This window comes from Rhinoderma darwinii, chromosome 4 (assembly GCF_050947455.1).
Source record: "Rhinoderma darwinii isolate aRhiDar2 chromosome 4, aRhiDar2.hap1, whole genome shotgun sequence".
Lineage (NCBI taxonomy): Eukaryota > Metazoa > Chordata > Amphibia > Anura > Rhinodermatidae > Rhinoderma > Rhinoderma darwinii.
Genome location: NC_134690.1, coordinates 257,705,941 through 257,827,836, shown reverse-complemented (window position 1 = coordinate 257,827,836; position 121,896 = coordinate 257,705,941). Strand labels below are relative to the sequence as shown.

At 42.8% G+C, this 121,896-nt stretch overlaps 2 protein-coding genes across 2 annotated transcripts; one reads left to right on the top strand and one right to left on the bottom strand.

Annotated features, from left to right (window-relative positions):
• Positions 1-11,460: 11,460 nt before the first annotated feature.
• Positions 11,461-109,160, bottom strand: MCM9 (minichromosome maintenance 9 homologous recombination repair factor). The gene is made up of 13 exons (XM_075862414.1): positions 109,120-109,160; positions 104,982-105,309; positions 87,092-87,405; positions 84,211-84,292; positions 82,969-83,169; positions 82,677-82,802; positions 79,823-79,942; positions 32,256-32,430; positions 28,964-29,166; positions 25,737-25,940; positions 23,365-23,447; positions 15,132-15,277; positions 11,461-13,114 (listed from the first exon to the last, which is right to left on the bottom strand). The coding sequence occupies exons 1-13, from the start codon at positions 109,123-109,125 to the stop codon at positions 11,743-11,745; spliced, it is 3,360 nt and encodes a 1,119-aa protein (XP_075718529.1). The 5' UTR covers positions 109,126-109,160; the 3' UTR covers positions 11,461-11,742.
• Positions 55,303-79,004, top strand: ASF1A (anti-silencing function 1A histone chaperone). Its single transcript, XM_075862415.1, has 4 exons — positions 55,303-55,698; positions 71,518-71,633; positions 72,723-72,899; positions 78,508-79,004. Exons 1-4 carry the CDS (start codon positions 55,590-55,592, stop codon positions 78,718-78,720), a joined length of 615 nt encoding a protein of 204 aa, XP_075718530.1. The 5' UTR covers positions 55,303-55,589; the 3' UTR covers positions 78,721-79,004.
• Positions 109,161-121,896: the final 12,736 nt, after the last annotated feature.

Below are 121,896 nucleotides of genomic sequence, written 5' to 3'. Positions count from 1 at the left end.
AGGCTGGTCATTAAGGGGTTAAACAAGTGAAAGGGTTTAACATGTGCTAGAAGCAATGATTGTTTAGTATAGAGAAGAGTTGTAAGATTCCAGTCTCCTGCTAAAGCTGATTTATGAACTTATTAGCTGGATCCGGTCTGTCAGAGACACGCAGGACCCGCTCTCAGCCGAGCCGTCAGTTCAGATGAACTGATGGAATCGGCAGAGACAGAACGATACAGATTCTATATATACACAGGATACATAGAAGCTGTATCTTGAAAAGTAAACAAAAGTTGTAATAAAAGTTGTTTTGAAAGTTGCTTAAAAACACTAAATAGTCATTTAATTAAAATTTTTAAAAAAAGGTGTACATAGCCAAGTCATATGTATCCAAAAGCTCACCCCAGAAAAAAAACGAGCCCACACACCGCTCCATTGACGGAAAAATATTAAAATGTATAGCTCTCAAAATAATGCGACAACTTTTTTTTTTTGTAACAAATTGTTTTATTAACCTTTAGAAAGTTTTATAAATCCCCCCCTAAGAGTTAAAGGATACAAGTGAGTAAATTTAAAATTATGTATGAATCGTTATCGTTTTTCTACGTGGTATTTGGGAAAGTACTAGCAGATGACCTATGACTCATCATTTGGATAGTCTGATACTGTAGAAGTAGTTTTCACTAATGTAGTGTTCTTAAAGAGGCTCTGTCACCAGATTTTGCAACCCCTATCTGCTATTGCAGCAGATCGGCGCTGCAATGTAGATTACAGTAACGTTTTTATTTTTAAAAAACGAGCATTTTTGGCCAAGTTATGACCATTTTCGTATTTATGCAAATGAGGCTTGCAAAAGTACAACTGGGCGTGTTTAAAGTAAAAGTACAACTGGGCGTGTATTGTGTTCGTTACATCGGGGCGTGTTTACTACTTTTACTAGCTGGGCGTTGTGTATAGAAGTATCATCCACTTCTCTTCAGAACGCCCAGCTTCTGGCAGTGCAGATCTGTGACGTCACTCACAGGTCCTGCATCGTGTCGGCACCAGAGGCTACAGTTGATTCTGCAGCAGCATCAGCATTTGCAGGTAAGTAGCTACATCGACTTACCTGCAAACGCCGATGCTGCTGCAGAATCATCTGTAGCCTCTGGTGCCGATGTGTCCTGACACGATGCAGGACCTGTGAGTGACGTCACAGCGTGATCTCTGGAGAACACGCTGTGTCTGCACTGCCAGAAGCTGGGCGTTCTGAAGAGAAGTGGATGATACTTCTATACACAACGCCCAGCTAGTAAAAGTAGTAAACACGCCCCGATGTACGCACATAATACACGCCCAGTTGGACTTTTACTTTAAACACGTCCAGTTGTACTTTTGCAAGCCTCATTTGCATAAATACGAAAATGCTCATAACTTGGCCAAAAATGCTCGTTTTTTAAAAATAAAAACGTTACTGTAATCTACATTGCAGCGCCGATCTGCTGCAATAGCAGATAGGGGTTGCAAAATCTGGTGACAGAGCCTCTTTAAGAAACTAGTGAATGGCTATTTACAGAGTTGTCTGTTGTAACATGCACAATTTGCATTTGATCTATAGCTTTAGTTTCACCGTGTTTACTCGCTACCAGTATCATGAATGGCTTATTGATAAATCCCTGAGCTGTAGTGAATGTAAAAAAGGCCAACACCTCCCACTGATGATAAAATCCATTGCTCATATAATAGTAGGGTTGTGGATTAAGCGGAAACATTTTGGTCATTGATAGAAGTAACAGTAGAGACCCTGGAGAGATGATGCAGCCTGTATACATTATTAATTGTATTTTCTAGACTAACAGGAAACACAACGCACCCAATCCTCTGCTTACCTCACCACTTCACTCTAAAAGCCTGGCTCCTTCATAAACCAGCCAAATGGGAATCTATCATTTCATCGGATACATATCTAATGTGTAACGTAATATATGGGATTCAATTAGGGTCATGCCAGAGTTGCCTACAAAATCTGCAAGAGAACATTTATAGATCAACCTACAGGATAAAACTCACAAAACATAGTTAACAATTTGGGTATAAACTGGCCATAGATGTAACAAATATTAACAATATAATTAAAATATCCCTTTGCCGTTTACGGTTAGGAGTACTGCATTTTGTAATGTAAAGAATGTAAGACATTGTGGATTTCACTTGTGCATTTGTGTAACTGATGACTTATCACGTTAGGATTATTGCAGAACATGAGGTTTTAGGCCTTGCTCACACAGTGCAGATTTGATGCAGACTTTGCATGTATTTTTTAAGCCAAAAACAGCAACGGAAATGAAAACAAAAGAAACATATAAAGGAATGACGTGAAGTGTTTACTCTCCTGGATAGAATTCTGGTTTTGGCTTTATCCGCATCAAATCTGCCTTGTGTGAACAAGGCCTAAAGTTAGCTGTTGTAGCTGGGATTCAGAACATGGGCGTAATCACAACAGTGTGTACCCTTCAGTAAACCAATCCTGCATTATTAGGGCAGAAAAGATGAGGTCTTTGACCAGAAATAGATGGTTCTTAGTTGAGATTGCCTTTCCAAACAAAATGTTGTTTTATAGGTAATTTTCATTAGCTATGCAACTAATCTCTCAATTTGTAGGAGGGTGCTGAGTGCTTGGCGATAATTGAATGGGTGGCAGTTAACCCCTTGGAGACAAAATTTTTGCTTTTTCATTTTCATCCATCGCTGCATTCTTCTGTGAACATAGCCGGTTTTTTCACAAGATGGAGTTGTGGTTAATTACATTTCAGCATTATGAACTACATGATGCACTGGGAAACTGAAAAAAAAACAAAAAACTTTATGGGGGTGCAATGGGAAAAAAAACACAGCGATTCCACCGTTGTTCTTTCGGCTTTCGGTCTTGTTTTTACGGTGTTCAACCTTGTGGTAGAACTACATGTTAACTTTAACTCTGCAGGTCAATATGATTACAGCGATTCCAAATTTATATAGTTTTTTTCATGATGTACGGTACTACTTTTACAAAAGAAAAAATATATAAAAAAAATTTTGTCGCCATATTTTGAGAGCCATAACTTCTTTATTTTTTCGTCAAAGGAGCAGCGTGGGGGCTTCTTTTTTGTGGAGTGAGCTTTAGTTTATATTAGTAGCATTTAGGTGTGGTTGCGACTTTTTGATCACTTTTTATTCCATTTCTTTTTGGAAAACGAGGTGGCCAAAAAAACAGCAATGCCTTTCCATACTGCGTTTACCCTGCGTGTTAAATAATGGGATATTTTACTAGTTCAGACTTTTATGGACATGGTGATAGCAATTATATTTTTTTTTATTATTGCGGACCTCAGTTTTTAAAAAAACAAAAAAAAACAAACGTATTTATACTTTTAAAAAAATAAAAATAATGAAACAATTTTAAAATAACCATTATTTATTTGTTTTGTCCCCCTAGGGAACTTTACAATTTGATTGTTGTAATTTCCGACCACGCTGCTTCCGTAACTGCTATTCACTTCTATTGGAGTTACGGAAACAGAGTAGCTCAGCGAGCTATGCTGTTTTCTACATACATGGTCGGAAATTACAAGTCGCAGCGGGAACAGAGAAAGATAGAACGGGTTTCAGGGGGCCCTCAGGGAGATAGGTGCGGGTCCCAAAAGGTGGGACCACCTTTATGGCATATCCTGTGGATATGCCATAAATATCCCTGATGGGAACACCCTTTAATAGTAGAGCCCTGATGGCAGTCCTGGAAACCTTCAATAGGCCTCTGGCTGCTTATGGCAGCCGATCGGTACCCCACGTTTTTGTTGCGGAGGGGGGCGATTGGGAAACAAAGGGAGCTCCCTATCATGGTCGCTATTGACCATGGCATCTAAGGGGTTAAACAGCCGGGATCTGAGTCCTGAGCCTGCATCATATTGGGGTAGCGCACATCTGACGTAACTGTACGCTGGATCTCGTTGAGAAGTTAAAATTAATATATAATAGGTGGCAGTTAAAGTGAATATACACCTTTTATCATCATATCACTTTTAGGTCCAATATTCTGTACTTCTTAATATATCCTTCATAGTGGTGAGTGCATTGTTTATCTGATGCAGAGCTCCAAATCCCCTGCATAGACAGTTAAAGAGGCTCTGTCACCAGATTTTCAAACCCCTATCTCCTATTGCAGCAGATCGGCGCTGCAATGTAGATAACAGTAACATGTTTTTTTTTCCAAATACGAGCATTTTTGGCCAAGTTATGACCATTTTTATATTTATGCAAATGAGCCTTGTGAATGGAAGTGTATGATGCTGACGATTCGGCATCATCCACTTCGCTTCGTTACCACCCAGCTTCTGGGAGTTCTCAGACACACAGCGTGTCTTCGCGAGTCCGACGCGATGAAGTTCCTGTGGGAGGAAGTGAGTGACGTCACAGCGTGATCTCGCGAGGACACGCTGTGTGTCTGTGCACTGCCAGAAGCTGGGTGGTAACGAAGAGAAGTGGATGATGCCGATTCGTCAGCATCATACACTTCCATTCACAACGCCAAGCTAGTAAAACATGTAAAAACGCCCAGATGTACACACACAATACACGCCCACTTGGACATAACTTTAAACACGCCCAGTTGTACTTAAGAAAGGCTCAATTGCATAAATATAAAAATGGTCATAACTTGGCCAAAAATGCTCGTTTTTGAAAAAAACAAAACGTTACTGTTATCTACATTGCAGCGCCGATCTTCTGCAATAGGAGATAGGGGTTTGAAAATCTGGTGACAGAGCCTCTTTAAATAATACTTGAAGGTATGGGACTGGCAGACCTTTCTTCTTTTAAAGGGACATTTTATATCACTTGTTTATTTCCGTTAGCAAAAGTTAATGATATTGAAAGTAAATATTACAAAAGGCAAAAGTTAGCCAGCACCTACTAAAAATGATAAATAAATAAATCGCAGTGGCCTGATCGTCTGGCTATGGTTCTTTCCATTCACTCTATTACAGGGGGCATGTATTGTGTCTGTGGACAGCAAGCTAGAATTAAGGGAGACACCTAGTGGCCAGCGCTTTAGAGATATTTTTTTGTCGGAAAACAAAACTTTTGGTAAATAAAGTAAATTGCAGTCGTTACATTGGCCATCATATAGGAATAAGTTTGTTGAAACGACAGTGGCAATTTAAGCTTCCGACAGTTCAGGTGCTGATGTCACTTCTAGAGGCAGTTTGTTGCATCACTCACTATGGAGTATAAGCCATTTTTACACACTTGAGCATGCAGCGGCCCTGCTCTGTGAGTTTGCATTGCCTAACACTTCTTGACTGAGCGAATGGTATCCCTAGCAAATCAAAATTTTCACAAACTGACTTGCAGCAAAGGTGGCATCCTAGGAAAGTGCCACATTAAAAGTTACTGTAAAGGATCTGCCAGGCACAACTTCTGTGTATACGCCCATAGGTAATCAGTCTGCACCTGAGTCTGTCTCTGAGACTGACTCCATCTTCCACCAATCAGGATGGCAGGCTTAGGAGTGGGAGAGCCTATCGCAGCCTGGCCAGACGGAGCTAGCTCCCGCCCTCTGCCTATTTATACCTGCCTTTCCTGTTCCTCCTTTGCTTGTGATTCTTCTCGTGTGGTTTCCTGGCCCAGCTACAGCTTCTGACTATTTGATCCTACTCCATACTGACCCTGGCTTACTGACTACTCTCCTGCTCTGCGTTTGGTACCTCGTGCACTCCTGGTTTGACTCGGCTTGTTCACCACTCTTGTTGCTCACGCTGTTGCCGTGGGCAACTGCCCCATTTTCCTTAGCTTTGTGTACCCTTGTCTGTTTGTCTCATGCACTTACTGAGCGTAGGGACCGCCGCCCAGTTGTACCCCGTCGCCTAGGGCGGGTCGTTGCAAGTAGGCAGGGACAGAGTGGCGGGTAGATTAGGGCTCACTTGTCCGTATCCCTACCCCCATCATTAAAGTTACTGAACTTTTTAGTACGACCTATACTAATACCAATGATAGGCTATGGAGATGATATGGCTGTGGACTTGATTTTCTGCACCTCATTACAATGGGTGTGGCTGACACATCAGAACTCAAAAATTAGGAGCAGTGTTCCCATGCCTTTGGACATACAAGTTGTGCGTTTCTATGCAGGCGGGTTCAGAAGTAGGTATATAGGGGGAGATTTTTCAAACAGTCAAATTACAATTTTGGAATGTGTGTAAAGCTAAACACCACATTCCACTTTAAGAACATCATATCAACAGTCAAACATGGTGGGGGTAGTGTGATGGTCTGGGGGCTTCACTTCTGCAGGACCTGGACGACTTGTCGTAATAATGATGATGAAATCATTAATTCTGCTCTCTAAGGCCGGATTCAGACGAGCGTGTGCATTTTGTCAAGGCACTTGACAGCTCCGTGTGTCATCACCATATGATGCGCGGCTGCGTGCTTTTCGCGCAGCAGCCATCATAATGACACTCCGTTTGGATGTTTGTAAACAGAAAAGCACTTTTCCGTTTTCATTTATAGTTTTACTGCTGTTGACTTCAATGGGTGCGTGATGCGCGAAATACGCACAAAGAACGGACATGTCGTGAGCTTTACGCAGCGGACACACGCTGCGTAAAAATCACGGAACGGTCTGCACGGCCCCATAGACTAATATAGGTCCGTGCGACGGGTGTGAAAATCACGCACGTTGCACGGACGTATATCACGATTATCTGAATAAGCCCTAAAAGAAAATCCTGAAGGAGAATGTCTGTTCGTCAATGACTTGAAGCTGAAGCGCAGTTGGGTTATTCAGCAAGACATTGATCAGAAGCACACAAGCAAGTCCACCTCTGAATGGCTGAAAAGAAACACAATTAGGCCCTGTTCCCACAGAAAAATCTGCCTCAAAATTGCGTCTGGAATTTTGAGGCAGACTTTGACCTGCCTGCACGCCGTTTGCCGCGTTTTTCGGCCACGGCCATTAGGCGCCGCGGGCAAAATAACACAGCAAAAAACGCTTTATCTGCCTCCCATTGATGTCAATGGGAGGTCAGAGACGTAAACGCCCGAAGATAGGGCATGTCACTTTTTCCCACGAGCGGTTTTTACCGCTTGTGGGAAAGAAACGCCTCCACCTCCCATTGAAATCAATGGTAGGCGGTTTCGGACATTTTTCTGCGCGTTTTCCGAGTCAAAAAACGTGGCAAAAAACTCAGTGTGAACTCCCTCTTCGGGTTTTGGATTAGCCGAGTCAAAGTCCTGACTTGAATCCTATTGAGATGCTGTTATTGCAAACGTTTTATTACAGTTGTTACTGCCAAGGGTGGAAAAAAACAGTTATTAGGTTTTGGGGGCAAATAATTTCTCACATGGGTGATACAAGTATTTAATAAATCTTTCACCTTAATAAATGAAATAATCATTTAAAAGTAGCATTTTGTGTTTCTGTGTTGTCTTTATCTTGTGTATAAAATTTGTTGTATGCTCTAAAACATTTAAATGTGACAAATTAGCAAAAATAGAAGAAAATCGGGTGAGGGGCAAACACTTTCACAGCACTGTATTGTCTCTATACACATTTTTCTTTTTTTGCCTCAGGAGATAAGCCTCTGCTACAAGTGTCCGCCAGTGCCTTGTCTAGCTCTCCCCATTTGAAATAAACATGTAGGTTCGGCTGTGGTTCAGGGAATTAGTAGTGACTAGTAATTGGCTAAAAGCTATGTAAAGTGAATGGCCAACGTAAAGTAGTTTTCAAGCTTTCACAGTAAACTTTTCTAAAAGCTGAATATGGTGCTAAAATAACAAAAAAGCCTAAACTTAGCATATGAACGACATCTATGTTTGAACTTAGCAGTGCCGACAGGCCCTTGCCATCCCCGTTCTCTGTTTATATTGCTGCAGCAATGACGTAACGGACTAACACGTGACTGCTGCAGCGGAGCACGACTCATGATTTAAGATAAACAAAAAAAATTATACCACATCATTTTCCAGGGGAAAAATAATAAATCTGAACAAACTTATGAGCATACAGTAACTCTACATCGTTGGCAAGAACAGGAAAAAAACAGAGCGTTATCTAAAGTAAACCGGTGATCCTGCTGTGATTTACGACAGTAATTGAATCATTTTCCTAAATTGCTCATTTGAAAGTGCGATGTTGGAAAAATATGGGATAAAAATTGAATGGATGTGTACTCTATGTGAAATATCAACCTGATGTAAATATAAAAGCGAAAAGCTGTATTGAAACTATTGCCTTATGCCTTGCATACCTGCAAATTATTTAGGCTAAGTTCACATCTCGCTTTTACACTGCGCTCGGCATTAATGCCAAATGTATCCATAGCCTTTAGTGTACCTGACGTTTGTCAAAAGAGAGTGTCCCTTTGGTAAATGTTCATGTGGTATGTGTTGCATGCAATGCAAGATATACAGAAAAAAATACATACATCTGTTCACTGCATGGATGATAAAGCTTTACCAGAACGAGAATAGACAATACAGAAGTTTAATAATATTTGTCCAGGCCTAGAGTAGTCTGGCCTGTACAAGACTCATAAGGTGGCGTTTCCAGCAGTAGCTTTACAAATGTTGGCAAATGAACCTGTCCAGTGCCAACATCTGAAATTTAAATTAGGTGAGATCTTCGTTCTAGCTAGTGAATTTCAAATTGGCTACATTATTATTCAAGTATACCTTATAATTCAAGTATGCCACTTTGTAGCACTCCTTTATGGCACTACCTACAAGGGGGCAGTGTGACACTACCTACAAGAGGGCTGTGTGACACTACCTACAAGAGGGCTGTGTGACACTACCTACAAAGGGGCATCTGTGAGTGGCGGGCTGATGGTCATTTTAGTGAGGGTGGGGGGCTGATGGTCATTTTACTGTGAGTGGGGGGGCTGATGGCCATTTTACTGTGAGTGACGGGCGGATTGTCTTCAAGTTGTTTCCACCTCTGGCCTCCAATTGAAATTAATAGGAGGCATAAAATACATGCGGCGCCCGTTTGGTGCTTTTTTGCCTGCATCTTTTGCATTAGCTTCAACGGCAAAAAAAACAAACATCAAATAACACGGTCAATTCAAAATCTGCCCAAAAATTACTGAAGAATTCCTGACTTCAATGGGCACGTAGATGTGTGAAAACGCACTAATATAGGACATGCAGTGAGTTTCACGCAACGGACTCTCGCTGCGTGAAAACACCTGCATATGTGAACGGCCCCATTGAAATCAATGGGTCCGTGTGCTGCGCGTGATTTCCATGCGCAGAACACGGACGTTATTTACGTTTGTCTGAATGAGTCCTAAGAGTGTAATGCTTGTTATTAGCCATTTTCTGTCTCTCTCTCTAAACAATTTTTGGTAGGGGGTGCCCGGAGTAAAAAAGTTTTTCCCAGGGGGCCTCGATTCTGAAAAGGTTGGGAAACTGTCTTAAATAGTAAACCGACAAGCTCATCGCTAAAATAAAAAAAAAGTTTTAAACATTGCTTTGTAGCTCAGATTGTCAAAAAATAGTTCTTTGTATCAAGCGAACATCTTCGTTTCCATCTTTTCGCGGGTGGAGTTTTGTACCCTGAAGAATAGTTATCCTAGACGACCTCCTCAAAACATTTAAAACCAAGCTGGTTCACAACATGTGCATCGTCATCTTGAAGTGGCTGCACGTTTTATGCATCTTTCTTTCCTTTTCCATAAGGATGTAGCAACTATTCACTATTTATCTTATTCGAAATGTGAGAACCGATTTTATTTATGGTTACTGTTTTTTTTATTTTCATACAATTATTTAAAGAGGCTCTGTCACAACATTATAAGTTCCCTATCTCCTATATAAGGAGATCGGCGCTGTAATGTAGGTGACAGTAATGCTTTTTATTTAGAAAAACTATCTATCTTATAGAGGCTCTGTCACCAGATTTTGCAACCCCTATCTGCTATTGGAGAAGATAGGCGCTGCAATGTAGATTACAGTAACGTTTTTATTTTTAAAAAACAAGCATTTTTGGCCAAGTTATGACCATTTTTGTAGTTATGCAAATGAGGCTTGCAAAAGTCCAAGTGGGTGTGTTTAAAAGTAAAAGTCCAAGTGGGCGTGTATTAGGTGCGTACATCGGGGCGTTTTTAATACTTTCACTAGCTGGGCGCTCTGAAGAGAAGTAACATCCACTTCTCTTCAGAACGCCCAGCCCAGTAAGATCGACTTACCTGCAAACGCTGATGCTGCTGCAGAATCAACTGTAGCCTCTGGTGCCGATGTGGCCGTCACGATGCAGGACCTGTGAGTGACGTCACAGATCTGCACTGTCAGAAGCTGGGCGTTCTGAAGAGAAGAGGATGTTACTTCTCTTCAGAGCGCCCAGCTAGTGAAAGTATTAAAAACGCCCCGATGTACGCACATAATACACGCCCACTTGGACTTTTACTTTTAAACACACCCACTTGGACTTTTGCAAGCCTCATTTGCATAACTACAAAAATGGTCATAACTTGGCCAAAAATGCTCGTTTTTTAAAAATAAAAACGTTACTGTAATCTACATTGCAGCGCCTATCTGCTGCAATAGCAGATAGGGGTTGCAAAATCTGGTGACAGAGCCTCTTTAAACCACTTTATTAGCGATTTTTAGCTTTATGCTAATGAGTTTCTTAATGCCCAAGTGGGCGTGTTTTTACTTTTGACCAAGTGGGCGTTGTAGAGGAGTGTATGACGCTGACCAATCAGCCTCATGCACTCCTCTCCATTCATTTACTCAGCAGCATCGCGTTCTTACTAGAACGCGATGTGCAGCCACATAAACAGACATTAACGTTAATCCAGTGTCCTGATAATGAATATACATGACCTCCAGCCTGGACGTCATGTGTATTCAGAATCCTGACACTTCTCAATCTTTTCTGTGAGATTTCCAGCAAGGCAAACGAAATCTCGTTTACATCGTAATCTCGCAAGATTACGCGTGGCTTGCTGGAATCTCACAGAAAAGATTCAGAAGTGTCAGGATTCTGAATACACATGACGTCCATGCTGGAGGTCATGTATATATGGTTCTCTCAGATATAGCCAAAGTGAGACATACTGTAGCAACATAGGATCCGTAAAGACTGTGAATGGCCTTAGTAAAGATCATATGCCTGAAAAAAACTCTGGTTTGAGAGCCAATCTGAAATTTTCGAATTATCAGATTTTTTTTTTCCTTTTAGACTTGACTACAGTGTTCCAGTATCTTATAAGTTCTGAAAATACCATCTCTGGTCCAAAATGTATTTGTCACTCCTAAAATAGGTTGTCAATTATTAATAAGCCCACAGCAAAACAGAGGAGAACATTCCCAGACTACAGCAGTTAAACTTACCATGCAAAACCTTTTACAATGTGCGGGCCTACAAAGAAGGGCTTCCGTTGAATATAGTACAAAGTCGGATGGATGTATTACTGACACCAAGAATATAATGTAATTTAAATCAAATGTACAAAAGGGTTACGTAAAGATTAGAGTTTATTACAGTGATGTACCATGGCTCAGAAAACTTTTGCAGCTGACATACTTTATGATAAAACAACACAATTTGGTAGACCTCTTACCTGCTGTGCATTGTTCTCTGCGGTAAAGCCAGCGACATCTGAAAAGTACTGACAGCATAAAGTAAATAAACAGAAAATGGTACTACTCATCATGGACAAGTACTGCCACCTGCTGTACATACGTAGTACAGAAATGTCCTCCGAGAAAGAAGACTGAGACATTAGAATTTATTACTAATCATTTCAGCTCATTATTCCAATCGAAATCTAATGTTTCATCATCCAAGTCTGTGGTAGAAAAGAGAGATTTACATGTTACTGTAGTCTTACTAAAGGGTGGATCCAGCTGGAAGCATTTCCTTTTACCTCCTGAGCTCCGGTTCTCAGGAGACTTTGGGGCATCTTTGCAGGGGGCAGCGGGCACTTCTTTGTTTTCAGATGCCGACGTGAAAGAAAATTTTGACAACTTGGCAAGAGTACTAGAGGACACCTTTTTACAGTGTGAATCCTCTGCGGATTTATTTTCCTCACCTGGACATGCAGGAGAAGGTATTACATGATTTACAGTACCGGCTAGATCTTGGAGTCCTTGTTGTATGGTGGTAGCACCTGACAAGTCTTTTGTTTCCTTCTGAATCACTGGAAGAGAACTTCTCTGCTCTGTACTAAGTGATCCTCCTAGTAATCTCCGTAGTTTTCCTGCAGATTTGGACTTTGGCTGATCTTCAACACCCCCACTCCTGCTTTCCTTATGGACATTACATGTTTTTGTCTCATTGCCTTCTGTTTCAGTACAATGCACAAGTTTTGCCTTCTGTTTAAATGTAAACTTGGCTAGTTGGGCTAATCTGGCTAACATCTCTGGATCCTGTGTATCCGATCTCCCTTCTTCTGGATCAACCTGAACAAGACTTCTTTTCTTCCCGCGTGCAGGGGTACTATGTAGAGGAGCAGTGGACGTAAAATTATCACTATTTTCCCCACATTCCTTTGAACTAAGCGCACTTTTTAGAGACTTTTTATTCAACCGTTGCCATTTCTTTGAGACATGCTCGGTAATAATTTCATTTGGCAAATTATTTAGTCTTGTGTCAGTGGAATCTTTTCCTGGTTGTGTTTTTATCTCTGCTTCTCCTCCAGGAACCACACCTTTATCAATATCACGGATTTCTAGTCCTGGCTGCATTCCAGGCTGGTGTTTTATGTTTGTGTAACCTTCTGTAGCTTTGGAAATAGGAGACATTTCTAAGGACTGATGCTCTGATGAGATAGAATCAAACCACCCGAGACTTGAGTCGCTGCTTGTGCTGGCATGGCTCTTCGATAAATTCAATGTCCGTTCATTGCTGAGCTTATTGAAAGGTCCTGCTTGTGGATTACTTTTTGGGCTTTTAGTTCGTACTGGATCAAAAACATCTTTACATTTTGGATCACTACTCATTGTAGGTTCTGTTGAAGTCTGAATGGCTGAGCGTGTCATGGTTTCAGAATCTGAGTAAACCTTCTCAATCAAGTTGCCCGATTGTGAACTATGAGGTTGTACTTGATCATCCTCCAAGGGACAGTTGGAGATATTGGTGCTATTTTTGTCAGACTCTTGATTCTGCTGCCTGTACAGAAAAAGTTTGTTAAAGAAAGAGCTTAGATGCTATGAACAATTTCCACAACCTCCATAATAAGCATTTAGACTTATGCCTTAAAGGGAATGTATGGTCAGAAAATGTTATATTATTTAACTCAGGTTTGGATTCTACACATTTTTAACAAGAAATGTCGCTAGTTTCTTTTTAATTTTATACGTGACTATCCACTATAACTGATATTCTCTGTTCTCTGTAGTGCACTTGTCAGCATTGCTGTATTTATAGGCACAGGATGAGGAGAATCATCTCAATTTTTATCAGAGGGTGGGCAAAGTAATGACAGCTCTATTGTATTTCTGGAAGCCTAGATAAGGTAACCCAGCAACACTATATACTATACACAGACAAGGATCTGATTACAGCTCCTCTCCCAGAGTTCGGGAAGATTCATATAATCACTTAATGGAGACGGTAAAAATCTATGAGATTTCTATGTCAATTGACCTCCATTCATTTCAGCTGCCATAAAGCGCAAACACCCTGCTGCACTGACTACATAGAAAGTACAGGGCGGGCGTCTCTACAATATGGCGATCCTCAGGGAAGCTTTTACCAAGAAAAATAGCAACATAAAAAACCCCACATTATTTATTGTGTATATAGTGAAACCTAATTAATGAAACTAAAATTAAATATATGACACATTCCCTTTAAAGCAAACTGTCTTTTTATACAGTTTACCGCTTTACTACAGTACTTTTCTGCGCAAGGGGGGGGGGGCTGCGTGTGGCGCTTCGCACAAGGGGGGGGGGGGGAGGCTGTGTGTGGCGCTCCGCTCAAGGGGGGGGCCTGTGTGTGGCACTCCGTACAAGGGGGGTGGCGCTATCTACAGGGGTCTGTGTGTGGTGCGGTATACAACTGGGGCATTATTACTGTGTGGGGGCACTTTTATGGAGCCTAGCACTGAGGGATCATTATTACCATCTGGGGCACTGTGGATTACGAGTTTGTTAAGACTGGGATGGGGTATAGGTGTGGAGGGTGCTGGAAAAGCGAGAAACCTACATGTGTGTGTGACAAATTCTGCAGAGACGAGTCGCGGCTGGAATAAGTTGTCACAGTGGTCTGGGCTGATTGGAGAAAAAAGGGAAAGTGAACGACTAATTAGAGAAATCACCAAAATTAGTGTGGGAAAGCTACAAGCAGAGCAGTGATTGGCGAGTCACTCCTAGCACACTGCACAGGCAATGATTTTGTAATGTGGCCGTAAAAATTTTGGTCTGTCCACGATTTTTAGCGGAGTCGTCCAGAAATTACTGAAGTGCAGGTTGGCAACCTTGGTTTACTCCCACATCGAGATTGCGTCTTAGCTGTGCATAAATCCTTAACAGTTAAGCGAGCATCTATAGTCTTACAATTACAATCGGCCCTTTGAAGGCAACCATAAGGCTGATGTGGCCCTCGGTGAAAAGGCGTTTGACACCCCTGCCCTAGACGTTACCAGTTACCACCAGCACAGAACTTTGAAAATAAGCATTTTTCTTTCTCTTTTTTATATTGTGCCAAGTTTTTTTTACATAAATGATGCAATATTTCCACGTCAACTGCCAACAGTTTAGGGAAAACGAATTAACATAAGGCTGACATTTTGTGATGTGGAAAAAATATTCTGTAGTTCACTGGCACTGGGTGCTATAATATAGAATCTATACTGTAATAGTGAAGACAGGGAGCACAAAGGCTATACAATGTGCAGTTAGAGAACACATTTCAGACGCTTTTCTTTACTTCAAATAGAAAGAAAGCGTTAAGTGCTGTGTTCTATGTTAACCAAACACATTTTTCTTTTTAGCTGGGAGAATCAGCATGAAATATTGCGATGGGTTGGAAGACCCTAAGAGTTGAAGTATATGGAACCTGTTTAAAATTAAAACAATTAACCGACAGGAAACCAGCCTGTCTAGTCTACTGAAGGAAATCACCAATAGCAATATTGCAGTGCAAGTTTTTCTTTTCATCATGTTCTAGAAGAAAGCCTAGTTACCACTCCAGCCTTTGCAGTTCTTCTTGTAAAATGTTGTGAAGACCAAGCCTATCCAAGAGGAGCTCACACTGCATTTGGTACTGCTCCAGTGGATTTTCTGGGAACGCTGTATGAAGTGCATTCACCCCTCCAAGCAGAGCCCCTCCCTGAATAAAGGGAAAAATTAAACTATTAGCTGCAAAAATCAGTATAAAAAGGATTTACTGTAAGATCTGCACCACAACATCATCCATTGTCCATGATGATTATATAAAACATATATTCAGATATATCTTGGGAGAGATACATCGTACTCTGCAAAAGTCAGCGGCCTCCCCTTCCTTTCCAGCGAAAATGCCTTTTAAGTACAGTGCAAAAATAAAAAAAATCTCCCTGCTGCATACATGTTCAGGCACACAGGACATGATGTCAGGGCTTGCTAGGAGTTGTACTTTTGCAATAACTGGAGAGCCACAGATTGGAGACAGACATTCATATGAAATAAAACAGAACACATCTATACAATAGTGGCTCAAGATTAAAAAATAAATAAATTCCTATTCGTTCTTAACAGCAACCAAGGGTCTGTTTTTACCCATATTCCCTAGTGTAGAACATAAACACAGGACACAAAAGGTTAAGCAGATAAATAATCACTTAACCAATGGATGATCGAAGCACCCAATAAGATCCCCAAGACCATAAAGTTGGCCATACACATGAGAGAAGAGTCGGATGATCTGTATGAGGGCCCCCAGACTGTGCCCTGATGGCAGTTGCCAGGGAAAAAGAGGCGTTAAACACGTTGGGTTTCAACAGGTTCGATCCTCTGTTTCTGCGGGAACCATGACAGAGAGGTCTGGCATCGGCTTAAGGCCCTTTTACACTAGCCGATGATTGTTCCCGTTGGCAGCGATCAGCAGACAAACAAGCAAACGCGTCTCACAAGATGCAAACTGTATTGGAACGCACAATCGTATTAACGATCATTCAACATGCGGTTATTGTCGACTGAAACCCTGCCTATGTAAAACCACCCGTCTCCCCTCTCTCCAATGAAATAAATATGCATGCTCAGTAATGTCAAGTGCGTAGGTTTATGGTGATTTTGTTCACCATATAAGCCAGCGGCAAGATGAATGTGTGGCTTATTTGGTGCTTGGCAGCTGAACACTTCCTTCTCAAAAGGTACAGGTTTGATGGGATGCAGCTATATGCAGTATGTGCTTAAATTAACTCCCTCTGGTGGCCATTCTTGTATGCAATTTCATTTATACACATTACCTTTATATTGCTTTCATGGAGAGATCTAGCCTGTCAAAAGCAGGGAAAATGAAATGAAAATCACTTTAGACTTTGTACAGTCACCAGATGCCTTCTTGGTTATCTGCGCAGACTGCACCATAGAAAACCTGACATAACTATGCAAGCTCAAGGTGTTATTTGCCTGGTTCAAGTTGAAAATGATTTTAGACTTTTGAAGATGTAAAGTCCACTCCCATTTGAAACCCTGTCCAGGGACTCCTCTGATTTTGATATGGAGGTGTCAGAGAAAAGAACACGTCTCTAAGCTTATTCATTCATTAAGGATATGGAAATGAAGGAAAATGAAAATCCAGAAGATAGGTTTCCTGTGCCTGATGCCTTCCTTCTAAAGTCCAACCACCTGTACATCTATATCTTTCCTCCAGTTCCACTTATTCTGAGAAATATCTTAGAGGATAAGGCTCGAGCCATCAGGATTGCTCCATTTTGGCCCAGAAGGGCCTGGTTGTCAGAGTTGTGAGCTCTTTTGAAAGACATTTGTTTGCATCATCCTCTGAATCGGGATCTACTATCACATTACAGTCTGCATCATTAGAACCTGGGCAAGGTACATCTAACATAGAAACGGACCACATGACTATTCCAATGAGGACCTTTTTGACTAAGTCATTGGAGCCCTTCTTTCAGTTAGTAAACCTTCTACTCTTAGGCCCCATGCACACGTGTTTTTGCGGCCGCAATTCCCCCGAAAATCCACGGGAGAATTGCGGCCCCATTCTATTCTATGGGGCCATGCACACGACCGTAGTTTTTACGGTCCTTGCATGGCCCGGGAACCCGCACCGCAGAAAGAACGGGCATGTCCTATTACGGACATCTTCTGCGGTCCGGGCTCATTGAAAACAATGACGGCGGCCATGTGCATGTCGTACGATTTTCGGGCGGCCCGCGGCTGACAGTCCGCAGCCGCCCGACCCGAAAATCACGGCCGTGCACACGGCTACGGTCGTGTGCATGAGGCCTTAAAGTGTACAACAATCTGAAGAACATTTATTCAAGCCACCATACCTCGCCATCCACGATAGCACTTACTTCCTCTTAAGATTAACACTCTTAAGACCAAGGCCTGAATGTCACCTCTTAAAATGCCACATTCGAAGGGTGAATATTTTAATTTTTTTTATAATTTAGACAATTTTTTTTTCTTTTTGGGGCAGAGATAAAGCTTTAATGTAGTACCAAGATAAACAGTTTTTTTTTTTTTCATTTTTCAAAGGTTTTATGAAGGGGGAAATTTGGATATAGGGGGGAAAAAAATAATAGTTTAACCAATTTATGTCACCCAAAAAACCTGTGCAGTCTTCTTCGTGAACATAGATCACCATTTTTTTTTTCTGGCACGTCTCCTGCCTTTAGGTGGTATGTAGAATCTGCAAAGTACCCATGTACAGAAATGTTTACTGTTGCAGTAAGAATATATAGAGGACCTAAGGAGACAAACGCTAGTGACAGGTGTCGGGATTTGATATAACCTATATATATTCTATGGGTACATGTCACAGAAAATAGTCCCAAAAGGTGCGGGTGGGTTGGGGGAGATGTTTAAAATATTTTTTTTATTTCATTGGATTTTTTATTTTTATTATTTTTGTCTTGATTTTTACTATATTTTTATTTATTTTTTTCTATCTGGAGGAAGCTTGGATAACATAACACTAATGGGTTATGTATGGGGATATAAGGGTAGGGAATAATGAATATACAGATGTGTCCTCCCTTACTTTCTCTCTAAATCTGACAAAACCCAAGTTGTATGCAGCAAAATGTTAAACAAACACTTAAACGTATACGTCACAGCCATCCAGTGATCAAGTAAACGTTAAAGGGTAACGAAACGTAAAACAAACTTCTGACATGTCATAGTGACATGTCAGAAGTTTTGATTGGTGGGGGTCCAAGCACCGAGACCCCCACCAATCGCTAAAACGAAGCGGCAGAAGCGCTCGTGTGAGCACTAAGCCGCTTCGTTTCTGTTCGGCTTTTCCCGGAAATCAAGGTAGCAAATGTACATCGGATTTCCGGAAAAAAGCCGAACAGAAACGAAGCAGCTCAGCACTCACACGAGCGCTTCTGCTGCTTCGTTTTAGTGATTGGTGGGGGTCTCAGTGCTCGGACCACCACAAATCAAAACTTCTGACATGTCATTATGACATGTCAGAAGTCTGTTGAACGTTTAGCTGCCCTTTAAGCGCATACTTTTTATTTTATTTTTTTCAACATGGGAGTCTACGGGCGACAGATAGCATTTAGAGGAGGTATCAGTCGCCTATGGGCTCCCCTGTTAAAAAATCGTATACGTTGAATATATACTTTTTATTGCTGGATGGCTGTGACGGTTACCTCTGACGGATGATATCCGTTGGCGATCCGTTACCTAAAGACTCCCATGTTAAAAAATCATATATGTTTTTTTCTGGATGGCTGTCATGGATCACCCATAGACTCCCAAAATCGTATACATTTAACATATAAATTTTTTTTACTGGATGGCAAGAGATGGTATTGAATTGGTTACATGACAAACTGTATAACAACGCAATTCAAGAAAAAGTAAAAGGTAGACACATCTGTACTATACTAGTCCTCCATGAATTAGAATATCATCAAAAAGTTAATATATTTCAGTAATTCAATTCAAAAAGTGAAGCTCATATATTATATAGATTCATTACACACAGAGCGATCTATTTCCAGCATTTTTTTCTTTTAATGTTGATGATTATGGGAACAGTCACTGAAAAACCCCAATGCGGATTTCATTTTCCAGCAGGACTTGGCACCTGCCCACCCTGCCAAAAGTACCAATACCTGGTTTATTAACCACAGTATCACTGCGCTTGATTGGCCAGCAAACTCGCCTGATCTAAACTCCATAGAGAATCTATGGGGTATTGTCAAGAGGAAGATGAGAGACCCCAGACCAAACAATGCAGACGGGCTGAAGGCCGCTATCAAAGCAACCTGGGCTTCCATAACACCTCAGCAGTGCCACAGGCTGATCGCCTCCATGCCACGCCGCATTGATAACACCTCAGCAGTGCCACAGGCTGATCGCCTCCATGCCACGCCGCATTGATGCAGTAATTCATGCAGAGTCGGAGCCCCGACCAAGTATTGAGGGCATATACTGGACATACTTTTCAGTAGGCCTACAATTCGGTATTAAAAATCATTTTAGAAATTGGGCTTATATAATATTCTAAATTTTCTGAGACACTAAATTTGGGGTTTTCAGTAACTGTTAGCCGTAATCATCAACATTAGAAGAGAAAAATGCTGGCAATAGATCACTGTGTGTAATGAATCTATATAATATATAAGTTTCACTTTTTGAATTGAATTACTGAAATAAATTAACTTTTTGATGACATTCTAATTAATTGAGAAGGACTAGTATATACACTTTGTGAATAAAAGTAGAAAAAAAAGTTACGGTTATAAAAATACAATGTATGCATAGTTCTTTACACTTGCTGTATCAATCAGTCTCCTGTCTCAGGAAGTGAAGGAGGCTTTAAGACACAGGGCAGCGCCAAAAGTTGGCTTTGAAACAGTTTTTATAGTGAACGCCACCATGATTGGCTATTACGATGATCATGTGCCCAGAAACAGACACTATTGTGTCAGCTATCACTGGGCAGACGCTGGGGAAAATGTCACCATCGAGATCGTACATTTAGGTCTGTTCAAGGGAATACTATGTAGCTTTGTAAAAGGAACTTAGACTTAGGTGACAGCAGCACATACCCCGTGCAGCTGTCACATAAATCTAAATATTGTTGACGTCTAGAGGTTAAAGTACAGTTTTCATCCATCAATGCCTTAGAAGCGGAGTACTGAAGTTCTCGGGGCAATCTCTATTTAAGTGCCACATGCTCCTCATGGGATTCAGCCTTGTTCCTAAAACGTATCATTGATCCTTATTTTTTTACTCTAAGGCCACGTTCACACACAGCACAAGTAAAGCAGAATCTCTGACTGCTTTTTGCCTGTGTAAATTCTGTTGCGTTTTCGCAACAAGTGACACGCTGAGGAATTAAATTCCATTTAGAATGTCAATTTCCGACTGCTTTTTTTGTCGGTTTTATATGCATGTGTAGCGTCCATGCCGCGGGCTGTCCGGTTTACTTACCTCCCGACGCCCGCAGCCATGGACCCATGAGCGCTGGTCCCCATCTCCTTCCTAGGAGACACCAGCGCTCACTTCCGCTCTGATCCGCTGTGTCCCATAGGGTACACTCGTGCCTGCTCTTAAAGGGCCAGCACGTGCACATGAAAACAATCATCATCAACTCACATGATTTCCTGGACTATAAGAAGGCCTTTGCACTTCTGATCCTTGCCTGAGCGTTGTTTGTCATATCCTAGTTTGTCTAAGCAAATGGTCTCCTAGTGTTTTCCAGTTCCAGTGTTCCCTGTTCCTGTATCCTGTGCTATCCTGGTCAAGTGCCGTGCTGTAGTCGTGCTGTGCTGTATCTACGCCTGTCCTGCTACTCCACGCCTGATGTCTACCTGCTGCCTAGTCCCAGCCGAGCCGGCCTTGCTACTGTCCGTGCTGCCACAGGTACCCTATACGAACTATAGACTTTGACCTGCACCCTGTTGGCCAGCTGCCATACCGCCAAGGCGGTACGGCCCAGTGGGTCCACGAACCCTACGTGACAGTGTGTGGATGAGATTTGTTGAAATCTCATCTCATTTACTGCTACTGTAATATGCTGCAGAAGTTTTGCACAGAAAATCCGGTCAGAAATTCTGAAGTTTACGCTATGTGTTAACAGTGCCTATAGAATTACGAAAATCCAGCCCCTTATTTCTGTAATACTTTGCCCCTAGTAAAAGTGCCCAAGTCTCAAAAGCTTTCATGGCTTGAGGTCTCATGATTAAAGAGGCTCTGTCACCACATTATAAGTGGTCTATCTTGTACATGATGTGATCGGCGCTGTAATGTAGATTACAGCAGTGTTTTTTTATTTCGAAAAACGATCAGTTTTGACCGAGTTATGACCTATATTAGATTTATGCTAATAAGTTTCTCAATGGACAACTGGGCGTGTTTTACTATATGACCAAGTGGGCGTTGTACAGAGGAGTGTATGATGCTGACCAATTAGCGTCATACACTTCTCTCCATTCATTTACACTGCAGATAGCGATATAGCTATATCACTATGTGCAGCCACATACACAAACACTAACATTACTGCAGTGTCCTGACAATGAATATACATTACCTCCAGCCAGGACGTGATGTGTATTCAGAATCCTGACCACTTCTGTAGCGTCTCCGTGAGTTACAGAATAGAAGGCGTAGTCTCGCGAGATTACACTATAAGCTGTGCTGTAAATCACAGAGACGCTACAGAAGTGGTCAGGAGAATGAATACACATCACGTCCTGGCTGGAGGTAATGTATATTCATTGTCATGACACATGAGTAGCGTTATAGTGTGTTTATGTGGCTGCACATAGCAATATAGCTAGATCGCTATGTGCTGTGTAAATGAATGGAGAGAAGTGTATGATGCTGATTGGTCGCTGATTGGTCAGCGTCATACACTCCTCTGTACAACGCCCACTTGGTCATATAGTAAAACACGCCAGTTGTCCATTGAGAAACTCATTAGCATAAAGCTAAAGATTAACGGCTTGCTTCATTTGGCTAAAGCCGCAAGCTATCCACTACATGTAAAGTGAGAGTTTTCTGGTGAACAGGAAATACGACAAAAAGAGAAAATATTATCCTTTTGAATAACCCAAAAAGAAATGCAATATATATTGCACGGTGCCGTCCAAAATAAATATAGCAAAAAAGAAAAACGAAAGACTGATGGACCAACCAGCACACTTTGGGTAAAAAATAATAAATACAAGATAAAGCTGTTTAAACAAATATACAAAATTATTTATTATTTAGATTTTTTTTTAAATATTGATATAAATTTCATTATACTTGAACAGGAAATACCTTTGTCAAGCATTGCAGGCTTGACTATTTTCTATTCAGCCTTAGACACTGTAAAATTAAAAGAGTTATTCCCATCTTCTTATAAAGTGATGGCATAATGCGATCAGCCTTTTTATCCTGAGCATGAAGGGGTTTCTGTATTGATTTTAGAGCTGGGTTCTCTTCACTGTTATTCCTTGCAGATGTGCCTCGTTCACCAGCTGTGCAGGAAACTGCAGCACAGCCCCATTCAAGTGAATAGGGCTGGATGCAGCTCCTTGCGTGGCCGGGAGCACTGCTGTGCAGGAAAAACTTAGGGGATGTAGTCCTAAATCAGCGATACAGCCTCTTCATTCTCAGGATTTATGGGGTCCCAGAGGTCGGAACCCCACCAATCATAAAAGTGATGGAATATCCTAGGGTTACATCACTTTATAAGATGGGAATACCAGTCTTGCAGCAGCTGAGAACTTGCCCTTTTTTGCTACCTAAATCCCTTGGGTGCTGCCAAGAACGAATAGGAGACATAGGATTTTATTACCAGAAATTTGTTTCAAGTCTGAAAAAAGAGCTAATTTCCCACCCAAATATTATTTTTCTTGCAAATTGGCTGTATTCTTTCACATTAAAGGTTAAGGTCTTTGGCATCATACAGGGCATTTCAGTTCGCTATGTATTAATTTTCTGCTTATGCTGTAATTTCTATCTTTCCCCTTGAAAGGGGGTGAACAGAAGATCCTCAGGTGCCAGAGAAGTTCCAGGGGAGAACAGCTTTGATAACGTGACAGTTGTCACAATTAGTGCTGTGCTGGGTAGAGTTAGTCCCAGCTGCTCTTTCAGATCACCGCTGTTCAGGTGATGCTCCCATTCAATGTATTGCCTCATGGAAAGTAAACTAAGTGTTTTACCTTTTGACTTGACATTTGGGGTACTCTGTATATATTTATAGTGCCATGTATTGGATATTACAGATATTCATACCTGCATAGATGACTCCATTATTGACACCACTGTAATAGCATCTTCAACAGTGACAGTATCCCGATACATCAATCGAGCATGGGCTTGAAAAAGGAAATCAAAACAGATTTTTTTTAAATATTCATAGAGACCAAATGCTGCATTCACAATTCTTCTTGCTCCAGAAATGAAATCGTCCAGCATTCCGTTTACTCCTGATTTTGGCATAAATTGCACAGGTTAAAAAGTTGAATCTAAAACTACACCAAATTTGCAACATTTGTCTTCTCACTCCAAAAAAGAAAACAGGCAATAAAAGTGGAGGTGGTTAAAGGGAGGGTGGGAGTCTCTCCCCACAAATGTCCGTATCAAACTAGCAACAAGGTAATATAGAGTAGGCTAACCTGAATCTAACATGTATTACCTTTTTACTATGGGTGCCTTCTTTGCAGAGACATAATTTCATTCTGTTTATGCAAATAAGCATTTTGGAGCAACGAGGGCGTCACCGTTGCTCCAAAATGCTCTGTCTTCTTTCCTCAGTCCAACCCTCCCTCCCTTCCCCCATTGATTGACAGGGGCCAGGCAGTGAAATAGGCACGTTCAAGACGGGCCCCGTAGTATCCTGAACGCACGGTCCTGCTTCATAATCTGCTCATGCACAGTAGTGCCGATTAGAACGGTGACCATAAAGGCTGTATTGCGCATGCGTAATACAAACTTTACGGTCACCGTTCTAATCGGCACTACCGCACGTGCGCAGATTATGAAGCAGGGCCGTGCGTGTGCGTTCAGGTACGGGGACTGGAGTGAACTCGTCTATTACACTGCCTGGCACCAATCAATCAACGGAAGAAGGGAGGGAGGGTTGAACTAGAGAAAGAAGACAGAGCATTTTGGAGCAAAGGAGACGCCCCCGTTGCTCCATTTGCATAAACTGAATAAAAATATTTTCTCTGCAAAGGAGGCACTCTTGGTAAAAAAAGGTAATAAACGTTAGATTCAGGTTAGCCTACTCTATATTACCCTGTTGCTAGTTTGATATGGACATTTCTGGTGACAGACTCCCTTTAAGCTGTGTATGTACTTTTAGACTTATTTATCAAAGGCAAAAAAAAGATGCAAATTTAAGGCAGCTCATGGCAGGCGTGAAAAGAAATTCAAATAGAAACCAAATGCACCAGATTGAAAAGGGACTTTTAATAAATTAGGCAAAACTGTTGCCAACTACCCTCTCCAATTTTATCAGTGCAAAATGAGCTGTTATTAATAAACGTGGGCCAGAGTCTGCACAGAGAATTCTCAAATTTGTTGAATTGTAGGAAGTATAATCACCAAATACTGTAGGGTAATCGGATGTAGAAGAAACTAACCCACTGCATTAATAGAGTTTGACTAAACCGTTAGAGATGTGTCTTACAATAAGCTTGGATACGATTTCTACCAGCAACCAACAGCAGCTCTGGGCTATAATACAGGACGATAGTACTCACCAGAGATTGTCTGGACTAAAACTTCTATGTACATATACAGTCCAGGCTGCTTCTCTTTATGAACAAGCAGCACTGTTTAGGTTGTAGCTATACAAGTAGTAGTGATACCCATGCTAATATCTAAGAGGGTTTTTTTCATGCACAGAATTGAATTTAAACTTCTATATGGCCAACATATTCCGCAGTGCTGTACAGAAGTCGGCATCACTCACTGTGGGGCTCACAATCTAAGGCTCCATGCACACGACCGTATTTTACATCAGTAAATATGGTCTGGAATTACGGACCCATTCATTTCTATTGGCCACGGGCATCTTCCAGTATATTTACAGATGAGTGTCCGTGCTGAAAAATTTATAGAACCTGTCCTATTCTTGACAGTAATTATGGCACGGACTCTCCCATAGAAGTTTATGGTAGCTTCAGTAAATACAGACGGCAACGGATGTGCATCTGTAAACCATTTGTGTTTACGGAAGCGTTGCAACATTTTGGTCATCATTTGCAGTCTCCCTCTTTTTTTACGGATCCGTATATACTGATCAAATACGGATGCAATACAGACCGTATTTGCGGATACCAATCACAACCAACCAATTACAAATTCTGATCCAAAATGCTGCCGCCTAAATCAGGCCTTAATTCCCTGTCTGTATGTCCTTGGAGTGTGGATGGAATCCAGAGTACCTAAAGAAAACCCACACAAACACAGAGAGAACATACAAACTCTATGAAGATGTTGCCCATGGTCAGATTTGTACCCAGGACTGCAGTCCTGCAAGGCAACAGAGCTAACCACTGTATGTAACAAATGCAGAGTACTATATATGCTTTTAAACAATACAATCCCATTAAAGTGTGATGCTGACACTATATCCTTAATGTAAATACTATACTCACCTTCTGCAAGGCGTATCAAGCTTTCTAGAAGGCGGATAGTAGTACGTGCTGCATTCCTGCTATCACTCTGTCTCTGGAGTTGGTAGTAACGCACCAGAATCATGTTAGCGCCTTCAGACATCTTAGGCTGCAGGTTCTTTATAAGGCAGAAATATGTTTTCATCTTCTCCATACTCCACAGCTTGTCAGATTTACGAGGACTTTCTAAGTTGAGAAAATAAACCAGGAAGTAAATCAGAAGTGCTTTCTCTTTGTAAGGAAGGTAAATGTACACATACACAACCAGGGCCGGCATCAGCACCCGGCGAACCCACTACCCTACGGGGGCCCACTCAGCCGCCGGGTGCGGACGTTGCCGTCATATAGGAGTGGAATCCCCGGCCAGAGTGTTGATGACGGGATTCTGCTTCTAGAGGGAGCCCCTGTCAATGGCAGAGCAGGGAGGTAGCTCCCTATTCTGCCATTTACTAGGCTACAGACTCCGAGGCAGAGTGTAAATAGCGCTCTGCCCAGGACTCCGGCTCTGGGGTTGCCCCTGATAGCACTGTCAATATATTTACAGTGACTTCAGGGGCTCCTTCTGAAGCGGAAGCCGCGGCCAGAGCATCAGCAATGCTCTGGTTAGAGATTCCACTTCTAGAGGGAGCTCCAAAGGCGCTACCTACAGGGAGGGGGACTGTGTGACACTATCTACAGTGGGCACTAAATTTATGGGGGAACAAACTGGGGGCCTTACTTCTTTATGGGGGAATAAACAGGGCCTAACTTCTATATGGTGACGTTTTCTGCCATTTTACTGCCGCCACGAGTTCCCCCACAAAGGGGGCCCACTCAGTCTGTGCCGCCCAAGGGCCTACTACATAAACCTGGAGCCGGCCCTGTATATAACAAAACAGAAATATATGGTCAGTACATTACATATTATTAAAAGAGGACCTATTACCTGTGAAGGGGACTTGTTTTATTTGAAAATCCATTAGCCTCTTAAGAAATAATTTTCTAAATATAGTTTAATACAAACAATACCTCAGGATATGGCTAACTTTCACTATGCAAATGACCCGACTACCCACAGGAGTCTGGTCCCGAACTTCTGTGTAGGGATATCGCGAGATCTCGTGTTCGGTCTCATAGAGCTCTATTTACTGTATTAATAGAGAAGTTACCGATCGGTTAACATTAATACTGCAATTATCATGAGGGGTTGTGGGAGGACACAGGGAATGGCAGGACACCCCTACCCTGAGGGGGACTCCTCTGAGGAGTTGGGTCATTTGCATTGTGAAAGTAAGCCATATACTGAGGTATCTTTACACATTTTTTGAAAACATGTATTTAGAAAATTATACATTTCTTAAGGATCTAATGGATTTTCAAATAAATCAGGTCCCACTTTACAGGTGATAAGTACTCATTAAATCATTGCATCAAGAAACCGGCTCTCAAGGGGTCATGTAAAAATATTTTTTAATGTTTGTCATTAAAATCAGATCAAACATAATAGCAATATGGCACAAATTTTGAACATGTGCAGATAAAATAAAAATTAACTCGATATAGATAAAATACCATAACTATAATATCTCGAATTTAAAGGGCGTAAAAAGGGACATTAATTCAACATCAATATGGAGTCCATGTTCAGAGGATACTGTATACTATTGCTGCAGTCTTCGGACGACTGTGTATCTAGATACTAGAAACACTCCTGGACGGGTGATTGTCAAACCACATCTATTACCAGCATTGTAGATTTACTGTAGAACACCAGTGTTTTTCAATAATGTTCAGTATCAGCGCTACTACTATTTATATACATGCTGTGGAAAATGATCCTCATTGGAATATTATCAGCGTTTATTATCACCGTTATCAGCATTGCACATTTGTTGTGAATCATTATTTATTGTAGAATACTTCTACCGATTTGCCATCAATACAGCGGAACATTTCCCTATATATAGAAAACCATTATCACCATTTGCACAAGTGTATAGCTCAGTTAACCTAACCACCATCCTTTTTTTCTCCCCTTAAACTTGGGATATCATAGTTATAGTATTTTATCTATATTGCATTCATTTGATTTTATATATATCTTGTTATATTGTATTCTATCTGCACATGTTTAATATTTGTCTGATATGGCTATTGTGTTTGATATTTTATAAGACTTTGGTCATTAAATAAAAAATTCAAACTTAAAATTGATACAATTTTAAGGCCCCATTAACATCAAGTTTTTTTGGCCTACATTTAGCTATACCCAAGAAAAGCATCCAACGTATATGTTAACCGGAGACTGTGACAGATGCCTAAACACGGCATCCATCACCCATAGTCTATTATGGCATCCATTTAACGTGTACGTCATAAAAGCTATTGAAAAGCTCATGATGTACACCTTAAACGGATGCCTGTGACATATGCCATACAGTGGAATACGAACCCCTGTTAACACGGAGACGCACTGCCGACATGATAATAATGTATGGGGACAAGTGATCGGAGTAACAACCGCTCGTCCCCATCCATAGCTCCGTGTGACAGGAGCAAACGAGCGCCGATCAACAATGTCTCGATTGGCGCCCGTTGCACCGGCCGGTGCAAAAGGGCCTTAACTGAAGGTGATGGGAAAGAGCATGCGTTTTCTTTGAAAAACCTGCAGATTTTTTATTTTTTTTATTTTAAAGTTTCAGTCAAGCACAGTGGTAGGGTTTGTTCAGAAAATATATGCAGTGGAATTCGCAATGCAATTAAGGTATGGACAGAGATTTCACCAATAAGGGCACAGTGATACACTGTTTTTGTGTGCATCTGTGGTGGACACACCATCATGGGGCCTTATGGGGTGGATGCACTTCCTTAAGGCCAGGATCACACACAGTTTTGATACCGTTTTTGGCTCAGTATTTTGAGCCAAAGCCGGAAGGGGATCCAAACGGAAGGAAAGGTAAAAAAAGAAAAGACTGATGCATCTGCTTTCTATTGTGTCCACTTCTGTGTTCGGCTCAAAAAACAGAGCCAAAAACTGTATCAAAACTGTGTGTGTGTGATCCTGGCCTAATGGAGGTACTGATGCTGCCAGTATGGCTGAGCAGTACAAAGAAAGCTGAGGCACTCCCGCTTCAATATAGACGCTGAGAATGTTTTTCGGTCCCCTTTTACTTTTGTCCTACCTATGGAGAAAATGTTCACAGCAATAAGTATTCACATCACTAATCTACCTTTGTTTTCCAATATAAATGAGGAAATGATCCTGTCCCAGTCCTCATTTTTTGTGTCCAGCAATACCAGAACTAAATCAAATCTACTGAGAAGTGGACTAGCAAGCGCCACATTTACAGAAATGGATTCTTCTGGGTCGTATGCCCCTTTTGGGTTTGTAGCAGCCAGTATGGTGGTTCTTGTGTTTAGTTTGCATACCAACCTAAAAATAAAACATTGACAAAGTTTTCTGTTGGTTTCCTGGAAAGTTCAGTCACAGTTAATCTTAATCACAAATTATAACTACAAGTTCTTTAGATATGAAAGTGATAAATAAATTAAAGGGTCACTCCAGTCAACAAAAAAAATTGAGCTTTTGGCCAGTCAGAGCTTTACAAGCTCCCCTGCTGTCCCCTACTAGGCCGCAGCTGAAGCCGATGCTGCCATAACAATAGAGAAGGGCTGTCCAGAGCTGCTTCGGAGTCAGTATAAGGGTATGTTCACACGGTCAACAAAATACGGCTGAAAATACAGAGCCGTTTTCAAGGGAAAACCGCTCCTGATTTTCAGCCGTTTTTTAATCAAACTAGCGTTTTCCACGGCTGTTTTTGGAGCTGTCTTTCTATCGAGTCAATGAAAAATGGCTCCAAAAACAGCTCAAGAAGAGACATGTACTTCTTTTTACGGAAAAGGCATAAGAAAAGACACCACATACCAGTGTGAATCCTGTCTCTCCCAACCTGGAATGTGTATGAAGGAGTGCTTCCAGATATACCACACCTTTCTGTAGTACTAAATTTTATTTTCAGCCATTTCATTTACAATTACCGTCCCTTTCATTTACCATAACCGTTTCACCATTTAAAAATTGGACTCTGAACATCCCCCATAACAAAACTAAAAATTCTTATTATACCACTAGATGAATACCGAGGATTTGTAAGATAGTGTAGTGTTTTAACAATTTTTTAGGTCTATGCAAACATGACATGGTGCCCATAAATCATACAAATAAATAAGGCCTCAAAATCCTTGCGGTGTTCCAATACTTCCAGGCTCTGCCATATGTCCAGCAGCAGATTAGGGCCAATTTGGGGATATTTCTACTCAGAAAAAAATAGTCTAATAAACGTTAAGATAATTTTCTTTTGCATGCTCTGTGTCTGAAAAATCTGTCCTAGAAATAAGGCATTTTTGAAAAAATGGAAAATTTTATTTTTCACACCGGATTTCCACAAGATTCTGCCCAAAAAACTATGGGGTCAAAAAAGTGATCACACCCTATGATCATTTTTTTCAGGAATGTAGTTTTCAAAATTGGGTCATTCCTGGGGGTTTTCCATCACACTGGGGGCTCAGAATCTCTTCAAAGATCAAATGGGGCTGTTGAACCAGTCATGCAAAACTTGGGCCCTAAAAGTCTAAGGTCAGGTTCCCATGTAGCGTAAACGCTGCAGAATTTCCGCAACGGAATTTCAGCAACAGAATTTTATGCGCAAATATCGCAGCATTCACAGTAGCAGCAAAGTGGATTAGATTTAGAAAATCTCATGCCCAGGCTGCAGAAAAAAACGCAGTGTAAAACGTTAATAAATTGACCTGCGGTGCAGAATTAAAATCCGCAGCATGTCAATTTATGCTGTATTTTTGTTGCTTTTCCCCATTGAATTCAACGGAGATGCAAAACCCGCAACAGAGAGTCAAGTGTTGCGACATTTGCTGCATCCAATCACAGGCTGCATTGGTCACATGGCCTCACGCCCTGCAACGTCATCTTAAGAGGCCGGACTACGCACAGAAGAGAGGGATAACTCTGCAGCAAAATCACAAAAAAACGAAGTAAATCAGTCACAGAAATCCGCCGCAAATAGTGTGTTTTTGCTGCGCATATTTGTAAGGGGAATGATTATGGGTGGATGGAGTGTCTGTGGATGAAGTTGCCGTTTTATCTGCGGATTTAGTGTGACGCATTAAATAGAACAATCTTTATGTGCACCTGCGGAAATTCAGCGTTTTTTTTTTACCGGTCTTCTGCTGTACAAAACTCAACTTCTGTATTTTAGTGCGGAATTTATGCTCCCTATTGAAGTACCGTAAATGGGCCAAACACGCAGCATCTCTGCACGAATATGCAGCATAAACAGACATGCTGCGGAGTTGAAAGTTGCACCACGGAACACTTTCCACACAACGTTTCTGAAATTTTTTCACAGTGTGGGTCTGAGACTTGTAAAATCTCACTTTGCTGCTACTGTTCATGCTGCAGAATTTCTGCATAGAATTCCGTTGCGGAAATTCCACAGTATTTACGCTGTGTGGGAACACGGCCAAATATATGGGTTTTCATAAAGTCAGCTAGTTTGAGACAATTTGTCTATGTCTAATAAAAACCACATTCAATCTCCCCTTTTCCCTAGATGGTGTTCCAAGACCATTAGTCTTCCATAATTTAACTTTGGGTACATTGTAGCCAATTCAGAGAAATTCATTTTTGTGTGCTAAATAGCATTTTCAGTTACTGCCATACACAGTGGAGATGTGAACCCAAGAATCATAGGGTCACCCAAAATAGTCTCAAGTCAGGACCAATCATGAATCGGATTGCTCTTAGTAATATGGGGCATCTCCATATTTGATGGATCCCATTGGAATCAAGAAACTTAGATTTAGGTCATATTGAGGAGTCTGTTCTACAATTTTTTACAGGAAAGTCTTAGAACATTTCATATGGAATCCCATCCAGGCCGGGGAATTTATTATTTTGAGTTTGATTGAGAGCTGCTACCAATTTCTCCAGAAGCAATAGAGATTGAAAAAGATTCCTTTGCTCAAGGAAAATACACAGAAAGATTAATTCCATCTAGGAAAGAGTTTACAAAATTCATGTGAATTTTTTTGATGGATGAATATAAGATTTTGAAAAAATATTTTTTTTTTATTCAGCTTTGAATAAGACAGTCGACTGCGCTATTGATTCCGTCGGAAAACCGGAACCCTTCCGGAATGGTGACAAACGGAAACCATTAGCGATGTTTTCGTCACCATTGATATCAATGGTGACTGAAACGGAAGCTGTGCTTTCACTTTCCGTTGCGGGGTTCACCCCACAGAAACCTCCGACGGAACCCCGGAACGGAAATGAACGTTGATGTGAACAGGCCCTAACATAAAAACTAGCTAATCGTGACAATACTTGGCCAGTGTGAACAGGCTTTTATTAAGAAGGAAATAATTCATACATAAACACCATAATTATGATAAGAAAGTCCCTGCTAAAACCTTTACACACATGTATTATTTCATGGATTTTACCCAGCTTTGGCCACACTGATTGTCTGCTGTTCCATTGCCTCATGGATACTGGTCCTATCGTGCTCTTTAATACTGTTGAATTCATCAATGCAGCATAGACCTCCATCTGCCAGGACGAGTGCACCAGCTTCCAGGTTCCACTCACCCGAATCCTTCACTGCAGCTACAGTCAATCCTAATATTAAAACAAAACAAAAAAACAGCATAACGTGGTCAAATTGAAGATCAAAGTGAATTGTAAAAAAAACAAAAAACTAACACGAAGGGTCTTTGTACAAGGTAAAAAATTGCTAAAATTAGCGCAGATTGCCGATATAAGTCAGTCGTTAACGATCCCTAGATATGCATTTATATGTTACAATAATCAAGCCTATTTTTCTTAAATGCGATTGCCGGTTTCTCCTCCTTTCCATTACAATTGACAGGAAGATGCCGGTTTACACAAGTGGATGTACAGCCGACAAAAGCAAATTTTTAAAATCAGAATAAAAGATGTAATCAATGACAAAAGAGTGAATTAATCACTGATCGTTTGCTCGCATGTTTGGGATGAGGACACACTTTGCGGTGCGCACATGCAGACGAAATTACGCCCACACGCAGTTGGTGGGGTTTTAAAGTAGCTTGTTAAATGGCCGCACTATTTTGTCAGTAATACCAAGGTTTTGCTTGCAAAAACACGCGGGTGATTGGGAAAGTTTGTTCAATCTAACGATAGGGTAATTATCGCCTCATGTAAAAAAAAGAAAAAAGAAAGAAAAAAAAGCTTTAACTCCAGCCTATTTTAGGCCTTAATGACCAAGCTATTTTTTACGTTTTTCTATAGTCTCATTCAATGAGCTACAAACTTTTTTATTTCGGCGTCGACATAGCTGAATAAGGCCTTGTTTTTTGCAGGACAAGGTGCATTTTTTAATAGCATCATTTTGGGATACATATAATTTATTGATTAACTTTTATTAACTTTTTTGGGGGGCTGGGAACAGCAATTTCACCACTCTTTTTTGCAACCAAAATTTACGCTGTTTACCGTGTGGTATAAATAACACAATAACTTTATTCAGCGGATTGTTACGATTACAACAAGACCAAATTTATATCGTTTTCTTATGTTTTACATAGTAAAGTTTTATTTTTCCGCCGATGCAGATCTATGAGGGCTATTTTTTTGCGGGACGACTTGTAGTTTTTATTGGTACCATTTTGGAGTACATGCGAAACACAGAGCGAAACACTGTAAAAAAAGTAATGTACATTAAATAATGTAATGGCTTTATAGGTGTGGTCGTTACGGACGCGGCAATACCAAATACGTGTGACTTTTTAATTTTGTTTTTTATAATTAAGCATTTTGTAAGGGGAAAAAGTGGGTTTTTAATTTTTTTTCCTTTGGATTTTTATTTATTTACTATAAACTTTTATTAACTTTTATTAGTCCCACTAAGGGACTTTACTGTGCGATCTGATCGCTTTTATAATACACTGCAATACTTCTGTATTGCAGTGTATTACTGCCTGTTCGTGTAATTCGGACAGGCATATGCTAGGCCATACCCCTGGCATGACCTGGGGGCCTTTATTAGGGTGCCAGTTGGGTGAGAGGGGGTGACCCCTCCCTCCACCACCACTCAGATGCAGCGCTCGATATTGAGCGCCGCATCTAAGGGGTTAAACGAGCGGGATCGATACGGATAAGGATCTCACCCGTTCAAGCAGGTTTGCTCACAGCACTCAGCTACCAGAGGTAGCTGAGAGCAGGGAGATTTAACGGCTTTGTCTATTTATGCCGATGCAGCACCATAAAAAGGCTACTGCATCGGAATAAAGCCCGTTAGTGGCTGCCGTAAAAACACCTGTGGGCAATCACTAACGGGTTAAACTAATGAGCAGGATAAATAATATGTTGTTTTTTATTCTATGCGTCAGTACGATTACGGCGATATGTATAGATGTTTTACTACTTTTGAACAATAAAAGCACATTTCCTGGGAAAAAATGTGTCACCGAATCAAGATCCATACAGTTATTATTTTTCCGTCGATGTAGCCATTTTAAGGGCTTGGTTTTTGCAGAACAACATGTTTTTATCGAACCATTTTGGGGTAAATATAAATGACTGCTTAACTTATTATATCTGGAAGCGGGGATATAAAAAAAAACAACACAATTCCGCAGTTTTTTGCTTATTTTTACACATAATTGCCTGCGAGAAACAAACAGGTAATCAATTAGGCATACAGCTATGGCCCTTTGCTAGGCCGATAACTTCCAAAGCAATCCAACGGCGCCCTGCGATCGTAGCGTGGTGGACCGATGGGTGACGGAGGAGCCCCCTCCCTCTGTCTAACCACCAAGATACAGTGGTTGAAATAGATCGCGGGATCTAAGAGGTTAAACTGCCAGGATCAAAAGTAACTGCGATCGCAACTGTTGCAGCAGGATGTCGGCTGTATGTTACAGCCAGAAATCATTCCCGATGGCACAGGCACAGTTCCTGTGCCCGCACCATCCTATTAACTTAACTTTACTGTCATTTGCAGGAAGGCATGCAGAAAGATGTTAATGGTCAAGTATGTGGTGGAGACTGGATGCAAAAGGTCAAACCATTAGGTTGGGATTCTACAAGGGCGTTTTTACTCCAATATTGTAGTCATTTCCATGTCCTTTTTAATTGCTGTGAAAAATGCATGGTAAAAACTGAACGAGTTTCACTGCGGTTTTTACCTGCGTGGACATTAGGCCTTGATTCACTTCACGTTTGTGACCTACGTTTATCATGTACATCGGGAAAGCTCACGACGTATGCGATAAACCTGTCCATAGTGCTCTATTAGCCCGACAGAGATTAAAAGAGTGACCTTTTGTCTTCCATCAGGCTGGTATACCTTTTCTTTTAGAGGATGGAATAATGTAGTATACTACGCTATTCCATCCTGAGAAATCCTTCTAAAAAATGTACACTACCGTTCAAAAGTTTAGGGTCACTTAGAAATTTCCTTATTTTTGAAAGAAAAGCAGTTTTTTTTCAATGAAGATAACATTAAATTAATCAGAGATACACTCTATACATTGTTAATGTGCTAAATGACTATTCTAGCTGCAAACGTCTGGTTTTTAATGCAATATCTACATAGGTGTATAGAGGCCCATTTCCAGCAACCATCAATCCAGTGTTCTAATTGTACATTGTGTTTGCTAACTGCGTTAGAAGGCTAATGGATGATTAGAAAACACTTGAAAACCCTTGTGCAATTATGTTAGCACCGCTGTAAACAGTTCTGCTGTTTAGAGGAGCTATAAAACGGACCTTCCTTTGAGCTAGTTGAGAATCTGGAGCATTACATTTGTGGGTTCGATTAAACTCTGAAAATGGCTAGAAAAAGAGAGCTTTCATGTGAAACTCGACAGTCTATACTTGTTCTTAGAAATGAAGGCTATTCCATGCGAGAAATTGCCAAGAAACTGAAGATTTCCTACAACGGTGTGTACTACTCCCTTCAGAGGACCGCACACACAGGCTCTAACCAGAGTAGAAAGAGAAGTGGGAGGCCCCGCTGCACAACTGAGCAACAAGACAAGTACATTAGAGTCTCTAGTTTGAGAAATAGACGCCTCACAGGTCCTCAACTGGCAGCTTCATTAAAGGGAACCTGTCACCAGCATTTTAGCTATAAAGCCAGCAATACCTGGTGAAAGTGGGTGAAAAATTATTGTCATCTAAGCTATAAATATGTTCTAAGTAAGCTCTGTACCTTTAGTATTCAGTTTTTCAGTGGTCCCACACCGTATGCAAATGAGCAGAAAAGAGTCAAATCTTCATCTGAAAAGAGTCAGATTTTCATTCCTGCAGCGTCTCAGAGTGGACTCCACCTCCTTCTTTTTGATTGACAGCTCCTTAGCCAATCAGGGCCGGACAGGTGGTGGCGGTGGGTGGGGTTAAGAAGCTGCGTCCCAGAGGGAAAATAATTACCATAAAAGGCGGGAAAAGTTTAAACGACGATATTTACCGACAGAGGAGGATTTCAGGAAAGAAGAGAACAGGAACAAACTCTGGACAGCTGCGGAAATTGAGGGGTCAGGCGAGTTTAACAGGTAAGATGTTCATGACAGGATCCCTTTAAATAGTACCCGCAAAACGCCAGTGTCAACGTCTACAGTGAAGAGGCGACTCCGGGATGCTGGCCTTCAGGGCAGAGTGGCAAAGAAAAAGCCATATCTGTGACTGGCTAATAAAAGGAAAAGATTAATATGGGCAAAAGCACACAGACATTGGACAGAGGAAGATTGGAAAAAAGTGTTATGGACAGACAAATCGAAGTTTGAGGTGTTTGGATCACACAGAAGAACATTTGTGAGACGCAGAACAACTGAAAAGATGCTGGAAGAGTGCCTGACGCCATCTGTCAAGCATGGTGGAGGTAATGTGATGTCTGGGGTTGATTTGGTCCTGGTAAAGTGGGAGATTTGTACAAGGTAAAAGGGATTTCGAATAAGGAAGGCTATCACTCCATTTTGCAATGCCATACCCTGTGGACAGCGCTTGATTGGAGCCAATTTCATCCTACAACAGGACAATGACCCAAAGTACACCTCCAAATTATGCAAGGACTATTTAGGGAAGAAGCAGGCAGCTGGTATTCTATCTGTAATGGAGTGGCCAGTGCAGTCACCAGATCTCCACCCCATAAAGCTGTTGTGGGAGCAGCTTGACCGTATGGTACGCAAGAAGTACCCATCAAGCCAATCCAACTTGTGGGAGGGCCTTCTGGAAGCATGGGGTGAAATTTCTCCCGATTACCTCAGCAAATTAACAGCTAGAATTCCAAAGGTCTGCAATGTTGTAATTGCTGCAAATGGAGCATTCTTTGACGAAAGCAAAGTTTGAAGGAGAAAATTATTATTTCAAATAAAAATCATTATTTCTAACCTTGTAAATGTCTTGACTATATTTTCTAGTAATTTTGCAACTCATTTGATAAATATGAGTGTGAGTTTTCATGGAAAACACAAAATTGTCTGGGTGACCCCAAACTTTTGAACGGTAGTGTATACCTTGCGGTAAACTTTTTTTTTTAACATGGCTTTTTTTAATGTGTGGCTCCCCGTATACCTTCCCCAGGGTCGGCAATCTTCGGGCAAAGCATCAGGCAGCTCTTGGCCTGGTGATACCAGTCCTGGGGGAGCTCCTGACGTCACTCTCCATATATGGACAGTGACGTCAGGGGTTTTCAACTACAAATTGCCAGGCCAGAGCTTCAGTAGCGCTCTAGCCGGGGACTCCGGGACTGTAGATGCCCCTGACGTCACTGGTCATATATGGACAGTCAAGAAGTAGAAAATATAGATATGGACAGTGAAAAGCGCTTCAAGTAGCCTCTTACCCGGGGTGCTCGGGTAACATATTAAACTGCCTATATGGGTATGCCTATACTGTATGATATGTTACTACCTTCTGTCAGAGGTATACATCCTGATTCATACTGGCATATACCTCCAACGGCAGGGTAAAAACGTGACGTCAACAGTGGCAGATCCTCATATGGGCGGAACCACACATAACTTAAAAAAAACTATGCAGGGCTGCTGCCGGACGCATTCTCGCGGTCATCGGTCCCATCTGCTGATTAAGAGGTGGGGGTGGTGGAGTGCAGAGGGAGTCAATTGCAGGGGCGAGCTAGGCCAGGGAACAGGCGGCACAGCCCATCAGCTGTAGAGAGAAGACTGTCAGAGATAGTGATGGGCAGGCACGGGAGTCACTCTCCATGACAGTCTGCTCCTCTGTGCGGCTGTGCACTGTTCCTTCTGTCTACACCTCCAGCAGCTGCTTGATAACGGCAAAGACCGCAACTAGGATGTGAAGGACCTGTAGTGACGTCAGTGTCACATGATTAACCCCTTCCCGACATTTGAGGTATCCATACGCCAAAGTCGGGTAGGGGAAGTATGGAACGGTCAAACGCGACCACGGCGTTTAAATCGTTAGAGAGAGGGGGGCGACCCCCTCTAACAGCTCAATGCGCCCCCCGCAATGCAATCGCGGGGTGGAGATGATTGCTATGGCTGCCTGGGGGCCTAATGAAGACCCCCAGATCCGCCATCTTTGTGGTCCTATTCAGCGCGATCCGCCATCTTTGTGGTCCTATTAAGCGCAGGGCTTAATAGAAGCCTGTCAGAATAGCGATATAGTGCAATAGATTAGTATTGCAGTATATAGAGCAAGCGATCTAACGATTGCGCGTTGAAGTCCCCTAGGGGGACCAATAAAAAAAGTAAAAGTTAGTAAAACAAAGTTGTTTTTTATGTAAAAAAAATAAAAAAATATTAAAAGTTAAAAAAAATAACAACTTTTCCCATTTCCCCCCTAGAGCATAGAAAAAATAAACAAACATAATTGGTATCGCCGCATCTGGAAGTCTGAACTATTACAATATATTATTTAACCCGCACAGTGTACACCATAAAAAAAAAATTTAACCGCCAGAATCGCTCTTTTTTGGTCACCTCATCTCCCAGAAAAAAATAAAATAAAAAAAGTGATCAAAACGTCACATGTACCCCAAAATATCATTATAAACTACAGATTATCCCGCAAAAAATAAGCCCTCATACCACTTAATCGACGGAAAAGCAAAAAGTTATGGCCCTCAGAATGTGGGGATATATAATAAATTTTATTTTTTAAACTTAGGTTTTTACTTTTAAAAGTAGTAAAATATAGAAAAAACTATATATATTTGGTATCGCCGTAATCGTATTGACCCACAGAATAAAGTTAACATGTTGTTTTAATTGCACAGTGACTTTCGTAAAAATAATGGAGGAATCGCTGTTTTTTTCATTTTCTACCCCACAAAAGTTTCCGTTTCCTAGTACATTATACGGCACAATAAATGGTGCTACGAAAAAGTACAACTCGTCCCGCAAAAATCAAGCCCTCATAGGACTATATCGACGGAAAAATAAAAAAAGTTATGGCTTTTGGAAGGTGGGAAGGAAAAAACGAAAATGAAAATCTGAAAAACTGTTGCGGCGGGACGGGGTTAAGGTCCTGTAGGCTATACCCAAACACCGCAGAGGAAGAGGCTCTGGTAAGTGTGGTGTGCATATAGTGTGTGGTGTGTATATAGTGTAAGTCTATATGGTGTAGTGTAAGTCTATATAGTGTGTATAGTTTATAGTGTATTAAATGTAAGTCTATATAGTGTGTGTGTGAATAATGCATATAGTATGTGTGTATAGTGTATATAATATATTGTGTGTGTGTGTGTCTATATAGTGTATATTGTGTAAGTCTATATAGTGTGTCTATACAGTGTGTGCTGTGTGTTTAGTTTATAGTGTGTATAATGTAAGTGTATATAGTGTACGTGTGCGTGTGTAGCGTGTGCGTATGGTTTGAATATATAGTGTGTGGTGTTAGCGTGAATTGTATATAGGGTGTTTAGTTTCTGAAATTTTGTGTGTGAAATTATTTCCCACCCATAGAGCCCTCTGCAGTCAGTGAAATGCTCAAAACCCCCTTTGCAGTATTATCCCCCTCATACAGCCCTCAGTAGTTATTATACTGCAAGAGGAACAGATTGTCTGTTATCCCCCCGATAACTCCTTCCCCCAAAGCCATAAGAGTCAGACGCTTAGACCCTCCCATAGAACATTCAGCAGTCAGTCAGATGCACTGACCCCCCCCCCCCCCTTGCAGTATAATCTTCCATATAGTCCTGTTATTTTACTGCAAGGGGAGGGGTGTCTCACTGCTTATAGGGTAACTAACTTTTTTTTTTTTTTTTTTTAATTAACATGCCATAGTGACATGTCAAAAGTTCTGATCGGTGGGGATCCAAGCACTGAGACCCCCACCGATTGCTAAAACAAAGTGGCAGAAGTGCTCAGGTGAGTGATGTGCCACTTTGTTTCTGATGGTCTTTCCTCTGATAGCTGAGAAAGCAGTGTACGGGCCCAATGGATAGTCTAGGAGTCCATCAGAAATTAAGTGGAACATTGCTCACTCAAGCGCTTCTGCCACTTTGTTTTAGCGATCGGTGCGGGTTTCAGTGCGGGAGACAGTCACTGAACCAGGAAGTGAGTGCCGGCATCTCTCAGGAGGGAGATGCCGCAGAGAACTCACATGTCCATAGCCGCGGCCGTCAGAGGGTAAGTCAGAACGACGGTCCGCGGCCAGAGACGTTACAGTATCCCCCTCTTACGCCCCCTCTTCTTAGGGCCAGAGTGGGAGAGAAACTTTTTCACAAGGACAGGGGCATCGATGTTCTCCTCTGGCTCCCAAGACCTCTCTTCTGGACCAAATCCTCTCCAATCCACCAAATAAAACGTCCTTCCGCTCACTTTCTTGGTAGCCAGGATCTCCCTTACTTTGAAAGTCCCTGACGAGCCGCAGATAGTTCTCCATAAAATGGTTAACCCTTTCGACTTGACCATTGGACTGTGGATGATAAGCTGAGAAGTCCAACTTTACACCGAGGAGACCGCAGAGTGCTCTCCAGAACTTCGAGGTGAACTGGACCCCTCGATCCGAGACAATATGCAGAGGCAAGCCGTGAAGACGGAAGATGTGGTGAATGAAGAGGTCGGCCAATCGAGCAGCAGAAGGCAGGCCAGTCAGAGAAACAAAATGAGCCATTTTAGAAAATCGATCCACCACCACCCAGACCAAACTGCATCCAGCAGAGAGAGGCAGATCTGTGACAAAGTCCATTGCAATATGTCGCCAGGGGGCATCAGGCACAGGCAGTGGTTGGAGCAGACCAGCTGGTCTGGAGTGGGCAACTTTATTTGCTGCGCATAACGTACAGGAGGAGACAAAGTCTGTGACGTCTTTGGGCAACGTGGGCCACCAGAAAGGACGGGTAATTAGGTCTTGGGTCCTACGGGCACCCACGTGACCTGCCAGCTTGGAACCATGACCCCAGCGAAGGATTCTTCCTCTGTCTGCCAGACGTACAAAAGTCATTCTCGGAGGAATATCTCTAACTAGCAGAGGGTTGACAGAGAAGATGCAAGAAGGATCAATAATATTCTGTGGGGACTTCACAGTGTCCTCTGTCTCAAATTACCTAGACAAGGCATCGGCCCTCAGATTCTTGTTGGCAGGTCGGTAGTGGAGCTCAAATTGGAATCGAACAAAGAGCAGCGACCACCTTGCTTAACGAGGATTCAGCCGTCTGAAGATAGATCAGGTTCCTGTGGTCCGTGAAGACCAGGATTGGATGAGCTGTGCCTTCTAGTAGGTGTCTCCATTCTTGCAGAGCCAGCTCGACGGCCAGTAACTCCGGATCCCCAATAGAGTAGTTGTGCTCTGCGGGAGAAAAAAGCTTGGAGTAGTAGCCACATACCAATTGCCTTTCGAACCTCTCTGGAACAAAAGTGCGCTAGCACCAACAGAGGAGGCGTACACCTCCAACTAAAACTGTAGGGATACATCAGGATGATGAAGGATAGAGGCTGACGTGTAGGCCTTTTTTAAAGTTGCGAATGCGGCTTCTGCTTCTGGAGTCCACTCCTTGGTATTCATGCCTTTATTGGTGAGAGTAGAGATGGGAGATTAGATTGTAGGTTCCCCGCAGGTCCAGTTTAGAAGATGTTTTTGCCCCCACGCATGCGATCAAACAGTTCCGAGATCAAAGGCAATGGGTATCTGTTCTTTACCGTGATCTGGTTGAGACCCCGGTAGTCAATGGAGGGTCGGAGGGCTCCATCTTTTTTCTTGACAAAGAAAAACCCGGCTCCGGCCAGGGATGAGGATTTACTTATGAAACATCTCTCAAGATTTCTCCTTAATGTAGGTCGATATAGACTGGGTCTCGAGTAAGGAGAGAGGGTATACTCTACCGTGAGGAGGGGACAAATCGGGAATCAAGTCGATAGGACAATCATACACTCGATGTGGAGGTAACGTCTCCGCTTCATTCTTGTCGAAGACATCTGCAAACTGGGAGTAACAAGGAAGCAACCCTGCCAATGACTGATGAGGAGGAGGCTGAAGCGGATGGATAGGCCCCAGACAGCGGTTGAGACACTTGGGGCCCCACTGGAGAACCTCTCCGGTATTCCAATCCAGGACTGGGGCGTGTAGACGGAGCCAAGGCAAACCCAGTAGCATGGGTTTGACGACCTTGGGCAGGAAAAATTGTGTGAAGGGCTCCCACTTGAAGGGCTCCCACTTGAAGCCTCAGCAGCTTGGTCACGGACAAAATTGGATCAGGCCGTGGCAGTCCATCTACCAAGGTAACGGACAACGGCCTTTCCAGCAGAATTAAGCAGGTCCACAAGGTCCTGGCAGATGAAATTGGCTGCAGAGCCAGAGTCCAGGTAGGCAGAGACCGGATGGGGCCTCTCGCCTGCGTCGATGGTCACAGGAATGAACAGTTTGGAGGGGAGTTCTCTATTAAATGCAGTATCGCCCAGGGTTGTCTCCCCAACCAATCCTAGGCGTTAGGGTTTTTTGGCTTCTGGCGACACAGACGCACGACATACGACATGGCCAGCGAGGCCGCAATATAGTCCAGAGGTGCGCCTGCACTACTTCTCCTGGACTGAAAGTTTAAGCCGGTCCACTTGCATAGGGACCTCGGATGGAGCAGTAGAAGAAGGCAAGAGCGGTTGCTGGAAGTTGGGCGCCAGTCTCTCTTGTCGAACTTCTTGAGATCTTTCCTTGAGCCTTATGTCCACTCGAGTGGCAAGTAGAATCAGGTTGTCCAAGGTAGAAGGTAGATCCCAGGCAGCAAGTTCATCCTTGATTTCGGGTGATAGGCCATGCCAGAAGGAAGCTACCAACGCCTCGTTGTTCCAGGGCAGTTCTCCTGCCAGGGTCCGGAACTGGATGGTGTACTCGCCCACGGAGGCATCCCCCTGGCGAAGGTTCAGCATAGCAGTGGCTGCCGACGAGACTCGTCCAGGCTCCTCGAACACCGTATGGAGTAACTGCACGAACCCCTGGAAGTCTTGGGTCTCTGTTCCCTGTCGTTCCCAGATTGGGTTCGCCCACGCCAGGGCCTTGTCGGCAAGTAAGAAGATAATGAAGGCAAACTTGGCTCCGTCTGAAGGAAATGCTCTGGCGTGCAGGGTGAAGTGGATATGACACTGGTTAAGAAATCCCCTGCATGCGCTTGCGTCTCCATGGAAACTAGGTGGCAGTGGGAGCGAGAACCGAGGATCTGAACCGGAGCTGCCAGGAGGTGTAGCAGGAGGTTCAATCGCAGGAACTTGAACAGGAGCAGAGAACGAAGCAACTAGCTCCCCAAGCTGCTGTGCCATGGAATCTACTGCCAAAAGAAGTTGATCCTGTCGTGCGCACAGATCCTGCAGGTCCGCCTGCATGGCTTGGGAGGGTGACAGACATTTGAATTGACCAGCGGGGTCCATGGCTTGAGCGTACGCTCACAATGCGGGGTGTGGACCCACTGGAACGTACCGCGTAGCGGAAAGGCAGCTGGCCAACCAGGTACAATACAATGTCTATAGTCCAGAAAGGGTACCTATGGAAATGTAGACAGCAGCGGTGATTCAGGCTTAGGCCTTATTCACACGAACGTGTTTAACGTTCGTGATACGCACGTGAAAATGACGCGCGTCGCAAGGACCTGTTAGTCAATGGGGCCATTCAGATATTCCGTGATTTTCACGCACCGTGCGTCCGCTGCGGAACACTTACGGCATGTCCTATACTTGGGCGTTTTTCACGCATCACGCACGCATTGAAATCAATGGGTGCGTGAAAATCACGCGCAGCACACGGAAGCACTTCCATTTGTCGCGCGTGATTCGCACAACAGTAGATAAAGAAATGAAGGAAAAAATAAAAGCACTTCCTTCATTTCTTTTTCTAAACATCAAAACCGCGTGTCATAAGGATGGCATATGCGTGAAAATCACGCAGCCACGCACCATTCACTGATGACACACGGAACTGCAACGCGCACAAAACGCTGCATTTTTTGCGCACGCAAAACGCACACGTTCGTGTGAATAAGGCCATAAGATGAGGCTCCATCAGCAGGCAGACACCCGGTGGGTGTAACACAATAGATGCAGCGGAAGACACAACTCAACTTCAACTCTAGATGGCGCAGAGGAACGGTAGCACAGGATACAGGGTACAGGCAGCAGGAACGGGTAACACTGGGAAGTGGAAAACACTAGGAGACCATTTGAAAGACAAACTAAGGTAACACAACAACGCTCAGGCAATGATCAAGAGGGCAGAGCCCTTTTTATAGTCCAGCAGCATTCTGGGTTGATTGCAGATTCACGGCAACTGGACGCGTACTGGCCCTTCAAGGCCGTGCACGCGCGGGCGCCCTGCGGGAGATAGTCACTGAACCAGGAAGTGAGTGCCGGCGTCTCTCAGGTGGGAGATGCCGCCGAGAACTCACATGGACGTGGCTGTCAGAGGGTAAGTCAGAACGACGGTCCGCGGCCATAGCCGTTATATATAAAAAAAAAAAAAAACACACTTTCAAAATTTAACATAGCCTTTAAATTTGGCAAGTAAGGCAGAACACTATAAAAAAAAAATAAAAAAAAAAAATCCTCAATTCGGGTGCACATTCCAATAGGCCTATTTCAAATAGTTTGATAAATGTGGAACTTTGTCTTCATTTACAGTAGCATGTGTGGCCAGCATAAAGGCCCTTTTACACGGACCAATGATTGGGCAAACGAGCGCTCATTCCCGATCATTGCCGCAATCAGCCGACAAATGAGCAAACGCTCATTTGTCGGCTGATCTGATCTTTTATGCAACCCAAAAAAATGGTTGCTTATCAGCAGCACATATCTCTGTGTAAACTAGTTGTGTCGTACAAACATTATCGTTTTTCAGCTTCAGTTCCATTTTAGCCTGAACGGTTATGGTAGGTGTGTAGTCTCCCATGAAAGGTCAATAAATGCATATAATGGCATGGGGGATTACAGTCAGATAATAGGTTCACACAGAGCATCATCCATTAAGTAGTATAATCTCCCAGGACAATGCGGCTGGCAAGTAGCTTCATGTAACATAATAATAGCAGTAGTACGAGTAATCCATTGGGTGTGGTGGTTAGTGTATAAGATATGGCCAAACGTAGACTTTATAAAGGCACACAACATTACAACGTTAAAGGGGCGTTTCCATTTCTGACATTTATGACACGCCGTTTCCTTAACGTCTATTCTGCTCCATGGAGGTTTACAGAAACAGCCTAGCAAAACTTATCGGTCTGTAAAATCCAGCCACCTCGTAAGTCAGTGGCGGAAGGTAGGACGGTGGTCAGGGGGCCCTGGTCTAGAGAAAGGTGTGGGTCCAAGAGGTGTAAATGTAAAACCGGCCTTACAATCCATTTACCCATCAGTTGTAAACAACTTACAACTTAGCGCATATTCACACGGCTTGTGTGTGAAGCAGAAAAATACGAGGGTGATTTCAAGAGACATCAGCCTCTGAAAATCAGATTGTTTTTTTTGCTTCAAAGTGTTTTTGGCATTGTCCATAAGGTTATGTACACTTTTGAAAAAGTGTTTTGTTTTGTTTTTTTAAAATAAAATTGTGCATCAGTGTGTTTGGTGCAACTTTCTAAATACTTTTTATTAAAAATCATTTTTTTCTTTTTGAGATACAGCTGCTATACAGAGCAGCTATCCTGTATACAGAGCAGCTGTATCGTGTGCTGAATCAGTCAGTGTCAGCCGGTCCTGCGTGTCTATGACATGCAGGATCGAGCTGTTACCAATCACATCTGAGTTCATAACTTAGATGTGATTGGTAACAGGTGGATGCTGACCCGCTGACACTGAACCCGTCAGTGCCGCTGACTGGACAGATTCAGGTCTTAGCGCACGATACAGCTGCTATATCTCAAAAAGTAAAAATATTTTTTATTAAAAAGTACTTAGAAAGTTGCATAAAACACAATGATAGACATTTGTATTAAAAAAAACACCACAACGATTTCAAAAGGTGTACATAGCCTTTAACCCCTTCCCTCTTTAGCCACTTTTGACCTTCCTGACAGAGCCTCATTTTTCAAATCTGACATGTGTCACTTTATGTGGTAATAACTCCGGAATGCTTTCACCTATCCAAGCGATTCTGAGATTGTTTTCTCGTGACACATTGGACTTTATGTTACTGGCAAAATTTGCTCGATATGTTCAGTATTTAATTGTGAAAAACACCAAAATTTAGCGAAAAATTGCAAAAATTAGCATTTTTCTCAATTTAAATGTATCTGCTTGTAAGACAGGCAGTTATAATACACAAAATTGTTGCTAATTAACATCCCCCATATGTCTACTTTAGATTGGCATCGTTTTTTGAACATCCTTTTATTTTTCTATGACCTCACAAGGCTTAGAACTTTAGCAGCAATTTCTCACATTTTCAAGAAAATTTCAAAAGGCTATTTTTACAGGGGCCAGTTCAGTTGTGAAGTGGTTTTGAGGGCCTTATATATTAGAAACCCCAAAAAAGTCACCCCATTTTAAAAACTTCACCCCTCAAAGTATTCAAAACAGCATTTAGAAAATGTCTTAACCCTTTAAACATTTCACAGGAATTAAAGCAAAGTAGAGGTGAAATTTACAAATTTCATATTTTTCTGCAGAAATACATTTTTAATACAATTTTTTTTATAACACAGAAGGTTTTACCAGAGAAATGCAACTCAATATTTGTTGCCCAGTTTTTGCAGTTTTAGGAAATATCCCACATGTGGCCGTAGCGTGCTACTGGACTGAAACACCGGCCTCAGAAGCAAAGGAGCACCTAGTGGATTTTGGGGCCTTATTTTTGTTAGAATATATTTTAGGCACCATGTCAGGTTTGAAGGGCTCTTGCGGTGCCAAAACAGTCAAAATCCCCCAAAAGTGACCCCATCTGGGAAACTAGACACCTCAAGGAAATTATCTAGGGGTGTAGTGAGCATTTTCACCGCACAGGTTTTTTACAGAAATTATTGGAAGTAGGCCGTGAAAATTAAAATCAACATTTCTTCAAAGAAAATGTAGGTTTAGCGATTTTTTTTCTCATTTCCACAAGGACTAAAGGAGAAAAAGCACCGCAAAATTTGTAAAGCAATTTCTCCCGAGTAAAACAATACCTCACATGTGGTAATAAACGGTTGTTTGGAGACACGGCGTGGCTGAGAAGGGAAAGAGCGCCATTTGGCTTTTGGAGTTCACATTTAGCAGGAATGGTTTGCGGAGGCCATGTCACATTTACAAAGCCCCTGAGGGGACAAAACAGTGAAAACCCCAAACAAGTGACCCCATTTTGGAAACTATACCCCTTGAGGAAATTATCTAGGGGTATAGTGAGCATTTTGACCCCACAGGTTTTTTGCAGAAATTTTTGCAAGTAGGCTGTGAAAATGAAAATCTACATTTTTTCAAATAAAATGTAGGTTTAGCTAATTTTTTTTCATTTCCACAAGGACTAAAGGAGAAAAATCACCATAAAATTTGTAAAGAAATTTCTCCCGAGTAAAACAGTACCCCACATGTGGTAATAAACGGCTGTTTGGACACACGGCGAGGCTGAGAAGGGAAAGAGCGCCATTTGGCTTTTGGAACTCAAATTTAGCAGGAATGGTTTGCGGAGGCCATGTTACATTTACAAAGCCCCTGAGGGGACAAAACAGTGGAAACCCCCCACAAGTGACCCCATTTTGGAAACAACACCCATTGAGGAAATTATCTAGGGGTATAGTGAGCGATTTGACACCACAGTTTTTTTGCAGAAATTATTGGAAGTAGGCCCTGAAAATAATAATCTACATTTTTTCAAAGAAAATGTAGGTTTAGCTAATTTTTTCTCATTTCCAGAAGGACTAAAGGAGAAAAAGCACCACAAAATTTGTAAAGCAATTTCTCCCGAGTAAAACAATACCCCACATGTGGTAATAAACGGCTGTTTGGACACACGGCAGGGCTTAGAAGGGAAAGAGCACTATTTGACTTTTTGAGATCACATTTAGCAGGAATGATTTGCGGAGGCCAGGTCACATTTGCAAAGCCCCTGAGGGGACAAAACAATGAAAACGCCCAAAAAGGGACTCCATTTAGGAAACTACACCTCTTGAAGAATGCATCTAGGGGTGTAGTGAGCATTTTGACCCCACAGATGTTTCATAGAATTTATTAGAATTAGGCAGTGAAAATAAAAACAGTCCTTTTTCTTCAATAAGACGTAGCTTTAGCGCAAATTTTTTTCATTTTCTCAACAAATAAAGGAAAAAAAGAACCCAACATTTGTAAAGCTATTTCTCCCGAGTACGGCAATACCCCATATGTGGTCATAAACTGCTGTTTGGGCAAACGGCAGGGCTCAGAAGGGAAGGACCGCCATTTGGAGTGCAGATGTTGCTGGATTGGTTTCTGGGCACCTGTGGGCCCAAAACAGTGGAAACCCCCCAGAAGTGACCCCATTTTGTAAACTACACCCCTCAATGCATTTACCAAGGGGTGTAGTAAGCATTTTAACCCTGCAGGTGTTTTGTAGAAATTAGTGTGCGCTCAATGTTGCAGAGTGAAAATGGGATTTTTTTCCATAGATATGCCAATATGTGGTGCCCGGCTTGTGCCACCATAACAAGACAGCTCTCTAATTATTATGCGGTGTTTCCCGGTTTTAGAAACACCCTACATGTGGCCCTAATCTTTTGTCTGGACATATGACAGGGCTCAGAAGTGAAGAGTACCATGCGGAGTGGAGGCCTAATTTGGCGATTTACAAAGTATTGGTTCACAACTGCAGAGGCTCAGATGTGAAATAATAAAAAGAAACCCCTGATAAGTGACCCCATTATGGAACTGCACCCCTCAAGGCATTTATTAAGGGGTGTAGTGAGCATTTTCACCCCACAGGTCTTTTCCATAAATGAATGCGCTGCGGATGGTGCAAATTAAAAATTTATATTTTTCCCTAGATATGCCATTCAGTGGCAAATATGTCATGCCCAGCTTATGACGCTGGAGACACACACCCCAAAAATTGTTAAAAGGGTTCTCCCGGGTATGACGGTGCCATATATGTGGAAGGAAACTGCTGTTTGGGCACGCTGTAGGGTTCAGGGCCGAGGGAGCACCATTTGGCTTTTGGAGAGCGGATTTTGCTTGGTACTATATTTGTTTGAGTATTGCTGGTGTTTTATAATGTGGGGGTACATGTAAGCGGGGCGGAGTATATAAGGGGCATAGTCAGGTGGTATAAAAAAATAAAAATAATCCATAGATGTGTGTTACGCTGTGAAGCAATCCTTTCTGCACAGGCCGGTGTCGCACTGATAAATGGTGTCATTTCTTATCCCCCTTTTGGTCCACACTCCGCGCCTTTGTAGTTTGGGGAATTTTGCTGGGAAAGTATTATCCTGGTATAATACGGGCACCGTCGCTTCCATCGGATATGATTGGGCCCTCCCTTCCTGGTTCCCTAATTTTAGGTCCTTGATAAATCGCCTCTTGAAACAGAAGAAATGTTCTCCTCGGGCACAACTGCATATTTTTTTATTTCCTGACTTATTGGAGCCATAACTAATTTTATTTTTCATAGACGTAGCGGTATGAGGGCTGGTTTGTTGCGGGACGAGCTGTAGTTATTATTGGTACCATTTTGGGGTACATGTGACTTTTTGATCACCTTTTATCCTATTTTTTGGGATGCCAGGTAAACCAAAAAACGCAATTCTGGCACAGCTTTTTTTGTTTTTTTTTTATACAGAGTTCACCACGCATTATAAACTACATGTTACCTTTATTCTGCGGGTCAGTACGATTCCGGCGATACCTCATTTATAGAACTTTTTTATGTTTTACAACTTTTTGCACAATAAAATTACTTTTGTAAAAAGAATGTATTTTTTCTGTCGCCAAGTTGTGAGAACCATAACGTTTTAATTTTTTTGTCGACGGAGTTGTATGAGGGCTTGTTTTTTGCGGGACGAGCTATAGTTTTTATAGGTACCATTTTTGGATACGTGCGACTTTTTGATCACTTTTTATTGTAATATTTGTAGGGCAAAGTGACTAAAAAACAGAAACTCTGGTAACGTTTTTTACGGGTTTTTTTTACGCTGTTCACCGCGTGCAATAAATAATATAATATTTTGATACCTCCGGTCGTTACGGTCGTGGCGATACCAAATACATATGGTTTATTATTATTTTTCAATAATAAAGGACTTGATAAGAGTAAAAGGGGGATTGTGTGTTATTTGATTACTTGAAACTTTTATTGTTTTCAAACTTTTATTTTTTGCACTTTTTTTTACACTTTTTTATACTTTATTTACACTTTTTCTCAAGTCCCACTAGGGGACTTGAAGGTCCAACGGTCAGATTTTTTTTTTTCTAATACATTGCACTACCTATGTAGTGCAATGTATTAGATCTGTCAGTCATTCACTGACAGCAAGCCGTTTAGGCTTCGCCTCCCGGCGGGGCCTAAATCGGCTTCCGTAATGGCAGAGCAGGAGACCATTGTGTCTCCTGTTGCCATAACAGCAGTCGCCAGTCCCGATTGCCTGTCAGGGCTGGCGATCTGCTTGTAACCGCTACGATGCAGCAATCGCTTTCGATTGCTGCATCGAAGGGGTTAATGGCAGGGATCGGAGCTAGCTCCGGTTCCTGCCGTTACAGGTGGATGTCAGCTGTACAGTACAGCTGACTTCCACCGCTGATGACGCCGGATCAGCTCCTGACCCGGCGCCATCTTGCCGGCAGCTACGGAAGCCGATCAGGCTCCGCCGCCGGGCGGATCTTGACCGGCTTCGGTGCTAGGCAGACCGGGAGGCCAGTATTAGGCCTCCGGTTGCCATTGCAGCCACCGGAACCCCGGCAATTTCATTACTGGGGTTCCGATGAGCTGCAAACACCTTAAGTGCAGCGATCGCGTTTGAGCGCTGCACTTAAGGGGTTAATGGCGGGGATCGAAGCTAATTTCGGTCCCCGCCGTTACAGTCGGATGTCAGCTGTAAGATACAGCTGAGATCCGGTGATGATGGGACCGGCTCAGCTTCTGAGCCGGTGCCAAACGTTTGACGTACATGTACGGCAAGATGCGGGAAGTCAGTACTTTCCATGACGTACATGTATGTCAAATGTCGGGAAGGGGTTAAAAACCTGCTTCAAAAATGCCTCAAGAAGTGATGTCACTTTTTTTGGTACGTATTTTTACACATTTTTTAAAAAAAAACATCGGTGTAAAACAACGCCTCAAATACACTTAACGTCGCTTTACTATTGAAATGATTGGGAAGCGGTTTGCAGGCCCTTTCAGGGTATATTTCGGAGTATAATGCAACCGTTTTATGCTCTGAAATACGCTGGAAAAAAAGCCTTGTGAACATGGATTTATAAAATTAAAAGTATATTCCTTGACTTTTTTTTTTTTTTTTAACCAGCACTTGCTACTCTGGACGAAAAAATTACAAGTACATTGTTTACTATTTAAAAAAATAAAATTATAATTAACCCATGAACTTGTTGGAAAATGGTAACAGTGACTAAGCCATACCTTGTAATAAAACAGAACTATGGCTTTATGATGGATGACTTACGGTGTTCCAAATTATTATACACATTGGATTTAAGTGTCAAACATTTAATTATTCGTTTTTCAATGTTACTCATGGATGGTATTGTGTCTTAGGGTATGTTCACACGTAGTCAACAAAAACGTCTGAAAATCCAGAGCTGTTTTCAAGGGAAAACAGACCCTGCTTTTCAGACGTTTTTTTACCAACTCGCATTTTTTGCGGCGTTTTCGCGGCGTTTTTTACGTCCGTTTTTGGAGCTGTTTTCATTGGAGTCTGAGAAAACAGCTCCAAAAACGTCCAAAGAAGTGTCCTGCACTTCTTTTTACGAGGCGTAATTTTATGCGTCGTAATTGCCGTACGACGCGTAAAATTACGCGTCGTGTGGACAATACAGCGTTCTACCCATAGAAAGTAATGGGCAGATGTTTGACGACGTATTTGAGACGTATTTCCAGACGTAAAACGAGGCAAAATACGCCTCATATACGTCTGAAATTTGGCCGTGTGAACATACCCTTAGGGCTCTTTGGATCATTGTAATCAATCTCAGACACCTGTGATAATTAGTTTGCCAGGTGTGCCCAATCAAAGGAAAACTACTCAAGAAGCACGTTCCACATTATTAAGCAGGCCACAGGTTTCAAGCAACATGGGTAAGAAAAAGGATCTCTCTGCTGCCGAAAAGCGTGAAATTGTCCAAGGTATTGCACTAGGTATGAAAACATTGGATATTTCAAGAAAAGGTAAGCGTGATCATCGTACCGTGAAAAGATTTGTGGCGGATTCAGAGCACAGACGGGTTCGTTCAGATAAAGGCATAATGAGGAAGGTTTCTGCCAGACAAATTAATAGGATTAGGAGAGCAGCTGCTAAAATGCCATTGCAAAGCAGCAAACAGGAATTTGAAGCTGCTGGTGCCTCTGGAGTCCCGAGAACCTCAAGGTGTAGGATCCTCCAGAGGTTTGCAAGTGTGCATAAAGCTATTATTTGGCCACCCCTAAACTATGCACACAAGCAAAAACGGTTGTAGCGGGTTCAGAAATACATGAAGACCAATTTTCAAACCGTGTTGTTTACTGATGAGTTCCGTGCAACCCTGGATGGTCCAGATGGATGGATTAGTGGATGGTTGGTGAATGGCCACCATGTCCCAACAAGGCTGCGACGTCAGAAAGGAGGTGGCAGAGTCATGTCTTGGGCTGGAATCATGGGGAGAGAGCTGGTAGGCCCCTTTAGGGTCCCTGACGGTGTGAAAATGACCTCTGCTAAGTACGTAGAGTTTATGACTGACCACTTTCTTCCGTGGTACAAAAAGAAGAACCGTGTCTTCCTTAGCAAAATTATCTTCATGCATGACAATGCACCATCTCATGTTGCAAAGAATACCTCTGTGTCATTGGCTGCTATGGGCATAAAAGGAGAGAAACTCATGGTGTGGCCCCCATGTTCCCCTGATCTCAACCCTTTTGAGAACCTTTGGAGCATCCTCAAGCAAAATATCTATGAGGGTGGGAGGCAGTTCACATCAAAACAGAAGCTGTGGGAGGCTATTCTGACATCCTGCAAAGATATTCAACAGAAACTGTCCAAATACTCACAAATTCAATGGATGAAAGAATTGTGAATGTGATATCAAAGAAGGGGTCCTATGTTAACATGTAACTTGGCCTGTAAGTTTTTTTTGATTGAAAGCGCTTTTGATTTCTGTAAATATGACCTCCTGATGCTGCAAATTCAACAAATTACCATTTTAGTTCTCTTTACAACCTTTAAAATGTGTGGATCTCTGTTGTAATTTGAAACAGTGAATTTTGAGTTTTTTACTTCTAAAAAAAATATCTATTATCATTAGGAAATTTGTTCAATAAAATTTGCATTATACTCCAACGGTTGATGGCTTGAAGACTATACTGACTGTCATTTGCATCGACTATTTAGGAAAATCAGCGAAAAATAACATTTGCATAATAATTTGGAATGCGGTGTATGTCTGGCGTCAGCTTCAGTTTACCCCCGGCGTGTTGAAGAACAGCCGGAGGCAAACTGATGCTAGAACGCATCCCATAGCTTTCTATGGCATCTGTTCTGGCACGGGGGCCATCAGTTGTGGCGCCGTACCTCCCTGGTAGCCGGATCCAAAAACGTTACCTGCAGAGTTTCTGGGTCCGGCGCCGTATCCTATCTTAAGGCATTGTAGCCCATTGAACGCAGTGTGCTGCCGCATCCACCTTCCGGCAGCACCCGGCATGGGGCAATAAAATTATTGTCGTGGTGCGTTGTGGGTAGCTGTGAAGGCGCCAAACACTGGAACCTCCCCGAAGTCAGGGCTAGTGTTTAGCGCCTTGCAGTGAAGATCTGAGGTGAGCTTCCTTCTCCTCGGCCTGAGTTGCCGATGCTTCTGGACCACAATCCCCGGGCACTGCCTTGCCGATGTTACCGGGGATTCCGCTCCTGAAGAAGCCCCTGCTGAAGTCACCATCCATATATGAATAGTGACATCAGTGGCTTCTGCAGGAGCGGTATCCCGGGACAACAGAAACAATTTGGCCGCGGATTGTGGCACTATCTACAGGGCAGGCGTGGGTGGCACTATCTACAGGGCAGGCGTATGTGATACTATCTACAGGGCAGGAATGGGTGGCACTATACAGGGCCGGTGTCTGTGGCACTGGGGATTTTTTTCCTGGAGGAACCCCTGACCATATATGGACAGGTACGTCAGGGGCTTCCTCTAGGAGCGGAATCCCTGGCCAGAGTCGGCAACGCTCTTGCCGGTGATTCCGATCCTAGACGGAAGAGCACAATCTGCAGGTGAAATATGGTTTCGGTTCAAACTAATTTGGTCCGAACCAAACTTTGACAAAATTTCACAAACCTGCCGAAACAAACTTTTTAAGAGCTTGCTCATCTCTAGTCATTATTAAGTCTTGGATAGTCCCTTTAAAAACGAATGACAACTAACGACAACTGATGGTTTTGTAATAAAAATTGTGGAAAAGCCTGATGGCAACTGATACATTTATGCATCAGTTGTAATCACTTGAGACAAAACAAACTGATGATGGTACAACTGACATATGTGAACGCACCCTTACAGGCACGCGGACCCAGCTACATGCCTGGTGCACTTATTGACGAAAATAAATGTTCATATGGAAATGGTTGAGACAAGGTAAACATCTAGTGAGGACCCTGCTCCTAAGAGATTTCACTCCAGAGACCAGAGGGCACAGGTGCATGAGACAAGGATTGTGAGGAGAAAAAACACGGAGAAGACAAGAAACAGATGTGTGCTTTAGGTCTTGGCTGGTTCTGTCAGACTGCGGTTCATGAGACGTGCTGCATGTCTCACATGGGTCCGAGAGTCCAAAGAGCAAGTAACGTGATGATCAGCCTTCTCTGTGAGGGCCAGGTGAAAGATCCTCCCCGAGTCAGTGTGCGGCTGTTGGCCAGCAGGGGGCGCAGCTGCTAAACATTTCCAGCTCCACTGGTCATGAGGAGCCCGTCTTTTCCCTTTCGTGTAGCTTTTAGCGACAGGGGAGGGCTCGGGAGCAGCCAATCCGGACACACGCTGTTATAGCAACAGAGCAGAATGTGCTGTAATGAAGTGAGCAGGGAAAGCTGAGGGGGAATAGGAGGAAAAACTAGGAAATTCAGCGGAGTGCGAGTAGCTCCTGGGGAGCCGCGTCCATGGAATGAGTAAAGAGCCGTGTGTGCTGGAGGAAAGTGTCCTCAGGACTCCTGACAGGGGCTGTGGCTTGTCTGCTCCCAGGCACCAGCCCCATTGTTTGTGCGCTCCCAAAATATGGCAAAGGTTCAGGTGAACAATGTAGTGGTGCTGGACAACCCGTCTCCCTTCTACAACCCTTTCCAGTTTGAAATCACCTTTGAATGTATAGAGGACCTCTCTGAAGGTGAGTTACAGCTTGATGAGGCTGCCCAGAACACAAGGGGTTAAGCGTCAGCTGGCACAGGCCCTGCTGCTGGCCTGAGGGAGGGTAGAGTTGGCAGGGAAAGTTGTGTGCATGGGAATGCGGGCAGGACGGGGAAAGTTTCAGCTTTGAGGAGCCATGATGTGTATATACGGGGTTAATGATGGGAAGTGAGACACTACACACAGGAGGAGCTCGCTGACCCCTGAACCTCTATGTACGGCCAAAGCCAGCATCACAGCTAGTGCTGAATCCGCAGCCCTACTGCTTACACTGCACGAATGCAAACACGCAAGTTTTCTGGTCACATGAGAGGAACGTCATTTCCATATTGTTCTGGTGTTTCGTGTGTGTAATACCTAGAAATATTTGTGTTGTATTATATACGCTGCACATTGTAAGTAGTCAGTGAGGACCCTAGCAGATCACTTCTAATGTAAGGATTATTCTGGGTCCTGATATTTTTGAAAACCCCCTTGAAAACTAAAAAAACACCTTGTATTATACTTCCCATGTGAATAATTCTGGTGTCCCCTGCCATATGTTTATTGGGCACTAGTGACATTATAGCCATCGGATGACACGTCACTATAGGACAGGGGTCAGCAACCTTGGGCACTCCAGATTGTGAACTACAACTCCCAGCATGCCCTTGCAGCCAAAGTCTATTATTTTAGCCAAAGGCTGTCGGGGCATGCTGGGAATTGTAGTTTCATAAACTGCTGGAGTGCTAAAAGTTGCTGATAGTAAACATATTGAGATGGGAGACATTTTTCTTTTTAAATGTATTTTCATTTAACGATTCCTAAGAAGCTTCTTGTTCATCTTCACGAAGTTCTGCAGCAGCTGGAGTATTCTACAGATCTCCACTATTCACTTTTAAATGACATGAAGCTCCTCCTAAGGATTTGGTCATATGACAAAGTTCATAAGTAACTATTGTAAATGCAGTAATGGTCCAACACGTGACCTGTCACAAAAGCGCCAAACTTGATAGATTTTTTTTTAGGGTGGCAAGTCACACGTGACTTTGCCTGCATAGACTTTAATGTAAGTTGCATGGGTGTGCGACCCATTTGCTACGTGTCAACGATATTTTTTTTGAGTCTTTCAGAAATTGCAAAATTCAAATCGCATGCGACTCGTAATCAAACTGCTTTCTAGAAAAGTTGTGTGACAGCAAGTCGCAGACAAATCACAAACATTTTTTTTGCTGTGTGACCAAAGTCGTGGTGTAGCCCCAGCCTATAGGAGGGGGCACTGGCTGGACCTAGCAGGAGGAGCAGCTAAAACTAGAATGGTGGAGGAGGCAACAGCAGGGGTACCTGTCAGTATAGCACCATATCACTGTCAAGTCAGAACAACGTCACAATGCAGCCATTATAAAGGAGTCAGGAATATACCGGTATAAGTGGAACACTCTGCTATCAGAAAGCCTTGAATAGATATTATCCAGGGAGAAAATTCATAGATATCTCTTATAGTCACAAATTTGATAGAATATTGCAAATATTTATTCATAGCTGCGCCATTCACTTCAAATCTAAAAGGGGTTATCGGTCTGTAAAAAATGTTCCAACAAGACAACTGCAAATGTGAGGAAAAAGTCAATATTCCCCTCTCCCCCCCACCCCCCCAGCGACGACGCTCCAGTGGTCCTGCCTTCTTGGTTTACAAGCGCTCCGCATGTGCCCACTACAACCAATCAGAGGGCTCAGCAGTCACGTGCCGTATTCCTGGCAATGATGCCAGGAATACGACATGCTCCCCGGTCTGGGTTCCTCCTGCTCCAACGAGGACGTCTCAGCTCAATATGTGGCCGCTGCAGCCAATCACTGGCTGTAGTGATGACATCAATTCCACTGAAGTCACGCAGCGTCCAGTGATTGGCTGCAGCAGTCACATGTCGTATTGACACATCCTCACTGCAGCAAGAAGAAAAGAGCAGGGGGGCCAGGGAAGCAGTGACAGGGGATAAGTTAGTACTTTTTTCTGTATTTTTACACTGATGAAAACTTTGTTTTCTCTTTTTTTTTGAATTTCATTGTGATGGAAAAACCCCTTAAAAAACTGTTTGTTTTTATATACATTATTTTTATCTCCGTAAAAACATTTAAAGCACCACACTTAGTATTGTCATTAATGTCTAATCACTGGGGATTTGACCGCTGTAACCCCCTCTGATCACTAGAACAAAGTGGCAGAGGCGCTAGAAAAGCACTGCACCACTAAGGCGATGTTCACCCTCGTGTTCTGGTTTCCATTTATAAAGGAAACATAGGCACACTGCCGGATCTGTCGTACGACTGAAACCAGTGGTGCTTGATGGACCCACTAACTAACCCCTCGACGACCCATAACTATACATCCCCTATCAAAATGACTAACTGTACGATCTAAAACTTACTTTTAGTACAACTTTGCTATTAAAATAGAAATTATGAAAAACTGACACTTGTCCTCGGTTACTTCTTTGTGAATTTTCCCTAATAATCCACACGTGGCATAAATACTGCCGATTTTCCATAATGGATTTAATGGCAGAAAATCTGCAGCATGATACAGTAGCAGCAAAGGGGATGAGGTTTGAACAAATCTCATCCACACCCTGCGGGAAAAATAAAAACGCTGAGAAATTTACCTGCGGTGCATTTTTTTTTTTTTATCCACAGCATATCAAATGTATTTGCGTAACCTCTTCTTTTGGCTGCGGGGTTTCCCTATTGAATTCAATGGGAAAGTAAAACCCACAGCAAATGTTGTGATTTTTGCAGCGGAAAAGTTGTAATTCCACCACAAAAATCGCAACGAAGAAGAAAAAATAAATCATACTTACCCAGAATTCCGGCCTTCTTTGTCCAGGCCGGCCTCGTGGGATGACGTTTCATCCCATGTGACTGCTGCAGCCAATCACAGGCTGCAGCGGTCAAATAGGATAAAACGTCATCTCAGGAGGCCGGGCTGCAGGACGACAGGGGGATGCGTCACCATGGCTGCAGGTAAGTATGAAATTTTTTTTTGCATGCAGTTTTCTGCAGCGGACATTTCGGCCCCAAAAATTGCACCACAATTCGGTGCAGCTTTTTGGCTGGAAATCCTTACGGCGACCAGGGCGGATATACTGTGTGCTTTTATCTTTTAAGCAGCATATCTGCCCTGTGTTAAAATTAACGTTAGGTTAAGGCTGGGCGATTAATCATTAATCAAATTAATGTGATTCATTCGCTCACAATGCCTCTAACTATTCTGTTTAATAGAATCGTTAAATAGATTTTTTTTTAGTGGCGCCGTGTTGCAGGAGGAAGCTCTGCCCCGCCGCCTGGTCACTGCCTGGCCTGCCCCGTCTGACAAGCTGCGCCCTGTTCGGTCTCTGCTTCCCTACGGAACTTCTGTTCTGTAGTGAACAAAGTAATACTGTACGGAACAGCAGTGACTCCTAGTATATATAGCCACACCACCCTGTAGATAGCACCCCCCCTTTGCAGATCACACCCCCCCCTTGTAGATCGCACCACCACAGCTCCCACTAGGAGCTGTATCCCTGGTCAAAGTGTCGACAACCTATGGCCGGGGATTCAGCCCCTAGTGGCAGCTACAGTGGCCGCTATCTCCAAGAGGGGGGTGCTGCGATCTACAAGGGGGGGGGGGAGGTGGGGGTGAGATCTACAAGAGGGGTGAAGCGATCTACAAAAAGTGGTGGGGATGAGATCTACATGTGTCGGTGCGATCTACAAGGGGTGTGGGGGTGCTATCTGCAAGGGTGTGTGGCACTATATGGGGGGTGGCACTTACTGTATGTGGGCACTATGTCACTATCTACAGGGACATTGCGGCACCATCTACATGGGCACTGTGGTGTTTTCAGGGGATTGGGACAAAAAAAACCTAACAAGGAAATCCATTTGGAGACACTGATGCAAAATGGACATGAAAAACGGACAATAGATCGGTGTGACTGTAGCCAAAATGACTGATGCCAGGAGTCCCGTTCACATGTACCATGTTTGGGCCGGGAAAGCCGGCTGACACATGGACCGTTTTTCACGGTTGTGTGAATCCGTTGTTAATGTAATTTATTTAACACCCCATGGTGGGGCCGGTACTGACAGGGCCCTCTCAGAGTGGCCGCTCGGCGCTATCTGCCTGGCCCTGCTGCAACTTACACTGCTCTCGCCTGCAATGTCGGAGACCGGCTGAGGTGGTGACGGGCAGAGGGGGATGTTAGTGCACGCAGCACATCATTGATTATACATGGTTAACCTGTTCCCTGCTGGGGAACACAAATTATAATCAATGAGATATAAATTTTTCCAATAGTATTTCTGATAAAGTATTTGCAGAGGTTAAAAGTTGTTAAGTTACATACAATTATTGTAGTAATACATGTTAAAAGGTAATTTAAAGAAAATTGATTAACCCCTTAATGACCAGCCTATTTTAGACCTTAATGACCAAGCCATTTTTTACGTTTTTCCATCGTCTCATTCAAAGAACTATAGCCTTTTTATTTTTGCGTCGACAAAGCTGTATAAGGTCTTTTGTGGGACAAGTTCTAATTTTTAATAGAACCATTTTGGGGTACATAGAATTTATTGATTAACTTTTTTTTGGGGGGGAATATAAAAAAAACCAGCAATTTCGTCACACTTTTTTGCGTCCTAAATTTACGCCATTTACCGTGTGATATAAACACCACAATAACTTTATTCAGCGGGTTGTTACGATTGCAACGCTACCCAAATTTGTATCGTTTTTGTATGTTTTACTACTTTTACACAGTGAAAACTTTCTTTTCAAAATGATTTGTTTTTGTGTCTCCATATTTGAAGAGCCGTAACGTTTTTATTTTTTCGCCGATGCAGTTGTAGGAGGGCTTTTTCTTTGCGGGACGACTTGTAGTTTTTATCGGTACCATTTTGGAGTAGATGCAACTTTTTGATCACTTATCACATTTTTTTTTAAGGCTGGATTTAAAGAAAACAGCAATTTTGCAAGGTTTTTTATTTTATTTTTTACGACGTTCACCGTGCGAGTTAAATAATGTAATAAGTTTATAGTTGGGGTCGTTACGGACGCGGCGATACCAATTATGTGCAACTTTTATACGTTATTTTATCTGTTAATAATAAAGCAGTTTGTAAGGGGGAAAAGCGGGTTCTTTTTTTGTTTCACATTTTATGAAACTTTTTTTTTTACTTTTTTTACTAGTCACACTAGGGGACTTCACTATGCGATTATCCTATCGCATTTATAATACGCTGCAATACTTCTGTATTGCAGTGTATTACTGCCTGTCCGTGTAAAACGCACAGGCATATGCTAGGTCATGCCTGCGGCATGATCTAGCAGGCATTCACTACAGGCAGACCTGGGGGCCTTTATTAGGCCCCCGGCTGCCATTGGAGACACAGACACTCGGCGATCATATCGCCGGGTGTCGGTGGAGAAGAGTCTCCAAAACCACTCAGATGCAGCGCACGCTATTGAGCACTGCATCTGAAGGGTTAAACGGGTGAGATCGATACGAATATCGATCTCACACGTTCGAGCAGGGAGATTTGACAGCTCCCTGCTCTGTTTACTTATTCCAATTCAGCGACGTAAAAAGTCTATTGCATCGGACTAAAGCCCATTAGTGACCGACGTAGAAACACTATGGGGCGGTCACTAACGGGTTAAATGATGTCTTGGTATTTTTTTCAGTTTAACAGTAATAAGAAAAAAATAAAAATCAAGATTCAAATCGAAAAATCGCTCATAGGGTTTAAAAAAAATCTAGGTTGTTTATTGGCAAAAGCGCCCAGCCCTACTAACGTTTAACGGTAGACAATTCCGATCACAAATAAAAGGTCTATTTTAGGGTAAAGCTATATAATCATAAAACAAATTAGCTGATGAGTAAAAAAAAAAAACACAAAACTTTTTACTATTCTTTTCAAACTAAGCATAAAAATGCTAAATTAGCAAAGAGGATGTGTATAAGAATGAACAAAAAAAACCCACAAAAAACCCCGCACAAAAATCACATCGCTAGTCCAACAAATAAAGTTATAGCAGTTTAACTAACACGTGCTAAAAATGGCTAAACGGTGTCTGGTCCTGAAGGTGAAGAATAGCCTGGCCCTGATCTGGTTAAAAAGAGTCCACAGCAGAGAGTGCATGTGACAAAAAGATCACATGACTAGTAATGGCACGGCTTCTTTACTTCAAGCATAATTTACATTAGCAGCCAAAAATAGTTGGGGCTCAGATGTCTCCTAGGTCATGTTCAGGTCAGTACAATACATGTGGATGAAGTTTTCAAAACCCCATCCACACGGAGCGGAAAGGTTCCACACAGAAGCATGAGCTATAGGGATCTTCAAAATCGGCAGCATGCTAGAAATATCTCTTCTGCGACGTCTGGACATCACAATATAAAATTTAGGCTAAGGATAAATGCCCCAGGCGATTCCCGCAGTGGAAGCTTTGCACTGCATGTAAACATGGTTAATACAGCAGTTTTTAAAATGTACAAACAGCAGTGGTGGTCAACACAGAGTATTATGCCTCTGCCCTTGACCCCAACAAAGCGACACATCGCACAAATAAACACACAAAAACATATACAAAAGCATCCCAACATTTGGAGATTGGAAAGATATCAGTGACATTATGTTCTTTTTTGTTGGGCAGAGCACTTCGTGTACAAGGAGCGCTTATTCCAAATATTATCCAGGTGAGATCGCAGACAATAAGTGGCAGGCAGCTCGCTTCAGACTTCATCACCAGACAGCTCAGCATAACCTGTCAATAACTAAGCTGGGTGGGGAGAAGACAGAGGGGAGCGGCCTGGTAGACACTTCTCCCTGAACTCTGCTCACAGCTAGTTTTTTAGGCAGGTCGGAGGATAAGTGAGGAATATTTTCTGTATGGCATACGTCGGCATTGACCAGATGTACAGTAAGCGTTTTTTACGGTGTCGCACTGCACAGAAAAGTGTGGTACACGTATCTGACATGCCTGAAAAACTAGATATGAACAGAGCCTTAGGCCAAGTTCACACAGAGTATTTTGCAGGCAGAAACAAATCTGCCTCAAAATTCCTTCAGGAATTTTGACCTGCCTGCACTTAGGACCGTAGGCATAAAACGCTGTAAAAAAAAATTGATTTCAATGGGAGGTCAGAGGTGTAAAGAAAGGACAAGCCGCTTTTTTAGCCCGCGAGCGGCTAAAGCCGCCCGGGAAAAAAATAATTCCACTATGCGGTTTCCATGTCAAAATCAGCACACAAAAACTAAGGCTATGTTCACAAAGAGATTTTTGCAGGAGGAAAATTCTGCCTCAAAATTCAGATTTTCGCTGCGTTTTTAGCTTGCGCCCATTGAGTGCTACGGGCAAAAAACTGCGAGATATGCTTTCTCTGCCTCCTATTGATGTCAATGGGAGGTCAGAGGCGTAAACGCCCGAAGACAGGGCATGACACTTTTTTACCGCAAGCGTTTTTTCCCTGGCTGTGGACCAAATGTTAAAACTCTGATTTCTCTAAAACCCTGCAGTGCTTTACAGTAAAACACGGCCTAATAGAATCAGGGCACTGGTCACTAAATCATGCTGTCCGCAGTTGTAGTAGCATGATCTTGCAGGCTGTGCGTGTCGTACGCGCTGTCCGCAGTTGGTGGGGGGGGGGGTCGCATGATCTTTAGGACAGTTACCTTTCGATTCGCTTTCTAGGGTGTGTGTTTTTTGACAACCTCAGAACAGTGCTACGGATCTCCATAAAATTACGGACTACATTAAATACACAATGAACGAGCTTTAAGAATACTGACGCACCATGCGAGTGGTGTACCAGTAGCTCTACCCCATGAAGCGTGTCCTACTGACAATTCTGCCGTAGACGTAAACCATTTCTAAGTTTGGACGTGGTGGTTTTTTCCAACACTTTTCTACTTTGTCAGCCAAAAATGGAAAGAAACAGTAAAATAACAGAAACAAGTTTTTTTAACCGGAAAAAAAAACAAAACACCTTTTAACTTTTTCATTTAATCACTTCCTGACCAGGCCCATTTTTCATAAAAAAAAATGTGAATGTGATTTTTTTGTTTTTTTTGTTTACATCTGGTGTATGCCACTGGGTAAACACACCTGAATAGATATTTGGCAACTTCTACCGACTTCAACAATACCAAATGTGTGCATTTCTTACACGCTGGGCGCAAGGTGGCGCCTACAATGAACGGTGCGCAAACTGGCTTTTATTAAAAAAAATTCCAAAGCTGGTTCGCTGACACCATACGACCATTACAGATGTTGTGGCGTTTCCAGTCCAGTCCCAAGGATAGGCCATCAATATCTCATCGGTCAGAGATCGACACCGGGCACCCCCGTCGATCGGCTGTTTTGAAGGGGCCACAGTGCTTATACGAGCACTTGATTTTCTTTACTGCTCACACAGTGAATCGCAGATACACTTGTAGCGGCGGTTCACAGTATTACAGCCTTCTCCCATTCAAGTGTATACTGTAATACTGTGAACCGCCGCTACAAGTGTGTCCGCGATTCACAGTGTGAGCAGTAAAGCAAATGAAGGCGAAGCGACAATGGTACGAGCTTCGTGGCCCCTTCAAAAAAGCTGATCGGCGGGGAGACAGGCCACCACCAATCAGATATTGATGGCTAAGGCCTCATTCACACGACAGGGTCCGAGTGTCGGCCGATTAAATCGGCCGTTTTCCCCGGCCGGTTTGCATCCTTTCCGATTCCATTCCGGGCCGTGTTGCCGTTTTTAACAGTTTTTTTCCCCTGTCCGTTTTAAAAATCGGATGAATTTCATTTAAATTTGTTGCCACACACAGCCCTCTGTAGATAATGCCACAGCCCCCCTGGTAGGTAATGCCACCCAGCCCCCTGTAGGTAATGCCAACCCAGCCCCCGTGCAGGTAATGCCACCCAGCCCCCGTGCAGGTAATGCCACCCAGCCCCCGTGCAGGTAATGCCACCCAGCCCCCGTGCAGGTAATGCCACCCAGCCCCCGTGCAGGTGATGCCACCCAGCCCCCGTGCAGGTGATGCCACCCAGCCCCCGTGCAGGTGATGCCACCCAGCCCCCGTGCAGGTGATGCCACCCAGCCCCCGTGCAGGTAATGCCACACAGTCCCTTGTAGGTAATGCCACCCAGCTCTCTGTATGTAATGCCACACAGCCCCCTGTAGGTTGCACCGATCCCCCCCCCCCCTTCCAGGAGAAGTCACTGACTTCAATGTCCATATATGGACAGTGCAGTCACTGACTTCTCCTGGAGAGGAATCCCCGACCCGGGGATTCCGCTTCAGAAGTGAGCGACGTCGCTGTGTCCATATATGGACAATGTAATCACTCACTTCTCCTGTAGCGGAATCCCCGGCCATAGAGTCGGGGATTCTGCTTCAGAAGTGAGTGACGTCGCCATGTCCATATATGGACAGTGTAGTCACTCCTCCTGTAGCGGAATCTCCAATCCCCGGCCGGGGATTGGGGATTCCGACTCCTACAGGGAGCAAAAAAAGACCCTCCTCCTCCTCACATGCACTCTGCACTGTGAGGAGGAGGAGGAGGAGAGAGAGCGCGAGCGACGGAATACATGGCAATCACTCGGGACACATTCCGGTGATGGCAGTGTATTACCCGGCCCCATAGACTTCTATGGGAGCCGGGCGGTCGGGTAAACGGCCGAAAATAGGGCATGTCCCATTTTTTGACGGCCAGGTTGACCGGGCCGTCAAAAAAATTGGTCGTGTGAATAGCCCCATTAGGGGTCTATTGTTCCTACTGCAGCCGGGTGACGGACGATTTATGAACGGCCGTTACCCGGCCGGGAAACCCTGTAGCGTGAATATGGGCTAAGGCTCTATTCACTTGACAGGGTCCGAGTGTCGGCCGATTAAAAACGGCCGTTCTGCATCCGTTCCGGGCCGTGTTTCCGTTTTCAACGACCGATTTTGACCCGTTTTGCATCAGTTTTTTTCCTTGTCCGTTTTAAAATCGGATGAATTTAATTTGTCACACACTTCCCTCTGTAGAGAATGCCACACACTGCCACAGCCCCGCTGTACGTAGTGCCACACAGGCCCCCCTTGAACGTAGTTCCACGCAGCCCCCCCCCTTGTACGTAGTGCCACAGCCCCCCCCCTTGTACGTAGTGCCACAGCCCCCCCCCCTGTAGGTAGTGCCAAGCAGCCCCCCTCTGTAGGTAGTGCCAAGCAGCCCCCCCCTGTAGGTAGTGCCACGCAGCCCCCCCCCCCTGTAGGTAGTGCCACACTGCCCCCTTGTACATAGTCATCCCCCATCCTGTAGGACATATATGCACAGTGAAGTGAGGAACTTCTCCTGGATCAGAATCTTCGGCCACAGCGGTGGGGATTCCGCTTCAAAAGTCCTTGACGTCACTGTGTCCATATATGGATATTGAAGTCAGGGACTTCTCCTGAAGCGGAATCCCCGGCCACAGTGTTGCCGAAGCTCTAGCCGGGGATTCCCCTCCTACAGGGAGCAACAAAATACCCTCCTCCTCCTCACATGCACTTCGCACTGTGAGGAGGAGAGAGAGTGAGCGACGGAAGACACGGCCATCACTCGGAACTCATTCAAATGATGGCCATGTATTACCCGACCCCCATAGACTTCTATGGGGGCCAGGAGAACGGCTGAAAACAGGGCATGTCCCATTTTTTGACGGCCCGGTTTACCGGGCCGTCAAAAGATCGGTCGTGTGAGTAGCCCCATTTGGGGTCTATTGTTCCTACTACGGCCGTGTGACGTACGTCTTTTTTTTTCTTCATAATTTTTATTGTAAAGTTTACAAACACACGAGAACAAGAATAAAGTGCGTGAATACATTCGTAATCGATCAGAACAAATCAAAACAAATCCTATCATATAGATAGAAGCAAACGCTTATGTACATCAATATCCTTGTTACTCCGGGGCAGTTGTCACCTGCATTTAGAAAAATATACAGTCGGGGACACTTGGCACATGAGGTAGAGAATGCCTCTCTATATTTGCAAGGCACATATTCCCTGACTTGACACACATTATGAAAAGTGACCCACCCCGAACAGGTAAGAATAGAAAAGATTGAGACAAACCAAAAGAAGACAAAAAGAAAGGGAAGAGAAGACTGACAAAAGCAGAGCAAGGGAAAGAAAATGAGGAATCTTAATGAGTGCTGGGAGCAGAGACATTACCACAAGAGGAATATTGTACCGCCTCCATTTCTGATGAAGCCCAATCAGGACCTAGCTATATAGACCACCATATGGAATACTCTAGCTCAACCAGCCTGCGAAATGAGGACCAGATTTGAAGGATGACCATGCGTTCCACAGATAAAGAACCGCGTCATAGCTGCCTCTGTCTTCTGCAAGAAGAGACTCCATTCTACACAGTAGGTCCATTTCCACAACCCATTCACCAATCGTAGGCACCGCGGAAGTCTTCCAGTGTCTAGGAATTACTGTCCGTGCTGCTGTCAGGAAATGTCTGAGTAGGCCCTTTTTTATGCCTGACAGAGGACCCGGAATCAAAGATAACAGAGCCATCTGAGGAGTGGGTATGATAGGAGCACACTCCATCAATGCATAGATGTCGAACACCGCTTTCCAAAAAGTCTGCAACACAGGGCATGACCACCAAATGTGCAACATCGTGCCAGTCTCGTTGCTACACCGCCAACAGACATCTGATACTTCTGCGTACATTTTATGTAGAATCTGTGGGCAGCTGTACCATCTGGTCAGTATTTTAAAAAAAAATCCTGAGCGTGGCAAGCCATTGGCATTTTATGGGTCAGGAGGAAAACCCTGTTTCAATCAAGCAGAGATATGGAGACACCTAGGTCCTCTTCCCATGCGATAACATATGCAGGGGGCTGATTGACAGAAGTCTCCAATAGGATGGCATACATCTTGGAGATCACCCGAGTAGGTGGCTCTTGTAAAAGCAACAACGATTCAAAGGACGTGGTCACTGAGATGCAAATACCATCCGGCAGGGCAGAGTGTAAAAAGGTAGACAATTGTGCATATTCCAACCATGAAAGAGTCCTCTCCGGGCAGGTCTCTCTCAACATATGTAGCGGAGGGAGGCGACCCCCATCCGACATGACCTGACACAGCCTAGTATCTTCTGAAGCGGTCCAACTCAAAAAAGGTAGCTTTGTGAACAGCCGGTGGAAACTCGGAGTTATCAAACAGAGGGCTAAGAAGTCCTGGTCTATGGGAAAGCCCCTTTCGAACCATCAATCTGTCCCAGAGAGTGAGAAAATGGTGGGTAAGCATAGGAAGTGTCGAGAGGGCTGGTCGATGATCCGGCAGAATCCACGGCAGCGATCTCAGAGAGAGCGCCACCATGGACCTCTCAATCCCCACCCATTGTTTATTGGTGTCATTATGAAACCAATCTATCACTCTGGAAAGCACTACAGCTTGGTGGTACAACCCCAAATCTGGGAGTCCCGCTCCCCCTTTCAGTTTAGGGCGAGACAATGAGCTCATACTGATACGAGGCCTCAGAGTGCCCCAGACGAACTTACGAAACGCTGCCTCCAATGTCTTGAAATACGCCCTAGGAACCAGAACAGGGATTGCCTGAAATAGATACAAGAACCTAGGGAGGATATCCATTTTGATGGCATTAATACGTCCAAACCATGACAATTGTGCTCTGTCATAGGATTGGAGATCTTTCAGCGTACGTTGCATTAAGTGAGGATAATTAAGGGAGTACAGATCCGTTAAAGTGCCAGAAATCTGAACCCCCAGGTATTTGATAGATGTCGCTTGCCATTTGAAAGAGAAGGATGATCTTAGAAGATCAACCGACTCTTGTGGAACCGATACATTTAGCGCTTCCGTCTTTGTGTAATTGACCTTGAAATTACTGACCCTTCCGAACTCTTCAAATTCTCGAATAAGCACCGGGAAGGAAATAACAGGATTAGTAATGAATAATAAGAGGTCGTCTGCATATAACGCCAGCTTATGGTATTCACCACCTACCCGAATCCCAGAAATATCTGGAGATGTACGGATCACCACTGCCAGATGTTCCATTGTGATCACATATAGCAATGGGTCCGTTAGCAATCTGTAGCGCTGCGGAGTAAATGCCATTGGCCCTGACTCTAGCCGTGGGTTTCTGATATAGAGCAAAGATCCTTTCCATCATTACCGGGCCAATTCCCATTTGTTGTAAGGCCGATCTCAAGAAAACCCAGTGGACTCGGTCGAAAGCTTTCTCTGCATCAACTGAGATCAGACAAGTGGGTATGGACTTTTTCTTCGCGTGGGACATCAGGAGAAGAGTTTTATTGGTATTGTCCCTCGCTTCTCTCCGGAGGACAAACCCCGCTTGATCAGTATGGATGTGACGTACGTCTTTTGAACGGCCATCACACAGCCGGGAAACCAGGTCGTGTGAATAGGGCCTTATCCGGAGGATAGGCCATCAATTTTTGTGGACTGAAAAACCCCTTTGACACCCCAAAAATGATTATTTTATGGAAAGCAAGACCCCACGGTATTAATTTAACAACATATCAAAGATTTGAAAATCTGCCGTGTAAAATGTCAGCAGCATGCAGGAGTTTTGTAAAATCTCATCTACTTGCCTTGTACTGTAATCCGCTGCAGACTTTGCCTGCGCAAATCCACAGGTAAAATTTGCAGTGAATCCGCCACATCTAACGTCACCCTAAGGCACAATTCACAGTTTTTTGGTGCCGATTTTGATGTGGAAACCGCCGAAATTGTTGTTTTCCCGGGCGGCTGGGAGGCAGAAGAAGCATTTTATGCCCACGTTCCTCAATGTCCTCATGCGAAAAACACGGCAAAGAAGTGCAGGCAGGTCAAAATCTGCCTCCAAAAATTCCTGAAGAAATGGAGGCAGATTTTTTTTTGCCTGCAAAATACTCCCTGTACAGGTTGTTCGACCAAAGATCGCTATGTCCCATAGCCTACACCGCAAGTAATGAAAGTCAATGTGGTCGTGTTGCAGATAAGACAGATTTATTTATAGAGAAAAGTTTTATTGAAAAAAAAGTGTGTGTGTGTTTTTTTACATTATTCTTCTCCCTCTATTGCAGTCTGCCAGAGAGGGAGAAGATGCAACTGGTGATCGCTTTCACAGGCTGTCACAGCGATCACCTGACCAGAGACCACTCTGAAGCTCGGTGATACAGCTGTCTAGACAGCTGTGTCATGGAGCTCCTTACTGTCGGCACGCATGTGATCGCTGTGACAGGCTGTCATAGCGTTCACATAGCTGAGCGCCTTGCCGTCGGGGCGCAAGCGCTGCTGGGAGGAGCAATGTGATCGCTGTGACATGCTGTCACAGCGATCACATGACTGGAGACCACACTGTGTGGTCTCCGGGTGAAAGCTCCGTGATACAGCGGTCTCTAGACATCTGTATCACAGAGCTCCTCAAAGTCGGCACGTAAGCGCTGCTGTTAGGAGCAATATGATCGCTGTGAGAGGTTGTCACAACGATCACATGACCGGAGACCACGCTGACTGCTCTCCGGTTAAAGTTCAATGATACAGCTGTCTAGAGACAGGAGCTAAAGGCCGCCGGGGAGCGGCAAACCTGCAGGACGTTCTGGAACGGCCCTGCAGAGTTAATTGTGGACCACCCGGACGTTTATAGTCTATAGGCGGTCCGGAAGTAGGTAAATAGAAGCGTTGGTTACATATAGATTGATGTGCCAGCGGTCCGATTCACACTTCTGCCGGTATCAGCACCAGCCTTGTGATTACGTCAGCTCCACTTCATTTGTAGTCCTCCAGGTCACTGATGTGTGTCTGCTGCTTTATAGCAGCATGTGACCCAAATCCTCTCCTTGCGTGTCCCCCTCCTTTCCGTCAGATGCACTGCATAGTAAAGATGAATACAGTGCAAGCGCCTTTGACTTTCAGCCTCGGAGATGCACATCAGCCTTTATTTGTAGAGTGGTTTTGTAAGCAAATATTAGTGGACGCAGTATTCTCATTTCCATTATGGAAGTGAGAACATTGCATCTTCTAATATTAGCTTACACAGAGATATGACACACAAAAAGGCGCTTCGATCTGTAAGATGAAGAGGGAGGGGTTCGGGCTACGTGTGACAGACGTGACCCGCTCATTTTAATTGCCTCAGAAAGAAGCTCAATGATAATGTGACTGGCGCTGATACCGATGGATGACCACATCAGAATCCATCAATAAGTAACAAGATTAAAATTTAAATAACAGGAACAAGTTTCTATCTAGAAAACCCTTTAGGCCAAATGCACACGATGCGTATGAAGTGCGAATTTGCTGAGCGTATTTACGTGTGGCAAGTCAGCAGCATAATACAGTACAAGCAAAGTAAATGAGATTTCAAGAAATATCATTTACACTTTGCGATGCTTTTCCTGCACATAAAATCGACCTGCGGTGTGTATTTTAAAATCCGCAGAATGTCAATTTATCTTGCGTTTCCGCTTGTGAATTGTATCAGACTAGTTTAAAAAAAACAAGAGAAAACGCACCAAAATCTGCAGCATAAAAACGCACCTATTTCCACATCAAAATTTAAAAACCGCACCTTTTTTGAGGGTCTTTAAATATATGGATCCTACATAACTAGGGGCTATGAAAAAGCCTTTGAATAAAGGAAATACTCGAACACAATCAGTATAGACACAAATATAAAAGTAAATCCATAAAACATCTTATGTCCGTATTAGAGTCCAACTTCCAATGGTCTATAAATTGGAGGGCTTCAACGTAATAACTTTTTATTATTTCTTCCCTAGACTTGGAATGGAAAATAATATATGTGGGATCTGCTGAAAGTGAAGAATATGACCAGGTACTGGACTCTGTGTTAGTGGGCCCTGTACCCGCAGGACGGCACATGTTTGTATTTCAGGTGAGATCCCTTGTATTAAAATGCAAAAATCATGTCCCAATAAATCCATTTCCCCTCATCTATAAGATGGATCAAGAGATAATTTTATATTGGTGTCCATGCTTAGGTCAATGAAGACTTGAATGCAAACTTCACCCATTACGCTGGAGAAACATAAGCTGCAACTAATATACATATATAAATTCAACTATATGACTACCATTCTTTCATTTAAAAGCGAATGCGAGAAACCATGAATGCACAACATGCTTTAGTTGAATATTGGACTTCTCTGTGGTACCAATCTGTATTGGCTATATTTGCTAGACTAAAGTTGGCCATAGATATGACATTTTTTTGTAGGCAGATCAGTTGACAATCTACTCTTTATGGTACTTGCCTTATTGTCCCCAATGAAAGAGAGAGAGAGACCGAACAAGAAGTGTCTGCCAATTGCTTATCCTATAGAAAGCTTCTTTTGGTTTTTTTGTGTTTGTTTTTTTTTATGAAACCCATTTATTTTGTGTTGAAAATAACTTTTGGAATTTACTTTTATAAAAAAAAAAATGCACCATTTCACTTCTGCAGCTGCGATGTATCACAGTACATAGAAGCTGCGGAATACCGTTCACAGTTGAATCATTGATCGTCTCTAAAGGCCCAGTCTGCAGCAGCTTGTGTGTGCTCCTAAGTGAACTTCTAAGCTCAATTCTGATCAAGTCAAAGTGGATTCACTCTGACTTGATCAGAACTGCGCTAAGATCACTCAAGAGCACACACAAGCTGCTGTAGAATGTACCAATAGAGCAGGGCTCTATCAGATTTGGCTTATAACCGGATTCTGCAGCCTCATTGTACTGTGATACATAAAAGCTGCAGAAGACTGCATTTTTTATAAAATAAGTGAAATTACAAAAGTTCTTTTTATTTAAAAAAAAAAAATGCAATTGCTAATGAGCTTTCATCTGAGGTGCATGCTTGAGCAAGAAGGGGTTTTGGAAGAAGTAGTTTGTGTATAGTGTAGCGTGACATCTGCGGTATGGCAGAGTGTACTATTGATTATATTATGGTTTTAGAAAACCCTTTAATCTGCATATTCTCTCTTGCCAGGCGGATGCCCCAAATGCAGGACTTATCCCAGATGCAGATGCAGTTGGCGTCACTGTTGTGTTAATTACCTGTACATACAGGGGACAAGAATTTATCAGAGTCGGTTACTATGTTAATAATGAATACACTGAAACAGAGTTACGGGAAAATCCACCTGTGAAACCAGACTTTTCCAAGGTAAGGACTAGAGATGAGGAAATAGATTCTACACAAATCGAATTTCCCAAAGTTTTTAATTTTAGTGAATCCAATACTTTTTGGTATTTATCCTGGACGAATTGCTCAAAATGGCAGTCGCCATATTACAGAAAATAAGAATCACATGACCTGAGGCGGCAGCGCGGCGAGCATCCCCATAATGCCTTGCAGGCAGCCCTCTCTCTAGCACAGCCTATCATGAGAGGTATAAGTTTGAGTCACAGTCATATGACAGTCATATAAGTCACAGCCCAACCAGGAAAGATAGTGGATTAGTGTCAGTGAGTGTGTTTCGTAGTTAGAAGAGATTAAATATTTCATAGTGCCAAAGTTTGGCATTTATATAGCGCTGTTATACTTCAGTCTGTGTCTAAGGGAAATATTTTTAAAATTTTAACTCTGATGCGGATAGTGTGCCATTGCCTGCTGATACAGATGTCCTTTTTACATTACTAATGCGGTCTTGGCGTTAAGGAGCTTAAAAAGGGGTAGGATAGACTCCTAGAAGACCACAAAATGTCATACACTACTTTTCAGGGCAAACGGGCACTTATGATTTGCAACAAACTTATTTAGACTGAAAAAAATATAAAATCTGACCTGAAACTAATTTTGGGCAATTCAGTCGTATTTGGTAAGGGTTGTTTGAACAACAAGTCATTAATAGTGTTCTTAAAGGGGTTTTCCAAGTCATTTTTCTGTGCCCTCACTTACTCTAACTTTTAGTAAACATTTACGCTTGCTGTGCATCTCACGCAAATGTTACCGAAGTGTCAGGATTCTAAATAGACATTATGTCCTGGCTGGTAATGATGTCTATTCACTGTCAGGACACTTCAGTAACATTAATATGTGAGTAAGTGACTGCACATAGTGATCTAGCAAGATCACTATGTGCTGTGTAAATGAATGTGGAGAGGTGTATGACGCTGATTGGTCAGCGTCATACACTTCTCTCCACAACACCCTCTTGGTCAAAAAGTAAAACATGCCCAGTTGTCCATTAAGAAAGTCATTATCATAAATCTAAAATATGTCATAACTCCGTCAAAAATGATTACATTACGGTGCCGATCACATTATGTAGGAGATAATGTGGTGACAGAGCTTCTTTAAGTAATCAAGAATCGCCCCGTTTCCCTGATTAAGTCCTTTATAATTTAATAAAAACTATACATAAAATAGGTATCGCAACGTTCGTAACGGCCTGAACTATAAAAATATCATGTTATTTTTCCCCGCATGGTGAACACCATAAAAAAATGCTGACAATTACATGTTTGGGTCATCTAGTCTCAAAAAAAATAAAATAAATAATTAAAATATTGGATAAAAAAAAACTGAACAAAAAGTCGCAAGCACCCCAAAACAGTACCAATAAAAACTAGTTAGTCACACACAAAAAAAAAACCTCATACAGCTCCATCAACTGAAAAAAAAGAAAAAGTTATATGGCTCTCAGAAAACGGCGAGACTAAAACATGATTTTTATTTTAGAAAAAAAAAAAAGAAATGTTTTTCTCGTGGGAAAATAGTAAAATGTAGGGGAAAAAAAAACAAAAACCTGTATAAATTTGGTATTGCTGTAATTCTATCGACCCACAGAATAAAGTGTAGCTAAACGTTTGATAAACTTCTGACATGTCATAGTGACACGTCAGAAGTTTGGATTGGTGGGGGTCTGAGCACTGAGACCCCACCAATCGCTAGAATGAAGCAGCTGAAGTGCTCGTGTGAGCGCTCAGCCGCTTCCTGTCTGTTCGGTTTTTTCCGGAACGCCGATATATCAGAGTACGGGCTCATAGACTTTCTATAGAGGCCGTACACTGATACATTTATTTCCGGAAACAGCCGAACACACACGAAGAGGCTGAGCGCTCACACGAACGCTTCAGCTGCTTCGTTCTAGTGATTGGTGGGGGTCTCCATGCTCGGACCCCCACTAATCTTAACTTCTGACATGTCACTTTGACATGTCAGAAGTTTGTCAAACGTTTAGCTACACTTTAACATGTTTATACTACGCAGTGAACGCTGGGGGGGGGACGACGGACGACAACAAAAAAAAAAAACGTGCCAGAATTGGTCTTATGGTCTCCTGGCCTTCCAAAAAAATTTAATAAAAGGTGGGGAAGAAAAAAAAATAAAAATCACATGTAGCCCAAAATGGAACCAATAAAAGTTACAACTCGTTCTACAAAAACCAAGCCCTCACACAGTTCCGTCAATGGATATAAAACATTATGACTCTCTGAACGCAATGATGCTAAATGTTGGCCCAGATGAATTTTTTTTATTCCAGTAGTTTCTCATGAAAAACCCCATGTCATCATTTGATAGACCCCACAGGTGGACCCTGAGGATGCCACGGAGATGGGGACACTTTAGGGCCTTGTGCTGCTTATAGGGCTAGTGAAGAAGTCGAAAGATAAGGCAATACTGGAGCGCAAATATTTTGTACAATACACCGGATTTACCACATAGCAGTGTCCCATGGTACATAAAGCTGGCCGTGCACATCGTACAGTTGGCATTGTATAACACGTACTTGCTATCCCAATGTGCAGGTCTGTTGGAAACATTCCTTCAGTTTCAAGAGATAATTATCAGGGCCCTAATATTTGGGAACCGGGGAGGGCCCAAGCACGTCTGCCCCAAAACGTCATCTCCGCTGGTAGCGAGGCTACCTTATTATAGCAGGGCAACACTTTCTCAGTGAAGTTCCCCAAACTGCAAACAAGGAAAGGACCCAAAAAAAAGTGCAGTGTGTTTCAATAAAGGGAATAAGAAAGGACACAATTTATCAGTGTAACATCTGCCCCAAAAAACCTGGCCTGTGCATAAAGGATTGGTTCAAAGCATACCAGACCAATCCATGGATTATTCATTTATAATTTTGTTTATAACCCCTTATTACATCACCCTATTATGCCCTGATGTACTCCACCCATTCTGCTGTACTCGGGAGAAAATGCTTCATAAGCGTTGAGGTGCTTTTCTCCTGTAGTCCTTGTGAAAATAAAAAATGTTGGGCTAAAACTACATCTTATTGGAAAAATGTTTTTGTTTTTTCATTTTCACATCCCAATTCTAATATATTCAGCAAAACGTGTGGGGTCAAAATGCTCACTACACCTAGATCAATTCCTGAAGGGGTGTGGTTTCCCAAACGTAGTCACCTTTCAGGGATTTCCACTGTACTGGTACCTCAGGGGCTCTGTAAATGAAACACGGCGCCCAGGAATCAATCCAGCAAAATCTGCACTCCAAAAGTCAAATGGTTCTCGTTCCCTTCTGAGCCCTGATGTGTATCCAAACAGTAGTTTACGACCACATATGTGGTATTTCCCTACTTGGGAGAAGTTGCTTTACAAATGTTGAGGGGCTTTTTATCCGTTATTTCTTATGAAAATAATTATTTTTTTTTCCGCTAAAATGACATCTTATTGAAAAAGAATAATTCATTTTTGATTTTCATGTCCAAATTCTAATAAAATCTGTGGTGTCAAAACGCTCATTACACCCCTACATGAATTCCGTGTGGGGTGTAGTTTCCAAAATGTTGTAGGGCCAAAACAAGGGAAACACAAGAGCTCTTCAAACCTAAAAATATATTGTAATAAAAGGAGGCCCCAAAATCCACTGGGTGCTCCTTTGCTTCGGAGGCCGGTGTTTCAGTCCATTAGCACACTAGGGCCACATGTGGGATATTTCTAAAAACTGCAGAATCTGGGCAATACATTTTGAGTTGCGTTTTTCTGTTTAAAGAATGCTGTGTTACAGAAAAATTGATTAAAATTGAATTTCTGCAAAAAATTCAACATGTAAATTTCACCTCCACTTTGCTTTAATTCCTGTGAAATCTATAAACGGTTAAGAAACGTTCTAAATGCAGTTTTTAATACTTTAAGGGGTAGAGTTTTTAAAGTGTAGTGATTTATGGAGGTTTCTAATATATAGGCCTCTTAAAGCCACTTCACAACTGAACTGGTCCCTAAAAAAAAAAAAAAAAAAAGTAGGCTTTGAAATTATCTTGAAAACATGAGAAATTGATGCTAAACTTATAAGCCTTGTAACATTAAAAAAAACTATGCTAGCATAAAGTAGACGTATGGGAAATGTTAACTAGTATTTTGTGTGGTATAACGGTCTTATAAGCAGATACATTCAAATTTAGAAAAAAAATTTGAATTTTGTAAATTCTCTACATTTTAGTGTTTTTCACAAATAAGCAACAAATTTATTGACCAAGTTTTACCTTTGACAATGTGTCAAGAAAAAACAATCTCAGAATCGTTTGGATAGGTAAAAGCATTCCAGAGTTCTTACCACAGTGAGATGATAAAGACATGTTAGACACTTTTCTATTCCTTATAGCACTTCTTGGTGCTAAGTTTATGCCAGATTTTGTGCCAAAATTTTGGCGCAATTTCAGCACACCCACTCACACTTTTCCACTAGACCATGCCCTGTGTCGAGCGAAGCGCAAAAAAAGTCTATAAATCAGTTCATGTGGCGCACTTTAAATGGTAAATCCGCCTCAATATCTCCCTTCAATACTAAATACGGTTTGTTTGCATCTCCTGAAATAGCGCAGAACGGGAACTCTATGTATATTAGTAAGCTTATATTTAGGATCGCTGTCAATTAAAGCTTTTTGTCCTGGAATCTGAACAAACCTCATAAGCTTTAAGGGGTTGTCTCAAAGACATTGGTGGCATATCGCTATGTTATGAAATCAATGTCCAAACGGCAAGGGTTCAACTGTTATGACCTCCACAGATCACTAGAACAAAGAGGCAGCGGCTCTAGGGAAATACCGTGCCACTTGATCTGCTGTCAGCTTGTCTTTTTCCGTAAGAAGCTTCACAGAAAGGGATATTCTATTATAAAAACCACAAAGAAAATAACATGCTGGAAAAACACCACAATGGCAGGGTTGTCACTGCACATTAATGCTGCTCATTACTGAAAGCGAACAAGTGACAGAATGTAAGTACGCTGTTAATAGGCACTGCAGGTATAAAAATCATGCCAGTCTGCAGAACGCGAAAAGAAAGCATGGGCTCCACAGGCCCTTTGTTTTCTTAGAATTATATGGCATAAAAAAAAATACAGCATTGTGCTTGTGTGGAATGAATGTGTTATATTTGACATACAATCGTACTATACATACCATTGCCACAAAATAGTACATATATATATATAAAAACAGGTTTATAACTTAACAAAAATGCATTGTTTTGCCTTTATTTTAAAAGATCATGTGTATAGGTATAGTAATGTAAATTATCTAAATCTAGCAGAGATCATACACTTAGTATTACGTAGGCACTATGTCGGGCCACCTTTTTTCCGTATAGTATTGTACTGTACGTTTTGAGTCCTCGATACAGATTATCTGTTATATGAGGTGCTATGTCAGCTTGCCTGTATAAAGTTTAACAACCTTCCACTAGGGACAGTAGAGTGTGACTCATTTTAAAGTTTATGAACATGGAAAAAAAAAAAAAAAATAATGTTTGGTAGACTCAAACCGCATACACAGCTGTACCTAAACACTATGAGGTTCTTCTCTTTCTTGCAGCTTCAAAGAAACATACTGGCATCAAACCCTAGAGTAACAAGGTTTCACATAAACTGGGAGGACAACGCAGAGAAGCTAGATGAACTAGAGAACAGTAACCCCAACCTACAATCTATGCTTTCCACAGACGCTCTGCCATCTGCATCGAAAGGCTGGCCCACGTCAGAGAACTCGCTGAATGTCATGCTAGAATCTCACATGGACTGTATGTGACCGGCCAGTCACCATAAACCACAGATTCAGGAGATTCATATTCTCCCATCTTAAGGGGAAAAACCTCCAACAAGAACACTTAAGCCGATACACATTTTGAACTCAGAAATTATTTTTTTTAAGTGGATTACTGTTGAAACCTAAATTTTCATTTTTTTTCTCTAATATCTGTGAGCAGGGGCATACAGCTAAAAAAGTTTTATATTTATTTTAAAGTATTTTAGTTCCTTCCATTTGCTCTAGATTAGTGCTTTTAAATAAACCATCTCTGCTACACCTTCTAACCATCAATCCTCACTTAACACTAACCCAGTGGGCTGCATGCTCAGCACAGGGTACAATCTGCAGTGTCCCCTGTGCATTTTACCTGAATATGTGCCTCTCTATTTGGAATGATCTATAGCTCATGCTGGATATGATCTGGTCACTCATTCCTATGTGATACTTAGGCCCCATTCACGTGAGCATGAATCACGTCCGTGTGCTGTGTGTTGAAACAACGCACAGGACACGGACCCATTGATTTCAATGGGGCCATTAACACATCCGTGATTTTTCAAGCAGCGAGAGTCCGTTGCGTGAAACTCACTGCATGTCCTATATTAGTGCGTTATCACGCACCTATGCACCAATTGAAGTCAATGGGTGCGTGAAACCACACACCGCACACAGATGCACATGTGTTCGGTGCGTGATTTGCGCATCAATTCAATTGAAAATTCTAAATAAAAAAAAATAAAAAAAAAAAAAAAAAAGATGTGCTTTGCGAGTGCATGAATAACGCATGCCACTCGCAAAGCACACTGAACGCAACACACACGGAACAGATTCACGTGCATGAATCTGATACGCTGGTGTGAATGAGGCCTTAGGCAAAGGAATCATGGGACTGCAGACAGTGATTTCTACAATAAAGATGGCAGACGCTGGCGTATTCTCTGCTAGAAGTCAAATTAGAGATCGCTTGGGGAGAATTGAAGAACAGGGTGGTAAATACGATTTCATGTGCTCACTGGATTTCTCTAGCTTATAATAAGCCATGTTTGGCACAACGCTAACAGGCTCAACAAAAACCGATCGAATAAACTGAGAAATCACTAACCTGCGCTAGTTGATCCAATACCAGCAGTCAAAACTGATCTTGGAGTAATCTTCACTGCATATTTCAGAAACTGAGATTTTCCTGTACCAGGATCTCCAACAAGTAGAAGATGGGACTCTCCTACAAAAAATAAGGGGGGTGACAACAAGATCAAAAGTTCAGTCAGCTTTTATTTATGGTGTGCTTTTAAAGAAGAAGATTTGGATTTCGTATATTACTGACACTTACAAGATGTTATTTCTTACTGGTTTCTCAAGAGATCTCCTCATGGAGTTTCTAGCTGTTCTAGCACCCCTATGTCTTCGGCTATGTCGACATCACGTTTTTTGGCCTATGTTTAATGTATACACCTGGCACAGCTCCTATGGTATACATTAAATGTAGGCTGCGACAGATGCTCTATCAGTGGCATCTGTCACCCATAGGCTATAATAGCATCAGTTTAACAGAAGTTATGAAAAGCCCATGATGTATCTGTTTAACATTGGCATCCGCCTCTAGGGCTACCATGTTAAATATGTTTGATATATAGTTTTGGCTTTCCTCTGACAGTGGAGCACTATGGACAGGTTTATCGTGTAGGTCGGCAGCTTTCCCGACGTACACGCGAAATGTTAACAAAAAACGTGATGTGAACAGCCGTATCCCGGTGAAGATGCCTCGGAATCTCAGCTTTTAGCATCATATGGGTCACTTGTGTGGATGAACAATCGCATCCTTAAACCTCATTTAGATGGCCCTAACGTGGCTGCATTTTAGTGTCTGTATTACGGCCACAAGCCATGGTCTGACTACGACTGCAATAGCCTAAACTACACAGTACAGGAATCTATGACACTTTTAGCTTGAATCATTAGACCAACAGTTGGGCCGGGACATGGGGTTGTAACATGGGATCTGTAACTTCAAGAAGGAAGTTCCTGGCCATCATGTATAAGTTGCTTGTGACCCAACCAGCGTTCCAAAGTTTTTCTTCACTACTGGGACAGTTTCTTTATATTGCAAAATATCTACAATTGTAAGGAGGGTCTCAGTGGGAAATTGTGCAGAAAACTGATTAAATGTTACAGTTGTCGTGCTTAATATTAGTCTCTTCTGGTTATATTGTTAATAACTCTTCTTACACGTATGGGCTCCCCAACTTCAAGTGCTTGTTGCACTTGGTATCATTTGAAAGCTGAAATTCTCTGAATACTCTTAAGACGTATTCTACACAGTCGAGTCACATCATTATGACCACCAGCTAATATCCAGAGTAACCGCCGTGTGCAGCACGGACAGCAGCTAGACGGGCTGGGAGTGACTCAATAAGTTGCTGGTAGGTTGTCTCCGGGATCTGGAGCCACGCTGACTGCAGTGAATCCCACATTAGCTGGAGGGTGTGTGGGGGAGGATCCATAGAGCGAACAAGACGATCGAGGTGGTCCTGCAGATGCTCAATTGGGTTCCAGTCTGATGAATTAGGGGGCCAGGGAAGTACTTGGAAGTCTTGGTCCTGCTTCCCCAACCACTGTCGGACATGTCTGGCCACATGACATGTCGCATTGTCTTGTTGGAAGATTCCATCAGCCCCAGGGAAGGCAAACAGCATGTATGGGTGGACGTGACCTGCAACGACTCATCTGCAACAAGTGCCTTCCACATGGATGAGTGAGCCCAAAGAATGTGATGAAAATATTCCCCAGACCATAACACTGCCACCACCAGCTTGTGTTCTTCCAGCAATGGTTGCAGGGTGTTTGTTCTCTGATGTTTCTCGCCTGAAACGCCAATGTCCATCTGTTAGATGAAGCAGAAAACGTGACTCATCGGAGAATACAACCCTCTGCCAATCATCGGTGGTCCAATTCGGATACTGCCTTGCAAATTGAAGCCTTTTTTTCCAATGCACCTTTATTAGCATAGGAGCAGTGACCATCCGTCTGCTTCTGAGTGGCATACGCAGTAGCGTTCACTGAGCTGTTTTAGAGACACCGTCTGTTAGCCCCCAGGTTGAGTTTCACGGTGAGCGACTCCACTGTAGCTTGTCATTCGGCCCTCGCGCACCTTCATACCCGACATTCACCTATCACATCAATGGCACGTGATGCTAGCCCGTGTTACCACGTCAGTTATTCCCAATGGTGCCATTTGTCCACTCACTATACACTTTCACCACAGTAGCACGCGAACTTCACAAACTCCTGTTTGAGAAATACTGCCACTAGTGTCCCGAAAGCCAATAATCATCCCTTTTTTTCAACTCTGATAATTCACCCTTTTTACCCATGGCAACGAGTGATGTGTGTTCAGACAGCCTATCGCACACCTTATATATTCACCAACCCAGCCCACGACATCACTTCCTTCATGGGCCACGCGATGCCAACGTCAAAAGCAGGAGGTGGTCATAACAACGTGACTCGACCGTGTAGTTGCAGCAATTGTTTGTTTAAAGTCAACGCTGCCCCTGTGTTCAAAATGACAGACATCATGTCATTATCAATGTCATCTCTGGTAACCCCTATGACATGCTGAATGCTGAACAGCTCAAGTGCTTTTCCTCACAACACAAAATCTACAAGAATAGGCGATAAATGGAAGATTGCTGGGACTTCCGATCACTAGTACAGGGGTCCTGACTGCCCCCTTCCTCCTTAACAGCATGACCCCGGTTAGAAGATTGTACGGAGCAGCGGTCCTGACACTCCATGCAACTCTAGTGACACTGAAGTCTAATATCACAATAATATTTCTGCCACCAAAAGCATTGAGAGGGGTGATTTGTTTTTCACATTTATGGAGAGGCATATGTTGCACAAGTAAATATCTTCAGGGTTAGAGGATATAAAGGCGTAATTTATTTAAAACCAACCTCTCACTCGTGTCCCAGCAGAATCAGTCCTCTGTACTCCTCCTGCCAACACCATGGCTACTGCGAGTTTAACAACAAACATACCAAAGACCTGTGGGCACAGGCTGGCTAGGATCTCATTCCGACCTGTAAAGAGCACAAGAAATACCGTATTTTTCCCACGATTACAATTTGAGAAAACTAACATGTTTATGATATCTATTTCTTGATAAGGATTACTTGAGTTATTAGTGCTGGAGTCGATTTACCACTATTATTGCACCAAATATCAGAATATTTTACTTAAATTTACCTGCTATTGGATTACTCTTGAACCTTTCCCAAAATTCTTCATATTCTTTTCGTACTTCCTCATTTATGACTACGCCACAAAGCTGCTCATTATTTACAGCAATGTAGTTGGCCTTCAGGACAATCTCAAGGTCACAGCGTGAATCTACATAAAGTGGTTTCCATCGCTGCATCACCACACCATACACAGTCACATCATCACCTGGTGCAAAAACAAGAAAACAGAAGGTTATGCAGTATATTACCATTTTCCAAGAATTATACAACAGGCTACACTTTGCTACAGGTGCAAATGGCCCAACACCCAGCCATTTGTGGTCTTACAAACCCAAATACACATCACTGTACATACAGGTACATTTGATAGGATGAGGACTTTTAGTCCTGTATTTTGACTAGTAACAACACCAGAAGGACCCAATCTTAAGATATATCCTTCAAGACAAATGTTGACGTAGCGATCTCACAGGCGCCTAGAATTTCATTTGAACTACGAAGTTTTACTATAGAATGGCTATTTTTGGATATAGATCCATTCTTCTTTTCAGCATCTAGTATGAGTTTCCATCTCAAGGATTGAATACTAATAATTAGGTTACAACTCTGCTTTATCTTCATGATTGGAAATAATGTTGCATTTTCTTCATGCTACCAGAAGAGGACACTGTTCAATAAAATTCTTTGATAACTTTTCAATAAACTTTTTGAAATATGGAAGGCTGGGATCAAACGTGTTTTAAGCCACGATTTGCGGAAAAAACGCACTATTTTGCTGAGATTTTAGGAAAATTGCCGCAAAGTTCGGATCCCAGCCTAACAACTCCTTAATAAATGCACATAAGCAAGGATCTGCTCAGTCTGCGTTTGCCAATAACATTCAGCATGTACATCTGGAAGGTGTCTATAAACTTCTATGGGCCAGACAAAGCTTGAGTGATTGGTCTTTTTTTTTCTTTTACGATTTCTATTATTTAATTGCACTGAAAAGCGTAGTTGCCTAAGCTTTCAGGTACAGATCACATTTTTTTTATTAGGAGCCAATGACAGGTATTTTTGCAGTATTCCTTTTTTTTACCATTTTTATAGGGAGCATGACACTTGTTTATTTATTTATTTATTTTTTGAATGACTCCATTATTGTGAGAATAAATTATTATACATAGACTAACCCAGCATAACACAGATTTTATTAATCTTTCAATTAATTTTTGTATTAAATATAGTTACCGGATTAGTAAATTACCAGATTTGCAACTGTCAGCTAGGTCATCTTCCAAAACCACAATCATAGACCGGGGGATACTGCCCACAGACAGCCTCTGTACCTATTAACAGTTTAAAAGACAAACAGGAGTCATTCTTGGTAAAACAGGTGGCTTAAAAATAGAGGTTTATATAGCAGCTCTTCCCTTCACACAGACCCATATTTATCACTATCTGCATCTTTTTTTGGTGCATTTTACTAAACAACACGGTCTTCTCTACTGTGCAGCATACTTAACCACTCGTGCCAGAATTTAGCGCCATTTGCGTTATGCACATCAGTTTGTAAAAGCAGAATGAAAAGTGGGCATGTCTTACTGCTTGGGCAGGATCAAGGTGCACATCACGTTGTTTTGTCTTACGTCGGAGGCTTATATTCCTCCGACGGAGGTTGCAGCCATCGTCGGAAGGCTACAACATATCCTATTGTATAGGCATACAGTGGGCTATGCCACCTGTACCACACGGGCACTGCATGATCTAAAGCGCAGTGCCCTGGGAAGTTCCTGATGTAATTTTCCATATGTAGACCGCGATGTCAGGAGATTTAGGGTGCACTGAAATGCAGTAGATTTTGTTGCAGAAATTTCTGCGACAGAAAATCAGTACCATTTATCTGAACGGGGTTGCTCCTGCATTAGATACATGGATTTCTGCAAGTTCCATTCACATGAACGAAACAGATTTTCAGTTGTAGAAACAAATTTTGCCGTGTTTGACTGCACTCTTACAATGCCAGAGTCCCCGGCCAGAGCATTGGAAGTGCTCTGCCCTGGGAACTATATGGACAATGACATCAACAGCTTCCTCAGGGCCGGAATCCCCAGGAAGAGCAAGCTACTTGATGGCTCTTTCCAGGACTCCATCCCGGAGGATGCTCCGGATCTTGTATGTTTAATGTATATCTGTGACAAATGCCATACAGCGGCATCCGTTACCTATAGACTCTCATGTTAAAAATTAAAAACCTTTTTGAAGGATCACTCAGGATGGAATAGTGTAGTAGGAAATTGGAAAATTTTTAATCATCAAGTTATAGCGCTGAGGAATACATTGAGATGAATACAAATCAGTGCACTCCTGTGAACTGCAGCGGTTACTCAATAATTAAAGGGGCTCTGTCACCAGTTTATTAATTTCCTATCCCCTGACTAATCTAATAGGCGCTAGGGTGCTGACAACTACAGTGTCATTTTTTTCCAGAAACATTTATTATTTGCAAAGTTGTGTGCATTTTTCTAAATATGCTAATGTGGCTCAAATAGCCAAATAGGAGGCGACTCTTTCTTTACACTCTGGGTGGTGTAATGTTTTCTGTATGACGCTGTCCAATCAGCATACAGCTTCTCCCCCTTCCCTGCCCAGCAACACGGCGTGATCATATAGTATACAGCTTCCATTCCAGACTGTGTTTTCAACTTTTGATATCTCCGGGTGTTTCACAGCTAGAACTGCGATAGAATCTCATCTTTCATATGACACCAGAACTGCTGTCCTAGGTGGTCCACAGCCCGAGATATGGCTGTTAAGTGATCCCCCTTCCCTCCAGCCTCAGTCTCTCACACGGTGTGAAGCAGCTTCATGCTGATAGGACAGTGTCAGAGGCTGTGAGGCAGCTCCACCTCAGGAGAATCACTGCGGTTACCGCCCAGTTGTCTAATAAAGGCTCATTTACATATATAGAAAAAAAGCTCATAACTTTTAAAATAAACTTTTTGGGACACAATTTTCACTAGCATTATCAGTGTGACAGCGCCTATTAGATTAGCTAGGAGGTCGTGCATTACTAAACTAGTGACAGAGCCGCTTTAAAATTGAAAAATCTCACTACAAAAAGTTTGTGTATCCCTGGTCTAATAAGCAATAATTGTTTTTAACATTTAAATCGCTGCAGATTTGACAATTTTTGACTGAATTACAATGGAGTCTCCCCTGGACTCTGCGGTACACTATATTCTTTACAGCATCGTACAACAAATGCATATTCACAAAATCAACAATGTAAAATGTATAATACTTTTAGGCCTCATGCACGCAAACGTATTTTTTCCCTCCCGTAAATACTGGCGTAAATACGGGTCCTGGGTCACACGTATTCGACCAGTATTGCACCAGTATTTATGGACCCGTGCCCGTAAATACGGGTCCGGTGTCACCAGTATTCCACACGTATTTACGGGCACGTTTTCTCTGCAAAATTGCACTGCACTAAATCGGCAGCCCTTCTCTCTATCAGTGCAGGATAGAGAGAAGGGGAAGCCCTTTCCGTAGTAAAAGAAATTCATACTTACCTGTCCGTTGTCTTGGTGACGCGTCCCTCTTTCGACATCCAGCCGACCTCCCTGGATGACGCGGCAGTCCATGTGACCGCTGCAGCGGTCACATGGGCTGAAACGTCATCCCAGGAGGCCGGACTGGAGGAAGAAGCAGGGAGTTCTGGGTAAGTATGAACGTCTTTTTTTTTTTTTTTTACAGGTTGATCTATATTGTGATCGGTAGTTTCTGTCCAGGGTGCTGAAAGAGTTACTGCCGATCGTTTAACTCTTTCAGCACCCTGGACAGTGACTATTTACGGACGTCGCCTAGCAACGCTCCCGTAATTACGGGTGCACACACGTAGTCACCCGTAATTACGGGAGCCCCATAGACTTCTATGGGCCTGCCCGTGCCGTAATTACGGCCTGAAATAGGACATGTTCTATATTTTTCAACGGCACGGGCACCTTCCCGTAAGCATACGGGGAGGTACCCGTGGCCAATAGAAGTCCATTGGCCTGTAAAAACGTGCCGTAATTACGAGCGTTTTTACGTTAGTGTGCATGGAGCCTTAGTAACTGTATAAAAAAAGCAGAAACAATCACCTGTTCCTGAATCTTGATCTCCTGGTAATCTCTGCAGCTGGCTGGAGAGGACAATTCTGAAAGGCAGGTAAATTTGCTGGAGTTGCAGCCTTCTTCATTGGAGCAAGAAACAGGAGGGGAGAACGAGTAATACTGTTCAAAGTCAGCTCTGACTGTAATGACATGTTTACACTTGTTGCACATAAAGTCTTGCTCGTACTCAAGGACTTTCACTAAACTAGTCCGAATAACAGTGCCCGTGACCGACAAAAAGTGGCCGACATCTCTGGTGTGTGGAATGTGCTCTCGTGTTAATTCTGGGCAGACTGGCAAACCTGGAAGATAATATTTTTAAGGAAATAATTAACAGATTACAACGATTATTGTAAGTGAAATATATATTTTAATTTTCAGGACACTAGAGTGAATGAGAAATCTCTTTGTATACACGATAAATCTGTCAATCCCAGGTAACGGGGGTGAGGAAAAGAACACCATGAATTTAAAAGTATACTATGGGTGAGGATTTATTAACACTGGCGTCTTATGCACCAGTCTGAACACACAGTTCGACACTAACCCGCATGATGGAGAAAAAAATAAAAAAAAACACTGGTAGTTTTGCCAAGTACTTACCCCTTTTTGAAAAATATTACCTTGCATATAGTCTTGAAATAACACAGGGTTAGTATTTGTAACACACACATATACAATATATATATATATTTTAACATTGCTGAAATTACTGTTGAAAAAAAACAATGCCAGTGGGTGATATTTGATTTTTCTGTTGGAATTAGAAAAAAAGAAACAAATTAAGCTTTTTTGTTTGTGTTATGAAGATTTCTTGAGTATCCAATCTGTGTAATCTCTTTTCCTCAGTCTCTCATGGATTTCCACACATTGGTTTTTGATACCCGATTCCGCTGTGTAAACTCTTCTTCGTATGTATTTCTATTGGGGATTGCATCAATTCTATGTTTTGAATGCAACCTATTCGCACTGAGAATAGCGTTACAGGTCAGTGGTTTTCTGTATAAAGTTGTAACTACCTTATTTTTTTTGATATCTCCACATATCCAGAAATATATATTTTTTCTTTCCCTGGCCTGTGGAGCCTGCAAATCTTAGATTATAACAGTCGTCATTAATCTAACTTTCTGTTATCTATTCCTCCTAGTCCCATCCCACCTCAAATTGATACCCCTGGCCATATTTATCTATACATTCATGTTAATCCCTCCACTCAACCTCCTTTACCCTTAGCTCACTCGTTGTGGAGCAGCTGCACTCAACGTGAGCCCCACTCACTCCTGGCACCGGCTCATTTTGCGCAAGTGCACTGGCCCCCCTTGGTTTGGCGTCGGCCAGTCACCTAGCAACCCAGCCGGCGCCGAGACCCAGCAGGCACATGCTTGGCTGCCCGGTTTCAGCCTGTTGCCAAATAACCAGGCAACAGTGCTGAATCACTATGAAGAGGTTCAGCCTCACTGACCGGCATCCTCAGTGCCACTACTGAAGCACCACCGTTCCTCCCTAGTGCGGGCCTCGGCCCCCCACTACTAAGGCTCTGACACAGGAGGAGCCTGCTCCCCCTCCCCCAGTCTTCCACCTGCATGACGTAATCCAGATATTCTTTAGGGCCTGTTCACATCAGCATTGGCTTCTGTTCATGGGTTCCACTTCCGTTGCAGCTTTCCATTGGAGGAACCCATGAGCACAAAGGCAAACGGAACCCATGGATTAGAATAAGGGAAGTTTGTACAATGGAATTTATGACTGCTTCGCTTGATAACTCTTTGGACCGTTTTAGACTAAAATTGGGACCCATGGGACACATATTGGATCTCTCAATCCTCCTGAGAATAATGTGGACTGAGCTTTGAACTTCTTGTGATTAGGGACCTACTCCTAGTCTTCCCCCTACCCCCCCCCCCCCCACCCTCCTTCCTTTTGTTCTTTTTTCCCTGTTTTGTCCTGTCTGGTCTCCCAAATGGGACTTGGATTAATAATATTTGCCTGTTCTCATACTGATTTGTATAATTTGATATTTTGACTTTTTGTTCTCTATATGTTCTAAAAAAAAAACAAAACCTCTTAAAAATATTCAGTTGAAACCAAATGGAACCCATGAATGGAAACCAACGCTGATGTAAACACACCCTTACAGTTGTTAAACTTAAAGAGGCTCTGTCACCAGATTTTGCAACCCCTATCTGCTATTGCAGCAGATAGGCGCTGCAATGTAGATTACAGTAACGGTTTTATTTTTAAAAAACTAGCATTTTTGGCCAAGTTATGACCATTTTCGTATTTATGCAAATGAGGCTTGCAAAAGTCCAAGTGGGTGTGTTTAAAAGTAAAAGTCCAAGTGGGCGTGTATTAGGTGCGTACATCGGGGCGTTTTTAATACTTTCACTAGCTGGGCGCTGTGAAGAGAAGTAACATCCTCTTCTCTTCAGAACGCCCAGCTTGTGACAGTGCAGATCTGTGACGTCACTCACAGGTCCTGCATCGTGACGGCCACATCGGCAGCAGAGGCTACAGTTGATTCTGCAGCAGCATCAGCGTTTGCAGGTAAGATCGACTTACCTGCAAACGCTGATGCTGCTGCAGAATCAACTGTAGCCTCTGGTGCCGATGTGGCCGTCACGATGCAGGACCTGTGAGTGACGTCACAGATCTGCACTGTCACAAGCTGGGCGTTCTGAAGAGAAGAGGATGTTACTTCTCTTCACAGCGCCCAGCTAGTGAAAGTATTAAAAACGCCCCGATGTACGCACATAATACACACCCACTTGGACTTTTACTTTTAAACACACCCACTTGGACTTTTGCAAGCCTCATTTGCATAACTACAAAAATGGTCATAACTTGGCCAAAAATGCTCGTTTTTTAAAAATAAAAACGTTACTGTAATCTACATTGCAGCGCCTATCTGCTGCAATAGCAGATAGGGGTTGCAAAATCTGGTGACAGAGCCCATGCCCCCTGGGAGGCCCCTATTACTGGTGCAAATTTTAAAGTACTTAAAGAAAGGAAAAAAGGGTTCTGTTTCCCCGAAAGGCGTTGTATTTTAGAGACTCCTGTTTTATTGTGTCTTATGCAATAAATATATTTTACCAGTATCCTACTGAGTCGAGGAAGTTTTGCGCCTGGTTGGTGTCCCTTTCTTAAACCGTGTTCACGCGTCGGATTTTGCGTGGTGAGACCCACCCCGAAATCCACCATGGAATTATTCCTGCCGTCGGCAGAAAGATTCCTCCTCCCAATGCCTTCAGTAGCAAGTTTGGCTGGGATCTGTCCGAATATTGAGGACGACGCTTCTTTTTCGAGCTAGTTGAAGAAATCAGCTAGCAGACAAAAAGAAGCGTCTGACTCCAATTAAAATGAATGGGAGACGGAATTTAGCTGAAACCGCCGCAAAAATTCTGCCGTGTGAACAGGGCCTTAGGTCTCACGCACACATGTGTATTTGCGTCCGCAATTCATCCGCAAAAATGTGGATGAATTGCAGACCCATTCATTTCAATGGGCACATACACACGACATCGTGTGGGGGCCGCAATAGCAGACTGCAAATACTCAGGACAAGTCATTTTATGGTCTGCAATTGTGGTCCAGCCCCATTGAAATAAATGCACATCTTCTATGTGCACGATCCGTGAGATTGCGGATGGCCCGCGTGATCACGAACAGTGCACACGGCTACGGCCGTGTCTAAGGCCTTACAGTCAATCCCCACCGGGGAGGCCAGGGACAATCGTACCCATCAGGAAGGGGCAAAGTAGGGCCCTTCACCTTGCTATAAAGGAGTTTGCATAGATTTCCATTATAATTGACCCCATTTTCTGGCATAAATCATGAATTTGTTGGGCCGACCCTTTTGCTAAGCCCACACCACTTTATTCCAAAAATGGCAAAGGAAGATTAACCTGTTGCGGACCTGCTCCGCAATAGTATGGCGCACGCCGCTTATTGAAGCAGACCTGCGCCGTACTATTGCGGAGCAGGAATAAACGGTCACTGTGTGAAATCAAATAGGGATAACATAGCGACGGCAGCGGTAATTGACAGCCGACCATCTCGGTTACTGGGCTGGGGACCAATCAGCATGCCTCCAATTGGTCAGTCTTCAGAGACTGACCAATCACAGCCGTCTATGATGTAGTCTATAGGAGAAAGCTGCTGTCACCATCACTGACCTCATTTCTGTGAGATCGGTGAGAAGATCAGAGAGACATACAAGTGGGGAAAAAAAAAGCTTTTTATTAACCCCTTCCCGCAAATGGGCGTACTGTAACGCCCTGAGGATGAAGCGGGCACAGGAGCTGTGCGCGCTTCATCTTCAGCGGGTGTCGGCTGTAATATACAGCCGACATCCAAATGCAACGGCGGCGATTGACGTTGTTTAACCCCTTAAATGTCGCTGTCAATAGCGACAGCAGCAGTTAAGGGATTGACACAGAGGGAGGGGGCTCCTTCTACACCCCATTGGCCCCCCCGCAAAAAATCTCGGAGTGCCGATGGTTGCTATGGCAACCAGGAAGCCTAGCAACGACTTCCTGGTCAGCCAGGTACGGAAGACTAAGGCAGGACTTAATAGACTGACTGTCAGTTGTAAAATGACAGTTACAATACACTGCACTACATAAGTAGTGCAGTGTATTGTACAGGGGATCAGATCAGACCTTCAAGTCCCCAAGTAAGTGTAAAAATAAAAGAAGTTTTAGAAAAATAAATAAATAAATACAAGTTTTATCTAATAAAAACAATATATCACCCCGTTTCCTTGATCAAGTGCTTTAAAAATTCGATTTTTTTTTAAAAAAAAACGACACATAAAATAGTTATTGCCGCGTTCGTATTGGCCTGAAATATAAAAATATCACATTTATCCCGCACGGTGATAACTGTAAAAATTTTTTATCAAAAGACAACGGTAGAAACTCCTTTTTTGGACACGTTGTTTAAAAAAAAAAAAATGGAATAAAAAGCGATCAAAAAGTCGCAAGTACCCCAAAATGGTACCAATAAAAACTAGTTTGTCACGCAAAAAACAAGCCCTCACTTCGCTCTGTCGACAAAAAATAAAAAAAGTTATGGCTCTCAGGATATGGTGACACAATCAATCTGCAACATCTATTGTGTACTAATTTTTGCAAAATCTTTGGGTCAAAATGCCTACTACACCTCATGATAAAATTCCTTAAAGTGGTGTCGTTTCCCAAATGGGGTCACTTCTCGGGGGTTTTCACTGTACAGATAACTCAGCGCAATGCGTCAAAAAACTATTTTGTAAAATCTCCACTCTCAAAACTAAATTGCGCTATTTCCCTTTAGACCCTTGCCGTGTATCCAAATAGCAGTTTACAACCACATATGGGGTATTTCCTTACTCAGGAGAAATCGTGCAACAAATTTTGGGGTGTTTTTGGTCCTGTATTCCTTGTGGAAATGAAAAATTATGAGCTAAAACTACATCATATTGGGAAAAACGTTTTTTTTTCCCATTTTCACGTCCCAATTCTAAGAAAATCTATAAAACACCTGAGGGATCAAAATGCTCACTACACCTCTAATTTAATTCTTTGAGGAGTATATAGTCTCCAAAATGGGATCACACCATGGGAATTTCTACTGTACTGGTACTTCAGGGGCTTTGCAAATGCAACATGGCCCCCAGAAACCAATTCAGCAAAATCTGAGCTGCAAAATCCAAATGGCGCTCCTTTCCTCCAGAGCCCTGCTGTGGGTCCAAACAGCAGTTTATTATCACATATGGGGTATTCCTGTAATCAAGAGAAATTGCTTTACAAATGTTGATGTGCTTTTTCTCCTTTATTCCTTGTAATAATTAGAAAATTCAGTGTTTCTTTAGAAAATAAGTAGATTTTCATCTTCACAGACTAATTCCAATAGATTCATCAAAAAACCCGTTGGGTCAAAATGCTAACTATACCACTAGAAAAATTCCTTGAGGGGTGTATTTTCCAAAATGGGGTCTCTTTTGGGTGGTTTCCACTGTTTAGGTCCCTCCACAGTGCGTTGCAAACGCGACATGGCACCGAAAACCATTCCAGTAAAATCTGAGCTCCAAAATCGAAATAGCGCTCCTTCTCTTCCGAGCTCAGCCGTGGATCCAAATAGCAGTTTATTACAACATATGGTGTATTTCCGTAATCGGGAAAAATTGCTTTACCAATTGCTTTTTCTCCTTTATTCCATGCAAAAATTAGAAAATTCTATATTTTTCCAGAAAAAAACAAACCGTTGATTTTCTTTTTCACAGACTAATTCAAATGAATTTAGCAAAAAATCTGTGCGGTCAAAATGCTAACTATACCCCTAGATAAATTTCCTGAGGGGTGTAGTTTCAAAAATGGGGTCACTCTTGGGGGGTTTCCACTGTTTTGGCACCACAAGACCTCTTCAAACCTGACGTGGTGCCTAAAATATATTCTAATAAAAAGGAGGCCCCAAAATCCACTAGGTGCTCCTTTGCTTCTGAGGCCTGTGTTTCAGTCCATTAGCAAACTAGGGCCACATGTGGGATATTTCTAAAAACTGCAGAATCTCGGCAATAAATATTGAGATGCATTTCTTGGGTAAAACCTTCTATGCTTCAGAAAAAAAAAAAATATGTTTTACAATTTAATTTTGGCAAAAAAAAAATTCTATTTTAAATTTCACCTCTAATTTGCTTCGATTCCTGTGAAACGCCTAAAGGGTTTAAACACTTTTTGAAGGCAGTTTTGAATACTTTGAGGGGAGCAGTTTTCAAAATGGGGTGATTTATGGAGGTTTCTTATATATGGCTCTCTCAAAAGCACTTAAGAACTGAACTTGTCCCTGAAAATATAGCCTTTTGAAATTTTCTTTAACGCTCCAGGACATATTAGGTCATGGTAACGTTCGCGCTCCATGACATAATAGTATGTCATGGATGAAACAGGGCGCGTTCATGAGCTGTGATAGCCGGTTGTCGGAAACCGCAGCTATCACAGCTCAATGTGCAGGGACCGATCGCGGTGGTCACCGCAGATTAACCCCTCAGAGGCCGCGTTCAATAGCACCTTCTTAGGGGTTAAACCGCCATTGACGGCCCGCTACATGATAGCAGGCGGCGATGGCTAATATGGCAACCAGAGTCCTAACAATGGACTAACATATGCCATCGACGGAAGCCTAGTGGGTCCTGACAGAGTCAGGACCTACTATGCTTGCTGTCCGTGAGTAGCTGACAGCTCTAATACACTGCACTACGCATGTAGTGCAGTGTATTAGAATTGCGGTCAGGGCCTCGTGCCCTCAAGTCCCCTAGTGGGACAAAGTTAAAAAGTAAAAGTAAAAAAAAAAGGTGTGCAAAAGAAAATAAAAGTTTTAAAAGTGATAAAAGTAAAAATCCCCCCTATTCCCTCATCAGTCTTTATTATTAAAATAAATAAACAAATAAACTATACATAATTGGTATCGCCGCGTCCTTAACGGCCTGAACTACAAAATTATTTCGTTATTTATCCCGCAATGTGAGCGCCATAAAAGAAAATAATAATAAACCATACCAGAATCACAATTTTTTTTGTCACTTCACGTCCTAAAAAATGGAATAAAAAGAGATCAAAAAGTCGCATGTACCTAAAAATGGTCCTGATCGAAACTACAGTTCGTTACGCAAAAAAAAAAAGTCCTCGCACATCTTTGTTGATTGAAAAATAAAAAAGTTATGGCTCTTAGAATAAGGCAACACAAAAAGTAAATGATTTTTTACAAAACTTATTTTATTGTGCAAACGCCATGAGACATAAAAAAAACTATAAACATCTGGTATCGCCGTAATCGTATCGCCCCACAGAATACAGTGAATGTCATTTATATCGCATGGTGAACGCTGTATGAAAAAAATAGAATAAAAAACAATAGTAGAATTGCTGTTTTTTAGTCACTACGCCTCTTAAAAATAGAAAAAAAACTGATCAAAAAGTCTCCTGCACCCCATGAAAACTGCAAGGAATTCCTCAAGGGGTCTAGTTTCCAAAATAGGGTGACTTTTTTTTGGGGGGGGGGGGGTTTCCACTGTTTTGGCACCACAAGACCTCTTCAAACCGGACTTGGAGCCTAATAAAAAGGAGGCCTCAAAATCCTCTAGGTGCTCCTTTGCTTCGGTGCCCGGTGTTTCAGTCCATTACCGCACAAGGGCGACAAGTGGGGTATTTCTCAAAACTGCAGAATCTGGGCGGCAATAAGTATTGAGTTGCGTTTCTCTGGTAAAACCTTCTGTTTTACAGAAAAAAAAAATGGAACAAACAGGGATTTTCTGACAAAAAAAATAAATATTTAAATTTCACCTCTACTTTGCTCTAAATTCCTGTGAAACACCTAAAGGGTTAATAAGCTTTATATATGCTGCTGTGAATACTTTGAGGGGTCTAGTTTATAAAATTGGGTGTTTGATAGGAGTTTCTAATATATAGGCCCCTCAAAGCAACTTCAGAACTGGAACCTAAAAAAAATAATAAAATGAGACAATTCTTCGCTTCTTACATTATACGGATAATGAGCCGTGCCCACCCCGAGATGACCCCAGTTTTGACCGTTTGTATAAACGGAGACCCCTATTAGACAATTTCAGTGCCCGGTTTTCCCAAGCATACACCTCGAGAATTGTATTTCTTTTGATGAGTCCTTGGTACATTTTAAAGGGAGGCTTCAATTCCGCCAGTACCTGCCGGGTAGGAGGGCAAGGTATGGTGTGAAGATGTATAAGCTGTGCGAGAGTGCATCAGGGTATACCTACAAATTTAGGGTATATGAAGGGAAGGACACCAGTATTCAGACCCCAGAATGCCCCCCCTTACTGGGAGTTAATGCAAAAATTGTGTGGGGTTTGATGCACCCACTGCTGGACCAGGGTTACCTACTCTACCTGGATAATTTTTATACCAGCGTCCCACTCTTCAAGTGCCTCGCTTCCAGTAGTCCTGCGGCATGCGGCACTGCTAGAAGAAATCTGAGAGGTGTCCCTAAGACTGTGCTTGGGCATACAAGAAGGGGTGAGACCAGGGCACATTCTAGCAGCAACATATGGTGTCTCAAGTATAAGATAGAAGTCCTTGTATTGACAACAATACATGGCCACACCACCACCCATGTACCTGTACGAGGTACCAGTACAGAGACCCCCAAACCAGATTGCATCCTGGACTACAATAAGTACATGGGAGGGGTGGACTTGTCAGATCAAGTCCTGAAGCCCTACAGCGCCATGCGGTGTGGTATAAGAAGCTGGCCGTGCACATCATACAGATGGCATTGTACAATGCGTACGTGCTACGTCGATGTGTAGGCCAGAGGGGAACTTTCCTGGAATTTCAAGAGGTGATTATCAAGAACCTAATCTTTAGGGATCAAGAAGGGGGGCACCCAGTACTTCTGGAAGCGAGGCCACACGCACCGTACCAGGGCAACACTTTCCAGGAGAAGTTCCCCAAACTGGCAAGAAGGGAAAAAGTCAAAAGAGGTGCAAAGTCTGCTATAAGAGGGGGATAAGGAAGGACCCAATATACCAATGTGACACGAAAAACCAGGGCTCTGTATGAAAGTGTTTTAAAATGTATCATACATCCCTTGATTTTTAATCTACCCCAGTTTTACTTACCCTGATGTACTCCGCACAGCTTATCCCCCTCATCTTTCCCTTCTGAGCCCTGCCGTGTGCCCAGGCAGCTGATAACAGCCACATTGAGGGTATTGCCATACCCGTGAGAACCCACATTACAGTTTATGGAGTATATGTCTCCGGCAAAAATGCTCACTACACCTCTAGATGAATGCCTTAAGGGGTGTAGTTTTTAAAACGGGGTCACTTCTTGGGGGTTTCAACTGTACTGGTACCTCAGGGGCTTCTGCATAAATGACTTCGCACCAGAAAATCCCCAGTAGGCAAAATGGTGGTCCTTTCCTAATGTGCCCTCCCATGGGCCCAAACGTCAGTTTATCACCACAATTTGGGCATTGCCGCACTCAGGACAATTTGGGCAACAAAATGGGGTATTTCATTTCTTGTGAAAATAAGAAATTTTCAGCCAAAACTACATATTATTGGAAAAAATAAATTTTGTTTGAATTACAAGCCCAATTCAAATAAGTTATGTGAAAAAACTATGGGGTCAAAATAGTCACTACACCCCTCAAGGAATTCATTATTGGTGTTGTTTCCAAAATAGGGTCACTTCTGGTAGGTTTCCATTGCTTTGATACCTCTGGGGCTCTGCAAATGCGACATGGCACCCGAAAACCAAACGAGCAAAATCTGGACTCCAAAGAACAAATAGCGCTCCTTTCCTTTTGAGCCCTCCCATGGGCCCAAACGGCAGTTTATCACCACAAATGGGGCATTGCCGCACTCAGGACAAATTGGGTAACAAAATGGGGTATTTTATTTCTTGTGAAAATAAGAAATTTTTATCAAAAATGACATCTCATTGGAAAAAAATGTCATTTTTTTTAAATTTCACAGCGCAATTCAAATACGTGCGGTGTAAAAACTGTGGGGTCAAAATGGTAACAACCATAAATTAATTCCTTGAGGAGTGTAGATTCCGAAATGGGGTCACTTTTGTGGGATTTCTACTGCTTTGGCACCTCAACACCTCTTCAAACCTGGCATGCTGCCTAAAATATATTCTAATAAAAAAAGAGGACTCAAAATGCACTAGGTGCTTCTTTGCTTCTGGGGCTTGTGTTTTAGTCCACGAGCGCACTAGAGACAGATGTGGGACATTTCTAAAAACTGCAGAATCTGAACAATACATATTTAGTAGTGTTTCCCTAGTAAAACCTTCTGTGTTACAGAAAAAAATTGAATACAATTGAAATTCAGCATGAAAAATTAAATTTGCAAATTTCACCTCCACTTTGCTTTAATTCCTGTGGAATGCCTGAAGGGTTAAATAAACTTTCTAAATGCTGTTTTGAATACTTTGAGGGGTCTAGTTTTCAAAATGGGGTGTTTTATGGGGGGGGGGGGGTTCTAATACATAGGCCCCTCAAAGCCACTTCGGAACTGAACAGGTACTTTAAAAAAAGGCTTTTGAAATTTTCTTAAAAATATGAGAAATTAAGATTGGCTTGGTCTGTCCTGGAAGCTGGTGTGTGGGTTCTCTGGTTCTGCCTGCTTCTTTTATCCTCTCTCCGATGCAAAGGGTGGAATCGCCTCTTTATGATGTGTAAGTGGTTCTGATGCAGTTTGTCGTGGTGCCCACTGTCCTGGACGCACTGTCAGTATTACTTAAAGTGTATTGCTATGTATTCATGTATTCTGTCCACCATATTACCTTCTCTTCTGCTGTGAAGACTGTGGTACATTGTGCTTGGAAGTGTTATATGCATAATATTTTTATTTTGCTTTTGTTTTCTTTCTGTTTCCACTTGCCGCATATGTATGATGGAAGCGTATATTTTCTATTTTGATGTAAAACACTTTTTCTTACAGAAAAATAAACAAATAAAGAATGTTAAAAAAAAAAAATATGAGAAATTGCTGTTTATGTTCTAAGCCTTGTAACGTCCAAGAAAAATAAAAGAATGTTAAAAAAAACTATGCCAATCTAAAGTAGACATATGGGAAATGTGAACTAGTAACTATTTTGGGTGGTATAACCGTCTGTTTTACAAGCAGATGCATTTAAATTCTGAAAAATGCTATTTTTTATACATTTTCTCTAAATTTTGCAATTTTTCACCAATAAACACTGAATATATCGTCCAAATTTTACCACTAACATAAAGCCCAATGTGTCACGAGAAAACAATCTCAGAATTGCTCGGATAGGTTTAAGCATTCCGACGTTATTACCACATAAAGTGAAATATGTCAGATTTGAAAAATGGGCTCTGAGCCTTAAGGCCAAAACAAGGCTGCATCCCTAAAGGAATAGTGTCACGAAAAAAAAATGTTTAACATCAGTTTGATTTTAGTCTTTTATTAAAAACTTTTATATTTCTTTGTGTGTTTGTGTTTTACTTTTTTTTATTTTTACACTTTTTCTTCCCTATGGGGGCTGCCATTTTTTACTCCATTTCTGTATGTGTCGATTAACGACACATACAGACATGGAGTACGGCAGCCCCTGTCCCATAGTGAATGCGAACGGGGCCCGTTCCATCCACTATGGTGTACGCCGTCTGTGTGGGAACGGCGCCAGTCCAAGTTGAACTGCGCGCCGTACGGCGCCATTTTCCTGTGGACCGGAAGTCGCGGCCGGACAGTAAGATTACTACTTCCGGTCGCGGCTTCCGGACTTGTGCACATGGAGCAGTGGCAGCAGACGGAGCGGACGGACCGGAGAGAGCGGCGGCGACTGGAGCAGGTAAGTGATTTCTATGTATGTTCGTGTTTCAGTGTGTGTTTACTACTGTATGTAAACCTACTACACTGTGTGTTAGCTCAAAAAATGGCGACACAGTGTAGGAGGTTTGACCGTTCAATCCCCTCGTTTCTCCCGGCACTAGCCAGGATAAAGGAGGGGGGGGGGGGGGATTCTGAGAGCTCACTAGAGCGAGTGAGTTTTTCCCAATTTTGCAGCATAAAGCAATGTGGTTGCTTTACCGCATGCAATGCTGCAATTTTGGGAATTGCTCCATCTAGTGACCAGCACTGGGAAATATTATAAATTAGAATCTAATTTATAATATTTCCTGACTCGTGAAAAAAATAAAAAAAATTAGAACAATGTTTAATCACCCACACACTAATTGTTTAACTAAAAAAAAATACATTTTTTGCTAACAACACATTCCCTTTAAGGGGTTAAAGGGGTTATGTGGGGACCAAACATTATTAGTGTACTCACTGCAGTATGTGAGTACACACGCTAATAAACATTCCGGTCCCCCGTCGCGCAGACTATGAGATTTTAATTGATTTTTATATCACTGGCTGGGGACCAGAAGTCTAATGGCAGCTGGAGGCCTATTAAAGGCCCCCAAGTCTGCCGGTAGTGAATGCCTGCTGGGCCAAAAAAGAAAGAAAAGTAAAAAAGCTACATATATTTGGTATTGCCACGTCCGTAACCACCCCAACTATAAAGCTATTATGTTATTTAACCCGCTCGGCAAACGCTGTAAAAAATAAAAGAACACCACCAGAATTGCTGTTTTTCCTGTTTTCCAAAAAATTGGATAAGAAGTGATCAAAAAGGCACATATACTACAAAATACCGATAAAAACTACAAGTCATCCCGCAAAAAAAAAAAAAAAAAAAGCCCTCATACAACTGCATCGGCGGAAAAATAAAAAAGTTATGGCTCTTCAAATATAAAGACACAAAAACAAATAATTTTGAAAAAAAAAAAAAAAGATTTTTACTGTGTAAAAGTAGTAAAAGAAAATCATATCAATTTGGTATCGTCACAATTGTAACGACCCGCTGCATAAAGTTATAAGGTTATTTATACCGCACGCTAAACGGCGTAAATTAAAAGACGCAAAAAAAAGAGTGGCCAAATTACGTTTTTTTTTATTACGCTCCAAAAAAAAGTTAATAAGAGTTAGTCAATAAATTATATGTACCCCAAATTGGCGCTATTAAAAAATACAACTTGTCCCGCAAAAAACATCAAGGTTTTAAATAGGCTGGTCACTAAGGGGTTAAACAATGCTGAGCTTGGTGGTTTAAGTGGCTTGTGAACTAAGTGGAGTTCTAAAACCGGAGTTGAAAAGAGGAGTTGAAGCCCCAGTAAGTACTCTTCTTTTTCTTTGACAATTGTTCGCTGTTTTGGTGTAACTTGGATAATGGATAGCAAGATTGGAGGTTTTCTTCAGTGCACAGTTTGTCATATGTATACACGACTGGAGCCGGAGTTCCAGGGTGAATATCTCTGTGGCAGATGTGAGCATGTTGTTCACCTGGAAGCTCGCATTAGAGATCTGGAGGCGCAAAATGCAACACTGAGGAGGATAGACAATTTTGAGCGGAGCTTGCTGCTCACAGAGCATGCAGTTAGTGGGTTAGAACTGGAGGGTGAAGACATGGGTGAGCAGGATCAGGTAAGTAGCTGGGTTAATGTAGTTAGGGGCAGTAGAAAGGGGTCAAAGACAAGGAAGGCCGATCCGGTTTCTGGCATTCCAAGCAAAATTGCCAGGTTGGGTGATGATGCAAGGGTGTCAGTCTCAGAAAAGGCAGCCCTAGTGGATACTGATCTCCCTAACAGCCGGGAGAACAGCCCAGCTAGTAGTCGGCGGGATGGTAATGCAGGCAAGCCAAGACAATTGATAGTTGTAGGGGATTCTATAATCAGGAAGACGGATAGAATAATTTGTCGCCAAGACCGCCTCAACCGAATGGTTTGCTGTCTCCCTGGTGCCAGGGTTCGGCATGTGGTGGAACGGGTGGACAAATTGCTGGGAGGGGCTGGTGATGATCCAGCTGTCGTGGTCCATGTCGGTACCAACGACAGAATAAATGGTAGGTGGAGGAGCCTTAAGAATAATTTTAAAGAACTAGGCTACAAGCTGAAGGGAAGGACCTCCAAGGTTGTATTCTCAGGAATACTGCCTGTGCCATGCGCATCACAGGAAAGACAGCGGGAGCTCAGGGAGTTAAATGCATGGCTGAAGTCTTGGTGTAGAGGAGAAGGATTTGGGTTCCTAGAGCACTGGGCTGACTTTTCATTGGGGTACAAACTGTATTCTGCAGATGATTTGCACCTAAATGGAAGGGGGTCCGCTGTGCTGGGGGAGAGAATTCTAGCTGGGGTGGCGGAGTATTTAAACTAGGGCTGAGGAGGGAGGTCAATGTAGAAAAAAAAGGGGTAGCCAGGTTAGAGAGGGGTCAGACTATATTGGTGGGGGGAGAAACAGAATGTGGGGAGAGGACTAGACAACAAGATAAGGAGATCCTTTCGTTACAAAACATCAGTGTGAATAAAAAGGACCGATTAATGTCAAATCACATTTCTGATAATAAAAGTGAACAACTGACAGGCAAGTTAAAGTGTATGTTCACAAATGCCAGAAGTCTAGCAAGCAAAATGGGGGAGCTGGAGGCCTTGATACTGGAAGAAAATATAGATATAGTTGGTGTTGCTGAAACATGGCTGGACTCTTCACATGACTGGGCTGTAAATCTACAGGGTTTTACACTTTTTCGTAAAGACAGGACAAATAGGAAAGGTGGTGGTGTTTGTCTGTATGTGAGAAGTGATATGAAGGCGAGTGTGAAAGAGACAATAGTGGGTGAAGACTGTGAGGAGGTTGAAACCTTGTGGGTGGAACTAGAAAGGGAGGTAAACACTGAAAAAATTACTTTTGGTGTAATCTATAGACCCCCCAATATAACTGAGGAGATGGAAGGTCAGATATATAAACAGATGGAGCGGGCTGCACAGGCGGGTACTGTAGTGATAATGGGAGATTTTAATTTCCGGGATATTAATTGGTGTCATGGTTCGGCTTCAACTGCAAAGGGGAGACATTTCCTCAACCTGTTGCAGGAAAATTTTATGGGCCAGTTTGTGGAAGACCCGACTAGAGGTGAAGCTCTGTTGGATCTGGTCATTTCTAATAATGCAGATCTTGTTGGGAATGTCAATGTTCGTGAAAACCTCGGTAACAGTGATCATAATATAGTTACATTTTACCTATACTGTAAAAAACAAACGCAGGCTGGGAGGGCAAAAACATTTAATTTTAAGAAAGCCAATTTCCCCAGGATGAGGGCTGCAATTCAGGATATGGACTGGGAAGAACTAATGTCAAATAATGGAACAAATGATAAATGGGAGATTTTCAAATCTACTTTGAGTTATTATAGTGCAAAATTTATTCCTACAGGTAATAAGTATAAACGACTCAAATTAAACCCCACATGGCTTACACCTTCTGTGAAAGGGGCAATACATGACAAAAAAAGGGCATTTAAAAAATACAAATCTGAGGGTACAGCTGTAGCCTTTGTAAAATATAAAGAGCTTAATAAAATCTGTAAAAATGTAATAAAATTAGCAAAAATACAAAATGAAAGGCAGGTGGCCAAGGATAGTAAAACAAATCCCAAAAAATTCTTCAAGTATATAAATTCAAAAAAGCCCAGGTCTGAACATGTAGGACCCCTAGATAGTGGTAATGGGGAGTTGATTACAGGGGATCAAGAGAAGGCAGAGTTACTAAATGGGTTCTTTAGCTCTGTATATACAACAGAAGAAAGAGCAGCTGATGTAGCCGGTGCCAGTGCTGTTAATATATCGGCTGATATACTGAATTGGATGAATGTAGAGATGGTCCAAGCTAAATTAAATAAAATAAATGTGCACAAGGCTCCGGGACCAGATGGGTTACACCCTAGAATTCTTAAAGAGCTTAGTTCAGTTATTTCTGTCCCCCTTTTCATAATATTCAGAGAATCTCTAGTGACTGGTATAGTGCCAAGGGACTGGCGCAGGGCAAATGTGGTGCCTATTTTCAAAAAGGGCTCTAGGTCTTCCCCGGGTAATTATAGACCAGTAAGCTTAACATCAATTGTGGGGAAAATGTTTGAGGGGCTATTGAGGGACTATATACAGGATTATGTGACAATAAATAGTATTATAAGTGACAGCCAGCACGGTTTTACTAAGGACAGAAGTTGTCAAACTAACCTAATCTGTTTTTATGAAGAGGTGAGCAGAAGTCTAGACAGAGGGGCCGCTGTGGATTTAGTGTTTTTGGACTTTGCAAAGGCATTTGACACTGTCCCCCATAGACGCCTAATGGGTAAATTAAGGACTATAGGTTTAGAAAATATAGTTTGTAATTGGATTGAGAATTGGCTCAAGGACCGTATCCAGAGGGTTGTGGTCAATGATTCCTTCTCTGAATGGTCCCCGGTTATAAGTGGTGTACCCCAGGGTTCAGTGCTGGGACCACTATTATTCAACTTATTTATTAATGATATAGAGGAAGGGATTAATAGCACTATTTCTATTTTTGCAGATGACACCAAGCTATGTAATAATGTTCAGACTATGGAAGATGTTCATGAATTACAGGCAGATTTAAACAAACTAAGTGTTTGGGCGTCCACTTGGCAAATGAAGTTTAATGTAGATAAATGTAAAGTTATGCATCTTGGTACCAACAACCTGCATGCATCATATGTCCTAGGGGGCGCTACACTGGCGGATTCACTTGTTGAGAAGGATCTGGGTGTACTTGTAAATCATAAACTCAATAACAGCATGCAGTGTCAATCAGCTGCTTCAAAGGCCAGCAAGATATTGTCGTGTATTAAAAGAGGCATGGACTCGCGGGACAGGGATGTAATAATGCCACTTTACAAAGCATTAGTGAGGCCTCATCTAGAATATGCAGTTCAGTTCTGGGCTCCAGTTCATAGAAAGGATGCCCTGGAGTTGGAAAAAATACAAAGAAGAGCAACGAAGCTAATAAGGGGCATGGAGAATTTAAGTTATGAGGAAAGATTGAAAGAATTAAACCTATTTAGCCTTGAAAAAAGAAGACTAAGGGGGGACATGATTAACTTATATAAATATATTAATGGCACATACAAAAAATATGGTGAAATCCTGTTCCTTGTAAAACCCCCTCAAAAAACAAGGGGGCACTCCCTCCGTCTGGAGAAAAAAAGGTTCAAGCTGCAGAGGCGACAAGGCTTCTTTACAGTGAGAACTGTGAATTTATGGAATAGCCTACCGCAGGAGCTGGTCACAGCAGGGACAGTAGATGGCTTTAAAAAAGGGTTAGATAATTTCCTAGAACAAAAAAGTATTAGCTCCTATGTGTAGAAATTTTTCCTTCCCTTTTCCCTTCCCTTGGTTGAACTTGATGGACATGTGTCTTTTTTCAGCCGTACTAACTATGTAACTATGTAACTATGTAACTATGATAGGATACTAGAATTCAGATATATACCTGTTATCCTTGCATGCAGATTCTGTTTCATGTTCAGACTGTCCTGTTGCGAGTTTGACTGCATAACACACAAGGCTGCTCTCCGCAAAGCATTATCAAAAACTGGTAAAACCTCATTGGGAAAGGCATTGAAATAATCCCCAACTTCCATGTTGGTTTCAAAAAGTGTCATAGCATTGACGACCACAGAGTAATGGGCATCCTCGTCACTTTCCATGAGAATCTGTACGATGTCCTTCTGGTGGTGCTCTACAACATACGATTCCAGCACCTGCCCCACCAGTGCAACTTGTTCCGAATGCAGATGCATGTCTGGAATCAAAGGGATCTGAAACGGAGAAGAGTTGGATGTCAAAGTGGCTTCACATCTATGTACAGAGTGAGAGATGGTTGGGAAACCTATACAGATAATGGAATCTGAAAGAATTGCCCTACATTGGTCCATCTATTTAATATCTACACATTTAATTAAATAAACTAGCCAATTGTGTTTCTCTTCCTTTACACAAAAAAAAAAATCATTAAAAACCCCTGGTATTTGGTCGACTGTTGCTCAAAATGTGGGCAGCCCAATGTGCGGCGATACCTGTAGCAGCTCTTCAGCAGTCTTCTTAGCATTTTTACAAACTATGCAGTTACGATATTTTTATACAGCAAACATGCAATAAACTCAAGATTATCAATAGCAGTGTTATATCAAGTCCAGAGTCAGCGCAGCGTCTACCAGGAAATTTTAGAGCACCTCATGCTTCCCTCTGCTGACAAGCTTTATGGAGATGCGGATTTCATTTTCCAGCAGGACTTGGCACCTGCCCACACTGCCAAAAGTACCAATACCTGTGTAATAAGCACAGTATCACTGCGCTTGATTGGCCAGCAAACTCGCTTGACCTAAACCCCATAGAGAATCTATAGGGTATTGTCAAGAGGAAGATGAGAGACACCAGACCCAACAATGCAGACGAGCTGAAGGCCGCTATCAAAGCAACCTGGGCTTCCATAACACCTCAGCGGTGCCACAGGCCGATCTCCTCCATGCCACGCCACATTGATAACACCTCAGCAGTGCCACAGGCCGATCTCCTCCATGCCACGCCGCATTGATAACACCTCAGCAGTGCCACAGGCTGATCTACTCCATGCCACGCCGCGTTGATGCAGTAATTCATGCAGAGTCGGAGCCCCGACCAAGTATTGAGTGCATATACTGTACATACTTTTTACTAGGCCTACATTTCGGTATTAAAAATCATTTTTGAAATTGGGCTTATATAATATTCTTATTTTCTGTGAGACAAAATTTTGGGTTTTCAGTAACTGTTCAGAAACTAGCAGTAATTTCTTTGCGGAAAAACTGCACCAATTCCTGCATTTATTTACTGCAGAAAATGGTGCGGATTTTGCTGCGTTTTTCTCAATGCCAGGTGATGGTGACATCTCCCCTGTAAAACGCAGCACTTCAGTCCACTTTCCACAGTAGGAATTTACTTGATGCAGTAAGAAAAATATGCACCGCAAGTGAATTTCTACTCTGAAATTTTACGCATGTGGATGAGATTTATTAAATCTCTTCCACTTTGCTGCTTCTGTATTCTGCTGCGTATTTTCCGTCCGCAATTCCGCTATGTGTGGACAAGCCCTATGAGTGAAATATGTCACTGTATGGCAAATGTCACGCGTATACATCATGGGCTTTGCAATAGTCTTTCATGGTTTGTACATTAAAAGGATACCATTATAGTCTATAAGAGACAAACGCGTTAAACGGATGCTACTATTAGGCATCCATTTAAAGAGGCTCTGTCACCAGATTATAAGTGCCCGATCTCCTACATAATGTGATCGGCGCTGTAATGTAGATAACAGTGGTTTTTATTTTGAAAAACGATCATTTTTGAGCAAGTTATAAACAATTTTAGATTTATGCTAATTAGTTTCTTAATAGACAACTGGGCGTGTTTTTACTTTTTACCAACTGGGCCGTTGTAAAGAGAAGTGTATGACGTTGACCAATCAGTGATCAATCAGCGACATACACTTCTCATTGTTCCAGCCCAGCTTCTTCCATTGCACACTGTAACAATGGTCTGCAACAATGAGAAGAGTATGACACTGATTGGTCACTGATTGGTCAGTCTCTTACACTTCTCTTTACAACACCCAGTTAGTCAAAAGTACAAACACGCCCTGTTGTCTATTAAGAAACTAATTAGAATAAATCTAAAATTGCTCATAACTTGCTCAAAAATTATCATTTTTCTAAATAAAAACCACTGCTTTTATCTACATTACAGTGCCAATCAGATTATGTAGGAGATAGGGCACTTATAATCTGGTGACAGCCTCTTTTACGCATCCATTTAAAGAGGCTCTGTCACCAGATTTTGCAGCCCCTATCTGCTATTGCAGCAGATCGGCGCTGCAATGTAGATAAGAGTAACGTTTTTATTTTTAAAAAACGAGCATTTTTGGCCAAGTTATGACCATTTTTGTAGTTATGCAAATGAGGCTTGCAAAAGTCCAAGTGGGTGTGTTTAAAAGTAAAAGTCCAAGTGGGCGTGTATTATGTGCGTACATCGGGGCGTTTTTAATACTTTTACTAGCTGGGCGTTCTGATGAGAACGCCCCGATGTACGCACATAAAACACACCCACTTGGACTTTTACTTTTAAACACACCCACTTGGACTTTTGCAAGCCTCATTTGCATAATTACAAAAATGGTCATAACTTGGCCAAAAATGCTCGTTTTTTAAAAATAAAACCGTTACTGTAATCTACATTGCAGCGCCGATCTGCTGCAATAGCAGATAGGGGTTGCAAAATCTGGTGACAGAGCCTCTTTAAAGTATACGTCGTGAGCAGGGTCATGAGAATTCATGATGTACACATTTAACACATAGCATTAAACTGTATGGTGACAGATGCAACCAGGGACCCGTCACAGCCTATATTTAGCGTGTATGACGGGAGCGTAAAAACCCAGACTAAATCCGCTGACCGGTGAAGTGAATGACATTGACTATCATTACAATGGCGCCTGTCAAGGGTTGGAATATATTAGGCAGCAAGTGAACAATCAGATTGTGAAGTGAATGTTGGAAATGTAAGGATCTGAGCGAATTAAACAAAGGATAATTGTGATGGATAGATAACTGGGTCAGATCATCTCCAGAACTGCAGGTCTTGCGGTGGGTTCCCGTCATGCAGTGGTTTGTACCTATCACACGTGGACAAGGAAGAGCAACCGCAGAACCGCTGACAAACTTTGACAACGGACACACCCGCTCATTCATTTCAGGCTGGATTTAGACGAGCGTGTGCGTTTTGCGTGCGCAAAAAAACGCTGCGTTTTGCATGCGCAAAAGGTACTTAACAGCTCCGTGTGTCATCACCATATGGTGCGCGGCAACGTGATTTTCGCGCAGCCACCATCATTATGACACTGTTTGTATTTTTGTAAACAGAAAACCACGTGGTTCTTTTCTGTTTTCATTCATACTTTTTACTACTGTTGCGCGAATCACGCGCGTACCACGGAAGTGCTTCTGTGTGCTGTGCGTGATTTTCACGCACCCATTGACTTCAATGGGTGCGTGATGCGCGAACAACGCACAAATATAGGACGTCGTGAGTTTTACGCAGCGGACACATGCTGCGTGAAAATCACTGACTGTCTGAACAGCCCCATTGACTAACATAGGTCCGTGCGAGGCGCGTGAAAAGCACACGCGTTGAACGGACATATTACACGCTCGTGTAAATAAGCCCTCAATGTGTGCTTTTCTGTCATGTGACTTTTAGAACTTAAAAAGACCCACAACCAAGTCGCCCCAACTTTACAGCAGAGCCGCAAACACCACTCAGATGTGACTGGTAACACTGCATGTCACAAAATCATCACGTAGTCCCCGTCTGAAAGCGGTATGGTCATGAGTGGAGCAATGCTGCTGCTTCATAGCGCTCTCCCACTGCCCACACATCTGGGCAGAAACAGCAACACGTGCGGCACAAACCTTAAAGTCACACCTTGCTGGAGGACTGGTATATGTAACTGCATGCCACTTGTGCAATGCTACAGCGTTGTGTTACGTTCAGACAACTCCTTGCAGTATGAGCAGTTAGTGGCGACCACTTACCCACATCTAGTGTCACTCGTCCCCATTCCGCTCTCACATACACACCAGGCGCGCTATTTTACGCGCCTGCGCATTCTGCCGCGAGTCAAGCCTCGTTTTCAAGTTGGATTGTTCCCGAGCCATTTCTAAAGCTGGCAAACTCTGAGTCGGTGTTTTTTTTTATTTTACGTTATACACGCATAACCAGCCTACAGACCGGCGGCAAAACCTGCCTGCTGTACGTGACGGCTCCGCTCAAAAATAGGGGTGGCGACTTCCGTGTTTATGGTGACACGTGGCTGGATCGTAATTGGTCGGTCGCTAGTGGATGGGGCGGTACTGAGAACTTGATTGGCTACTGCTTGGAAATCTTCCAGGAGTTACCTTCGTTATTGTACTGTGTCTCTTGTTTTATGACTACTGTTGTAATATCCATGTGTCCATTCAAAAAGAGGAAACGTCACCTGCAAAGATAGTTTTTCTATATAGTAGTTTGTGTGTTCTTCCCATGGGTTTCCTCCCAGTGACGTCACTACTGCTGTAGCAGCCAGGGGGCCGTGACGCCCGCCCATAGTAGGTGGCGCCGCTAGCAGCCGCTATGTCTGCTACAGCGGTAGCGACGCCACATTCAATAGTATCTGCGTCCTTAGGATGCAGATACTATTGAACACTATGACAGAGCAGGGATACCTCCCTGCTCTTCCATTTACTAGGCTACAACCTATCAGGCACAGGAACTGGTTCCCTGCACAGGCCGGGTGATGACGTCACTGGATCATGACGGCCCACACAAGGATCTCGTCGGCGCTTTGGAGAAGCTCCGGTCGTCACGGGAACGGCGCCTAGGTGAAAATAATTTTTTATTTGTTAGGGGGTCGCTATCTTCAAGGGGGAGGTGGGGGCTGGTATCTACAGGGGGAGCAGTATGGCAGAATCTACAGGGGGCACTATCTACAAGGGGGGCTCTCTGTGGCCCCTGCCTCCCACACTCCAAAAACATACTGATAGGTTAAAAGGGTTGTCCAAGAATAGAACAAAAAAAAAACTTTCAGTGGAAAAGTAATAAGAAAAAGCATTAAGAGCAGGAACACACACAGCATAAACACTGTGGATTTTCCGTAACGGATTAATTGTGAAAAATCTGAAGCGTATTACAGTAGCAGCAGTGTGGGTGAGAGTTCAACAAATCTCGTCCCCACACTGCGGAAAAATGTAGCCAAAAATACGCACATAAATTGACTTGTGGTTTCCTTAACCACAGCATGTCAATTAATGCTGTGGAATCGCAGGTCTTCTGTTGCGGGTTTTCCCATTGATTCCACTTTTTTACCAACTGGGCGTTGTAAATAAAAGTGTATGATGCTGACCAATCAGCGTCATACACTTCTCTCCATTCATTTTTAGCAGTACTAAATCTGGTGACAGAGCCTCTTTAAACCCGCAACAGAGTGGTGTGTGTTGCGATATTTGCAGCGGAATCATAGTGATTCCGCCGCAAAAATCGCAACTAGTAAATAAATAAAATAAAGTTATACTTACCCAGAGTTCCCTGCTTCTCCAGTACGGCCTCCCTGGATGACATTCAGGCCATGTGACCACTGCAGCCAATCACAGGCTGCAGCGATCACATGGCCTGCAGCGTCATCCAGGGAGGCCGGAGCGGACGTCAGGAGGGAGGGGGTAAGTATGTGCAATAATTTACGCAGAGGAATTTACGCCCGAAAAAACGCACCACAATGTGGTGCGGGATATCCGACGGCATTCCCTGCAGTGTTCAGGGCGGATACGCTGCGCAGCTTGACACAGTGTATCTGCCCTGAATACGCCGTGAGTGTTCCTACCCTAAAAAAGCAACCTGTTAAATCCCCTCCCCTCATACGCTCGAGGTCATCCGCTAGTCTTTATTAACGTACCTGCAGTCAATCACTGGCCTTTGTGGTAAAGTGCTGTACCTACTGGCATCACCGTGGCAACCAGTGATTGGCTGAGATGGTCATTGACTGCGCTGCTATATCGCATCATCACTGCTGGAATGTAAACAATGAGCAGCGTGGGATGTAGCAGGTGATTAATGTTTTTTTTATTATTTCATTACCTTTTCTGTTCTATTTTTGACTCTTGGAACACCCCTTTGATTGCCTTCATATGAAATTGGCCCTATGTGTGAGATAGGGAAATTATGAGATTAGATTGTTAGCCCCATTAGGGACAGTGAGTGATGACAATCTCTGTACAGCACCACAGAATATGTTGGCGCTATATAAGAAGCAAGCAATAAATAAATATCCATACACTACCGTTCAAAAGTTTAGGGTCACTTAGAAATTTCCTTATTTTTGAAAGAAAAGCACAGTTTTTTTCAGTGAAGACAACATTAAATTAATCAGAAATACACTCTATACATTGTTAATGTGCTAAATGACTATTCTAGCTGCAAATGTCTGGTTTTTAATGCAATATCTACATAGGTGTATAGAGGCCCATTTCCAGCAACCATCACTCCAGTGTTCTAATGGTACATTGTGTTTGCTAACTGTGTTAGAAGGCTAATGGATGATTAGAAAACACTTGAAAACCCTTGTGCAATTATGTTAGCACCGCTGTAAACAGTTTTGCTGTTTAGAGGAGCTATAAAACTGACCTTCCTTTGAGCTAGTTGAGAATCTGGAGCATTACATTTGTGGGTTCGATTAAACTCTCAAAATGGCTAGAAAAAGAGAGCTTTCATGTGAAACTCGACAGTCTATTCTTGTTCTTAGAAATTAAGGCTATTCCATGCGAGAAATTGCCAAGAAACTGAAGATTTCCTACAACGGTGTGTACTACTCCCTTCAGAGGACAGCACACACAGGCTCTAACCAGAGTAGAAAGAGAAGTGGGAGGCCCCGCTGCACAACTGAGCAACAAGACAAGTACATTAGAGTCTCTAGTTTGAGAAATAGACGCCTCACAGGTCCTCAACTGGCAGCTTCATTAAATAGTACCCGCAAAACGCCAGTGTCAAGGTCTACAGTGAAGAGGCGACTCCGGGATGCTGGCCTTCAGGGCAGAGTGGCAAAGAAAAAGCCATATCTGAGACTGGCTAATAAAAGGAAAAGATTCATATGGGCAAAAGCACACAGACATTGGACAGAGGAAGATTGGAAAAAAGTGTTATGGACAGACGAATCGAAGTTTGAGGTGTTTGGATCACACAGAAGAACATTTGTGAGACGCAGAACAACTGAAAAGATGCTGGAAGAGTGCCTGATGCCATCTGTCAAGCATGGTGGAGGTAATGTGATGGTCTGGGGTTGCTTTGGTGTTGGTAAAGTGGGAGATTTGTACAAGGTAAAAGGGATTTTGAATAAGGAAGGCTATCACTCCATTTTGCAACGCCATGCCATACCTTGTGGACAGCGCTTGATTGGAGCCAATTTCATCCTACAACAGGACAATGACCCAAAGCACACCTCCAAATTATGCAAGAACTATTTAGGGAAGAAGCAGGCAGCTGGTATTCTATCTGTAATGGAGTGGCAAGCGCAGTCACCAGATCTCAACCCCATAGAGCTGTTGTGGGATCAGCTTGACCGTATGGTACGCAAGAAGTGCCCATCAAGCCAATCCAACTTGTGGGAGGGGCTTCTGGAAGCATGGAGTGAAATTTCTCCCAATTACCTCAGCAAATTAACAGCTAGAATGCCAAAGGTCTGTAATTGCTGCAAATGGAGCATTCTTTGACGAAAGCAAAGTTTGAAGGAGAAAATTATTATTTCAAATAAAAATCATTATTTGTAACCTTGTCAATGTCTTGACTATATTTTCTAGTCATTTTGCAACTCATTTGATAAATATACACTACCGTTCAAAAGTTTAGGGTCACTTAGAAATGTCCTTATTTTTGAAAGAAAAGCACAGTTTTTTTCAATGAAGATAACATTAAATTAATCAGAAATACACTCTATACATTGTTAATGTGCTAAATGACTATTCTAGCTGCAAACGTCTGTTTTTTAATGCAATATCTACATAGGTGTATAGAGGCCCATTTCCAGCAACCATCACTCCAGTGTTCTAATGGTACATTGTGTTTGCTAACTGTGTTAGAAGGCTAATGGATGATTAGAAAACACTTGAAAACCCTTGTGCAATTATGTTAGCACTGCTGTAAACAGTTTTGCTGTTTAGAGGAGCTATAAAACTGACCTTCCTTTGAGCTAGTTGAGAATCTGGAGCATTACATTTGTGGGTTCGATAAAATTCTCTCCAAATGGCTATAAAAAGAGAGTTTTCATGTGAAACGCGACAATCTATTCTTGTTCTTAGAAATGAAGGCTATTCCATGCGAGAAATTACCAAGAAACTGAAGATTTCCTACAACAGTGTGTACTACTTCCTTTTGAAGACAGCACAAACAGGCTCTAACCAGAGTAGAAAGAGAAGTGGGAGGCCCCGCTGCACAACTGAGCAACAAGACAAGTACATTAGAGTCTCTAGTTTGAGAAATAGACGCCTCACAGGTCCTCAACTGGCAGCTTCATTAAATAGTACACGCAAAACGCCAGTGTCAACGTCTACAGTGAAGAGGCGACTCCGGGATGCTGGCCTTCAGGGCAGAGTGGCAAAGAAAAAGCCATATCTGAGACTGGCTAATAAAAGGAGAAGATTAATATGGGCAAAAGAACACAGACATTGGACAGAGGAAGATTGGTAAAAAGTGTTATGGACAGACGAATCGAAGTTTGAGGTGTTTGGATCACACAGAAGAACATTTGTGAGTCGCAGAACAACTGAAAAGATGCTGGAAGAGTGCCTGACGCCATCTGTCAAGCATGGTGGAGGTAATGTGATGGTCTGGGGTTGCTTTGGTGTTGGTAAAGTGGGAGATTTGTACAAGGTAAAAGGGATTTTGAATAAGGAAGGCTATCACTCCATTTTGCAACGCCATGCCATACCATGTGGACAGCGCTTGATTGGAGCCAATTTCATCCTACAACAGGACAATGACCCAAAGCACACCTCCAAATTATGCAAGAACTATTTAGGGAAGAAGCAGGCAGCTGGTATTCTATCTGTAATGGAGTGGCCAGCGCAGTCACCAGATCTCAACCCCATAGAGCTGTTGTGGGAGCAGCTTGACCGTATGGTACGCAAGAAGTGCCCATCAAGCCAATCCAACTGGTGGGAGGGGCTTCTGGAAGCATGGGGTGAAATTTCTCCCGATTACCTCAGCAAATTAACAGCTAGAATGCCAAAGGTCTGCAATGCTGGAATTGCTGCAAATGGAGCATTCTTTGACGAAAGCAAAGTTTGAAGGAGAAAATTATTATTTAAAATAAAAATCATTATTTCTAACCTTGTCAATGTCTTGACTATATTTTCTAGTCATTTTGCAACTCATTTGATAAATATAAATGTGAGTTTTCATGGAAAACACAAAATTGTCTGGGCGACCCCAAACTTTTGAACGGTAGTGTAAGTGTGAGTTTTCATGGAAAACACAAAATTGTCTGGGTGACCCCAAACTTTTAAACGGTAGTGTATATACATATCAATCTCTATATACAGTACATATCTATCATTAAGATTATTTGCATCACACTTGTCTAATTTTGGACAGGTGAGTTAGTATGTATAGCTTTAGGGCTTCTCCACACGTAACAGAATTGTTGCAGAAAATTTCTGCAGCAATTCTGTTGAAAATAGCAGACATACCGTTGCGGAAAAAACGCACCATCTCCTGCATTTTTTACTGCAGAAAATGGTGCGTATTTTGCTGCGTTTTTCTCAATGCTGGGAGGTGGTGACATCCCCTCTGAAAATCGCAGCAATTGAGTCCACTTTCTGCAGCAGGAATTGACATGCTGCAGTAAGAAAAAAATACACACTGCAGGTCAATTTCTGCTCGTGTGGGTGAGATCTGTTAAATCTCACCCAATTTGTGGCTACTGTATGCTACAGCGCTTTTTCTGGACGGGAAAACGCAGCAATTCCGCTATGTGTGGACAAGCCCTTATACTGTATATATTATATTGTTTTACTGGGTATATAGCACATATATAAAAAATATTTTGTAGGAACTTTTTGAATGATCCCTTTCACACTTCTTGGTTACAATATGTTCTGGCCACTGTAGTACTATACCGCAGTAGCCAAATGTTATGTTAGTGAATGGGATTTTTAATCCTGTTTGCACACACAGCTAAGCGGGTTTTCTAGGATATGTTGCGCCTTTTTCACCATTGACTTCAAACGAGAAAAGTTGCTTCCAATAACTGTGACTAGGACTCTGTTATTCAGGCATGTTGAAGGTATAATCCCCTACGTATTCTTCAATTTGCCTATAGGTCCTCATGCACCCAGCGTATGCCAAAAGAGTGTCCTTTTGGCATATGCTGGGCCAGTATGCCATGAGCAAGGGCGGACACACGGGGAGACTGATGTATCTGGAACGCCACAGACGCCCTGTGAATCCGCCACCATCCCCCTTCCTTGAATTTAATCTTATCCTTGTCCGTAAGACCAGGGGTCAGCAACCTGTGGCACTGGTGCCACAGCTGTTACTTGGGCATGGTTTGCTGGCACACTACCCTCTCCCAGTGTCCTGAGCCGTTATGTGTTGGACGGCACTACACATAGAGAGAGGGAGTGGAAATTCATAAGGTGCTAGGCGACGCTGATCACCAGGAGAGAGAGCAGTGCTTCATTGTGTTTGTCGCTGCTGAACACTTGGCAAGAACACAATGCAGCACTACTCTCTCCTAGTGATCAGCAACGCAAGAACAGAGTTCAGTAACTTCTCTGTTGAAGGAAATGTTAGCAAATGTCATCAGCTCTCTCTCTTATGTGCACCCCAAGCTGACGTCCAGTATCCATGGTCTTTCCTATGTGCACCCCCCTAAGCTGGTGTTCAGTACCCGCAGTCTCTCCTATGTGCCCCCCAAAAATCTGGTGTTTAGTAGTCACGGTCTCTCCTATGTGCATTCCCCAAAGCTGGTGTTCAGTAGTCGCTCTACTGGGTGGAGAGGTTCCTAGCCGGTGTTCAGCAGTCACTATGTGCCGACCCCCCAGCTGATATTCAGTAGCCTCGTAATCACCACAAACGGATCATCTTTGCAAAGAAAGTCAGGGACAAGGGACACGCAAGTTTGATTAACCGATTGTTTTATGTTACGCACGTGGTAACAGTTTGCCTTATATGACTGTATCATTCCTTTTTTTTTTTTATCGGCACAACATATAAAAAAGGTTGCCTACCTCTGCTATAGACTATAGAGGCGGCACTACAGGGTGCAAGGGTGCCTTGGTATGCTCCCTGCACCACCACTCGACAAACTTATTGGTGATGCAGCGGTGTGATCGCGCCATCTGCGTCATTCTTCAGGTGCCTGGTCAAAGAGGTCAGGCTGGATGACTGCAGGAACATCAGTAGGTGAGTATTCTTTATTGGGATGGCGAGGCTTTTTATATTCAGGGGCACAGGGTGGGCATTGTTTATTTAGGGGAAATAGTGTACAACAGGTTTTTTTCAGGGGCACACTGTGGGCATTTTGTTTTAATTTAGGGGGCACATTGTGTGGAGCTTTTATATTTAGGAAGCACAGTGTTTGGAGCAATTTTATTCAGGGGCACAGTGTGTGAAGTAATAATTAGGGAGCGCAGTATGTAGCCCTATTATATCCAGGGAGCACATAGTGTAGAGCTATTATATTTAGGGGACACAGTGTGTAGCACTATTATATTCAGGAGGCACAGAGTGTGGAGCTATTATATTGAGGGGACACTGTTTAGCGCTTATATTCAGGGGGCAGGGTGTGTGTAGTCATTATATTCAAGGGACCCAGTGTGTAGCACTATTAAATTCAGGGACTGCATTGTATGGAGCTGTTATATTTAGGGGACACTGTATGAAGCCATTATATTCAGTGGGCACAGGGTGTGGAGCTATTATATTTATGGGGCACAGTCAGTAGCACTATTTTCAGGGGGCACAGTATAGGAATGTGCAGCAAAAGCAGAGAGCTAAAGACATCAGCGGCAAACTCTACAGAGACAAGTCGTCACTATTCATAGCAAGTCGTCATGATGATTTTGGCCGTATAAATAAGAAAACTCCAATTAGAGAAGACATCAGCTGAGAGTCACTGAATGTAAATGTTTATGCTGCCTCTGACTTCATCTGATCTGTACTGTAGACTGTGGTATGTTCTGCATTTCTATGATGGGTGATAGCATTCTTGTGTGTGAAACAACAACTCCCAGCATATCCTTACCATTGTTAAAGGGGTTGGCAACTTTATGTGGACTCGTTACTAATGTGTGGCAGACTGTAAAATACATAACTTACTAATATGCTTTCATCAGTGGTTCTGCTGGTGAAGGAAGATTTATTTTTCCCTGCACTTCGTAACCTAGAGGGGCATGTGACAAGACTTTCAACTGTGCATCTGCGCATGCGCTGGTTTCCTAAAGGTCCTGGAACAGTTAGTGACTCGTCCGTTCTGTGAAATGTATCTGCGCAAGCGCTACTGTTCTGTGGCACTTGTCAGAGCACATCAGAGCAGCGAAAGCGGCACTACATTCACCCCAATGTAGATTGCATTAAAAATTACCCATAAAAGGATCTGCTTTTTCCATTGCTTTGCATTCATGTTCCCTCTCCCCAGCCTTATAAAGGTCCTGAATCTCCCTCACACACCTGCCTTAGCTAAATATTCTTTGCTGTTGTAACTTGATAGAGAAAATGGTGTTATGCCCGCGTTTGCTGACCACTGGCACATCCCACTTACCGGCAGCCGTGACCGCAGGACTGTATCTTCATGTCGGCGTCTCCCTCCTCAGAGATGCCGATACACACAGATGCAGCGCTCTCCTGTGTTCCGTAGGGTGCGCGCTTGAGCACTCCCTCCCAGCCTTAAAGTTCCAGCACGCGCACCTGTCTAAAGTTTTCCAACCAACCCAGTAACACCCTCGGCTTTAAAAAGGGCTCTGCCCTTCCTCTCCTTGCCTGAGCATTGTTAGTCTTCCTGTGTTCGTCTATGCAAATGGTCCCTTAATGGTTTCCTGCTCCCAGTGTTCCCGTTTCCTGCTTCCCGTATCCTGTTGCTGTGTTTCGTTCCTGATCCTAAGCCTATTGTTGGAGTCGTGTGTGCCTCATATGCCACGTCTGGTGTCATCTGCCACGTCTGGTATCATCTGCCACGTCTGGTGTCATCTGCCACATCTGGTAACATCTGCCATGCCTGGCACCATCTGCCACATCCTGTTTCTGCCACGCCAAGCATCACCTGTGCCATGTGTCTGCTACTCCGAGCATCTGTCTGAAAATTCTCCCAGGTATTCTTGTCTGAGAGACTGTTATTGACTATTGTTTGGTCAGCTGCTTCACCACTACGGTGGAGTGGTCTACTGGGTCCACATACTCCACAGCCGTGACATATTGGTTTGCAAGTGGTGCCAGACACAAGGGGGTAGGGGTTGTCTGCAGTGCAGAGAGCAGGGGAGGAAAATACAGGAGGCCCAGTCTTGTTCTCTGTTCACCTTTCTAGCTGTCCTCATGGCTCCTCTACTGCTGTCCTGGAATGTCTGCATGATAACTAGACTTCATATTTCTGAGGTATGTGTAATGTGTGTTTATGCGTGTGTACTGTTTTTATATTTGTGTAATGTGTTTATGTGGCTATACACAGTGCATTCAGAAAGTCTTCAGACCCTTTCACTTTTTTTTCACATTTAGTTATGTTGAGGCCATGTACTAAAATAAAAATTCATGATTTTCTCCATCATTCTGCACTCAATACCCCATAATGACAAAGTGAAAACAGAATGTTAGAATTTTTTGCAGATTTATTAAAAATGAAAAACTCAAATTTCGCATTGGCATAAGTATTTGCTATGACACTTGAAATTTAGCTCTGGGGCCTCCCATTTCTCTAGATCCTCCTTGAAATGTTTCTACACTTTGATTGGAGTCCACATGTGGTAAATTCATTTGATTGGACATGATTTAGAAAGACACACTTCTGTCTATATGAGGTCTCACAGCTGACAATGCATATCAGAGCAAAAACCAAGTGATGAGGAGGAAATAGCTCAAAGACAGGATCGTGTGGAGGCACAGATCTGGGGAAGGGTACAAAAAAAATTATGCTACACTGAAAGTTCCCAAGAGCACAGTGGCCTCCATAATTCTTAAATGGAAGACGTTTGGAACAACTAGTACTCTTACTAGAGCAGGCCGCCCCACCAAACTAAGTAATCAGGGGAGAAGGGCCTTGGTAAGAGAGGTGACCAAGAACCCAATGGTAACTCTGGCTGAGCTCCACTCCAAAGATTCAAAAATTCCAGAAGGTCAACCATCACTGCAGCACTCCACCAATCTTGGCTTTTTGGTAGAGTGGCCAGAAAGAAGCCTCTCCTCAGTAAAAGACACATGAAAGCCCACCTGAAGTTTGGGAAAAAAGCACCTAAAGGACTTTGTGAAAAACAAGATTTTGTGGTCTGAGGAAACCAAGATTGAATTTTTTGGCCTCAATTCTAAGCATCATGTCTGGAGGAAACCAGGCACTGCTCATCACCTCCCCCAATACCATCCCTACAGTGAAGCATGATGGTGGCAGCATCATGCTGTTGGGGTGTTTTTCAGTGGCTGGCACAGGGAGACTAGTCAGGGTTGAGAGTAAGATGAATGGAGCAAAGTACAGAGATATTCTTAATAAAAACCTGATCCAGAGGGCGCTGGACTTCAGACTGGGACGCAGGTTCACCTTCTAATAAGACATTGACCCTAAGCACACAGCCAAGACAATAAAGGAGCAGCTTCGGGTCAACTCTGTGAATGTCCTTGAGTGGCCCAGCCAGAGCCCTGACTTGAACCCAATCAAACATCTCTGGAGAGACCTGAAAATGGCTGTCCATCGACGGTCCCCATCCAACCTGACAGAGCTTGAGAGGATCTACAGAGAAGAATGGCAGAAAATTCCCAAATCCAGGTGTGCAAACCATGTGGCATCATACCCAAGAAGAGTGGAGGCTGTTATCGCTGCCAAAGGTGCTTCAACTAAGTACTGAGTATAGGGTATGAATACTTATGTCAATGCAATATTTTAGTTGTTCCTTTTCAATCAATTAGCAAAGATTTCTAACATTCTGTTTTCACTTTGTCATTATGGATTATTTTGACATCCCATTCTAAATCCATAGACATTAAAATGGAGTTGGTCCCCCCTTTGCAGCTAAAACTGCGTCTTTTGGGAGGCTTTCTACAACATTTTGAAGTGTGTCTGTGGAATGTTTGCCCATTTAACCAGAAGAGCATTTATGAGGTCAAACACTGATGTTGGACGAGAGCCTGGCTCGCAATCTCCATTCTAGTTCATCCCAAAGGTGTTTGAGGTCAGGGCTCTGTGCAGGTCAGTCAAGTTCTTCCACACCAAACTCACCCATCCATGCCTTTATGGACCTTGCTTTGTGTACTGGGGTACAGTCATGCTGGAGCAGAAAGGGGGTCTTCCCCAAACTGTTACCACAAAGTTGGAAGCATACAATTGTCCCAAATTTCTTAGTATGCTGAAGCCAGTGGCGTAACTACAGCTGTAGCGGCTGCTACGGGGCCTGCGGCATAAGGGGGCCCGTGCCGCCCGCCGACATGCCCCCCCATATGTCCGGCGTGCCGCTAGCAGCCGTTATGGTTGCTACAGCGGTAGTGACGCTACTGCGCCGCCAAGTCTCTAACATTTATGGACCGGGCGGCATGGGCCTCGATGCTAGCGATAGTCACCCCCTCTTGCATTTATTGTACCTGTGTCTATAGCACGCAGGACCTGGCGGCACGGGCCTCGGTGCTAGCGATAGTCACCCCCCTCTTGCAGTAATTGTACCTGTGTCTATAGCACGCAGGTACAAGTACACGCATTAGCGCTGAATAGTCGGGCATGTTTCATGCCCGACCATTCTGCGCCTTACAATGACGCTGATTGGCGGGGCTACGTGACTTGCCCCGCCAATCGACGCCTTTCAACGACGCTAGCGGCGCTTCCATTGTTGAAAGGCACTTATTGATGGGCAAGTCATTCTGCCCTACCAATCAGCTCCTTTCAACGACGTGCCGCTTGTTCAACTCCAGCAGACCTGCTCAGAAGAGAGCAGATCTGCATTGCCACCGAACGGCGCGGGAACGGATCATGCGAGTATGTAAAGTTTTTTATTTTTTTTCTACTAAAACTGTGAGTGGCATTATCTATAGTGGGGGCTCTATCAACATGGGGGGTCTATATGTGGGGATGTGAAGCACTATATACAGGGGGAGCTATGTGTAGGGCTCTATCTACAGGGGTGGGCTATATGTTGGACACTATATACAGGGGTGGGCTATATGTGGGACACTATATACAGGGGTGGGCTATATGTGGGACACTATACAACGGTAGGCTATATGTGGGACACTATATACAGGGGTGGACTATATTTGGGACACTATACAGGGGGAGCTATATGTAGGGCCCTATCTATAGGGGTGGGCTATATGTGGGACACTATATACATGGGTGGGTTACCTGTGGGGCACTATCTACAGGGGGGCTATATGTAGGGCACTGTCTACAGGGATGGGCTATATGTGTGGCACTATCTACAGAGGTGGGCTATACATGGAGCACAATCTATAGGGGAAGCTATATGTAGGGCAGCACGGTGGCTCAGTGATTAGCACTATTGCCTTGCAGCTCTGGAGTCCATATGTGGGCAATATCTACAGAGGCTCTATGGGGGTCACTATCTACAGGGTGGCTATGGGGGCACTGTCTACATGTGTGGGAC

What these genes read in the sequence shown, in the direction of transcription:
- ASF1A (XM_075862415.1), top strand. Translation starts at nt 55,590, where the DNA reads ATGGCAAAGGTTCAGGTGAACAATGTAGTGGTGCTGGACAACCCGTCT. An exon ending in TATAGAGGACCTCTCTGAAG is followed by an intron (nt 55,699 to 71,517) that starts GTGAGTTACAGC and finishes TTTCTTCCCTAG; the next exon opens with ACTTGGAATGGAAAATAATA. An exon ending in GGCACATGTTTGTATTTCAG is followed by an intron (nt 71,634 to 72,722) that starts GTGAGATCCCTT and finishes CTCTCTTGCCAG; the next exon opens with GCGGATGCCCCAAATGCAGG.
- MCM9 (XM_075862414.1), bottom strand. An exon ending in AGATCAAGATTCAGGAACAG is followed by an intron (nt 84,293 to 87,091) that starts GTGATTGTTTCT and finishes AACTGTTAATAG; the next exon opens with GTACAGAGGCTGTCTGTGGG. An exon ending in CTTGATACGCCTTGCAGAAG is followed by an intron (nt 23,448 to 25,736) that starts GTGAGTATAGTA and finishes TCCTTTTTCAAG; the next exon opens with CCCATGCTCGATTGATGTAT.